At 40.0% G+C, this 144,179-nt stretch overlaps 2 protein-coding genes across 6 annotated transcripts; one reads left to right on the top strand and one right to left on the bottom strand.

Moving 5' to 3' along the window:
* Nucleotides 1-10,024: 10,024 nt before the first annotated feature.
* LOC128700625 (large ribosomal subunit protein mL48) lies at nucleotides 10,025-34,099 on the top strand. Its single transcript, XM_070097012.1, has 5 exons — nucleotides 10,025-10,115; nucleotides 18,310-18,443; nucleotides 24,378-24,480; nucleotides 25,160-25,270; nucleotides 33,383-34,099. The coding sequence occupies exons 1-5, from the start codon at nucleotides 10,050-10,052 to the stop codon at nucleotides 33,458-33,460; spliced, it is 492 nt and encodes a 163-aa protein (XP_069953113.1). The 5' UTR covers nucleotides 10,025-10,049; the 3' UTR covers nucleotides 33,461-34,099.
* Nucleotides 34,100-60,119: 26,020 nt separating this feature from the next.
* pall (F-box protein pallbearer) lies at nucleotides 60,120-130,484 on the bottom strand. Of its 5 annotated transcripts, XM_053793919.2 has the most exons (9): nucleotides 130,319-130,347; nucleotides 114,831-114,920; nucleotides 114,232-114,380; nucleotides 111,268-111,426; nucleotides 105,081-105,297; nucleotides 97,617-97,777; nucleotides 84,631-84,744; nucleotides 67,638-67,847; nucleotides 60,120-62,114 (listed from the first exon to the last, which is right to left on the bottom strand). In XM_053793919.2, exons 3-9 carry the CDS (start codon nucleotides 114,334-114,336, stop codon nucleotides 61,707-61,709), a joined length of 1,374 nt encoding a protein of 457 aa, XP_053649894.1. In that variant the 5' UTR covers nucleotides 114,337-114,380; nucleotides 114,831-114,920; nucleotides 130,319-130,347; the 3' UTR covers nucleotides 60,120-61,706. The 5 variants fall into 5 exon arrangements, with proteins under 5 accessions (XP_053649894.1, XP_053649892.1, XP_053649897.1 ...); XM_053793917.2 differs by lacking the exon at nucleotides 114,232-114,380 and having other exon boundaries at nucleotides 130,319-130,484; XM_053793923.2 differs by lacking the exon at nucleotides 114,232-114,380 and having other exon boundaries at nucleotides 61,908-62,114; nucleotides 67,582-67,847; nucleotides 130,319-130,484.
* Between the last annotated feature and the right edge of the window lie 13,695 nt (nucleotides 130,485-144,179).

The raw sequence follows: 144,179 nt of genomic DNA, 5'->3' as shown, positions 1-144,179 counted from the left end.
TTTATTATTATTATTTTTATTATTTCATTATTTGGGTTCCTTGCATATATGTTTTAGCAGTAACTGTCCCTTCCCAAGGGGGGAAAATTAAAAAAGTTATAGGAAAAGGGCTGTTGATTCCCTGGCATTTGACTCCCTTTCCTTTGAATAATATTTTTTGATCACCGTTTTCCCCTTCCTCTCGCCTTTTCTTTCTCTCTTTCTCCCATCCTTGTCCCCCCACCCATGCAATATCAATCCCCCACTCTTTTTTGTTAAATGTGACTTTTGTAAATGGTCCCAAAATTGGGCCCAAAAAAAGTTATAAGCTTTGATTTTCCTGTAAAATGATAGTAATTCATCAGAGTTTAATATTTTTATTGATTTTTTTGCAAAAGACTGTTTTTTGAATAAGGAAAGGGGGTGCCCGTCAAAAAGTTCCCGGACATTGGTGAAAAAAATTTTTTCCTTAAAACCCTACCCTGGGTGGGGATAAAAATGCAATCAGAGAGTCAAAGTCATATGGAGTTTTTTTGACTCTAACGCGGGTTCTATCCCCTTTTATGGTTTTTTTGGGAAACATGTCATTACAATTTTGCCCCGCTGTATAGCCCCCGTGGCCGAGCCTTTTTATTTTAATAATAATACAATTTCATGAGTCATATATTGTCCGGGCCCAATCAGCTAGTTGGGGGTTTTCTTCCTTGAAGTACTTCCCGGAAGGCTATTAAAACAGTGATTCCTGTGCCTCTACCAATTTAAAACATTTTTTGGGAACCTTTCTTTTCCCCCATCTAGTGCGGCCTGCAACCCCTTTTAAATCCTCCCTGCCATAAAAAAATCACCCTTTAGTACCATTTTTATTTTTGATAAAGAAAAAGTCACGGGGAAACAAATCTGGGGAAATGGAAAGGGGGGGCAATTTTTTTATCTTGAATCAGCAAGCAGGGACAAATTATGCAACCATTCTCCTCATGTTCAAATTTACAATCAGAATGCTTTGACATGACCCAGAAGAAATTCCACAGCACTTGCAATATCCTGGATACTCTTCGATGATTTTATGAATAGTCTTCTGCACTTTTTCAATGTTGGCATCTGCTTTTGACACTGATGGATGACCAAGCATTCATCATCCAGCAACTACGTTCATCCTACTTTGAACTGAGAAAACCATTCAAGACAGTGTGTCTGGCCCATTGATTCATTGCCAGATGTTTGCTGAAGCATTTTATTTCACTAACCATTTACCATAATAAAACCATTTACCAAGCTTGAAACAGAATTTTACACACAAACACTTTTTTTTTTTTTTTTTTTTTTTTAAATATTCCATTTTGTTGCCAAAGAATTACAACAACACACTAACAACACAACAAAAGATGCCCACCTCTCCTCAATGGAATAACCGACTGCACTCAAATTCATCATGCTACTTCTGACAGGAGTGTGCTGTGCAGCATAATCTATGCCACCACCATATTTCACCCAGGAAGCATGCAGCAATTCGAGTATGGCAACTTTAATAGAACCTTGCCTGGGTATACCTGGAGGGTTTTGGGAGTCAATACTCCCATGGCCGGTCTGAGACTAGGCCTTGTGGTGGATCAGGGGTCTGATCAAGCAGGCTATTACTGCTGGCTGCACGACACTGCGTCTGAACCACAGTCCAGCTGGTCAAGTACTGACTTTGGTCCTGCCCAGTACCTTCTTGAAGACAGCCAGGGGTCTATTGGTGATCCCTTTATGTATGCTGGGAGGCAGTTGAACAGACTTGGGCCCCTGACACTTACTGTATTGTGTTGTATCTCAGTGTCCTTGTGGCACCCTGCTTTTCATTGGGGAATTTGCACCTCCTGCCGAGTCTTTTACTTTCATAGGGAGTGATTTTCATGTGCAGGTTTGGAACTAATCCTCTAGATTTCCCAAGTGTATATTATCATGTATCTATCTTGCCTGCATTCCAGGAATACAAATCAAGGGTCTTCAACGCTCCCAGTAATTTAGGTCCCTTATCGTACTTTTGTGTTCTGTGAAAGTTCTTTATACACTCTCAGGTCAACAATTTTGCCTGCCTTGAAGGGGGCAGTTAGTGTACAGCAGTATTCCAGCCTAGAAGAAGCAATTTGAAGAAAATCATCATGGGCTTGGCATCCCTAGTTTTGCAGGTTCTCACTATGCATCCTATCATTTTCTAGCAGATACGGTGGATACATTGTTGTGGTCCTTGAGCGAGATCCTCTGACATTAACACTCCCAGGCCCTTCACATTACTTTTTCACTTTATTGTATGGTTAGAATTTGTTGTATACTGTGATACAGTTTTAATTTCCTCAAGTTTTCCATATCTGAGTACTAGTTGCAATTTCTCTTCGTTGAACTTCATATTGTTTTTGAGTGGCCCATTTGAAGATTTGGTTGATGTCCGCTTGGAGTCTTGTGGTGTCTTCGATGGAGGACACTGTTATGGCAATTCAGGTGTCATCCTCTAAGGAAGACATGGAGCTGTGGCTTACTTCTCTATCTATATGAGATATGAGGATGAGGAATAGGATGGGAGCGAGTACTGTGCCTTGTGGAAAAGAGCTTTTCACCATAGCTGCCTGAGACTTTACTCTGTTTACTATTACTCTTTGTGTTCTGTTTGTTAGGAAGTTATAAATCCAATCTACCAACTTTTTCTGTTATTCCTTTATCACACATTTTGTGTGCTATTACACCGTGGTCACACTTGTCGAAGGCTTTTGCAAAGTCTGTGTATACTACATCAGTATTTTGTTTATCCTCTATAGCATCCAGGACCTTATCATAGTGGTCCAGTAGCTGGGACAGGCAGGAGTGACCTGCTCTATACCCGTGTTGCCCAGGGTTGTGTAATTGATGGGTATCTAGGCAGTTGGCGATCTTGCTTCCTAGAACCCTTTCAATGATATTTATGATATGGGATGTTAGTGCTATCGGTCTGTAGTTCTTTGCATTTGCTTTGCTGCCACTTTTGTAGAGTGGGACTATGTCTGTTGTTTTTAGTGAGTGTGGGATGACCCCTGTGTCCGTGCTCCCTCTCCATAGAATGCTGAAGGCACATGACAGAGGCTTCTTGCAGTTCTTGATGAACGTGGAGTTCCATTAGTCTGGGCCTGGGGCAGAACGCATGGGCATGTCATTTATTGCCTTTTCAGTCTTGTGGTGCTAGGATAATATCAGAGATTTTTTTGAGATGACCAAATTTTGGTTCTCATTCATGAAGAATTCATTTAGATTGTCGACCCTTAGTCTGGGTAATGGCTGGCTGAACATTGAGTTGTATTGGGACTTTAGTATCTCACTCATTTCTTTGCTGTCATCTGTGTATGTCCCATCTCACCTAAGAAGGGGCCCAGTACTGGATGTTGCATTTCTCTTAGCTTTAGCATAAGAGAGGAAGTATTTTGGGTTATTTTTCAATTTCCTTTATGGCTTTTAGTTCTTGAGATTCTTGTCTCCTCTAAGAATCGATACTTGCTATTTCACTGACCAGTGCCTCCTTTCATTTTTCAGATATATTGGCCCCTCTCAGCAGATCTGTGATTCTTCGCCTTCGTCTGTATAGAGAGCGTCTCTCTCTCTTTCTAGTTTACATCTTCTCTTTCTTTTTCTTAATGGAATGTGCCTTGAGCAGAACTCAAGAACCACAGTATTAATTTTTTTCTAGGCAAAGGTCCAGATTATAATCAATGTAGGCAGTCTAGGCACTAAAATATTTTCCCTGTTCATTACTCACAGCCCCAGGCCTCTCCTTTATTACACTTGCCTTACATTTTTACTTTATAATCACACAAAAATAATATTTACCCTGTTTCTCTGATAATAAAATATGATAAGTAGTGGTTGGTTATGGTATCTCAATAATTGAATCAGACCTATTCAAAGTTCATAAAACAGACCAGAGGGGTGTAGGGAAGCCTTATTCATCCTCAGGAAAATCAGAAAAATCTAATATTTCCACTAATTTGAACCCCATTTCAAACCAAAATCATCTTTATTTTAGTAGTACAGTGGACCCTCGAATTTTGTAATTAATCCATTCCAGAGTGTGACAAAAGTTGAAATTTATGAATGACAAAACCATTTTTCCTGTAAGAAATAATGTAAATCCAATTAATCCGTTCCAGACACCCAAAAGTATTAACAAAATATATTTTTTTACGTTAAATATAGATTTACATATAGAAAAGAATGAGAAATCAAGTATAAAACAATAATAACGTCACACTTACCTTCATTGAAGACTGTTGTTGGTGAATGGAAGGTGGGAGGAGGGGAGAGGGTTAGGGTGATGTTCCTCCACAAATGTTTGCACCTCACTCCACTTCACACAAATATCCTTAATCTTTGAAGAAGGCACCTTCTTCCTTCTCTCTTCCTCCTCCTCTGAAGCAATGTTCTCAGCTGGTATACATGAGAACATAAGAAAGCCAGAACACTGCAGCAGGCCTGTTGGCCCATGTTAGGCAGGCCCTTCACAAACCATCCCACTAACAGAATATTTGCCCAACCCAATTTTCAGTGCTCCCCAAGCAATAAGCTTTGATAATTCTACTCACTCATGTGCAAGTCCTACTAAGATCAAATAGTGTGTGTGTAGGGAAGTACCCTGGCTGGTGTGTAGGGAAGTACCCTGGCTGGTGTGTGGGGAAGTGCCCTGGCTGGTGTGTGTGGGGAAGTACCCTGGCTGGTGTACATAAGAACATAAGAAAGCAGGAACACTGTAGCAGACCTGTTGGTCCATACTAGGTAGGGTCTTCACAAACCATCCCACTAACAGAACATTTGCCCAACCCAATTTTCAGTTCTTCCCAAGCAATAAGCTTTGATAATTCTATTCACTCATGGGCAAGTCCCACTCAGATCATGTTGTGTGTGTGGGGAAGCACCCTGGCTGGTGTGTGTGTGTGTGTGTGGGGAAGTACCCTGGCTGGTGTGTGTGTGTGGGGAAGTACCCTGGCTGGTGTGTTCTTTCTTGAATTCTGTCGTGTTTCGTGCCTTCTTTACCAAAGGGCTGGCACTAGGAGCTCTCTTTTGGCCCATGGTGGCTTATTTAACAGTTGCAAACACAAAAAGCAATGGATTATTACGAAATGTATTGTATGAATGCGTGGGGTGATGGTCACTCGCCAATAAACAATGCCACACTGACTGGGAATGGTGTATGGGGTGCCTTTGTGTGGCTTGGATGCTGGGAGGCCACTTGTATACGTTCCGGACGACCAACAAATGGTGATTCAAATTACGAACCGTGAGGCCATATTTTGACGAAAAAGTTGTCAAAGGTCAAAATTTACGAAGCACGAGGCTTACAAAACTCGAGGGTCCACTGTATATCTTCCATTCTGTCAAGTGATAGCAGACAAACAATAAAAACCAACCTAGAAAACACCTCAAAGTTTCTATTTTTAATGAAACAAGGTCAGAGTTTTGCTTTGCCCATCATGCACCACATGGAGCACATGCCCAATGTTTCACCCATGCTGTGGAGTGATCCCCTATCCCTCAGTGTGTGAGCTGAGGATGCTGCCAACTGGGCCATCTGATTATTTATTTAGTACATGTATATATAATAATAAGCCTTTCATGCTGACCATTTGTCACTGACCCCGTGTCTCTCTGAAATCTTTTTGGGCTCTCCTTGAAGGGTATGCCGCAAGTTTAGGGAGCACTTTTATACAAGAAAATGGAACTTTAGGTTATGATACTGCTTTATTTTAGTGTCTTCCCTGTTTTGTCTCAATATCTAATTACGTATAACACATTTTTACTATAAATTTTTTAGGTTATTTTCAGGAATGAAAATAATTGATCTCTAAAAGTAATTTACCTTAAATTACAGAATATTTATGATAATTATTCTGGCTGTTAGCATGGTTGCTGTTGGTGTTTTAAAGGACAGCATCTGTGGGAGAGTTGGTTGTGAGAAGTCTGTTTATATATATATATATATATATATATAGATATATATATATATATATATATATATATATATATATATATATATATTGGCCAATGTGTTGTGTGAATATAATGCAGAGAATTCGTAGTTTGGAAATTAGGAGGAGGTGTGGGATTACCAACCCCTCCTCAGAGAGCTGAGGAGGGATTGTTGAGGTGGCACAGACATATAGAGAGGATAGAACAAAATAGAATGACTTCAAGAGTATATAAATCTGTAGTAGAGGGAAGGCAGGGTAGAAGTTGGCCTAGGGAGAAAGTAAAGGTTTTGTGTGCGAGGGGCTTGGACTTCCAGCAAGCATGCATGAGAGTGTTAGATAGGAGCGAATGGAGACAAATGGTTTTTAGGACTTGACGTGCTGTTGGAGTGTGAGCAGAGTAATATTTATGAAGGGATTCAGGGAAACCAGCAGGTCAGACTTGAGTCCTGGAGATGGGAAGTACAGTGTCTGCACTCTGAAAGAGGGGTGTTAATGTTGCAGTTTTATAACTGTAGTGTAAGTGCACCTCTCACAAGACAGTGATGAAGTGAATGATGGTGAAAGTTTTGCTTTTTTTGCACCACCCAACCTTGGTGGGAAATGGCTGATGTGTTAATAAAAAAATAAAAAAAAAACTTTTATAATACAGTCTTACTAAATTAACCTTATCTACTTAATTAGCGCTAAGCTTGCTCAGTTTTTTTTATTAAAAAAGTGACTACTGTGTTTGTAGAATATGGTACTTGAGCTCTCCATTTCCATTTTTTCACTCACACTAGTGAGTGCATAGTATTGCCAAACTGCTGTGCATCCTTTGAGCTTTCTGATTATTTTATACAGTATTTGTAAATGTGGTCATTGGAAATAAAGAATCTAGATCTAGAATCTAAATCTAACCAAAACGTTTCCTCATTAAGGATACCCAAGTGTTGCACATGTGTCTTATGAGGTGGATATTGGAAAGCCAGTGACACTAGGTGACAAGGACAGTAATAGGTTTAGTGGAATAACAGAAAGGAGCAGGAAGGGTAAAGAGAAAGGAGGGTCCTTAAAAATATATTACACAAATAGTCGTAGTGCTAGGAATAAGATGGACGAGTTGAGACTAGTTGCTAGTGCAGGCAACATTGATGTACAGTGGACCCCCGCATAACGGACGCCTTGCATAGCGGACAATCCGCATAGCGGACGCTTTGATCGCTAAAATTTTGCCCCGCATAGTGGACAAAAACCCGCTCAGCGGCCTTCGTCCGAGACGCGTCCAATGTGCGCCCTCAGCCAGCCTCACATGTACCGCCTGTGCCATTGTTTACCAGCCAGCCTCCGCGGTAACATTCAAGCATACAATCCGAATATTTCGTATTATTACAGTGTTTTGTGCTGTTTCTGGAAAATAAGTGACCATGGGCCCCAAGAAAGCTTCTAGTTCCAACCCTACAGCAATAAGGGTTAGAATTCCTATTGAAATGAAGAAAGAGATCATTGATAAGTATGAAAGTGGAGTCATTATCACCGACCTGGTCAGGTTGTACAAGAAACCCAAATCAACCATCTCTTCTATTGTGGGCAGAAGCGGCAATCAGGAAGCTGTTCTTGCCGAAGGTTTCAACTGTGTTTCGAAACAAAGATCGTAAGTGATGGAAGATGTTGAGAGACTCTTATTGGTGTGGATAAATGAAAAACAGCTAGCAGGAGATAGCGTCTCTCAAGCGATCATATGTGAAAGGCTAGGAAGTTGCATGAGATTTAATTAAAAAAGGCCTGCAACTAGTGATGATGTGAGTGAATTTAAGGCCAGCAAAGGTTGGTTTGAGAGATTTAAGAAGCGTAGTGGCATACATAGTGTGATACGGCATGGTGAGGCTGCCAGTTCGGACCACAAGCGGCTGAAAAATATGTGCATGAATTCAAGGTACATAGAAACTGAAGGACTGAAACCTGAACAAGTGTTTAATTGTGATGAAACAGGCCTGTTCTGGAAGAAAATGCCAAGCAGGACCTACATTACTCAGGAGGAAAAGGCACTCCCAGGACATAAGCCTATGAAAGACAGGCTTACTTTGTTGATGTGTGCCAATGCTAGTGGTGATTGCAAAGTTAAGCCTTTATTAGTGTATCACTCTGAAACTCCCAGAGCGTTCAGGCAAAAGAATGTCCTCAAGGATAATTTTTGTGTGCTGTGGAGGGCAAACAGTAAGGCATGGGTCACTAGGGAATTTTTCTATAACTGGTTACACCATGCATTTGCCCCCAATGTGAAAGATTACCTAACTGAAAGAAATTAGACCTTAAGTGCCTCTGGTGTTAGACAATGCCCCTGGTCATCCTACAGGCGTGTGCAGAAGCGACTTTATGGGGACCTGAGCTTCATTAAGTGAAGTTTTGCCTCTAATACCACTCTCTCCTGCAGCCCATGGACCAGCAGGTCATTTCCAACTTCAAGAAACTGTACACAAAAGCTCTGTTTCAAAAGTGCTTTGAAGTGACCACAGACACTCGATTGACTCTAAAGAGTTTTGGAAGGATCACTTTAATATCCTCAATTTGTAAACCTTATAGGTAAGGCTTGGGAGGGAGTGACTAAGAGAACCTTGAACTCTGCTTGGAAGAAACTGTGGCCAGAATGTGTAGACAAAAGGATTTTGAAGGGTTTGAGGCTAACCCTGAGAGAGTATACCAGTTGAGAATCGATTGTGGCATTGGGGAAGTCCTTGGGGTTGGAGGTTAGTGGGGAGGATGTGGAAGAGTTGGTGGAGGAGGACAATGAAGAACAACCACTGATGAGCTGATAGATCAACTTCCAGAGCAAGAGGCCAGACCTGGGGAAACTGGTTCAAAGGAGGGGAGAGAGAATTGAAGGAATTGCCTACTTCAAGATTAAGAAATGTGTGCAAAATGGCTTGAAGTGCAAACCTTTTTGATGAAAATCACCCTCACACAGCTATTGCAAGCCGTGCTGGTGACTGTTACAATGACAGTGTTGTGAACCACTTTAGACAAATCATAAAGGAACGAGGTACAGGCCACTATGGACAGATATGTTGTGCGAAAGAAGTCCAGTGACTCTGAAGCTGGTCCTAGTGGCATTAAAAAGAAGAGAAGTAACCCCAGAAAGGACTTGCCTCCTCAAGTCTTAATGGAAGGATTCCCTTCTAAACACTAACACTCTCCTCCCTCCTCCCATCCCATCAATCATCACCAGATCTTCAATAAAAGTAAGTGTCATGTAATTGTGATCCTTTTCAGTTTTGTGTACTAAAATTAACATTTTTTTGTGGTAAAAAAATTTTTTCATACTTCTGGGTGTCTTGCAGGATTAATTTTATTTCCATTATTTCTTATGGGAAAAATTCATTCACATAGCGAACATTTGCATAACAGCCAGCCCTCTTGCGGATTAAGGTAAGCTATGGGGTCCACTGTATTTGCCTTTAACTGAGACGTGAGTTCAATACGAAAAATTGGGACATGCCTGCTGAATGTCACATACAGGATTTAAATTGTTCCAAGTACACAGAAGTATCAGGAAGGGGGTGGGGGTAGCACTGTATGTCGAGATCGCTTGAACTGTTGCATAAAAAGCGAGATTAAAGTCTTAGTAACAGTAAATTTAGATTTAGAAAGGACATGGTAAGTGCGTGCTGGTTTTCTAACAGAGTTGTAGATCGTGGAACAATCTTCCCAGTTGGGTGATAGAGGCTAGGACCTTGGGTAGCTTTAAGAAGAGATTGGACAAATATATGAGTGGGAGGGGCTGGGTTTGATTGGTGTCAGTGGAGTGCGAGTTATTTCTTGGGTAGCTTTAGGTAGAGGTTGTTTTGATAAGGACCTGCCTTGCATGGGCCAGTAGGCCTTCTGCAGTGTTCCTCCATTCTTATGTTCTTAAAACAAGGAAGATATAAAACTCTCTTGTGCTGAAAATTGAATTACTGTATTGCAGTATAAAACTTAGCTAAAAATGTCAGAAAATGAAAGCTCAGAAAAATAAATGGCACCCTGAACTAAACTTAAATTTGATCCAGAAGACTGGAAATGATGATAATGTACAGAACTGTAAGGTTTGTTAATTTTAGGTTTTCCTTGCAGATAGCAAGATGCACACATATGGCGCGATCAATCTCCTGTTCGGTTCAGAGATATAGCATCGAGACCGAACCTCCATATTTAGATGTATGTAGAATATAATATTTTAGTATCAGTATGTACTCTAAATAACAAGTTTTTGAAATTCCCTTTTACTGCAGTATTACTATTGCAGAAAATTTCATACAACTACAGTGTATAGAGTTGGTAAAATATTTGAGTGTTTAACACTTTGTTCTCCCATGTGGCAACAATCTTTTCAGAGTGGGATACCTGCTGACATTACCAGCAGGTAATGTCAACAGGTATCTTATATGTGGATGAAGCATGTTCTACTGCTTTGACTACAAGAGTCTGACTATCTGCTGCTAACAGCCTAGACTTTAGTGCAGTTCCTTGGTTGTCTGGGCTGAGGTATCATGGAAGTGAATCTTTGCCATTCCATTTATGCAAACAATAAAATTGCAGGGCTGTCTATTTCCAGGAGCTTCTGGGAATATAGGATTAGATTTTGCCACTGAAGCGGCTAGTTTATTGTGCACTCCATATCCATCCTGTGGACGGTAGCACAAGAGCATATGGATACACAAAGGCCTAGGAACTACCCCCAAAAGGGTTAACAGGTGTACATTTGGATTTATATCTACAGTTCACTTATCTGTTACAAGCAAATTTAGGAAATTTGCTTAGTATATCTGGTATCTTATTGTCATTAATAACATATCTTGACATGTCACATAGGTTCTTATATTGTCTATCTCTATATTCCTCAATAAGTGGACAGTTAAGCACACAGTGTTGAGACAGTGACCATATGCCTGACCATATAATTTGCATTTGATTGGATCATCATCTGTGTCTCCCAAACTGCCAAAAGTACTTGTAACCAAGCCTAAGCCTGGCCACTACAACATCAGTCAGTCTGTTCACATTGCAAGTTGCTCCCTAAACATACTTATCTACATTCATGTTATCATAGTGGGTTATATATCTACTCAGGCTTCTAATTGCATTCCTAAGACATTCATTTTCATTATTTACTTCTCTCCTAATATTATTCCATATGCTAGACACAGATATACCAAAGTTATACAGTGGTACCTTGGGATACGAACAGCTAAAACTTGAACAGTTATGTAAGTGTACTTATGTAAGTGCTTTTGTAAGTGTATTTTGGGGTCTGAAATGGATTAATCTAATTTACATTATTCCTTATGGGAACAAATTTGTTCGGTATTGGTACTTGAACAGCCTTCTGGAATGAAATAAATTTGTATCCCAAGGTACCACTGTATTCTACATTCTCCTTCAGGGTACTCTTCTTGGCTAACGTCAACTTTTTCATGAAGGAGTAATCCAGTGTGTGATGGGATCCATAGCAGTTGTAAATTATTTCCTTTTCCTTGATTTTTGAGTATCTATACCTGGCTTTTCCAATGAGCATGTTGTTGGAGTCATTATATGAGTCAAGAGCTTTCACTGATGACATAGAATCAGTAATGATGATAGAGTAAGCTCAGTGTCATAAGTTGGCTTTAGTGCCATTAGGATTGCAAACAATTCAGTTTGCATTGTAGACGCCCAGGTGTTAATTCTTGTGCCTAACTCAACAAATTTATTATCGTTCTTAACTAGGAGGTGGCAACAAGAGCAGATGCAGCCATGCCAGAAGACTCCTGTTTAGATCTATCAGTGTATAGAACTTGTGATAACTTTTGGGAATACAGAATCCCACCTTTATATGGATTTAGGTACAGTACTACTCTTGGGGCTTGTAAGGGTGACAGCAAGCACTGAAAGTCATGTCATCTTGAAGATCTTTGATGAATGATCTTGATCATCATACTCTTCCCACTCATTATACCACCTACATATATTGCATATACTGGAGGTGTAATGCACTGCTTATTTTCTAAGTCAACCCTCATGGGAGGTTTCTTGATTCCTGTGAAAGGCTCTTGATCTGAGGAATTGGAGTGGTCTTCCTCTTCCTGAGATCAAACCTGATTGTCTTCCATTCCCCAGGCACTGTATAACTTATGGGTGTATTGCTTCCTCGTAAGTATAATAATAATAACATGATTAAAGACCTTGGAGCTCTCATAGCCACTGTAAGTAATTTGGCTCTGTAAGTAATTTGGCCAAAATCATGTTTGACTGCCACCATTCCTTTAACAGTATTTCTAAATGGAAAGCAGTTGGCAGTAGCAGAGGGTGTAAACCATTACTAGTCACTGCCAACACTGCTGGTGGTTTGGCCACCCAGCTAAGGAACTGCACAGAGACTACCTAAAAATCTATCCATAGATCTACAAGAATACCCTTTGTATTCCTGTTAGTGCCCTGTATTTAAATAGGAAATATGAAGTATACTATCTGTGAGAGTGGAAGGCATGTCATGTGGTCATGCAGTAACTTGTGTCCAATGGAAAGCTTTATTCCATCCATTTTTTCTTCTTGAAAACCCCTCATTCTGACCTCTCCTTGAGTGCCGTCTGCTTCCTTTACCTCAGAGGTGCAACAATATCCAGATACTACATTTCAGTTATTGTATTCCTACTTCATTACTTTTCCTTTTTCACATGATCATTCTCCCAAGAGTTCTTCAGTTCCTACTACAGTACTGTGATGAGACAGAGGTTCACTTATTGTCACCATTTATCAAAACTTACCCTTGTCTTCAGAAAAGCTTGTGCATCAAAAAGACTGGCAGCAGTGAAGGGTCTTATGCTTTTCTGATACTGCAATTTCATGTTTCTTTTTTATTTTATTCTCTATACTCAGTCATTCCCTGTTACAAATGTGATCCATGGTATCCAAAGATGAGGACTTTATCAATTCAAACATTTAAATTATTAGGAATGCTTAAAATTCCTCAAATTAATCTTCTCATGTGCCTTCCTCTTGGATTTGCTCTTAATTAAATATTATGTTACTGTTTTTTAATCTTCATTTACCCCTTTAGTTAAACCTAAGAGTGCAGTTTTTCCCGAAGTTTTGTCTTTCCCCCTCCGGGAAAATTGTTACTAAAATTTTTTTTTTTTCAAAAAGGAAATCCCAAAGGCAGGGTGACCCAAAAGAAAATGAACTTTTTTTTTAAAAAAATTTATCAGGAGAAGGGGTTACGGGCCCCCTTTCTGCTGACATATTGTCACCTAGTTTACAAATTAATCCATTGCAAATTCTTAATTTACACAGTGGTTAATTAACTTTTTATTTTGCAAAAATTACAAGAACAGTCATGCTGGGCTAGTTTTGATGCGAAAAAAGACTCATATCAAAGATTTAAAAATAAAACAGTTTTGACTGGGGATAAAAAACCCAAGTGTTTAAATTTTTGAAGACAGTGTTAAGTGAATACTTTTTTTATTTTATTTTATTTTTTGGACATGATATAGTTGTAAAAAAAAATACAGTGGTTGATGTCATGAAAAAAACCTTTTGTATCAGGCATTGTAGGCGGCTTAAAATTAACTTAAAATTAAACAAGCAATGATATATTCAGGGGAAAAAATACAGTAAACAAATTAAACAAAAACAAATGGTATTTCAAAAAAGGCTTTATATTTTAAAAATTTTTATTTTGTGAGTTACTGACATTAAAGAGAATGGGATCTATTGGGTAATGAAATTAAAAAAAAAAAAAAAGTTTGATAGGGTCACGGTTAACATTTATGAGATACGTTAATCAGTATTTATTTATTGGGGGTGAGTGGGGTTTTTTAAAAAAGCTTAATTGATAAGCAGACAGTTTTTTTTTTATACCCCGGGTAAAATTCCAGTTTTTTGGGGCCCTTTTTATTGACATTTTACATGGTGTGAGATGGACAAGGGGCAAAAGTGTTTGTGCCTTTGTTGTGGCATGTGTTCTGTTGGGGTTTTTGGGAAAAAGTTTGAGGGGGGTTTTTTTCCCAAGTTAAGGTTCTATTATGTAGTGGTACAAAATCAGTATGGATGCTTTGATGTGATGTTTAATTTTGAATATTGGTGGAGCATGCTGCCTTTGTGGGAATTTTTATTTCTGACTGCAGTCTTTTTTTGGGGGTAATTAATGGTCAGATGGTTTATTGTTGTTAGCCCATCACAAATTCCTGCTAGATAGGGGTAAAAATGAGTGATAAGCCGGAGGGCTGACTGTGGAAATATCCCCGTTTTCTATATATGCCTCGGTCTTGAATTTTCTGGAAATGTGTTGTATTGTAAAAATTTTTTAGTCTATTATCAAGGTGGATCCAAAGATTTTTCCCCTCTGTGACTTCGTGATGGTGACCCATTTATCATTTTTTAAGGGGGGACATCTGTAGCTTTTTCCCCAAACTGAATGAAGTGGGTTTTTTAATGTTGAGAAGTTTTGTTAGTCCTCATCCGGGTAATATTTCTGTAATTGGGATTTAAGATTGCAAGACTGGGCTTGGGTGAGGAAGACTTTAAAAAGGGTCATCTCCCAAACAGGGGGGGGTTTGAGTAATTGCGAGCATTTGGAGTGTTTTGTAAATGAGAAAATGAGGAAAGGACACTTCCCTTGGACACCAACTGTAATTGGCTGGTTTTAAGAAATTTGCCCATTTGTGTCCATATTGGCTTCTGTTGCTAATCGACTTTGGTAGTTGAAAGGGCCCTCAACCATACCAAGTGAGACAATTTTATGTGCAGCAAACTGGCAACTGTATCAAAAAACTTTCGAAAAACAAAAGACCCCCTTGGACTTCTTTTTTTTTTTTGAAAATGCAGTGTATATTTGTTCTGCATGTGTATAATAGCATCATTTGTATTTTTTTTAGGCCTGAACCCAAACGACAGGGGGTTGGTTTTGTGGGAGATGAGGTAGGTGATTGCTTTTGAATTAATTTTCAAGATTTTAGAAAAGGGGGTGTTGGGTTTGGCTATAGTTTTCAAATCTGTTTGATCTCCTCCATGTTTGGGGTGACCCCGCTATTTTGAGAACTGTAGGAAGGTGAATTAATGATTTGTTAAAAGTGTTGCAATGATTGGTACAGCACTTAAAACATTTTTTTATAAAAGGGGGGAATATTTAAATCTCCTTTTGTTTTTTTGTTTGGGGTAATAAGGGGACTTCTGTTGGGGTTTTGGTAGGAACAGGGTTGGGGGTTCGGGGGTAGTCATTTTTTTGGTATTTGGTTTGGGATTTTATCGGAAGTTTTCCTATGGTGGGGAAGAAAACATGAGTCTGCTTTTCAGTTGGTGGGGTTGGGGTTCATCTGGTTTGTTAGTTTGATTGTCTGTTTCCATAACTGTTTGTTTAGAATTTGATAGGGTTTCCCGGTCTTTTTTTTATACCTTTTTTAAATTGGATAATCTGTTCTCATAATACAGTTTTTTTCCCCTTTTTATCAGGCTGGTTTGGATTTGGGTCGTTTTTTTTGGTCTCGGTTATGTGAACCCCTTTTTTACTGTTTTTTTATATTTCTTTATATTTATGGGTTTGGGATGTAGGTGTTAGGGGACTGTTCAGTCTTTACTGTGACTGTTTGGTTGTTTAGGGCAGTGCTTGTTATGGGGATTGGGGCTTTTTGAATTATTAATACATTCTCATCTGTATAGGTTTTGGCTGTTAGCCAGTAATGGTAGGTTGTAGATTAAAGCTGCCTATTTTGAAGTCTGAAGGTTACTTTAGTAGTATCTTGGGGTAATTTTCCTGGGGGGGTTAAGAAAGGTGGGTAGTGGGGCTGGGATTATCTGTGATTATGCCTGATTTTAAAGGGGGTATGGATATGGTCAGATGTGGTCTAAAGGGGAAAAAAATAGTCTCTAATTTTTAGGTTTTTTTCTTTGTGCAACAAGCAGTTACTCATAGTGTTTGTGAATTCAGTACGTGTGGGTCCCGGCTTGGGGAGATTTATATTGAAATCACCTGAGGTTTTAAATGATCTTTACTCATGTGTGCATTGTTATCATACTTCCCGGTTTCACTAGAATAATAATGTTTATGTAGTACTCTAAGATTTTATCACTGTGAGAGGTTTTTTGGGATTTAGATTTGTTTGCTATTTTATATTCCCCCTGTTCATCCCCTTTTAAGTATTGGAAAATTCTAGTTGGTCTGGGGGATATTACTTCCCCCTCCTTGTTGATCTGGCCCACAGTTGTGTTCTTTTAACCAGGAATGGCATAAAGTCTTGAAACTGCAGCCAAGTTTCGGGGAGTAATGATGGAACTGGCTTTCAGGTTTTTAAGCTGGGGGTCATCGTTTTTTGTTTAAGATCTGTTAAAAATTAAAGATAAGTTTTTGTTGGGCCCAAGTGCCTTTGTTTGCTCTGCTTTTGTAATTACGTTACGTTTGATTCATATAAGTCATTCAATAAGAGGTTGGTATCAGGATCAATGCTTGTAATCTTTAAGATTTATAGTGGATCTATAATTAGACTTAAGTATACGACAAAGTAAATAGTATTCTAAAGCTAAAAATAGCACCTGAATTATTTTAACAAATGTAAATATATGAACTAAGTAGTTTTTTAAAGCTAAAATAAATGAGGTAATATAAAGGGACTAAAATAAGTAGTGGTGAACAAATAAGTGGTAATCAAATAATGGAGCTAGGGAATATAATATTAAAAGAATGAGCAGTATTACACTTTGCACTGAGAATAGACTTGATTATTTTAACAATTGTGAATATATGAACTGGTAATTATTTAAAGAAAAAAGCTAAAATAAAGGAGAAAATATAAAGGGACTGAACTAATAATGAAAAAAAGTTAAATGGACAGATAGTCACTATAATATAATATTGATTTGGGAGAAAAGATCTGACTTGTAATATGTATTAAGTTTGAGCAGTTAATAGCACTATCAAAGAAAAAAAAAAATACAGTGGAACCTCAAAATGAACTGCTCACAACTCAGCCAATTATGTAAGTGTATTTTGTAAGTGCTTTCATAAGTGTATTTTTTAGGGGCTTAAATGGACTAATCTAATTTAATTATTCCCGATGGGAATAAATTCATTGTAGTGCACTCGAACATTCTTCTGGACAAAGAAAGTTGATTTTGAGATTCCACTGTATAAGGGAGTTGGGACTACTTTGTAAATGATAGTTCTGGGAATGCACAGTAATTGGTTGGTATATACACTAATTGCCCAACAATATAAATGGGACTAAAATAAATAGTGTAAACAAAGTTAAATGGAATAGCAACCATGAAGAACATTAATTTAGGTGTAAGATTTGACTTGCAACACAAAATTTGAGCATTTAATACATTAAAAAGAAGTAAAAGTATTTGAGGTATCTGGTATTAGCTAGTAAAAAAATGCACAATAATGTAATAATAACGTACACTATATGCACCACATGTATATATGTGTAAAGGACACTTATCTAATCTGTTACGCAAATGTCAGCTTTTCTAAGGAAGGTAGAGAAACCATACCCCCGGCCGGGATTGAACCCATGGTCATAGAGTCTCAAAACTCCAGCCCGTCGCGTTAGCCTATTTGACCAGCTAGCCACAATAAGATTCATCCAACTAGGTATATTTCTACACCATAGGAAGGTTAGCACAGGCACCACTGTGACCACAAATGCAAGTTTTTACAGACGAATCTCCAGCTAGCGTGGCCGTGACGAACTCTAGCTCAAGTCCCTTCACTGCCGTGCCTGTGCTAACTTTCCTATGGTGTAGAAATATACCTAGTTGGATGAATCTTATTGTGGCTAGCTGGTCTAGTGGCTAACGCAACGGGCTGGAGTTTTGAGACTCTATGACTGCAGGTTCAATCCCAGCCGGGGGTATGGTTTGTTTGCAATCGTGTCATTACGATTTCTTGAGTCAAGTGAAGGTAGAGAAATCATGATCATTTGAGATGGTGTATTGTTGTCCTGTTGATGTTTTCCTAACTAGTATTTTCCCATCTCAAGTGAAACACTGATGTATTTTGTTTGCCTGTTTAAGTTTTCTCAGCCTGAACAGAAGGTTTTGACGTTTTCTCGTTAGACACTCGTTGAAGTACACTCCATTTTTCATTGTAATTTCTGATTTAATTAGGTCCTTTCTTTTATCATATGAATGAAGTTTGATCATAATACTGTGTCTACTACCTTGTTTTCCTAGCAGATGTGTTTCTTTTATTTCATTGTTTTGCAGGATAACTTTTGCATGGTCATGTATTATTATGATAGTATCTTTGCACTCGGCTTGGGTTATGTCACTAGGATAGATAGAGTACTGTACTATATTTATAAAAACTATTCATAGTGTTAATTGCTGTGTATTGGATCTTACATGAATTGTAGATTAATAAGAATTTTCTCTTCAGGCAGGAGGCCCAGAGATACCAGAATATTCACTAGTTAATGTACAGATGAAGGGATATGATTTTACTGTGCTAGAACATTATGGCAAGTGGGTTCACAACACAGCCCTCAACATGGGCCTTGATGTAGAAGACAGGTGAGTTGTACTCATCACTAAAAGTTGCAAAAGAAATAAAGTACATTAAAAATGTTGTAGAATACATATTGCACTAATATGTTAAAAAATAGAAGTAGCAACATTGGTTCACTTGTACAGTATTTACTAAAAATATATATTTTCTTAAACAACTTCTACCATAAAATAAATGGCCAAGTACTGTATCTCTTTAAACTCAGCTCACATTATAAGAAATTTAACTGTAATTCCCAAATTTTATCACAAGGATCTTTAGTTATTGAATCATCAAAATTTTTCGTATTTCCCAAAATAAGCAGGTTATTTTGTCATGTCAATGTTGTTACCTCAATACGCAAAGTGTAAAGAATAAGCGAATTGCATTTCATACATGTAGGAAATGTAATTATATATCATGTACATGTATCATAGATGAATAATTTCTGCATTCGTCAAAGTTTTAATGCCTCTACAGTGTTCTCAATCCCCATCAATGTACGGTACATTACTACAGATTTGGTACAGAATGTATACATTTACCTTTTACTAGCATAGTAATTTAGAAAATTTTAATGTGGTACTAATGAACAAAACCATTAAGAATTGCTGTATGTATTTGTACCAATTTTAGAAATTAAATAAATGAAGCAATACTTATATTCAGCTTTTGTTTAAAATTTACCTCCATTGCCAAAAAAAATGAAATTGCAGATATGTATTAACTTAAAAGCCTTTGGTAAGTATCAGAATTCTTTACAGTACTCTTTTTGGAAGCATCCTTATCAGGTAATTTTGTTTTACAAAATTATTAACATGGTACTGGCTTAAAAAAAAAAAAAAAAGTGGCCACTTGGCAAATACGAGCACAGAACTTTACAAGTCCCGTTTACCCTACCTCGATATTATACAGTATTTAACCTCTTAACTGTGGTCAATGTAGTATTTCACAGGTAACGAGGATATGTCAGATGTACCAGCATCCACAATTTTTCAGGCATTCACATACCTCACCTGCCAATATTCTTGATCTCCTACAACTTCTTTGTGCATTTGAAAAAATCCAAGACCGGATGGGCCCATTCAGTACATCTTGGGTAAAACTGCTTTGCTAGAATGAGTGAATAATGAAACCAGGGCCTGTTGTTCCATCGCTAGTTTCCCTACAAGCAAACAGGGTATGGAACTGGCAGAAAGATTACCTAATCACCAGTTGAGGTTGTCTCCCTTGAAGAGGCTGTACACTGATCCCAACGCCTCTGCCACTTCTTGAAACATTTCTGGAACACTTCTTTCCTAATGCTATCAAGCGCGGCTTGCAATTCTGTTTGAATCTTCTACATCATTAAAAATGCTGCCCCTTGGGTGCTATTTTTATTTTTGAAAAGAGAAAGAAGTCACAGGGGGCTAGCTTTGGGGAGTAGGGAGAGTGGGGAATGAAGGTTTTTCTGGTCTTGAGTCAGCAAGCAGGGTACAAATTTTGCAGCTACTTGCCTTATGTCCAAATTTTCGGTTATATTGCTTTGACATAACCCTTCAGAAAATCAGTGTTCTGGATGATCTGATGACAATCTTTGTAAGTAGCCTTCTTCACATTTTCAATGTTGGCATTTTTTTTTACTTTAACCCTTTGACTGTCGAGACCCCAAATCCTGTCGCAAAACATTCGGGAAAAAAAATTATTTTTTCTTATGAAATGATAATCTTTTTCTGATGGTAATGACACCAAAAGTGTGAAATTTGATGGAAAACTTATGGAATTATGCTCTCACGAAGTTAGTAATCTTGGCTGTGTATACGCATTGGCAATTTCGCCCAATTTGAGCCCTATTTTTGGCCAATTCCATTGTTCCTGTCGACAAAACTCATAGCTATTTCTTTAGAGCTCCATTTGTTCTATCGATTGAGTACAAGAAACTGCCCATTTACCGATTTCAACTACCCAATAAAGCGGTCAGAAATTGGCAATTTGGCCAGTTTCATGCAAATTAAAAAAGATACCAATTTCAAAATAGGATCCAGAATAAACAATGCAAACATTCCTAGCACTAAAATAACATTTTCTCTGTTCAATAGTCACATCTCCAAGCCCCTCTTTTATTACTCTTGCTTTGTATTATGAATTTTTATTCACACAAAGTCTGTTAGGCAGACTACTGCATTATTGTAATAATTGTAAAAATAATGTCAACCTATTCGTGACTGCATATTAGAATGGCTAGTTGGACACTTATTGGATGGTGATGTCATTTGTTTACTCTTGAACATCGGCAAAAATCAAACATTTCCACTAATTGGAGCTCAATTTCAAGATCCTTTTCATCGTGGAACCAATCAAAATCATCTCTGCTTCTGTAATATGTCTTCCATTCTATCAAATAAGACCACGAAAACAAGAATACAACCATAAATACTATACAAAAATACATCTCAAAGTCAGTGTTTTAATCCAAAAACACCACCGAAATTTTTTTTTTTCTCATTATACACTGTGTGCTGCAGGATTTTTTTTATACTGCGCACACTGACTACACAGACCCATTCTCTCACATATGGGCCTACCAGCTTTCTCCCGCTTGATTTGAAGCCACTAGAATTTTGGAGTATTAACCCCTTGACTGTCGCAACCCCAAATCCTGAGGTGTCTCCTGGTGTTGCAAAATTTCCAAAAAAAAAAAAAAAAAAATTCTTATGAAATGATAGAGAATATTTCACTCCCTGACAACTCTGTGGCTGAAGAAATACTTCTTTACATCTCTTTGACTCATCTCCGAGTCATCAACTTCCAATTGTGACCCCTTGTTTTTGTGTCCCAACTCTGGAACATCCTGTCTCTGTCCACCCTGTCAATTCCTCACAATATTTTGTATGTCATTATCATGTCTCCCCTGACCCTCCTGTCCTCCAGTGTCATCAGGCTGATTTCCCTTAACATTTCTTCGTAGGGCATTCCCCTTAGCTCTGGAACTAGTGTTGTTGCAAACCTTTGCATTTTCTCTAATTTCTTGACATGCTTGACCAGGTGCGGGTTCCAAACTGATGCTGCATACTCCAGTATGGGCCTGACGTACATGGTGTACAGAGTCCTGAACGATTCCTACTGAGGTATCAGAATGCTATTCTCAGGTTTGCCAGGCTCCCATATGCTGCATCAGTTATCTGGTTGATATGCACCTCAGGAGATGTGCTTGGTATTATACTCACCCCCAGATCCTTTTCACTGAGTGAGGTTTGCAGTCTTTGGCCACCTAGCCTGTACTCTGTCTGCGGTCTTCTTTGTCCTTCCCCGATCTTCATGACTTTGCATTTGGCAGGGTTAAATTCAAGGACCCAGTTGCTGGACCAGGCTTGCAACCTGTCAAGGTCTCTTTGTAGTTCTGTCTGATCCTCATCTTATTTAATTCTCATCATTAACTTCACATCATGCACAAACAGGAACACTTCTGAGTTTATCCTTTCCATCATGTCATTCACATATACCAAAAACAGCACTGGTCCTAGGACTGACCCCTGTGGAATCCTGCTCGTCGCAGGCGCCCACTCTGACATCTCGTCATGTACCATGACTCATTGTTGCCTCCCTGTCAGGTACTCCCTGATCTATTGCAGTGCCCTTCCTGTTATGCATGCCTGGTTCTCCATCTTTTGTAATAATCACTTGTGAGGGACAGTGTCGAAGGACTACTTGTAGTCCAAGAAAATGCAATCTACCCACCCCTCTCTCTCGTGTCTTACTTCCATTACCTTGTCATAAAACTCCAGTACATTTGTGACACAGGACTTTCTTTCCCTGAATCTGTGCTGGTTGTTGTTTATAAGCTTGTCCTGTTCTAGGTGCTCCACCACTCTCCTTCTGATAATCTTCTCCATCACTTTGCATACTAACACGTCAGTGACACTGGTCTGTAGTTTAGTGCCTCGTGTCTGTCTCCTTTCTTAAAAATGGAGACTACATTTGCCGTCTTCCATACTTCGGGTAGCTGCCTAGATACAGCCTAGATTCAGTGGATGTGTTGAAAATTGTTGTTAGTGGCATGCACAGCATCTCTACTCCCTCTCTAAGGACCCACGAAGAGATGTCCAGTCCCACCAGCTTTTAGCTATCAAGTTCACTTAACAGCTTCTTCACCTCCTCCTCGGTGTGTGTGTGTGTGTGTGTGTGTGTGTGTGTGTGTGTGTGTGTGTGTGTACTCACCTAGTTGTACTCACCTATTTGAGGTTGCGGGGGTCGAGTCCGAGCTCCTGGCCCCGCCTCTTCACTGATCGCTACTAGGTCACTCTCCCTGAGCCGTGAGCTTTATCATACCTCTGCTTAAAGCTATGTATGGATCCTGCCTCCACTACATCGCTTCCCAAACTATTCCACTTACTGACTACTCTGTGGCTGAAGAAATACTTCCTAACATCCCTGTGATTCATCTGTTTCTTCAGCTTCCAACTGTGTCCCCTTGTTACTGTGTCCAATCTCTGGAACATCCTGTCTTTGTCCACCTTGTCAATTCCTCTCAGTATTTTGTATGTCGTTATCATGTCCCCCCTATCTCTCCTGTCCTCCAGTGTCGTCAGGTTGATTTCCCTTAACCTCTCCTCGTAGGACATACCTCTTAGCTCTGGGACTAGTCTTGTTGCAAACCTTTGCACTTTCTCTAGTTTCTTTATGTGCTTGGCTAGGTGTGGGTTCTAAACTGGTGCCGCATACTCCAATATGGGCCTGACGTACACGGTGTACAGGGTCCTGAATGATTCCTTATTAAGATGTCGGAATGCTGTTCTGAGGTTTGCTAGGCGCCCATATGCTGCAGCAGTTATTTGGTTGATGTGCGCTTCAGGAGATGTGCCTGCTGTTATACTCACCCCAAGATCTTTTTCCTTGAGTGAGGTTTGTAGTCTCTGGCCCCCTAGACTGTACTCCATCTGCGGTCTTCTTTGCCCTTCCCCAATCTTCATGACTTTGCACTTGGTGGGATTGAACTCCAGGAGCCAATTGCTGGACCAGGTCTGCAGCCTGTCCAGATCCCTTTGTAGTTCTGCCTGGTCTTCGATCGAGTGAATTCTTCTCATCAACTTCACGTCATCTGCAAACAGGGACACCTCAGAGTCTATTCCTTCCGTCATGTCGTTCACAAATACCAGAAACAGCACTGGTCCTAGGACTGACCCCTGTGGGACCCCGCTGGTCACAGGTGCCCACTCTGACACCTCGCCACGTACCATGACTCGCTGCTGTCTTCCTGACAAGTATTCCCTGATCCATTGTAGTGCCTTCCCTGTTATCCCTGCTTGGTCCTCCAGTTTTTGCACCAATCTCTTGTGTGGAACTGTGTCAAACGCCTTCTTGCAGTCCAAGAAAATGCAATCCACCCACCCCTCTCTCTCTTGTCTTACTGCTGTCACCATGTCATAGAACTCCAGTAGGTTTATGACAGGATTTCCCGTCCCTGAAACCATGTTGGCTGCTGTTGATGAGATCGTTGCTTTCTAGGTGTTCCACCACTCTTCTGATAATCTTCTCCATGATTTTGCATACTATACATGTCAGTGACACTGGTCTGTAGTTTAATGCTTCATGTCTGTCTCCTTTTTTAAAGATTGGGACTACATTTGCTGTCTTCCATGCCTCAGGCAATCTCCCTGTTTTGATAGATGTATTGAATATTGTTGTTAGGGGTACACATAGCGCCTCTGCTCCCTCTCTCAATACCCATGGGGAGATGTTATCTGGCCCCATTGCCTTTGAGGTATCTAGCTCACTCAGTGTGTGTGTGTGTGTGTGTGTGTGCGTGTGTGTGTGTGTGTGTGTGTGTGTGTGTGTGTGTGTGTGTGTGTGTGTGTGTGTGTGTGTGTGTGTGTGCGTGTGTGTGCGTGCATGTGTGCTAGCGCATGCGTGCATGCCATCATACTGTTCTTTTCACTTTTATGTTTTAAGAGTTTCTAATGGATATGCTTCCTCATCTCCAGCTGGGCAACGCCATGCCAAAAGCTTCTCATTCAAAACTACAAACATAAGACTGCAAAAGTGGAAACTGAATATAATCTTCAAGTGTACGAACGAACAGTACAGGTGAGCGATGCATCCACCAGTATCCTTTGCTGATTTTTTTTTTTAGATATATTACTCACTTTGATTGTTTGCTTTGAGAGAAAGAATTTTAATTAACATGAGGAATTAGGGAATTAATTTGTAGAGTCAATTTTTTTTTATCTGGAGTATGCAATATCTCAGTTTATGTAATGGAAGTCTATGGACAAAGCGATTGATTCACAAATTTATATGGAATGTAGGCCAACTATTAATGGTGATTATCCATAGAGGTGAGGTGTATATGAAATACAGTACTAATTTTCTTGCAACTAACTATATTCTGTCCACATTATTTTTTTGTATTCCTATGTCTTCTTCTAGTAGTTGATGTGAAAGAATTATATTCAGGGAGATATTTTTTTTGTCAACAGATTAAATAATTGCTGCCTAGCAAAATAACAGGAGGGCGAAGATAAAACAAACATATCATTTGAAATATTGAATATAAGTGTTTTACAAAAGCAATAATATCCTCAAAATTCAGGAAAAGAGTGTAATGTTTTTTTTATACTGTTAAAGTTCTTGTGAAAGAAAATGGTCACCCTACAGGCAAAGTATTACAGATACTGTAATTAGTATAAGTAAGATAGAGAGTACATGTACTAGGAATGAAGTGCAGTGTGTTATAATTAATTTTGTGTTACATTACTGTTGACAGCTGGCTGATTTGACTTCTGTCATGGCTCCACTCTTTATTGAAGTAATCCAGGCAGGACTTCCTCAAGGAGTAAAGCTTACAGTTCAAGAGCATATACCAGAGCATACACAGGTACATCACCAACACTTTGTCTAATATATTTCTGTCAGTTAGTTTCATGTAAAACTCTTTTTGCTATTTTAACCCTTTCACTGTTTCGGTTGTATATATACGTCTTACGAGCCACCGTGTTTGACGTATAATGTATATACATGTACTCAAAAATTCTAGCAGCTTCAAATCAAGCAGGAAAAAGCTGGTAGGCCCACATGTGAGAGAATGGGTCTGTCGTCAGTGTGCACCATATAAAAAAAAATCCTGCAGCACGCAGTGCAGAATGAGAAAAAAAAAAACTCTGTGTTTTTGGATTAAAACACCAACTTTGCAGTGTATTTTTGTATAGTATTTATGGTTGTATTCTTGTTTTCTTGGTCTCATTTGATAGAATGGAAAACATATTATAGAAATACAGGTGATTTTGATTGGTTTTACTATGAAAAGAACCTTGAAATTGGACAATGATGTCATTGTCCAATAAATGTCCAAGTAGCCATTCTAATATGCAGCCATGAATGGGTTGACATTATTTATACAATTATTACAATATTGCAGTAGTCTGCATAACAGTAAAACTTCAATTTTTTGTTTGAATAAAAATTCAAAATAGAAAGCAAGAGTAATGTCAGAGGGGCCTGGAGACGTGACTGATGAACAAAGATGATGTTATTTTAGAGCCAGGAATGTCTGCATTGTTCATTCTGGACCCTATTTTGAAATTGGCATATTTTTTAATTTGCGTGAAATTGGCAAAATTGCAAATTTCTGACCACGTTATTGGGTAGTTGAAATCGGTAAATGGGCTGTTTCTTGTATTTAATTGATAGAACAGATGAAGTTCTAAAGAAATAGCTATGAGTTTGGTCGACTGGAACAATGGAATTAACCGAAAATAGGGCTCACAGTGGGTGAAGTCGGCGATTCGTAAATATCACCGGGGTCGCTGACTTCGTGAGAGTGTAATTCCTTGAGTTTTCAATTAAATTTCATTCTTTTGGTGTCATTACCATCGGGAAAAGATTCTCTAATCATTTCATAAGATATATATTTTTTTTTTTTTTTTTTTTTTCAACACCAGGAGACACCTCAGGATTTGGGGTTGTGGCAGTCAAGGGGTTAAATTGCTTATACGTACAGACTCAGACAACTTATTTTTACCTGTGACATAACCAGTTTTGAGGGTTTGTCTACCCTCACAGCCAGGCCTGACACCAGATTTACTTGTTGACTACCTGATTCACCAGGCTGTTGCTGCTATGGGCATGCAGGCTTAAGTAGCCACTACAACCTCCTATACTTTAGATGTAAATACATTTGTTCAGGATTTGAAAAATTTCTTTATATTCTTAGAAAAATGAATCACAGTACCTTGACCAAAACAAATCATAAGCGAACAAATTAGAAATAAATCTGGATGATAGTTTAAACTTGACAGACTGAAATTTCATCCACTTTTCAGTTATAATTTGTGATCCTGAGTTTTTATAATTATTATTTTTGTCAAATCCCCAGATTTGTGAAGGTTAAGTTCTAAGTAGCCCTCATAAAGAGAGTAAAGTACGTACTTCTAAATTCTGTCTGTATCTTTTTTCTTCAGATATATGCTCATTTTGCATTTCAAAGGGTATATATCTAAAGAATGAAAAGGCACAATACCATGACTGGAACAATATACAAATAACCAGTACAGTAGGGCCCCGCTTTATGGCATTTCGCTTTACGGCGTTCCACTAATACGGTCATTTCAAATTATGACCAAACCTCGCTATACGGCTCCCCCCACCTGACTTTCTAATATGGTCACCGCGCCCCACCCGGTTTGTTTACATTCTCTGTGAGATCCGTAAGCACTAAGTCTCTCCATTTTGTCTGGAAACTCCAAAATTTCAAGTGTTTTTAAAAGTTATTTCATATTTTATATATACTCTGATAATTATACTTGTGTATACCTGTACCTAAATAAACTTACATACTGTGCTGGCATGCAGGTACACATTAAAATCAGTAAGAGTCTCTTATGTCTCCAGACGTCATATTAGTAATGATAATAATAATCACCGAGTCTCATTTAAATGTCGTATATTATGTTAATATACACATTTTCATTAATCCATCTATGATATTTTTTCAAAATTATATAATAAACACAATGCATAACATATAAAGATGATAAATACACCCCACCTCAGAGGGCTGAGGAAGGGTTGTTGAGGTGGTTCGGACATGTAGAGAGAATGGAGCGAAACAGAATGACTTCAAGAGTGTATCAGTCTGTAGTGGAAGGAAGGCAGGGTAGGGGTCGGCCTAGGAAAAGTTGGAGGGAGGGGGTAAAGGAGGTTTTGTGTGCGAGGGGCTTGGACTTCCAGCGGGCATGCGTAAGCGTGTTTGATAGGAGTGAATGGAGACAAATGGTTTTTAATACTTGACGTGCTGTTGGAATGTGAGTAAAGTAACATTTATGAAGAGATTCAGGGAAACCGGCAGGCCGGACTTGAGTCCTGGAGATGGGAAGTACAGTGCCTGCACTCTGAAGGAGGGGTGTTAATGTTGCAGTTTAAAAACTGTAGTGTAAAGCACTCTTCTGGCAAGACAGTGATGGAGTGAATGATGGTGAAAGTTTTTCTTTTTCGGGCCACCCTGCCTTGGTGGGAATCGGCCAGTGTGTTAATAATAAAAAATAATAAAATATGAGATATTCTAGGTAGTAGGTTGGTAGACAGCAACCGCCCAGGGAGGTACTACCGTCCTGCCAAGTGAGTGTAAAACTGAAGCCTGTAATTGTTTTACACGATGGTAGGATTGCTGGTGTCTTTTTTTTTCTGTCTCATACACATGCAAGATTTCAGGTATGTGTTGCTACTTCTACTTACACTTAGGTCACACTACACATACATGTACAAGCATATATATACACACCCCTTTGGGTTTTCTTCTATTTTCTTTCTAGTTCTTGTTCTTGTTTATTTCCTCTTACCTCCTTGGGGAAGTGGAACAGAATTCTTCCTCCGTAAGCCATGCATGTTGTAAGAGGTGACTAAAATGCCGGGAGCAAGGGGCTAGTAACCCCTTCTCCTGTATATATTACTAAATGTAAAAGGAAAAACTTTCGTTTTTCCTTTTGGGCCACTCCGCCTCGGTGGGATACGGCCGGTGTGTTGAAAGAAAGAAAGAAAGAAAGAAATATGAGATGTGGTTGCCAGATGCCTTGCACAAGTGACACCATATTAGAAATGATAATAATAATAATAATAATAATCACCGAGTCTCATTAAATGTCGTATATTACGTTAATATACACATTTTCATTAATCCATCCATGATATTTTTTTCAAAATTATATAATAAACACGATACATAACATATAAAGATGATAAATACACCCCACAGTAGAATAAATAAACATAAATATGAGATGTCGTAGCCAGATAACTTGTACAAGTGACGGCAAGAATAACATTTTCTCTAATCTAACATAAGAGAAAATGTGTTACTGGGGGTAACTGTAGAAAATTATTCCTTTCGTATGTATGTAAGTTTATTCAGGTATACACAAATACAATTACATAGATTATCATACATAACAGCATATGTGTAGAGAACCTAGGATAACCCAAAAAAGTCAGAGTGACTTATTTCCATTACCTTCACTCAGAGCGTCATTTCTTCTCAAAATGATGTTACATGAGAATGGGAGTATTCTTTATTTATTCTACCGTATCAATGTAGAGACAACTTGTACACAATGTAACTTGTACACAAACCAGACGTGTACACTTTGTTGTTTACAAAACTTACCTTCGCCTGGTGTGTTTACATAACTCTGCGCCTGTTCTCCCTCATGCACTCATTCTCTCTCTCTCTCTCTCTCTCTCTCTCTCTCTCTCTCTCTCTCTCTCTCTCTCTCTCTCATTTATTTGTTTTATCTCATTTACTTACTTCTGACCCTACATTAAGACTACAAATATTTTAATGTAAGTAATGAGTGAACTGTATATACATTTTGTCACTCTGGGATGCTTAAATAGCATAGAATGGTATGTGTGGGTGGAATGGCCTGGTATGGTAGCCCAGCTGACTACCATACATACCACACTTGATTTCTTACAATAAATACTACTTGTCTCGCCCTAGATTAAGACTATAAATATTTTAAGGTAAGTAATGAGTGCACTATGTGTGTCTTGTACTTTTTTATTGTTTTTTTGATGCCTGGTTCTATTGCTAACTTATTATATGCTAGTGTAAACTTGTTATCTAGTATTTGTATGCATTTATAAGTGGAAAAAAAGGGTGTTCCACTTTAGGATGATTTCCGCTTTACGGCAGTAGCCTGGAACCTAACCTGCCGTATAAGTGGGGCCCTACTGTACGGAGAGAGGAAAGCTTACAACAATATTTCAATCTGACTTGGACCATTTACAAAGTCACACTAACACAAAAGAGAGAAGGAGCCAGTATATATAGGCAAGGAGGACAGTGACAGAACCAAGAGAGGAAGAAAAAGTAGTAGTGGTAGTGGAAGTAGTAGTAGCAAGTAGGGAGAGTATAGTGCCACAAGAGAGAAAGGGAAGTGAAGGGTTAAGGGAGATAATAGTAATGGTATTGGCAAAAGTAGTAGAAATGAGTGGGAGTCATAGTAGTAGTAGTAGTAGAAGTGGGGTCAGTCTAAGGACAAGAAAAAGGAGCACTGCAGGAGAGCTAAGTGCCCAAAAGGGGGTAGGACCAAAAACACACGCGGGAAGGAAGCTGAAGGACAGAACACATGTAGGCAGAAGAAAGGAAAACAAAGACAGAAAAAAGGAAAAAAAAATAGGATACTGGCTGCTCTTTCTGACAACAGACTCAAAGAGCATACAAGAAGTGTTAAGCTTGCTGACACAAATAATGCTCTCCTCTGCCATTGATTGGCCCTCTGCTAAAACTGTCTACCCTACTTCTAACCTTCATAGTTGATGTCTTCTTGAAACATCCCTTATAAACAGCTTTCCTTATATAAATTTTGGCCCTAGCTTTGCCTTTGTAGATGCCTTCCTTTCTCATTACATTGTCAAATGCTTCAGAACACTCGTGACTTAACCTGATCTTTTTTCTCCTCCTCTCTCTCTACCTCTTCTGCTTTCCTATTTTTTTCCTTTTTCTTTGTTTTCCTTTCTTCTGCCGCCTAAGTATGTTCTGTCTGTCATTGATTCCCCCAGTGTTTTTGGTCCTACCCCTTGTGGACCCTGAGCTCTCCTGCAGTGCTCCTTTTTCTTGTCCTTAAACTAATGCCACTTCTACTACTAATATGATTTCCACTCCATTTCTTCTTCTTTTGTCACTACCATTACGATTGCCTCCCGTCACCCTTCATTTCCCTTTCTCTTTTGTGCTACTAAACCACTCTCCCTCCTCTCTACTACCATTGTTTCTTCTGCTAGTATTTCCACTACCAACCTTACCACTACTTCTTTTTCTTCCTCCGTTGGTCCCGTCCCTGTCCTCCTTGCCTATATGTATATATACTGGCTCCCTCAGAGAATTTCCTGAGTCGCTCTGGCATTCGGGCTGTGGCCTGGTTGCCATGAGTGGCTAGAGTGGAGCAGAGCTTTTTAAGAGTTCAAGGCTTCATACCAGTGAGAACACCACCTCTGACACCACTTGAACCCAAGACATGCTGTACCCCAACTACAGAGCATTGACAACAATTGTAGCTAACTGCTACACCACTTGTGCTGAGGAAGACCCTCCATGTGGCTAGCTGGTCTAGTGGCTAACGCGACGGGCTGGAGTTTTGAGACTCTATGACCGCGGGTTCAATCCCGGCCGGGGGTATGGTTTATTTGCAATCGTGTCATTACGATTTCTTAAGTCACGTCCTTGTCGTAGGGCTGCCCCCACCTTAGGGCTGTAAACAGTACTCCACGCGACACAAAGATGGCTCAGCGTGCCCTTGTCGTAGAGCTGCTTCTACCATAGAACTGTAAGCTGTACTCCATTGACCTGAAGAAGACTCACTGTGCCCTTGGCATAGGGCTGCTCCCACCATAGGGCTGTAAATGGTACTCCACTTGACACAAATGCTTGCTGTGCCTGTCATTTACCTGGAGAGGGGTTCGGGGGTCAACGCCCCCGCGGCCTGGTCTGAGACCAGGCCTCATGGTGGATCAGGGTCTGATCAACCAGGCTGTTACTGCTGGCCGCACGCAAGCTGACATACTAACCACAGCCCGGTTGGTCAGGTACTGACTTTAGGTGCATGTCCAGTGCCTTCTTGAAGACAGCCAGGGGTCTATTGGTAATCCCCCTTATGTATGCTGGGAGGCAATTGAACAGTCTTAGGCAGTAGACACTTATTGTGTTGTCTCTCACTGTACTCGTGGTGCCCCTGCTTTTCATCGGGGAAATGTTGCATCTCCTTCCAAGTCTTTTGCTTTCATAGGAAGTGATTTTCTTGTGTAGGTTTGGTACCAATCCCTCCAGGACCTTCCAAGTGTATATTATCATGTATCTCTCTCGCCTGCATTCGAGGGAATACAGATCAAGGACTTTCAACCATTCCCAGTAGTTTAGGTGCCTTATTGTACTTATGTGTGCCGTGAAAGTTCTTTGTACACTCTCCAGGTCTGCAATGTTGCCAGCCTTGAAGGGGGCCATTAGTGTACAGCAGTATTCCAGCCTAAAGAGCACAAGCGATTTGAAGAGAATCATCATGGGCTTGGCATCCCTAGTTTTGAAGGTTCTCATTATCCATCCTATCATTTTCCAAGGGGATGAGGTAGATACATTGTTGTAGTCTTTGAAGGCGAGATCCTCTGACATTATCACTCCCAGGTCCTTCCGCTCTATTGTATGGTTAGAATTTGTTGTATACCCTGACACATTTTTAATTTCTTCAAGTTTTCTATATCTGAGTAGTTGAAATTTCTCCTCGTTGAACTTCATATTGTTTTGAGTGGCCCATTCGAAGACTTGGTTGATGTCCACTTGGAGTCTCGCGGTGTCTTTGATGGAGGTCACTGCCATGGTAATCCGGGTGTCATCCACAAAGGAAGACACGGAGCTATGGCTTACATCTCTGTCAGAAATGAGGATGAGGAATAGAATGGGAGCAAGTACTGTGCCTTGTGGAACAGAGTTTTTTACTGTGGCTGCCTGGGACTTTACTCTGTTTACTATTACTCTTTGTGTTCTATTTGACAGGAAGTTGTAGATAGGGCTATAAACAGTACATCACTTTTACCAATTCTTACGCTCCTTTGGGAGCCACTGCCAGGGTCACCACATAGAGAAGACCCAAGCCAGAACCTGTCCCGGGAAACCTACATGAACGTAAACATCTCTTTTGTGTTATATGACTGTAAATGGTCTTAGTTGCATCGAAACATTGTCATAAGCTTCTCTCCTATGTGCAGGTTATTTGGGCATATCTCGAAGTATTACTCAGTCTGGTTAATATTTATTTGTTGTGCCAAGGAGAAAAAAAGGGTACCATAAAAACTAATGAATAATGAAGGCTATTTGCAGGAGACCCTTCAATAAGACATTGTATAATAGAAGCACATGAATTAGAAGGCTTGTGAATTTGGGGGTTTGACTATATATTCTCTGAATAAAAAACAGACATACTAAATAGGAAATAAGATTAGGATCTTTCTCATGTATTGCAGGGAAACACTGTATAAAATGCATTACCATACCATACTGTTTGAAGGATGGTGGGGATATGGTTCAGAGTGTCTTTGAAATTATTTGGCAAGGTGCTAAACTGTTAGTGGTCATATATCATCTTGAGAATGAGTGGCAGTCGGGTTCAATCTAAGTAAGGAGAACATGGGTTCAGTTCCTATACAAACACCTCATCACTGACACTGAGACACTCTCCTTGAAGGGTCAGTTATTGAATGAGTGACGATGGGGACTTGGCCTTATGAGCTAAGGTTGGCCTGTAAAAGTAAAGATGTCTTGTAAATAACAAGTACATTTGATTAAGAACCTAGTCTTCTTTTTTTTTTTTTTTTTTTTTTTTTTTTGTAAATTTAGAAAAGAGATAATAAAAATACACATGAGCCACCCATTTACACACTCAGACACATATTTCTTACTTCATGTATAGCATATTGATGTTGATTTGCATGTATTTTTCCCCAGGTGCGGTACATCCCAGACTTGGAACTTAGAGACCTTCATAAGCAGCTCACTGACCTTGGAGGACCCAGCAAAAAATAGTCCTGTTTGACAAACTTAAGTAGTGTTCTTGTCCATTATTTATGAAGTGGCTAGTACTTGGAAACTTTTATAAATATGGTAGTGTTAGTGATGAATAAATGTTAAAAATAATTACATATGTATTTTCTGAGAAATGTATTATTACTCAAATCTTTTGAAAACTTTTGATGATGAATATTTGATTCACTGAAGTACTGTAGCACTTTAAAAGTCTTTTATTTGTTATTTAGGAAAGCTACTTAGATTATTCAGTCTGTGACTTAATTCTTTAGCTAAATTGAGTAGGTTGCGAATCTGCATTTTGTTGTCAGACTTCTAGACCGTGTAAGTTGCAGTTTCTCCCTATCTGATAAAAAATTAATTTTTAATGTCCCCCACACTGTGCTAAGGTATCAGACAAGGTGATATTTTAACTCAAGCTACTGCCGTTCAGTGGCTAGAGTGAAAATTAATTCATTAACACTTAAGGGAAAAGTAACTTGTTGCTGGATAAACTGTGCTTATTGTAGATAACAATACAGGGAGATGAACCCGATTCATTATAAAAAATATGTAAATAGGTTATGTGGATTTTACCCAAAAATGTATATGTTGTACTGTAATTAAAAAAAAATAAATCATTAAAAATCTGTCCAAAAATATAGACTTTTTTTATACAGTACAGAAAAAGAACAGATTATGGTTATAATTTGATGCATATTTTAATCCTTTCAGGGCCCATGCCGTAGATCTACGGCTTTATGTTGAGGGTCCAAACTGTAGATCTACGCCAAAATTCTAGCCGCGTCAAATTTAGCACTGGTAGGCCTACATCTGAGAGAATGGGTCTGGGTGATCAGTGTGCGCTCTATAGAAAAAATCTGGACGCCTGCATGGCATTGTGGGAACGCCGCCAAAGTGCTTTGTTCATCATGCCTGGCGGCAAGTAAGCTCTCACTCCCCAGGCGAATTCTGACTCTCCTCTTCACAACTTACAGTTCTAAGACTGATGGAAGTGGATCTGAAGAGGAATTCTATGGTTTTGAACCATATGGTACTATTGTACCATATGGTACAATGGTACCATATGGTACATTTGTACCATATCTCAGTAGTAGTACCAGTTCCTAGTAACTAGTTACCAGTAACCAGTGTACCAGTAGATGACTCACTACCAACCGTCTGTGTGAATCATTGACTGTATTCATATTGCTGCTGACCATAGCAGGATTTCAAACATCCTCACCCGTGGGCACTCATGGGTCAGTCAGGCTAGGGAGCAGAGAGAGGCAGGACGGCTGTTGGCACTTTCCACACTTCCCGTTATATATTATACGTACTACCAGCCTACGTGAGTATTCTTACCCTATCCACGTATCGAAAAACCCACATGACAAATGGTGGCACCGGTGTGGGCGTGGATTTAAGGGTATTTCAAGACGTTAGAAGACTGTTTGTGGGGAGCTGGCAGGTCAAAGGTGAACCATCCGCCACCTCCAGCTAGCAGCTTACCCTCAGCACACCACCCTGTGTACTCCAGCCTGCAAGCCTGTTGCAGCCGATTTTCAAGCTTCCTGGCTTAGTTCGTGTGCTAATTGCTTCAATCTCCGAGGGGTTGACCCGGATTTTGCAATTAAGCCAGTCAGTAAGCCAGACTGTGGAAGTGAACGCTAGTCAGCCTGCCTCAGCCTACCATCCAGCCTGTCTCCTGTCATCCACCTGTTCCTTCATGCTGTGTGCATCGTTACACATCTTCGTCAGCCATTCTCGTGGGTTAAGCCAGTCAGTCAACCCAGCTTCTAACCCAGCTGAGAGAGAGAAGTAAGCCATGCAAGTTCCTCTGAAGTATTATTTCATATATCGCTTGTGCTTGGATGCTGGTAAGAGTGGTCTTCATCATCCCTGTGGCATTGTGATTTAGTTAAGCCACCTTTTGCGTGGTGAGAAGTGCGTGGCAGTGAGAGCGCACAGGGCCAGCTTGTTCCGCTGCCCTCCACCACCACCCGCCACTATCCACCTCATCTACCTGTGGCTGTTTGCACCCTTGTACCGGGTCCTAGAACTGTTTTGGGCTCACATAATTGGTCAAGAGATTGTAGCTGAGCACCAACGATAAAGCCAGTTATGTGAGTTCACCTAGAAAGCGCATTCCTTCCAACGACAGTGTGAGTGTCGGAGGCGTCATCACCGCACAGGACGTCTTCCCCTCATCACCAGTCATCCCGTCTACTACTCCAGACTCCAGTGAATTTTCTGTTTAGAGACATTTTTCTTGCATTTAAAGACATTCGCATGTGTGAGACATTTATAGTGAATTTCTTGTGTACTCTAAACCTTGTGTTTTCAGTGTAGACTCAGTGTTTCTTTGACTCATTATTTTTACAATATTTTTCAGTGTTATCGCTCATCTCATATTTTTTTATCTGTGTTTTTTTTTATGCTACTCTCTGTCTGTAGTAAGTATTATTGTGTAGTGTACCAGTCAGTCATTCCGTGTGAAGTAATTCATTCATTTTTTTTTTGTATTCTTTCAGCATTGTATTCTCCAGTATTTGTCGTATACCAAATTATCCATTTATTTCTATGTGTGTCTTTTTTTCATACACCAGCAGTGTCTCATTCCCTGATCTTTTCGCAGACTTGTCTACCATTATTTTTTGCCAGCAATTTTTGTCGTATCAGTCACAGCAAGATTTTGTTGTAAGAATATACTAAAAAAAAAATGAATAAGTGAATATTTTGTGTGTGCCCCGCCACTTGTAAGTGTTGTGCGCCCCACCACTTGTAAGTGTTGTGTGCCCCGCCACTTGTAAGTGTTACACTTCCAGTTTTGTTTCTTGTTTTATTTTCATTCATATTTTTCATATTTCTTTGAACAAATTCACTCTTAGTGTAATTTCAATTTCTTTTTTAACGTAAAGTGTTTTCTTTACTCTGAGTAAATTGTTTTGTCTAATTTACAATTAAGAGTTAAAGTGTTCAATCAGTGCTTCTTCATATTTTTATTTTATTATTTAACCAACATTTTCCCAGTGTAACTTTTATTACTGCATTGATTATTTCTGCGTCTTATTTTGTTGCACTTGTTCTGCAGTGAATTATTTTCTTTTATTGATATTTTTATGCATTATTATTCTCAGTTCATTATTGCATCTTGTTTTTCATTTTATTATTTTTCCTCATGTTGTCTTTGCATTATATTTTAATTTTGTTTATGCATTCTTAGAAAATATTAAATTTCCCAGTTATCTCTCGTTGCATACAATTTAGTGATTTTATTTTATACTTTTTACATTAATTTACAGTTTTATTAGTTAATTTCTTTATTAGCAAGAATTAGTTAATTTCTTTATTAGCAAGAGTACAGACAGCTCCTTTTGCATTTAATTCAGTCTCTAGTAATATTTTTTACTTGTAAATGTAATTTTTTTTATCTTGTCCAACAGTCCTTTACATTGAGTTGTCCTTCCTCTTGCAGTGGATCTTAGACATTTTTTTTTATTACTTCTGCAGAATTAGTTGCATCTCTTTTAATTTTAACATTTTGTATCATTTTTATTGTTCATTATTTTTGCCTTATTTATTCTTGTGCAACTTCTTTGCCATTATGTCTCACATACCGTCAAGTGATACTTTAGTGAATGTCGACACTCAGACCTCTCAGGCTACTGCTGCTCCTGTCATCAGTCCTCACAGTTCCTTAGCGACTGACAGACCGACCCAGACACTGAGATACTATAGTTTTACTCGTGATTCCCTTGATGCGTTACCTTTATTCAATGGCCATGTACATAGTCTTGAAGCATGGTTTACTGCCATTCGTTCTCGTGTTAATGCTCTAGTTGAAGGTCCTCCTTCAGAGGAAAGTCTTATCAGACTTGCGAAAGAAGCTCTTCATTGATCCCCTGCTGCTGTTCACGTTGTTGATCTCCTTGATATGCGAGACTTCAGGAATCTTACTAAGTGGTCACAATATGAGGAACTGATTCGTTCTTTCCTCGTACAGTGGACCCCCGCATACCGATTTTAATCTGTGCAAGAGGGCTCATTGGTATGCGAAATAATCGGTATGCGAATGAATTTTCCCCATAAGAAATAATGGAAATCAAATTAATCCATGCAAGACACCCAAAAGTATGAAAAAAAAAAATTTACCACGTGAAATATACATTTTCCTACACACAAAGAGAAGGATACATGCACAATAGTAGAGTAGTACATGCACAGTATATATTGTGCATGTACTAGTCTACTAAATGAAGAATAAATGACACTTACCTTTATTGAAGATGCAGCAATGACTGATGAGACACTGTGTCCTGGGAGTGCCTTTTCCTCCTGAGTACTGTAGGTCCTGTTTGGTATTTTCTTCCAGAACATGCCTTATCACACTGTGTATGTCACTACGATTCTTAAATCTCTCAAACCAACCTTTGCTGGCTTTAAATTCACCAATATGAGCACTAGTTCCAGGCATTTTTCCCTGTTCACCTGGGTGTTAGTCGACTGGTGTGGGTTGCATCCTGGGAGACAAGATTAAGGACCCCAATGGAAATAAGTTAGACAGTCTTCGAAGACACTGACTTTTTTGGGTTATCCTGGGTGGCAAATCCTCTGGGGTTAATTGTTTCTTGGTATTCTCAATAAGCCACACCAACAACGGTGCTACAGCAGCAGCAGCAGCTGACGGTGGTACAGCAGCAACAGACGATGCTACAGCAGCAACAGACGATGCTACAGCAGCAGCAGACGATGCTACAGCAGCAACAGACGATGCTACAGCAGCAGCAGCAGCAGACGATGCTACAGCAGCAGCAGACGATGCTACAGCAGCAGCAGACGATGCTACAGCAGCAGCAGCAGCAGCAGCAGACGATGCTACAGCAGCAGCAGACGATGCTACAGCAGCAGCAGCAGCTGACAGTGCTACAGCAGCAGCAGACGATGCTACAGCAGAAGCAGCAGCTGACAGTGCAGCAGCAGCAGCTGTACCACCAATAGTAGCGATGGTTGATTGGGGTTTATTATACAACCTGGCCAGCTCGGAGACACGCACTCCACTTTCATACTTATCAATGATCTTTTTCTTCATCTCTATAGTAATTCTCACCCTTATTGCTGTAGGGTTGGCACTAGAAGCTTTCTTGGGGCCCATGGTCACTTATTTTCCAGATAAAATCACCAAAAACACTGTAATAATACGAAATGTTACGATTGTATGCTTGGATGCTACCGCGGGGGCTGGCTGGTAAACAATGCCACCGGCGGAACATGTGAGGCTGGCTAAGGCGCACATTGGACGCGTCTCGGACGAACAGCGGTGAGCGGGTTTTTAAGCGGTATGCGAGGCAAAATTTTAGCGATAAAATGTATCGGTATGCGGATTAAACGTTATGTGATGCCAACGGTATGCTGGGGTCCACTGTACCAGTAAAAACAGCTGATCCATATGTCGTTCTTAGGGAACTAGTGAATGCTACACCCATGACTAATGAATCGTTGAGTGCCTTTGCTGTTAGATTAGACAAACTTTTATCATCATTTATCAATGCTGTCCAGTCCTCAGCTTTTGTCCCTGATGAGGATAAACCATCCACAGCATCGTTTGCTAAAATAGCAGCTTTTGGAGCAATCAAAGAACTAATACCGCCTGCTTCCGTGTGTGCTTATGAGGCTAATCCTCCAACTGTGACGATGGAACCCCTTACAGCCCTAAATCATGTACGTTCCTTGTGCCCCCAGGGTACTTTCCCATGTATCAAAAGTAATTTCACACCTATGCCTCAGTCTGCACCACCTCTTGTTTGCGCCACAGCGACAAATCGTGGTCGTCAACCATCTCAGCGATCACCAAGGACCAGTGTACAGAGTCATTATAAACCTCGTAGTATTCATAGTACATTCAGTAACCATAGTCAGCGGACTTGTTACAACTGTGGTTTCCGTGGCCATATTGCAATTAATTGTCCTGATAGTTACCCTAAGAGGCGTCGTGCTGATGATGAGTACCAGTCAGATCTTCCCTACTGTACTTATCATAGAATACATGGACATGACACATCTGAGTGCAATGCTCTTTACAACCTTCAGTACTCTAGGTCTTTCCGTGGCCGTTCCAACCGCAGAACCCGTAGAGGAAACAGATATCGTGGTTCTCAAAATAACCAGAACCAGGCTCATTCTTCCAATTCTCAAAATAACCAGAACCAGGCTCATTCTTCCAATTCGGGGGAATTCGAGCACCCCAGTCAAACCGTCCCATGGTGACAGTAGGTGATAATGAGTACACCATCCCCGTTCACAATTCCTTTGAAGCCTTAAGCAGTCTCGAGAATGACAATCCTGCTGATGATGTTGCTTCACATGTCTGACGTAGATGATTTTGGGGATGAAGTGGAACAGATCTTTGCTGATGACAATCTACCTTTTTGTTTGCACATAACTTCCAATGCAACCATAGGCCCTATAGTGCAAGCATCTGTTCATAATGCGCCCGTTCATTTGTTCATGGACTCTGGTGCGCAAGTCAATATTATCAGGTCTAGTTTGTTTAGGGATAAGCAGTTACGACATGTCCTTCTCGTAGAACCGACTCATGTGTCCTCCCTTAGTGGAGTAGCTGGTTCTCACCTGCGTGTCCGCGGTCGGACTTCCCTAACTTTTTCTATCCAAGGTAGAGACTTCACTGCTTCCTTCCTTGTTGTCAACCAGATTACTTTCCCTGGTGACCTACTAGGATTTGCTTCCATGCGAGACTTACGCATTGTGCTCGACCCTTATCGATGGCATGCCCAAATTGACGACTTGATCGTACCATTTTTGGGGTTACCAGCTTGGATCCGAGATCTGCCATACTGCCGCAGAGTACGACATTCGAATTAAGTCCTTACAGGCCAGTGCATTTTCCAGTAGCGTACCCAAGCGGTCAGGCACTGATGATCCTGTCACTCCTGTCTGTGTTCCTGCAACTTCAGACTTGCAAGATAGTGTCCAGTTACCTCAAGTGTCCGAGGACGCTCTGACTACCTTGAGTGCTGAGCCTATCCCTGCAATGTCTGCTAGTTCAAGTAGTAGTTTCTCCACAGGGGACGCCTTGTCAGAAAACAATTACTTGCAACTAGTAATGCCATCTCTTGTTGATGTCACATGCCGTCTGCAGAAAGACGTTTCTGTCGCAGCTATTGCCCTCACTAGAGCGTCTGTTGTTGTTCCTAGTGTTCCAGATGGTGATAACGTCCTAGTTGACAGTGATTCTTGCAAAGTAAAAGGTCTATTTGTTGAACCATCCTTACATGTTATAAGAGATAGTAAGATCCATTTCTTCCTAGCTAACACTTCTGGTCACAGTGTTCGTCTCAGGGCAAATACCAATCTTGTTGACCTTGTTCACTATCCTTACCCTGTTCAGGTAGAGGATGAGTTGTCACCTGACCAGTGGGTCGGTGCTATTTCTACCGGGGAGACCTCATCCACTTCACTGGATCAATCTGTTCCACCAGTTGAGGAGAAAGACTTAGCTCCCACTGACTTCCCAGATGAAGTCAGGCGTTTGTTGACTCTGTTGAACAAACGTCGTAAAGCCATTGCCTTACCAGGTCAGAAGCTACAGTTAAGGACCTGAGTTGCTCAGAGTGTCTATGTGACACACAACCTCAGTACAACATCTAAAATCACTAAGTCTAGACAATGTTCTGTGAACAGTTCTACAGAACTAACAACAAGAAAGCGACAGAGACGATCTTCCAACAAGGGCCAGTAAGGGAGAGTTAGGCACGTCTTGTCAAGAATACGTCCAACCACCAAGAGAGAGTAGCCCAGACTGACTACTTCAGGCGAGGCGTGAACACCCCCCTCGATCACGTGATTGCTCCGTGGACTGTTGCTGCCCAGCAACACCGAGAAGCCGGCAGGAAATCGAGCAATGAGCGATAATTACAGTAGTTAGACAATCAAGACTTGAATTATGAGCACTGAATAATGTATATAAATGTTACATCCTACCTAATAAAAGTAACTAAGTCAAATAATAATATAAAGCAATACATTTACGATTTAGCTATTATATTATATGAAAAGGTAATATACATTATATACATTGTGACCCATTCAGGGGTCGCAACAGTAAGTATTGATCAGAAAATTTTATTTTGTTTTATTACCTTAACAAAAATATTTTCTTTAATTATGTAATATTTTTTTTTTTTTTTTTTTAATTTCTTGGACACTGGGGCACCCCTTCAGATTTTGGCCTTGGACCCTGAAAGGGTTAAATTAAAATCAAAGATTCTAGTATCAAGAATACTTTTAGCCATATTTCAGATACAATACCTAAATCATTATACAGGTCCACATCCCTTTATCCGAAATTCTGAAATTCGAAAAGTTTCAAAAACCGGAAGTTTTTCATGAAGTGTAGACCATCAGTCATCTCTACATAACTCCAACGCCACCACATGGTGACGTGACTCAGCACTGACAGCCAGAGTGGCAGGCTTCAGTTGTGTCTCAGTGCTTGTGGTGTTCACACATACATCTGCTGTTTGCTGATACAGTGGTACCTCGAGTTTCAAACAGCTCCCAACTCGAACAATTACACTATGTAAGTGTATTTTTGGGGGTCTGAAACGGACTAATCTAATTTACATTATTCCTTATGGTAACAAATTCGTTCGGTATCAGCACTCAAACAGCCTTCTGGAACAAATTAAGTTCGTAACTCGAGGTACCACTGTATTTTGTTTTTGCTTTTTATTTTGTGACTTTAATTTCACTGAAAATTTCAAAAAGAGCTGCAGATACCCCTATGGGTAACAGTGAGAAAAAGAAAGGAAGCATCTGATGTTATCAGTAATGCAGAAAGTAGAAGCTGACATCAAAGAAATGCTGAACATTGACAATGATGCACCTGTTGTACATTCTTTGAGTGATGGTGAAATTGCTGATATGGTGTTAAATACAAATAAACATGAGAATAGTAGTGATGATGATGATGACATTGTGAACACAGGTGAAAAATTCCCCATAGATGATATGGTGAAAATGTGTGATCAGTTAATTGCTGGCCATGAACAGTGTGCATTTATCAGCAAGCGATTATGGCAATTTACTCAATTAAAGAGAGATTGCTTAGACAGAAACCTATGTTAATAAGACAGATGACACTTGAAGAAGTTTTTAAAAACGCCGTCTGTCAATCGTCTTGAGAATCATGTTCCAGGTCTATAATTATCCCATTATTTCATTTATCAATATAGTATTAGTCTATAAATAAACCGTAGTAGTATTTGTAGTCGTTATTTATCCCACTTAGTGGGAGTATTCATACGTTTTTGATACAGTGTTAATGTTTGATTATGGGGTGCTGCCTTACCCCGTAAACAGTCCAGGCAGATCTACGTTCACATGTGTAGTGCTCCAAAAGTAGATCTACGTTTTTTTTTTACATATTTTCGAAGTTTTTTTTACACATTTTCAAATGTAAAAAAAAAAAAGATCTACTTTTTTTACATACTTTCAAATGTTGAAAAAACGTATACAGTGGACCCCCGGTTAACAAACTTTTTTCATTCCAGTAGTATGTTCAGGTGCCAGTACTGACCGAATTTTTTCCCATAAGGAATATTGTGAAGTAGATTAGTCCATTTCAGACCCCCAAACATACACGTACAAACGCACTTACATAAATACACTTACATAATTGGTCGCATTTGGAGGTGATCGTTAAGCGGGGGTCCACTGTATATACGTTTGGACCGTTAACGGGTTAAACCCTACCTTCATTCTGAAATTCGAAACACTACTGGCCCCAAGGGTTTCGGATAAAGGGATGTCGACTGTATTATAAAAATATGTTTTTTATTTTTTTTTTTTCAACAAGTTGGCCGTCTCCCACCAATTCAACCAATTTTTTTTCTATATAGTACAGTGGACCCCCGGTATTCGATATTAATCCGTTCCTGAGAGCTCATCGTATGCCAAAATTATCGTAAGGCGAATTAATTTTCCCCATAAGAAATAATGGAAATCAAATTAATCCGTGCAAGACGCCCAACAGTATGAAAAATAAAATTTTACCACATGAAATATTAAGTTTAATGCACACAAACTGAAGAAGACATGCACAGTTTGTAGTACTCTACTAACAATAGAATACATGACACTTACCTTTAATGAAGATCTGGTGATGATTGATGGGATGGGAGGAGGGGAGTGTCAAACTTATTGTTTAGAAGGGGAATCCCCTTCCATTAGGACTTAAGGTAGCAAGTCCTTTTCTGGGGTTACTTCCCTTCTTCTTTTAATGCCACTAGGACCAGCTTGAGAGTCACTGGACCTCTGTCACACAACAAATCTGTCCATAGAGGTCTGTACCTCCCGTTCCTTTAAGATTTGTCTAAAATGGGCCATAACATTGTCATTGTAATAGTCACCAGCACGGCTTGCAATAGCTGTGTTAGGGTGATTTTCATCCACAAAGGTTTGCAGTTCAACCCACTTTGCACACATTTCCTTAATTTTTGAAGTAGCCACAATGGATTCCACAACTGGCCTAGGCTTCTCAGGGTTAGCCCCAAACCCTTCAAAATCTTTCTTAATTTCCATACTAATTCTCACCCTTTTTACCACAGGGTTGGCACTAGAAGCTTTCTTGGGGCCCATGTTGGCTTATTTTGCAGAAACAAGCATCAAAAACACTGTGATAACATGGAATGTACCAAATGTATGCTTAGATCCAAGCACACTGGTTGGCTTGTAAACACTGGCACGCACGGGGCAGTTCAGACCACACGTGGACACATCTCAGACGAATCGCGTGTGGCGGGTTTTTTAACGAGTGGCGAGGCAAAATTTTTGCGTTAAAATGTATTGAATACCGGATTTATCGGATACCGATGCCATCGAATACCGGGGGTCCACTGTATTCCATTTCAAGGAAAATATATGCTATGGAAGCCTTATTGACTGTTCCTAATAAAGAAGTACAGTGGACCCCCGGTTAACAATATTTTTTCACTCCAGAAGTATGTTCAGGTGCCAGTACTGACCGAATTTGTTCCCATAAGAAATATTGTGAAGTAGATTAGTCCATTTCAGACCCCCAAACATACACATACAAACGCACTTACATAAATACACTTACATAATTGGTCGCATTCGGAGGTAATCGTTATGCGGGGGTCCACTGTAATGCTAAAGCTTATTTGAGCACTTTGGCTTTTAATGAAGAAAGACATTTGTTGGTAACTGATTGGTGATATTTGATGCAGTAAAGGCCTAAGGAAATTTGTGATGGATTGTTTTTGTTAAGTTTTATATTTCTTGATTATCTTATAAATTCCCTAGCCTGTCTTCTCTAAAAGATTTTTTCATGTTACACGTGTGATGCAGTGTGTATCAATACAGTTTAGTTATAGTGATGCAGTTTTAATATTGGTATTATTCACAAAAAGTGCTAAATCCCTAAGTGTTATTAATCTCTGCATGGGAGAATGTTAACCAAAAGAAAAGAGCAGGTTGAGATAAGACTTCAGTATAGAAGAGTAATATGAGTAAGCTAAGAAAAGAGGCTGAAAATGAAAATACTAAACTCAGAGATACAATGGTACCTTGACTTACGAGTTTTTAAAGTTATGAGCCATTGCTTGGTCGATTGTTTGCTTTGAATTGCGAGTCAAAATCCAAGTTATGAGCGAGCTTCAGATACACCACGACTAGTTGACACAGCAAACGCCACAACAGTGCACAGGGTTACCTTGCCACAGAAGCTTCTCTCTTGTGTTGTGCTTGCATTTTGTGCAGCTATTTTGCCAAATTTCTTTTTTCTAACCATGGGTCCTAAGAAAGTAAGTGCAAAGGACAGTGCTGAGAAGAGGATGATGTCCATTGAATTAAAGCATGAAGTCATAGAAAAACACAAGTGAAGTGTGCTGTAGTTGACTTGGCGAGGCAGTACAAGCATAGTATGTACTTCATGCCTTCTCTGCGAGAAGACACGAGGCATTTACGCTGATTTACTTCTGAGATATTCACCGAAAACGTAGACCGGTCTCCTGACTCGGGGAAAAAAATCCAAGATAATCGCATTTGTTTCAGTGATTTCATTATGAAACTAGTGATTTAGTGCAGTTAGCCTCACACTCCATTTTCTCTTATAATAAGAATTCAGAAGGGCAAAAATGGGAAGATATCTTCAGAGCCCCCCCCCCCCCCAGTACCACCAGTCCGATGACATTCTTCTTTGCAAATATACAGGGTCTAAAGCCAGCAACGAACAACAAAATACCTTTCATCCGTGGATTGTTTGCAGAGGCAAATGCAATGTTCACAGCTTTCACTGAGACCCACATAAAGGATCACTTGGACAACGAAATATGGGTCCCAGGTTACAACCTATACAGATGCAACAGAGTGAACAGGCAAAAGGGTGGGTTGGCCTGTATATTGCAGAGTCACTTATTTGCACAGAACTGCTTAATACCTCAAATGATGTAGTGGAAGTTTTAGCAGTAAAGATCGAGAACCAAAACCTAATCATTGTTAATCTTAAGTTAATTTTAAGCCAGCCCGTAATGCTATGCATAGTATAAGTGGCTTTGGCATGCTGCTCTTTTCTGTATTTTTTTGTACCTCTGTATGTGTGCTCAAATTGTAAATAAATAAATAAATAAATAAATAAATAAATAAAAAATTGTGGTAATCTACAAGCCTCCGGATGCAACATCCCAGCAATTCCAGGAACAGCTGTTAAAAATTGACCACTGTCTGGAAAATCTTCCAGCTCCTGCCCCCAACATCTTGCTCCTGGGGGATTTCAACTTGAGGCACCTAAAATGGAGGAATATAGCAAGTAATGTTGTTGCAGTGATAACACCAGAAGACAGCTCTGACGAGAACTCGCACACACACGAGCCTTTAAATCTCTGCACAAGATTCAACTTAAACCAGCAAATAATAGAGCCTACTAGACTGGAGAATACACTAGACCTCATCTTCACTAACAATGATGATCTGATACGAAATGTCACCATATCAAAAACAATATACTCAGATCACAACATAATCGAGGTTCAGACATGTATGCTCAGAGTCCCAGACCGACAAAATGAGATCAGTCACGAGGGAGCCTTCACCAAATTCAACTTCAATAACAAGAACATAAAGTGGGACCAAGTAAACCAAGTCCTAAACGATATAAGCTGGGAAGATAGACTAAGCAACACAGACCCCAACTTATGCCTAGAACAGATTAACTCGGTGGCACTCGATGTATGCTCAAGGCTTATTCCTTTAAGAAAAAGGAGGAATAGATGTAAAATAGAAAGAGACAGGCACTCCCTTTACAGGCGATGGAAAAAATAACAGAGCGGCTAAAAGAGGCCAATATATCTGAAATGCGTAGGGAGACACTGGTCAGAGAAATAGCAAACATCGAACTTAAGCTAAAGAAATTTTATAAGAGTCAGGAATCACGGGAAGAACTAAAAACCATAAATGAAATCGAAAGAAACCCAAAGTATTTCTTTTCTTATGCCAAATCAAAGTCGAGAGCAACATCCAGTATTGGGCCCCTACTTAAACAAGATGGGTCCTACACAGATGACAGCAAGGAAATGAGTGAGCTACTCAAGTCCCAATATGACTCAGTTTTTAGCAAGGCGCTAACCAGATCTAAACGAATTTTTTATGAGAGAGCCACAGAATTTGGTAAACACAAGCCTATCTGATGTTATCCTGACACCAAATGACTTCAAACAGGCAATAAATGACATGCCCATGCACTCTGCCCCAGGGCCAGACTCATGGAACTCCATGTTCATCAAGAACTGCAAGAAAGCCCCTATCACGTGCTTTTACCATCCTATGGAGAGGGAGCATGGACATGGAGTCGTCCCACAGTTACTAAAAATAGACATAGCCCCACTCCACAAAGGGGGCAGTAAAGCAATAGCAAAGAACTACAGACCGATAGCACTAACATCCCATATCATAAAAATCTTTGAAAGGGTCCTAAGAAGCAAGATTGCCACCCATCTAGATACCCATCAGTTACACAACCCAGGGCAACATGGGTTTAGAGCAGGTCGCTCCTGTCTGTCCCAACTACTGGATCACTACAACAAGGTCCTAGATGCACTAGAAGACAAAAAGAATGCAGATGTAATATATACAGACTTTGCAAAAGCCTTCGACAAGTGTGACCATGGCGTAATAGCGCACAAAATGCGCACTAAAGGAATAACAGGAAAAGTTGGTAGATGGATCTATAATTTCCTCACAAACAGAACACAAAGAATAGTAGTCAACAGAGTAAAGTCTGAGGTGGCTACTGTGAAAAGCTCTGTTCCACAAGGCACAGTACTTGCTCCCATCTTGTTTCTCATCCTTATATCCAACATAGACAAGGATGTCAGCCACAGCACTATGTCTTCCTTTACAGATGACACCCGAATCTGCATGACAGTGTTTTCCATTGCAGACACTGCAAGGCTCCAGGCAGACATCAACTAAATCTTTTAATGGGCTGCAGAAAACAATATGAAGTTCAACGATGAGAAATTTAAATTACTCCGATATGGTAAACATGAGGAAATTAAAACTTCATTAGAGTACAAAACAAATTCCGGCCACAAAATAGAGCGAAAAACCAGCGTCAAAGACCTGGGAGTGATCATGTCAGAGGATCTCACCTTTAAGGACCATAACATTGTATCAATCGCATCTGCTAGAAAAATGGCAGGATGGATGATGTGAACCTTCAAAACTAGGGATGCCAAGCCCATGATGACACTCTTCAGGTTACTTGTTCTATCTAGGCTGGAATATTGCTGCACACTAACAGCACCTTTCAAGGCAGGTGAAATTGCTGACCTAGAAAATGTACAGAGAACCTTCACAGCGCGCATAACGGAGATAAAACACCTCAATTACTGGGAGCGCTTGAAGTTCCTAAACCTGTACTCCCTGGAATGCAGGCGGGAGAGATACATGATTATATACACCTGGAAAATCCTAGAGGGACTAGTACCGAACTTGCACACGAAAATCACTCACAACGAAAGCAAAAGATTCGGCAGACGATGCAACATCCCCCCCAATGAAAAGCAGGGGTGTCACTAGCACGTTAAGAGACAATGCACTAAGTGTCAGGGTCCCGAGACTGTTCAACTGCCTCCCAGCATATGTAAGGGGGATTACCAATAGACCCCTGGCTGTCTTCAAGCAGGCACTGGACAAGCACCTAAAGTTGGTACCTGACCAGCCGGGCTGTGGCTCGTACGTTGGATTGCGTGCAGCCAGCAGCAACAGCCTGGTTGATCAGGCTCTGATCCATAATGAGACCTGGTCACAGACCGGGCCGCAGGGGCATTAACCCCCAGACCTCTCTCCAATTAAACTCCAGAGCGATGATTATTTTTACCTCGGGAGTGGCCGCCAACACTCGTCACATAATGACACATTTTATTCATTCTAGAGTATATATCTTGTTTCTATGTGATTTATATTGTTTATTATGTCATATTTGATCAATTTTGATAGATAAATAAGCCGTAGAGTTTATATTAGCATTGAAGTATTTTCTCGTGCCTCCCGAGAGCCAGGAATTCTGCTGGAATGGATTAATGGCAATTCAGTTAATTTCAATGAGGAAAATTGATTTGATGTACGAGCAAATTGAGTTATGAGCTGGGTCATGGAATGAATTAAACTCGTAAGCCAGGGTACCACTGTACACAGGATGATGATCTAAGATGTGCTGAAGAGTTAATATTACCTAGCGAACATTACTATTAAGTAGGATGCCCATTCAAGTAGGATGCCCATTCATGAGATGACCATGGGTATGTTACATTCAATATTCAAAACTGAGTAAATGGCTTAACACAAGTGTATGTAAGAATAAGGATAGAAATCCAGAGGTAACTTTTTATAGAAAACAGCTTGTGGACTTTTATTGTGGAGCAGTGATGCTGTGCTGGATAAAAACCAAGTAATAATCTGAAAGGAATCCTTGCTTGTAAGAGACTGTAAATTTCTTAACTTTTAAGTGTTTAGAAGATTCTGTAGGTGTATTTACCCAAAACTGTTTTATTAAAAAAATTATAATTGCAATTGTAGTAGTAATTAGCAGCTTAAGGTACATATGACTGCACACAGAAATCTAGTACAGTATGTACATCAAATACTGCACAGCTTGAATAAGTGAGTACACATATTATTATTATTATAATCAAGGGGGAAGTGCTAAACCCGGAGGATTATACAGCACCTGGGGGGCGGGGGGCTGTGGAAGGCATTCAGGCTTAATTCGGGGAACTGGAGCACAGATCCAATTCCCTAAATCAAGAGCCCCTCACCAACATCAAGGAACCTTCCTTGAGGGGTGTGAGTACACATAAGTAATATAAATCTGGGGTGGATGGAAAATGCCCAGGCCATCCTAGGAAGGTTTAGAGGGAGGGTGCAAAAGGGCTTGAACATCCACCAAGAATGTGCAAGTGTTTATATCAGTATGTGGAGATGTGTCAGTTTTTGGGATTTGATATGCTGTAGGATATTATTATTATTATAATCAAAAAGAAGCGCTAAGCCACAAGGGCTATACAGCTATGCTGTAGGAGTATAAGCAGAGTAAAAATCTGTGAAGGGATTTTGGGGAAATCATTTGGTCAGTATAATTTTACAAAGGGGCATTCCTGCCTTATGAATTTACTATTTTCTCTAAGGTTCATATTTGAGGAGGTACATCATGGTAATGAATATGATATGTATATGGACCTCTGTAAAACTTTTGATGAATTCTACATTGGAGATTGCTGAGCAAAGTAGAGGCACATGGAATAAGAGAAATTTTTTCCTGGATAGAGGTGTGGTTGATAGAGAGGCAATAAGAGAGTTTGCATAAATGGGAAGAAATCAGGGTGGGGATGCATTACAAGCAGTGTTCCACAGGGGTCAGTGTTGGGCTCTTTGGTGTTTGGAATATACATAAATGACTTTGATAAGAAAATAAATAGTGACATAAGATATGCCAATGCTCTTATATGGGTGTGAAGCATGGGTGGTGAATGTTGCAACAAGGAGAAGGCTGGAGGCAGTGATGTCGTGTCTGAGGGTAATATGTGGTGCGAGTATAATGCAGAGAATTCATAGTTTGGAAATTAAGAGGTGCGGGATTACCAAAACTATTATATAGAGGGCTGAGGAGGGGTTGTTGAGGTGGTTTGGACATGTAGAGAGGATGAAACAAAATAGAATGACTTTGAGAGTGTATAAATATGTAGTGGAGGGAGGCAGAGTAGAGGTCAGTCTACGAAAGGATGGAGGGAGGGGGGTAAAGGAGGTTTGGTTGGAGAGAGGGGGGTAAAGGAGATTTGGTTGGAGGGAGGGGGTAAAGGAGGTTTTGTGTGCAAGGGGCTTGGACTTCCAAACAAGCATACATGAGCATGTTAGATAGGAGCAAATGGAGACAAATGATTTTTAGGACTTGCTGTTAGAGTGTGAGCAAGGTAATGTTTATGGAGGGAGTTAGGGAAACTGGCAGGCCGGACTAGAGTCCTGGAGATGGGAAGTACAGTGCCTGCACTCTGAAGGAGGGGTATTAATGTTGCAGTTTTATAACTGTAGTGTAGGCATGCCTCAGGCAAGAAAGTGACGGAGTGAATGATGGTGAAGGTTTTTCTTTTTTGTGCCACCCTATCTCGGTGGGAGACAGCCAATGTGTTAATAAAAAAAATATTAAAAATGCGCAAACTTGCCAGTGACATCAAAATAGGCTGTCAGATTAACTCTGATGAGAACACTAGATTGCTACAGGAAGATCTGAATAGACTGATGCAGTGGTTGGAGAAGTGGCAGATGCAATTTAAAGTAGACAAATGCAAAGTTCAAAGCCTTTGAAAAGAAAATAACCATGGCATATATAAAGTAAACAATGTAGATCTTATTAATCACTCTGAAAGCAAAAAAGATTTAGGAGTTCTGGTTAGAAGTAATCTAAAGCCAAGACAACAGTAAGTGTTCACAGTAAAGTGAATAGAATTCTTGGCTTCATATCAAGAAGTATAAATAACAGGAGTCCTCAGGTTATTCTTCAACTCTCTATTGTTGGTTAGGCCTCATTTAGATTATGCTGCACAGTTCTGGTCACTGTATTTCGGAATGGACATTAATGCACTGGAAAAATGTACAGAGAAGGATGACAGAGTTTATCCCATGTATCAGAAGTCTTTCTATGAGGAATCTGCACTCTGTAGAAATGTGTGAAAATAGGGAGGTTATGATTGAAGTGTACAAATAAAAAACAGGAATAGAGGAGACATAAATAATGTGCTAAAAATATCTAGCCAAGACAGGACTGACAGCAGTGGATTCAAGTTGGAAAAATTTAGATTTAAAAAAGATATAGGAAAGCATTTGGTTGGTAATAGAATTGTAGAAGAGTGGAACAAACTCCCAAGTACCATCAGTGAAGCTGAAACCTTGTGTAGCTTTAAAAATAGTTTAGACAAGTACATGAGTGGGTGTGGGTGGGTGTGACTTGGACTTGCCTAGCATGGGCCAGTAAGCCTGCTGTAGTGCTTCTTCTTTTGAGTTCTTGAGGTGGGAAGTACAGTGCTTTTGAGAGTATAGATACATATACAACACTTAGGACATTTTATTAGGAGACATTTTGCCCATTGGGAGCTTTACCAATTTAATAGAGAGCATGAAAAATACAAAATATACTGTGGAATGGACTAAGTTAGGCTAAGTGAGGTCAGGTGGAGGTGTGCAAGTCATCTGTTTAGTGTGTGGTGGGTCAGAATTAGTTTAGCAAGGACACTTAATATGATAAAACTTTCAAAGTTCTCGACTACTATACTGCAGTCAGTGATGCCTTGAGAGAATGTCACTTCTGTACATCAGTGTCATGAAAAACCATTCTGGCTTCTTACCATTTCTTCAGGTGCCCTTGTGCATTACTGTGTATTGCATAAGCATTACTGTGTATTGCACAAGCATTACTCAGATTGTCTCTGCTGCACATATATTTATTTTTTTTTTTTTTTTTTTCAACAAGTCGGCCGTCTCCCACCGAGGCAGGGTGACCCAAAAAAGAAAGAAAATCCCCAAAAAGAAAATACTTTCATCATCATTCAACACTTTCACCACACTCGCACATTATCACTGTTTTTGCAGAGGTGCTCAGAATACAACAGTCTAGAAGCATAAACATATAAAGATACACAACATATATTTATACTCTTCTTATTTGCTGGTTGAAACTTATGGCCATCTTCTCCACATATACTTTCTTACATGACATGCACACTTGTGATAGTTTCCATCATCTTGGTGGATAAACTGGTGACCACACTCATTTTGTGATCCTAGAGTGCCTTAGTAATGTTGGAACATAACTAGATAGTGACCATTCTCAGGCAGCCATGCTAATGATGCAGTGGGCACGTCTCTGTTGGTCAGAGATGAAGTGTGGAAGAAAGGACTGTGAACACTTGAAAAATGTAGTCATTTTCCTCCTCAAGGAATTCAGAGCTTATAGAAGTTGAAAGCCCAAAGTTGCTCAAAGAGAAATGTGACCATGAGCATTGTATGCAAACTATTTTTTTTAGACGTTTCACTCACTAGGGACCTTAGGGCGTCTTTCCATGAGATACCCATGGGTAAGGCGTGTATGGCCAATGCGGAGCCGGGAGAGCACAGTCTCCCAAGAGCAGCAACGGTGGTAGGATTTGGCCACAAACCTAAAAGTGGTTAAATAGAGTGCAATTTGTTATGGTGCATGCCTGACCACCGTTGTTGCCAATGGCTGCAAAGACAGGCTGAGATGACTGGAAAATAATCCCTGAATGGAATACCTCTATTTGAAACTGAAAGATCATGCACCCTTGACCGCGCAGCAGCATCTGCTTGTTCATTACCCTGCACACTGTGTCCAGGGACCCAACAGAAAATGACATCTTTGTTTTTGCTAACCACACGGTGCAACCATAGTTGAATATGAAGGACTAATGGATGAGGGGAACCAAATTGGTTAATGGCTTGTAAATCACCGAGGGAATCTGAAATGATTACAAACGTCGAAGGAGACATATTATATGTAATACAAAGAAGCACTATGAGGATGGCATACAACTCGGCAGTAAAAATACTAGCAGAGTCTAACAAGTGACCTCAGACATTATCATTAGGGAATACTGCTGCGAACCCAACACCGTCAGAAGATTTAGAACCATCTATATAAACAGGTGGCATGAGCATGTGACCGGAAGTGCTTGAGAAAGAGAGAGCGAGAAGCAGTTGTAGGCAGGAAAGCTTTGGCACACAGTAGTGGGGCAAGAACAGACATGAACCGTCGGAACTTCTCAAGGGGGAAGGGGAAAGGCAGACGCTAAGTGAACGTACGTACAAGGGAGGCAACTGGAGAGAAGACCAGAGTGAAGACGAAGAGAAAACGGTTGGAGCAGGCCGAACAAACAATGGGCTTCTACTAATGTCTGAGACTAACATATACTACATAGAAGAAACACGAAGATCATGAGCCCGGACAAAATAATGAAGACAACGAGCATCATGACAATCAGCTATGGAAGGAACATTCGCCCATGCATAGAGGCTTTCAACGGGGATCAATGAAAGGCACCAAGGCATAAATGGAGCCCTTGATGATGAAGGGGATCCAATTTAGAAAGAGTTATAGGAGAAGCTGCAGAATAGACTTGGTCGCCATAATTCATCTTGGACAAGACTAGGGTGGAATGCAAATGGAAGAGAGTTCAGCGATCTGCTCCCCATGAATGATGCATGAGAATTTTAAGGAGATTCAGCCGACCATGGCAAGTTCCCTTCAAAGAAGAAATGTGAAGTTTCCATGTCAACCGGCAGTCGAAGAAAAGGCCAAGAAACTTGACCATATCACATTCTGGAATACGTGAGCCATGTAAATACAATGGAATATCTGGGATAAGAGGATGCCTAGTGAAGGTAATGAAACGGATTTTCGTACTAGAAAATTTAAAGCCATGTGAAGTGGTCCAATGGGAAACTCGGTCAATCGCATCCTGAAGGGAGGCTGCTACCAGGCGACAGTCAGCACCTGAGTAAGCTATAGCAAAGTCATCTACATAAAGTCACGACCAAATATGAGATAGAAGAATGGAAGGCAGGTTACTTATAGCTAAGAGAAAAAGGGTAGTGCTAAGGACACAACCTTGTGGGACTCCCTCGGCTTGTACAAAGTCTGAGGAAAGCTAAGCACCAACACGGACTCGAAAATGTCTGTCAGATAAGAAAGCATCAAGGAAGGTTGGTAGATTACCACAGAGGCCTAAAGAGTGGGCTTGGGCTAGAATGTTATACCTCCAAGTGGTGTCATATGCCTTCTCAAGATCAAAAAAAGATTGCTAGGATGGAGTGTTTGTTAGTAAAGGCATTTCAAATACATGTATACATATCTAAGTGGAGCAAGGGGTCCAAAGTAGAGCGGCCTTTGTGAAAGCCATATTGGCAAGGGGAAAGACTATTGTGAGTCCAAGAACCATATCAGACGTCTATTCACCAATCGTTCCATCACCATGCAGACTATACTGGTCAGGGCAACAAGATGATAGTGAGAGGTATCAAGCCCCGAATTGCCTGGTTTGCGAAATGGTAGTACAATGGCAGATTTCCATTGTTGAGGGAGAACCCCTCGAACCCACATAAGATTGAAAAGACGTAAAAGGACTAGAAGGGCCACAGAATGCAGATGTTGTAGCATACTGATGTGAATATTATCAGGTCCAGCTGCCTTGAAAACGAGGAAACATAGGTCATTCTGAGGTCAGTGCAGAAAAACTGATTGAGCATGCTATTTTTAATCAACTGTTTTCTTTTTTTTTTTTTAGTGGAATAATGTTCTACTGTGTGTTCTACTCTGTGTATAGAACATATCACCCAACTGAGATGGTTTTATGCAAAGCTTATTATGATCTGGTACTGAATACTTTAGGAAATGCATCGCTGCTAATTTTGTTGGATCTCTGCTGCATTTGGTACCACTGATCATGATTTACTGTTAAACTGTCTTTTCAGTGGTTGTCTTAGGTATACTGCTTTATTGCTTCTGAAATCATATCTTTTTGTTTGGTTTATTAAGTGGTAGTCAGAGATTCTGTATCTGAGGCATCTTTGTTCTATGGCATTCCTCAGGGCTCTGTTCTTGGACCTTTTCACCTTCCTGTTGAATGCCCATGGGGTTGATTATCATTTGTATGCTGACAATACACAGATCTGCATTTAATGTTGAATACAGAAGATGCAAAACTGTTTAAGTTCTCTTTTAATGGATGTTCGGACACAAATGAGAAATAGAAAATTTAAACTAAATGAGGGTCAGAGGGGTATTTTGATTATCGGCAGAAATCTCAGGAAAATACAGACTGGAGATTTTGGTCTCTGATTCTGAGACAGTTAGTTAACAGCCTGTGGAATCAGTAAAAAACCTGGGTGTCTGCCAAGATTCTTCATTGTCATTTATTAGGCATATCAACCATATGGTTAATATGCACAATAAAAGGATATATCAACTACCTGTTTGTAGGGTTGCCTAATTACTTGCTTAACCCTTAAACTGTCCAAACATAGATCTACGTCTTTTCAACATTTGAAAGTATGTAAAAAAGTAGATTTTTATTTTTGTTATATTTGAAAATATGTAAAAAAACGTAGATCTACTTTTGGAGCACTACGCATGTGAACATAGATCTGCTTGGACAGTTTAAGGGTTAAAAGACTTTAATCTGTACTAAATCATGCAACTAGACAAGTATTCAACTGAACACGTACTTAGATTATTATTTTAATTATGGGGGAGTGTTAACTTGTAGGATTATACAGCGCATATGCGGGGGGGGATGGAAGGTATTCAGGCTCAATTCAGGGAACCGGAGCACAGATTCAATTCCCTAGATCAAGAGCCCCTCACCAGCATCAAGAAACCTCCCTTGAGGGGTGAATACTTGGACTTTCTATTAGTCCTTACTCTTATCAATTGCACTGGCTCCCTATCAAGCCAAGAACTGAATTTAAATTTTTTATTAATTATAGCTATTAAGTTTAAATGATTATTATAGTCATAACTTATTATTTTTTTAATACATCAGCCATTTCCCACCAAGGCAGGGTGACCCAAAAAGAAAAAAAAACCTTTCATCATCATTCAACACTTTCACCATTACTCATACATAATTACTATCTTTGCAGAGGTGCTCAGATACGACAACTTAGACATCCCTCCAAACTGCCAATATCCTAAACCCCTCCTTTAAAGTGTAGGCATTGTATTTCCCATTTCCAGGATTCAAGTCTGGCTAACTGGTTTCCCTGAATCCCTTCACAAAATATTACCCTGCTCACACTCCAACAGCCCATCAGGTCCAAAAAACCATTCGTTTCCATTCACTCCTATCTAACACGGTCACATACACTTGCTGGAGGTCCAAGCCCCTCGCCCACAAAACCTCCTTTACCTCCCTCCCTCCAACCTTTACGGGGACAACCCCTACCCTGCCTTCCTTCCCCTACAGATTTATATGCTCTCCAAGTCATTCTACTTTGTTCCATTCTCTAAATGACCAAACCACCTCAACAGCCCCTCTTCAGCCCTCTGACTAATACTCTTAGTAACTCCACACCTCCTCGTAATTTCCACACTACGAATTCTCTGCATAACATTTACACCACACACTGCCCTTAGACAGGACATCTCTACTGCCTCCAGCTTCCTTCTCGCTGCAGCATTTACAACTCATGCTTGACACCCATATAAGAGTGTTGGTATCACTATACTCTCGTACATTCCCTTCTTTGTCTCCACAGTTACCTCAATGCACCACTCATCTTTTTTCCTTCATCAGTTCTGTGGTTAACCTCATCCTTCATAAACCCATCCGCTGACAAGTCGACTCCCAAATGTCTGAAAACATTCACATCCATATTATAATTATTATATTATTATAATCATAATTTTTTGGGTCACCCTGCCTTGTGGAAAATGGCCAACATATTAAAAAAAAACTAAACACTAAACCCATTAAGTTTAAAGAACCCACATATCTTGCTTATATGATTGTACCTTTTGTATTGGGCTCAGGAACATTTCTACAAATTCCTACGGACCCTTTTATACCGACATTTGCAGAAAGAACCTTTTCTTTTGCAGTTCCCTGAACATATAACAGATTACCAGTACAATGGAACCCCGGTTTTCGAACTTGATCCGTTCCAGGTCGTTCTAAAACTGTAACGTGTGAAAACTGAATCAATATTTCCCATAAATAATGCAAATACAATTAATCCATTCCAGACACCCAAAAATATTAACAAAAAATAAATTTTTTAAAGATTAATTATAGTGTTGGAGCTCTTCAGTGGTTAGCTCTTCCCTGTGGTCATCCACCAACTCTTCCACATTCATTACTTACCTTAAAATATTTGTAGTCTTAATGTAGGGCAAGAGGCGAGTAGTACTTTTTTGTAGGAAGTCACTGTGTCTGACTCTTTTGGGTTATCCTAGGTTCTCTACACATATGCTGCTATGTATGATAATCTATATAACTGTATTTGTGTATACCTGAATAAACTTACTAAGTAGCTGGTAGAGGTAGGTAGCCTGGGCTACATACATACACCTACCTACATAGCTACACGATATAATGCAGCTCAGAGCCATATTATTACCATCGACATACCATGTTCACCGAGTTTAATCGTTTCTAACAACTACCTTTAGATGCCATCATAAATAAAGGGAGAAGTAATGAATAATTCATGCTGAGAATTGTAAACAAAAGCCAGACACAGATTCATACAGTTTTCTCTAATGCTCGACCAGAGAGAGAAAACGTAATGTTTTCCCTCCATCGACTACCGCCCTTCGATGGCATATAAACATTGCATGTTTATACTATGCTATTAACGCATTTCTTACATAATTTTGAAGAAAATATCATAGATGGATTAATGAAAATGTCTATATTAACGTAAAACAATACAGTGGTCCCTCGTTTTTCGTAATTAATCCGTTCCTGGACTAGCTACTATAAACGAAATTTACGATTTGCGAATCAATTTTCCCCATAAGAAATAATGTAAATACAATTAATCCGTTCCTGTCACTCAGAAGTATTAAAACAAAAAAATTGTTTACATGAAATATACATGTAGTACATAAACAATACAATGGGAAATGATGAATGAAACATTAACAGCATAACACTTACCTTTATTGGAGATTCTTCTTAGTGTATGGGAGACTGGAGGAGGAGAGAGATTGGATTGTTTACAGTTTGGAAGGGGAATCCCCTTCCAGCAACACCTCAGGTACCAATTGCTTCTCTGGGGTTGCTTCTCTTCTCTGTTTCTTAATGCCACTAGGACCACCTTGAGAGTCACTCTAGTCCTGTCTCGCAAAGTAACTGAGGAGAGAGCTCTGTTTCTGGCGTCTTTTTAACACTTCCCTAAAATGGCCCAAGACTTTGTCACTGTACATATTTCTCACCTTCTTTACCACAGGCTTGGCACTAGGAGCTTTCTTTGGAGCCATGGTAGCTTATTTAGTACTTGCAAGCACTAAAATGAGTGGAATATTATGAAATATTTCGTAGGAGCACTTGAGGGGACCTTCACTCACTGGTAAACAATGCCAGACTGGCTGGGTAGGGAGGCCTCCCCGGCTCACACCGTGCGTACGCGTCCCGGACGAACTACTATTCGCGAGTCAACCTATGAAAAGCGAGTCCATGTTTATACGAAAATACCCCTATGATTGGCGAAATTTACGATTGCCGAGAACTACGAAAAGCGAGGGACCACTGTACATTTAATGTGCCCAAGAGTGAGTCATGAACATACGAGCGGCTCAGGCGGATTTGTCTGATACATATGATTACCAAATCAAGATCCGATACCCAGAGCAAAATTTTACACAAAAAATGGTTCTAAAACCGAATCGTCCAATAACTGGGGCGTGCGAAAACCAGGGTTCCACTGTATGTTTAGATACACTCATCTTTTTTCGTAGAATATTATTATAATCCTAAGCGCTAAACTCACAAGGATCATACAGTGCATATTTGTTTTTCTAGAATTTATGATCCAGACAATCATACTGTCACTCCTGAATATAAACCTCAGCATTTTTTTTTTATCCCAGGTGTTATATTTATGGTTTGATGTGAGAGTGCTCGTGAATTTCTCAAAAAACAGCTTGCAAATTAGTACACATTTTAACTCTTTAACTGTCCAAACGTAGATCTACGTTTGCTTGCGTAGCACTTCGAACGTAGATCTACATTTTTTTTTTTTACATTCTTTCTTATGGAGACAATCAAGGGCAGAGCGCTACACGCGCAAAAGTAGATCTACATTTGGACATTTCAAGGGTTAAAGTGCTTCTGGGATTTGGTAGACTAATGAGTGTAAGCAGGGTAACACCTATAAAAAGATTCCTACCTCCAGATTTCATATCTGGAGGTGGGAAGGGCAGTGCTTGCACTCTGCAGGAGAGGTGGGGATGTTCCAGCTCGAATGGTTATTTGAATTATGTTGTTTGTGCACTTCAGGAAAGACAGTTACTGAATGAGTGATGAGATGACCATACCTTGGCAAAAAACAGCTGATGTGGTTAAAAAAATATCTGTCACCTTGATTACAGTAAATAGATAAATTTTTATTTATTACTTTGAAAATTTTCTGCTAAAAAATTGAATTTGTGGTAATACATTTTAAATTCTAATGTGATAAATTAAAATAAGTGACTTATATACTGTACATTATGGTAATTACAGTAGCTGACTTTTTATTTAATACATTGAAAAATCTCAGCTAAAAAATACATTGGAAATTCTTATGTGATAAACTAATAAAAAGTGTATAAATTCTGTGATAAACTAAAAAAAAAAAGTATAAAACAATGTGTATAAACATAGTTTATTGCACATACCGTCAACATTCTGTGTAATTACTTAATACGGTAGTTTTTGTTGTTGTTGCTTTATTCCAAAAGTAATCCCTCTGTTAGTCTGGAATACCTTTATGTGCCACATATTGCATTACAATGATCCTTTCTCAATTTACCACTGAATGTTTGTAGTTAAAACATATTAAATACCTCTAAGGCTTTGTTTTCACTGCGAGTATAATTTGCCAAGCTAAGCCTTATGCTATCCATAAACTGATTTATATTAATGTATCTACACAACTGATCCACTTATTTAATAATAATATGGGCTTACAGACTACTACAGAAGTGAAAATGAGTCTGCATGCAACATCCTGCTTGCAGGCTGAAAAAAAAAATATAAAAAAAAAAAAGGCAAAATAATACATATATCTGTACATTATTTTTATGGTAATCTCTTTGTATTTAGGGATCATGAGTCAATGTTCACACAGATTCCCTTCTTATCTAAGAAGTGAAAATTACTTTTCATGTAGATTCCCTTCACTAAAGCTAGCCCTTCTTTCCTAGGAAGCACAAACAAAACTTCAGTTGATTCCTGTCACTAAAGCTATTCCTGCCTAACCAGAAACTTAAATAGAAAAGTACCCTCTTATGAAAGTTTACTATGATATACAGAATATAATACAGATGTGGCCAAGCCACATGCAGGTCTTTCATTCATTCAATGCAACTCACAAGACAATATCCAGACTTACTTCTAGTTCTCACACTGCTGTTCTAAGATATTTGTTGTCATCTGGGAACTTTTTTTTTTTTTTTTTTTTTTTTAGACCTTCCCAACATAGATAAAATCTAGATATGTTGATTAATAAGAAGCTACAAACAAGACATTTGGAAATACATTTTCTGTACACTTGAAGAATTACATAGTTGTCTCCCACTTGTGTTTTTTGATCACAACAAAGATGCATCCAATTTAAGCATACATAGGGACTATGGCACTGTGAATAAATTATCTATATCTTCTAGGTTTCAATTATCTGACAACTGATGTGTGCAGCTCTTGTCAAGATAAATTGGCCACCTTTGGTATAGTATCTTTTAAAAGATGCCTGGTACTGTAATTTTAACTTTGTAGTCAAAAGTTTTAAAGATCTTATTTATGACAACAGCTATGAATATGCAATAGCAAATCAATTACACTTTTATGGTTTAAGCAGTAAAGGTTTGTTTTCCAATTTACTCAAAATAACTAACATTCATTCCATCACTGTGGTTTTATATATACGTACATACTTAACACCAAAGCTAATAATACTGTCTTCAATTTTTTTTCCACTTCATCTGTGGTCCTTCTTGACTTTCCTCCTCTTCGGACAATTTCCTCTTTTTATGTTTCTTTCCATTAGACTTACCAACAGGAGCTGTTGCCCCACAAATGGTCTGTGAAGAGGATGCCGAACTATCTATGGTTTCTTCATGTGCAGTAGCTTCTTGCAGTAATGTAAGCTGAGAAAAGTTTCCTTGATTACATTGGCTGGCTGTTAAACTACTGGATGAGCTTGCTCCACACGATGAATATACAGGGGTGGTGGGTGATACCTCGTGAGCAGGAGACATGCCAAGTGCCATCTCTCCAGCCGTGTATCCCGCTAATGATGACGATGTTAGATAAGTTGGTGACGGTAGCTGAGCAGGAGGTAAATTAACCGGAAGTAAATTTGGCTGTACCTAATTACACAAAAAAGACAAAAAATGTTATAAGACAGGTTCTAATAATCAATACTGTATTTAATGAACACTACTTCCTAGTCTACCTTTTACTATCCTACCTCTATATAAATTATTACCCCTCTGCTCTTAACCCTTAAACTGTCCAAACGTAGATATACGTTGATGTGTGGCAGGCTCTGAACGTAGATCTACGTTTTTTTTTTTTTTTACATGCTTTCAAATGGGGAAAATCAAGGTCGGAGAGCTACACACGTGAACGTAAATCTACGTTTGAACAGTTTAAGGGTTAATGTATACTAGTGCACCTATGAGACAACACTGACCTTAGTTTTTAAAGTTGCTATTGTTTATAAAATATATTATTCAGTTTTTGCTGGTGCTGTAAATAATGTTCGGACAATGAGCTTCGTAACTGAAACACATTAAGCGTACCACTGCAACACAGTATATATGCCAAATTCAGTGGTACCTCGAGTTTCGAACAGCTCCCAACTCGAACAATTATGTAAATATATTTTTGTAAATGCTTTTATAAGTGTATTTTTGGGGGTCTGAAACAGACTAATCTAAATTACATTATTTCTTATTCCTTACAGGAACAAATTCATTCGGTATCAGCACTCAAACAGCCTTCTGGAACGAATTAAGTTCATAACTTGAGGTACCACTATATATACAGTGGACCCTCGACCAGCGATATTAATCCGTTCCTGAGAGCTCATCGTTAGTCAGAATTATCGTTAGTCAAGTTAATTTTCCCATAAGAAATAATGGAAATCAAATTAATCCGTGCAAGACACCCAAAAGTATTGAAAAAAAAAAATTTTTACCACATGAAATATTAATTTTAATACACACAAACTGAAGATTACATGCACAGTTACATGACACTTACCTTTATTGAAGATCTGGTGATGATTGATGGGATGGGAGGAGGGGAGAGGTGTTAGTGTTTAGAAGGGGAATCCCCTTCCATTAGCACTTGAGGCAGCAAGTCTTTTTCTGGGGTTACTTCCCTTGTTCTTTTAATGCCACTAGGACCAGCTTCAGAGTCACTGGACTTCTGTCGCACATATCTGTCCATAGAGGCCTGTACCTCTCGTTCCTTTATGACTTTCCTAAAGTGGTTCACAACAGTGTCAGTGTAATAGTCACCAGCACGGCTTGCAGTAGCTGTGTCAGGGTGATTTTCATCAAAAAAGGTTTGCACTTCAAGCCACTTTGCACACATTTCCTAATCTTAGAAGTAGGCAACTTCTTCAATTTCTCTCTCCCCTCCTCCGAAGCAGTTTCCTCAGGTGTGCCCTCTTGCTGTTGAAGATGATCTAGCAGCTCATCAGTGGTTAGTTCTTCACTGTCCTCCACCACCAACTCTTCCACATCCTCCCCACTAACCTCCAACCCCAAGGACTTCCCCAATGCCACAATGGATTCCTCAACTGGCATAGGATTCTCAGGGTTAGCCTCAAACCCTTCAAAATCCCTTTTGTCTACACATTCTGGCCACAGTTTTTTCCAAGCAGAGTTCAATGTCCTCTTAGTCACTTCCTCCCAAGCCTTACCTATAATGTTTACACAATTGAGGATGGTAAAATGATCTTTCCAAAACTCTCTTAGAGTCAGTTGAGTTTCTGAGGTCACTACAAAGCACCTTTCAAACACAGCTTTTGTGTACAGTTTCTTGAAGTTGGAAATAACCTGCTGGTCCATGGGCTGCAGGAGAGGAGTGGTATTAGGAGGCAAAAACTTCACCTTAATGAAGCTCGTGTCCCTAGAAAGTCGCTCTGCCAAGTCTGAAGGATGACCAGGAGCATTGTCTAATACCAGGAGGCACTTAAGGTCTAATTTCTTTTCAATTAGGTAATTTTTCACATTGGGGGCAAATGCATGATGTAACCAGTCATAGAAAAAGTCCCTAGTGACCCATGCCTTACCGTTTGCCCTCCACAGCACACACAAATTAGCCTTGAGGACATTGTTTTTCCTGAACACTCTGGGAGTTTCAGAGTGATACACCAATAAAGGCTTCACTTTGCAATCACCACTAGCATTGGCACACATCAACAGAGTAAGCCTGTCTTTCATAGGCTTATGTCCTGGGAGTGCCTTTTCCTCCTGAGTAATGTACGTCCTGCTTGGCATTTTCTTCCAAAACAGGCCTGTTTCGTCACAATTAAACACTTGTTCAGGTTTCAGTCCTTCACTGTCTATGTACTCCTTGATGTCCTGCACATATTTTTCAGCCAATTTGTGGTCCGAACTGGCAGCCTCACCATGCCTTATCACACTATGAATGCCACTACGCTTCTTAAATCTCTCAAACCAACCTTTGCTGGCCTTAAATTCACTCACATCACTAATTGCTGGCATTTTTCTAATTAAATAATCATGCAACTTCCTAGCCTTTTCACATATGATCGCTTGAGAGATGCTGTCTCCTGCTATCTGTTTCTCGTTTATCCACACCAATAAAAGTCTCTCAACATCTTCTATCACTTGCGATCTCAGTTTCGAAAACATAGTTGCACCTTTGGCAAGAACAGCTTCCTTGATTGCCGTTTTCTTGCCCACAATAGTAGCGATGGTTGATTGGGGTTTATTATACAACCTGACCAGCTCAGAGATACGCACTCCACTTTCATATTTATCAATGATCTCTTTCTTCATCTCCATAGTAATTCTCACCCTTTTTGCTGTAGGGTTGGCACTAGAAGCTTTCTTGGGGCCCATGGTGACTTATTTTGCAGGTGCAATCACTAAATAGGCTGTGATAATATGAAATGTTCCAGTTGTATGTTTGGAAGCGACCGCGGTGGCTGGCTGGCTTGCAAACACTGGCACCAAAGGGACAAGTGAGGCGCGCTCAGGCCAAAGTGGACGCGTATGGTACGGAACGAATAGCGCTGGTCGGGTTTTTAAGCGCTAGTCGAGGCAAAATTTTTGCGTTAAAATGTATCGCTAGTCAGATTTATCGTTAATCGATGCCATCGTTGGTCGAGGGTCCACTGTACATCAAACTTACTTATTCACTAAACACATCCTCTTCCTAAACATGTTTAGCTTTGGTTTAACCCTTGCAGGGTCAAGACCCCTAATCCTGAACTTGCTCTCAGGGTCAAAAAATTAAAAAAAGAAATTTTTTTCTTATTAATTGATAGAGAATCTTTTCCCGGTGGTTATGACACCAAAAGTATAAAATTTGATGGAAAACTTACGGAATTATGCTCCAAACTTCAGAATATTATTTACTTAACCTGATCCTTTCCTCTCTTCTTTTCCTATTGTTTCCTTTTTCTTTCTTTGTTTACCTGTCTTCAGCCTATTCTGTTAGTCCTCCCTCCCCTATGTTTTGGTCTTACCCCTTGTGGGCCCTTAGCTCTCCTGCAATGCTCCTTTTTCTTGTCCTTAGACTGACCCTACTGCTACTACTATTTAGTCTCCCCCCCCATTCCTCTACTATTGTTACTACCTTTATTTGTGCCTCCTGTCACCCTTCACCTACCCTTTTCTTTCTTTTGCCTAAATTATTCTCCCTACTTTCTACTACCACTATTTCTTCTACTACTACTTCCACTACCTACCTTCCACTACTTCCTCTTCTCCCTCTCTTGTACCCACTCACCTATATATCCTGGCTACCTCACTCTTTTCTGTTAGTATGATTTTGTAACTGGTCCAAATCAGACTGAAACGTCATCATCGAGACCTCTTCTATATTACACTTGCTTTCCATTTTGAATTTATATTCACACAAACAATAGAAGATTTACTAGTATGCAGACTACTGCATTATTTTAACCCTTAAATGGTCCAAACGTATATATACGTTTTTTCAACATCTGAAAGTATGTAAAAAAATGTAGATTTTTTTTTGTTGTTTTACATGTGAAAACGTGTAAAAAACTTTTATCTACATTTTTTTTGTTATATTTGAAAATATGTAAAAAAAAGTAGATCTACTTTTGTAGCACTACGAATTTGAACGTCGATCTGTTTGGACCGTTTAAGGGTTAATAACTGCATAAATAGTGTCAGTGCATTTGTGAACATGATACAGACCAACCAGTTGGACGTGTACTGGACGAGTGACGTAATTTGTGTCTTCTAGAATATCAGCAAAAATCTAACATTTCCGCTTCTTTGAGCTCAATTTCCCACTACTTTCAGTCCTGAAACCAATTAAAATCATCTCTATTTCCATAATATATCATCCATTCTATAAGTGATACCAAGAAACCGAGATTACAACCAAGAAAATCATTCGAAAATACTACACTGCAGTCGCTATTTTTTTTTTTTAACATATCGGCCATTTCCCACCAAGATAGGGTGGCCCAAAAAAAGAAAAACTTTCACCATCATTCACTCCATCACTGTCTTGCCAGAGGTGCAATTACACTACAGTTATAAAACTGCAACATTAACACCCCTCCTTCAGAGTGCAAGCACTGTATTTCCCATCTCCAGAACTCAAGTCAGGCCTGCTGGTTTCCCTGAATCACTTCATAAATATTACCCTGCTCACACTCCAACAGTACATCAAGTCCTAAAAACCATATATCTCCATTCACTGCTGTCTAACACGCTCACGCATGCTTGTAAGTCCAAGCCCCTCACACACACAGCTTCCTTTACCCACTCCCTCCAACCTTTCCTAGGCTGACCTCCACCCTGCCTTTCCTCCACTACAAATTTCTACACTCTCTAAGTCATTCTATTTTGTTTCACCCTCTTTACATGTCCGAACCACCTCAACAACCCCTTCTCAGCCCTTTGGATAACAGTTTTGGTAATCCCACACCTCCTCTTAATTTCCAAACAACGAATTCTCTGCATTATATTCGCACCACACGTTGCCCTCAGACACATCTCCAGTGCCTCCAGCCTTCTCCTTGTTGCAACATTCACCACCCATGCTTCGCACCCATATAAGAGCATTGGTATAACTATACTCTCATACATTCCCCTCTTTGCATAGTTGCTATATTAAACCAAATGCACGGTCAGTTTTTTCCCATCATGCAATGCACAGGGCAGGATTTTTTTTTATATGGTGCACACTCACCACATAGACACATTCTCTCATATGTAAGCCCAAATTTACCACTCACTGCTTATCTGAGTGAGCTGAGCTCATCACACATTTCTACGGCACAGAGCCATAGTACTACAGCACAGACCTCAAAGTGGTTAAATTGAAGGTTTTCTGTATCTAGTAATGGCCAGTAGTCCTGCTTCAATGCTTTGTTATATCAATATCAACTAGTTCAGAGTGATATTTAATGAGATATGGTTAAAATTTAAGTGGTGCCAGGCTTGGGTGATCTCATATGAGTGAATGAACACTGCATATAGCTAATTGCTAGTAAAAATAGGGTCACTGCATATAAGCGAATTTTCATTAAGTTAAAGCTAAACTGCATAAAGCAAAAATACTGTGCATGCACTAAAAATGCAAACCTACCTAAGACTAAGCCCCATGAAAATTAAAATTTTCAAATATTCATGATAAGTCATTACCATATTGGCTGCCACGAAGACAGTGGAGCCAATGACAGGATTTGTGACATTATGCGAGCTATAAAACTGCTGATTCTTGTCTTCTCTTCGCCAGCTTCCACTAGTCCTGCTGCCGCTGTTAGAATTTGCATTACAACCCTCTCTCATGCGTGCCATCTCAGCCAGTAGCTCACTAAAACGTTGATCATATTCTAAGAGCTTTCGGTTCACCTAAAAAACATAAAAGAACATCTCCACATTACAACAAAAAAATATATAAATTTTCAAAACTTCCACAAGAAGCCTACAGAATCTCTTAATACAGGGAACTGGAGCTACCCTCCACTTCCTTGAATCAAACTTGATTGCCTTCCATTCCCAAAGCAGTGTGCAACCCCAATAGATTTAGCACTTCCCCATGTATATAATAATAATAATACATCATATATTGAGATTCTTAATTCATACATGTACCCTATCTTATAAGTTTCATTTGAATCAATTTTCCCAAACAATTCAATCTGAAACAAATATGTCTAATTATCACTTCTAATAACATGTAAAAAAAATACTATATTTATTATATGCTGTAAAATGAGATTTTCCATTGCTAAGTAGGATAAAGGAGGCAAAATAGTCTCCCAGTTTGAAGTCAAACTGCCAAAACCTGATCAAGTTTGCATTTATCAGTGTTTGTTAACAATGGGAGAATAAAACCAATGGAATACTGTACCCCAATGATCAGTTGGGCCCATAATTGTTCCTAGTGTATATTAACCCTTAAATGGTCCAAACGTATACGTTCATGCTCGTAGCGCCCCAAACGTATACAGTGGACCCCCGCATAGCGAACTTAATCCGTGCAAGAGGGCTGGTCGTTATGCGAAATGTTCACTATGCGAATTAATTTTCCTCATAAGAAATAATGGAAATAAAATTAATCCGTGCAAGACACCCAAAAGTATGAAAAAAAATTTTTTTTACCACAAAAAAATGTTAATTTTAGTACACAAACTGAAAAAGGCATGCACAATTACATGACACTTACTTTTATTGAAGATCTGGTGATGATTGATGGGATGGGAGGAGGGGAGAGAGTGTGTTAGTGTTTAGAAGGGGAATCCCCTTCCATTAGGACTTGAGGTAGCAAGTCCTTTTCCGGGGTTACTTCCCTTCTTCTTTTAATGCCACTAGGACCAGCTTCAGAGTCACTGGACCTCTGTCGCACAACAAATCTGTCCATAGAGCTCTGTACCTCCCGTTCCTTTACGATTTGTCTAAAATGGGCCATAACATTGTCATTGAAATAGTCACCAGCACGGCTTGCAACAGCTGTGTCAGGGTGATTTTCATCCATAAAGGTTTGCAGTTCAACCCACTGTGCACACATTTCCTTAATTTTTGAAGTAGGCACAATGGATTCCACAACTGGCATAGGCTTCTCAGGGTTAGCCCCAAACCCTTCAAAATCTTTCTTAATTTCCATACTAATTCTCACCCTTTTTACCACAGGGTTGGCACTAGAAGCTTTCTTGGGGCCCATGGTCACTTATTTTCCAGAAACAGCACCGAAAACACTGTAATAATACGAAATATTCCGAGTGTATGCTTGAATGTTACCGCGGAGGCTGGCTGGTAAACAATGGACGCGTCTCGGACGAAGGTCGCTGAGCGGGTTTTTGTCCACTATGCGGGGCAAAATTTTGGCGAACAAAGCGTTCGCTATGCAAGGCGTTCGCTATGCGGGGGTCCACTGTATATACGTTTTATTTTTCATTCGTTCAAAATTGGTGCGATAGGCCTGAGTCGCCTAGACATGAGAGAATGGGTGTGCGCACTCAGTGTGCGCAGTATACAAAAAATTTGGGACGCCTGGGTACCACATGGTAGGACCAGTTACATTCAGCTCCATCCTGGGTCAACATCATGGCACATCCTCGTGATTCACTCACGCCTCGTCGTATTAACACTACTATTCGAGGAAAGTGATATAGATCATGAGTTTAGTGGATTTGACACCAATGGGGCCAGTAATATTCAAGGAATTAGTGAAAATACCGACGATAACCCAGATGACCCTCAGCCCATCACCTCTGGGGTAGCGACACCTGTCCTAGGGCCAAGCACCTCTAGGGTAGCCAATGTGGCCACAGCAGACCCTAGGTCAAGCACTTCTGGGGTGGCCAGTATGGCCACACAAGACCTTGGGCCAAGCACCTATGGAGTGGCAAGTGTTACCCATAGGCAACTTCACATGAGGAAACTATCATTTTCCCTGTGTTTTAGTGATAGTGAAAGTGATGTAAGTGATGATGAGATTGATTTTATGCCAATCGAGGATTCGTCTAGTGATAGTAAAGTTCTTTATTCACCAGTGAAGCGTACTTTTAGACGTCGTTATCTACGTTCAGGCAGTGTGCCATATGCAATCCCCAAGGGTCGTGTCAGGTCACGATCTAAAACCCCGGCCACTGATAGTGAAAGTGATCATGAAGGGGAGTATGCGGGGATGGAGGAAGTAGTGGTGGGTGGCATGGTGCCTGGACCACATGGCGCAGTGGGTGGACAGACAAAGGACTGCCCGGCATCCCCACAACCATGTGCTGCCTCCACTCCTGTCCCTCCTCCTGCCCCCCCCTCGCCCCATGCCACAGGTCCACCCTGCACCATGTGATCGTGAGTGGAACTGGACACAAAGTATATTCGTGCCTCAGCCTTGTGATTTTGATACTAGTGGAAGTGGTATCCTGCCAGAATGTCCCATAACGAATGAGTCTACAGAGTTAGACTATTTCCAGTTGTACTTTGACGAGCCTATAATGAACTTGATAGTGACCCAAACAAACAATTATTACCAATATGTCATGAACAACACAGCAGAGGTTGGAGAATCGTCACGGCTGCACAGGTGGAAAGACACAACAGTGGCTGAAATGTATTTATTCCTTGGCACTGTCATGCTTATGCCACATATTTATAAGAACAATACATATACGTAATTACTGGTCTACAGACCACTTCATCAGTACTCCAGTTTTCCGTGACCTCCTTCCCTGCAACAGATTCACTCTGTTGCTACGAATGTTGCACTTCTCAGACAGAAACACGCCAAACAGAAATGACCTTCTATACAAAATCAGGGAAGTGTTTATGTATTTGAAGCAGAAATTCAGTGTATACTTTTATCCCTTCAAGAACATTGTTGTTGATGAGTCCTTGATTCTGTTCAAGGGACGCCTCTCATTCAAGCAATATATACCGAGCAAACATAATCGCTTTGGTATAAAACTTTTTGTTATGTGTGATTGTGAGAGTGGTCTTGTGTTGGATGTAACTGTATACACCAGGAAAAACACACTCGATGATGACAGACGGATGTTGAGCATTTCCGGTGATGTTGTTCACAGGATGATGGAACCATACCTTGGCAAGGGCCATACATTGTACACAGACAACTGGTATACAAGCCCTATGCTCGGTGATTTCCTACGTGTGAACAATACTGATATATGTGGAACAGTGAGAAGGAATAGGAAACATGCCAAGGTTCACTGGAGGCATTGTTAAAGGTGAAGTGCAAGTGTTTCATGCTAATGACATCATGGCACTGACGTGGCATGACAAACGGGATGTGACATTGCTGTCAACCATCCACAGAAACGAGATGGTACAGACAGATTGAGCAAGTTCAACAAAGAACCTATTGTAAAGCCAGCTGCTGTCATGGACTATACGAACAATATGCGACTAGTTGACAAGTGTGACATGATAGGGTTTGTTGACTGTGTGCGTAGGAGTCGGAAGTGGTATATAAAACTGTTTTTTCACCTTGTAGACATTGCAGTGCTCAATGCATTCAATATGTATGAAATAAAGACTGGAAAACGACAACGTTTTGCAGATTTCTCTCTGAATCTTGTCAAACAGATAGCAAGAAAGTATGGTACCACACCTGTACTTGCCCCTCAACAGCGACCTGTCACACCACAACCTGTCCCCCAACCACAGTCAGAAGGGTAAGTGCCAGACCGAATCACTCCTGTCACTATCTGGTACCAATACCACCTACCCAAAAGAAGAAGAATGCCCAGAAAAAGTGTATTGTATGTGCTACCACCAAAAAAATGACCTCAACAGCGGAAGGGGTGGGGTGGCACTCTGTATGAATCCATGCTTCATGGAGTATCATACAATTGAGGAGTACTAGAAACATAAGTGGGACATGTAAATACTTGTATATAGTTGTAGATAATAGAATGTGATTCAGCCAGGTGTGCAAAATCACCTGTCAGTGTGTACATGTATGTTTATGACAATATGATAATAATTTCATATATAATATTGGTGTATAAACAAAAATTGGCATTGATATAAAAAGTTACTATAAAACATAATTATCATATCATGAAAACCAACAAAAAATTAAAAAAAAAAATGGAAGAAAACGGTAAATATGTAGAATTTCTCCAGGCGGCAGCACTCCATGTTGCTGTCAGGTGATCGCCAAGTGCCAACTTCGCGGCCTCATATCTCGGTAAGTACTGACATTAAATTTTTTTTTTATGCTAAAACACTTATAAAAATGTTCTCTTTTTTTCTATAAAAAAAAAATAATTTTTTTTTCAAAATATTCAGGGTGGTGCGTGAGTGAGCGTATATATACGTTTGGACCGTTTAAGGGTTAACAATATAAGCTCTTAACTATGATATCACTTTTTGCAGATATAAAAATAATAAGGGAATAAAAACTGAAGAAGACAGAATAAGACTTTAAGAAGACTGTAAAGAGTTCAAGAATAGTTAAATAACTTATTACTAGGGTTTAATAAAGCCAGCAAATTAAATACAGAGTGGCATCTGGGGGAAGAATAAGCTCAAAGAAATAGGCAAAGAAAAGGCGCATTGAATAACCATTACCCCTAACTTGTCCCCTGAAGCAAACAAACTGCATAACTTCATCTTGTAAACATAAGTGTGACATTTAGGAACCTCAATGAATAATCATTAAAAAATAGTTGATTGGTAGACAGCAACCACCCAGGGAGGTACTACCATCCTGCCAAGTGAGTGTGAAATGGAAACTTTTATTTGTTTTACATGATGGTAGGATTGCTGGTGTCTTTTTTCTGGTTCATAAACATGCAAGATAACAGTTACAGCCTCTCCTCACTTAGTGACGTACTCGTTTACCGACCACTTGGACTTATGACCAGCTCTCCAACCAGCAAGCAAACCTAAATAATGTACAGTGGAACCTCAGTTTTCGTCTTTAATTAGTTCCATTAAGTCTGATGAAAACCGAATTCGACGAAAATTGAAGCAATATTTCCCATGAGAAATAATGTAAATCCAATTAATCCGTTCCAGACACCCAAAAATATTAACAAAAAATGCATTTTATAGAGAATAACTATAACTTTACATACAGAAAACAATGAGAAATAAATATAAAGCACTAATGAAATGGATAAATGAACATTTAAATCACTTACCTTTACTGAAGACTCTTTTTGGCATATGGAAAATGGCGAGGTGAGGAGAGGGAAGAAAGGTTATCTCTACCACCATCACTACCACCCTCTACCACCATCACTCCCACCTTCTACCACCATCACTACCACCTTCTACCACTATCACTACCACCTTCTACCACCATCACTACCACCCTCTACCAACATCACTACCACCCTCTACCACCATCACAACCACTACCACCCTCTACTACCATCACTACCACCATCATTACCACCCTCTACCACCATCACTACCACCATCACTATCACCCTCTACCACCACCATAACCACTACCACCCTCTACTACCATCAATACCACCCTCTACCACCATCACTACCATCCTCTACCACCATCACTACCACCCTCTACCACCATCACTACCACCCTCTACTACCATCACTACCACCCTTTACCACAATCACTACCACCCATTACCACAATCACTACCACCCCCTACCACCATCACTACCACCACCCTCTACCACCATCACTACCACCATCACAACCACTACCACCCTCTACCACCATCGTTACCACCCTCTACCACCACTGAATTCTATCATGTTTCTCGCATTCTCTATCAAAGGGCTGGCACTTGGAACTTTCTTTGGCTTCATGGTGGCTTATTTAGCAGTTGCACTATAAACAAGCACAAAAAAACAGTGGATTATTACAAAATGTTTCGTATGAATGCATAGGGTAATGTTCACTCGACGAGAAACAAAGCTAGACTGACTCAGTATGCTTGCGTGGGATGCTTTGTGTGGGCACAGGCAGACAGACACGTTCAGTATGGCGGATGAAAACCGAGGTGATGAACGAAAACTGGAACAATATTTTGACGAAAAGTCGTCGAAAATTAAATTCGACAAAAGCCAGGGCAAATGAAACCTGAGGTTCCACTGTACTATATTAGAACTAATTTCCTCTATTAAAGGTGAATACAGGAAAGAGTAAGGTTATGAGGATAACAAAAAGATTAGGTGATGAAAGATTGAATATCAGATTGGAGGGAGAATGTATGGAGGAGGTGAATGTATTCAGATATTTGGGAGTGGACGTGTCAGCGGATGGGTCTATGAAAGATGAGGTGAATCATAGAATTGATGAGGGAAAAAGAGTGAGTGGTGCACTTAGGAGTCTGTGGAGACAAAGAACTTTGTCCTTGGAGGCAAAGAGGGGAATGTATGAGAGTATAGTTTTACCAACGCTCTTATATGGGTGTGAAGCATGGGTGATGAATGTTGCAGCGAGGAGAAGGCTGGAGGCAGTGGAGATGTCATGTCTGAGGGCAATGTGTGGTGTGAATATAATGCAGAGAATTCGTAGTTTGGAAGTTAGGAGGAGGTGCGGGATTACCAAAACTGTTGTCCAGAGGGCTGAGGAAGGGTTGTTGAGGTGGTTCGGACATGTAGAGAGAATGGAGCGAAACAGAATGACTTCAAGAGTGTATCAGTCTGTAGTGGAAGGAAGGCGGGGTAGGGGTCGGCCTAGGAAAGGTTGGAGAGAGGGGGTAAAGGAGGTTTTGTGTGCGAGGGGCTTGGACTTCCAGCAGGTATGCGTGAGCGTGTTTGATAGGAGTGAATGGAGACAAATGGTTTTTAATACTTGACGTGCTGTTGGAGTGTGAGCAAAGTAACATTTATGAAGGGGTTCAGGGAAACCGGCAGGCCGGACTTGAGTCCTGGAGATGGGAAGTACAGTGCCTGCACTCTGAAGGAGGGGTGTTAATGTTGCAGTTTAAAAACTGTAGTGTAAAGCACCCTTCTGGCAAGACAGTGATGGAGTGAATGATGGTGAAAGTTTTTCTTTTTCGGGCCACCCTGCCTTGGTGGGAATCGGCCAGTGTGATAATAAAAAAAAAAAAAAATATACAGTAAACTACTGTATAAAGTTTTAAAAAATACAGTGGACCCTCAGCTAACGATGGCATCAGCTAACGTTAAATCCAGCTAACGATACATTTTAACGCAAAAATTTTGCCTCAGCTAACGCTAAAAAACTCACCCAACACGTTTCGTTCGAGACGCATCCACGTGTGGCCTGAGCGCACCTCAGTTGTCCCGTGGGTGCCAGTGTTTACAAGCCAGCCAGTGCGGTCACATCCATGCATACAATCGGAACAGTTCATATTATCACAGCGTTTTTAGTGATTGTACCTGCAAAATAAGTCACCACGGGCCCCAAGAAAGCTTCTAGTGCCAACCCTGTGATAAAAAGGGTGAGAATTAGTATGGAAATTAAGAAAGATTTTGAAGGGTTTGGGGCTAACCCTGAGACGCCTATGCCAGTTGTGGAATCCATTGCGCTTACTTCAAAGATTAAGGAAATGTGTTCAAAGTGGGTTGAACTGCAAACCTTTATGGATAAAAATCACCCTAACACAGCTATTGCAAGCCATGCTGGTGACTATTACAAACACAGCTATTGCAAGCCATGCTGGTGACTATTACAATGACAATGTTGTGGCCCATTTTAGGCAAATCTTAAAGGAACAGGAGGTACAGACCTCTATAGACAGATTTGTTGTGCGACAGAAGTCCAGTGACTCTCGAGCTGGTCCTAGTGGCATTAAAAGAAGAAGGGAAGTAACCCCGGAAAAGGACTTGATACCTCAAGTCCTAATGGAAGGGGATTCCCCTTCTAAACATTAACAACTTCCACATTCTCCCCTCTTCCCATCTCATCAATCATCACCAGATCTTCAATAAAGGTAAGTGTCAGTTTGTGTGCATTAAAATTAATATTTCATGTGGTAAAAATTTTTTTTTTTCATACTTTGGGGTGTCTTGCATGGATTAATTTGATTTCCATTATTTCTTATGGGGAAAATTAATTCAGCTAACGATAATTTCAGCTAACGATGAGCTTTCAGGAACGGATTAATATCGTTAGCTGAGGGTCCACTGTACCAGAAATGTTTATAAACGGTGCAAAGGTGACATTAAAAAAATATCGCAAGATGGCTGACACAAACCCACTACCAGTATAGTATGCTCCTCGTTGAACAACCAATTCGTTTCCCAACCTACTCCTAGGAACAGAACCCCGTCGTTAAGTGAGGAGAGGCTGTATATCTTGCTACTGATACTTACATTTAGGTCACACTACACATGCATGTACACACACACATATTCACACACCCATCTGGGTTTTCTTCCATTTTCTTAATAGTTTTTGTTCTTCTTCATTTCCTTTTTTCTCCATGGGAAAGTGGAAAAGAATTCTTCCTCTGTAAGTCATGCATGTCATAAGAGGTGACTAAAATGCAGGGAGCAAGGGACTAGTAACCCCTTCTCCTGTATAAATTACTAACTTTAAATGGTCACCCTGCCTCAGTGGGACATAGCAGGTTCGTTAAAAAAAAAAAAGTCTGAATAAATGAAGAATGAGTACACAGTGGACCCCCGAGTTTTGTGATTAATCTGTTCCAAAGAGTCTGCTGAAGGACGAAATTGACAAATGGTGAAACCATTTTTCCCCATAAGAAATAATGGAAATAAAATTAATCCGTTCCAGACACCCAAAAATATTAAAAAAAAAAAAAAAATCAAATAAAGATTTAGATACAGAAAACAATGAGAACTCAAGTACATACTTATATAAAATAATAACATTACACTTACCTTTATTGAAGACTTCTGGGTGGATGGAAGACAGAAGGGGGGAGAGGATGAAGGTGCACTATTATTTGGAAGGGGAACCCCCTTCCATAAGGACTTCCGGTACTAAGTCCTTATCTGGGTTTACTTCCCTTCTTTGTTTTTTAATGCCATTGGGAACAATTTGAGAGTCACTGGACCCCTGTTGCACAAAATATCTGTCCAGAGCTCTCTGTTTCTGGTGTTTCTTTAAAATTTCCCTAAAATGGGACACAACATTGTCATTGTACATGTTGCCAACATGGCCTGCAACAGCTTTGTCAGGGTGAAGTTCATCCATAAATGTTTGCACTTCAGTCCACTTTGCACAAATGTCCTTAATCTTTGAAGAAGACACCTTCCTCCATCTCTCTTCCTCCTCTGAAGCAAATTTAGCTCTTCATTGTGGTCCCCCACCAACTCTTCCACATCCTCTAAACTCACATCCAACCCCATGGAATTCCCCAGTGACACAATACTTTCCACAACTGGCATAGGCTCCTCAGGGTCAGCCCCAAACCCTTCAAAATCCCTCTCGTACACATTCTAGCCACAATTTTCTCCTAGCAGAGTTCAAAGTCCTGCATGTCACTCCCTCCCAAGCCTTACCTATAAGGTTTATGCAATTGAGGATATTGAAGTGATCTTTCCAGAACTCTCTTAGGGTCAATTCAGTGTCTGGGGTCACTTCAAAGCACTTTTGAAACACTGCTTTGGTGTAAAGTTTTTTGAAGTTAGAAATGACCTGCTAGTCCATGGGCTGCAGGAGAGGAGTTGTATTAGGGAGCAAGAACTTCACTATGATGAAATGAAACTCCACCATTTGCTCTTCCAAATCTGGAGGATGAGCAGGAACACTATCCATTACCAGGAGGCACTTGAGTTCCAATTTATTTTCCAGGAGGTATTTCTTCACAGTGGGGCCAAACACTTCATTAAACCAATCAAGGAAAATTTCCCTTGTGACCCATGCCTTACTGTTAACCTTCCACATCACACACAATTTACTCTTGGCGACACTTTTTCTTGAACACTCTGGGATTTTCAGAGTGATAGGCAAGTAAAGGCTTCACTTTGCAATCCCCACTAGCATTACTACAGAACATGAGAGTTAGCCTGTCTTTCATAGGCTTGTGTCCTGGCAGTGCCGTTTCCTCCTGCATGATGTAGGTCTCTTTGGCATTTTCTTCCAAAACAGGCCTGTTTCATCACAATTGAACACTTGTTGGGGTTTGAATTTTCAGTGTTTATGTACCCTTTAAACTCCTGTACAAACTTCTCAGCCGCCCGTTTGTCTGAACTGGCAGCCTCACCATGCCTTATCACACTGTGTATGCCACTACACTTCTTAAATCTCTCAAACCAGCCTTTGCTGGCCTTAAAATCACAAACATCACCACTCATTGCAGGCATTTTTCTTTACGAGATCGTCATGCAACTGCCTTGGCTTTTCACATATTATCAACTGCATAATGCTATCTCCTGCTAACTGTTTTTGGGTAATCCACACCAACAATAACCTCTCTACTTCTTCGAGGATTTGCAATATCTTTTTTGTCAGCATATCTACCCCTTTTGCAACAACAGCACACTTTATTTCCTTTCCCTTCGCCACGATCAAAGTGATGGTTGAATGGGGTTTGCCATACATCCTGGCAAGCTCTGTAACATGCACTCCACTCACATTTTTCAATGATTTCTTTCTTGAATTCGATTGTGTTCCTCACTTTCTTTACCAAAAGGCTGGCACTAGCTTTCTTCGGGTCCATGGTGACTTATTAAGCAGTTACAAGCACAAAAAAACAATGGATTATTATGAAATGTATCACATGAATCTGTGGGGTGATGGTCACTCGCTGGTAAACACTGGCACACTTGAGTGTAATGGTGTACTCACCTACTCACGTAATTGTGGTTGCAGGGGTCGAGACTCAGCTCCCTGGTGTGGGAGACTGGCTTTGTGTGCACGCTGACGGCGGATGCGTACCGGACGGTCACCGAATCACGAGGCCAATCACGAACCACGAGGCTACATTTTGGCGAGAAAAGTTGCCGAAAGTCGGATTTCACGAAAGTCACAGCGCCAAACGGCTGGGGTCCACTGTAATAAACAAACTTTTTCCTAACTCTGTCTGTCTGTCTGTCTGTGTGAGAGAGAGAGAGATACAGAGAGAGAGAGAGAGAGATACAGAGAGAGAGAGAGAGAGAGATACAGAGAGAGAGAGAGAGAGATACAGAGAGAGAGAGAGATACAGAGAGAGAGATACAGAGAGAGAGAGATACAGATAGAGAGAGAGATACAGAGAGAGAGAGAGATAGAGAGAGAGAGAGAGATACAGAGAGAGAGATACAGAGAGAGAGAGAGATAGAGAGAGACAGAGACAGAGACTGACTGACTGAGAGAGACTGACTGACTGACTGAGAGAGACTGACTGACTCACTGAGAGAGACTGACTGACTGACAGAGAGAGACTGACTGACTGACTGACTTATACACAGTGAGTATATGTACCATGCTCTCTCTGCATATATGTACATATGTAATGTTTCAAATGGTGGCATTTCTATGGGACAAGCACCAGTGAAACACTGTAAAGCAGGGCCCTCAAGTACTAGTTTTATATTCTGCAGTATTGCTGAAGTGAATTATTGGTAGATGAAGATAAAATAAAAATTTAGAATGTTAGAATATTCAGGGTTTGAACTAAAATAAAACAAATCAGTTTAAGGCCCAAATAAGAAATCATCTCATCACCCAAAATTAACCAGACAAACCGTACCTAACCACTACCAGTTTCTCAAAAGCTACTCATGTTGTGCAGATGAATGTTCAACCACCTACTCCTTCAAAATTACCATGTCTTCTTTTCATTGTTTTAAATAGTAGTAGACTGTAATACAGTACATCATAATGTAGATTGTTCCATTGTAATATCAAATTTCATTGTTTTCAATAGTACTAAACTGTAATACATCATATTGTAAATTGTTTTAAATTGTTACATTGTAATATTGTAATCTTCATTAGCTAAATCAATAGTGTAATAAGTCTCTACTAGACTTATCAAAACAATGTAGCATCACCTGATATAATATTTAATTCTCCTGCACTCACTAACTCATCTAATGACCATATGAACTATGTATTATTACCTTACTATTCTTAAGTTAATCTTTAAGTTTGCCCGAAATGCTCAGCAAACAGAGGGGCTTTTGGCATGTACATCCAACTATTATATTCCTCTGTACAACCATGTAATTTGTCAAAATAAATATCTAAATCTAAATCTAAAGACAATTTGTCTCCAATTTTTATCCCTATTCCTCTATTACTTAAAATTTATCCATTTATAGACAATTTTTTTTTATCACAATGGGCATCTCCAACCAAGGCAAGGTGACTCAAAAAAGATATTCTTCTTTTTACATTTAGTAATTTATACAGGAGACAGGAAATGATTCTAAACTACCTGAGCCTACAGGCTTGGTAGAGCTTCAAACTGGCATAAAAGTGTACCTCTGTCAAAGACTAACAAAGGTAAAGAAAAAGTAAATCTGATGGAGAGACAATATGATACATAATAAAACGTTTGAGAAGTTATGCATACACAAAAAGGCTAATGTGGCACAAAGCTCCTTCTTTAACAAGCATCTGAATCCCTTCATAAATGTTACCTTGCTCATACTCCAACAGCAAGTCAAGTTACAAAACCCATGGGTCTTCACTCACTCCAATCTAACCCACTCAAACATGCCAGCAAGATGCTAGGCCCCTAGCCCTCACAACCTCCCATATCCCCTCTCTTCAATCCTTTCTGGGATGACCCCATACCCCTCTTACCTTCCATCCCCAAGTTATACACTTTCTTGGTAATCTTCTTGTGCTCCATCCTCTCTAAATGTCCAAACCACCTTAAATTATTCTTGTGATTAATTTTTAACAAAGCTTTAATACCTATTCAATCAAAAGGTACAGAGCTACTGTTAACTGTAATAGTTGCCACTACTATATCTTCATAACCAAATTACATGTACTGTACACTGTTTTACAAATTTAATTAGTCATGCTAAATATTAGATGACTATTAAACTAACATTATTGATAAAACATATTAATGTTATAGCTGAGTTAAATGAAAGGTTTTTATTTTGTCAGTATTTTATGGTATGGAGTGAACATAATGATGAGAGAGAGAATAAGTCCAAGAATTATTTTTTTTTTTTTTTTTTATTATCACACCGGCCGATTCCCACCAAGGCAGGGTGGCCCGAAAAAGAAAAACTTTCACCATCATTCACTCCATCACTGTCTTGCCAGAAGGGTGCTTTACACTACAGTTTTTAAACTGCAACATTAACACCCCTCCTTCAGAGTGCAGGCACTGTACTTCCCATCTCCAGGACTCAAGTCCGGCCTGCCGGTTTCCCTGAATCCCTTCATAAATGTTACTTTGCTCACACTCCAACAGCACGTCAAGTATTAAAAACCATTTGTCTCCATTCACTCCTATCAAACACGCTCACGCATGCCTGCTGGAAGTCCAAGCCCCTCGCACACAAAACCTCCTTTACCCCCTCCCTCCAACCCTTCCTAGGCCGACCCCTACCCCGCCTTCCTTCCACTACAGACTGATACACTCTTGAAGTCATTCTGTTTCGCTCCATTCTCTCTACATGTCCGAACCACCTCAACAACCCTTCCTCAGCCCTCTGGACAACAGTTTTGGTAATCCCGCACCTCCTCCTAACTTCCAAACTACGAATTCTCTGCATTATATTCACACCACACATTGCCCTCAGACATGACATCTCCACTGCCTCCAGCCTTCTCCTCGCTGCAACATTCATCACCCACGCTTCACACCCATATAAGAGCGTTGGTAAAACTATACTCTCATACATTCCCCTCTTTGCCTCCAAGGACAAAGTTCTTTGTCTCCACAGACTCCTAAGTGCACCACTCACTCTTTTTCCCTCATCAATTCTATGATTCACCTCATCTTTCATAGACCCATCCGCTGACACGTCCACTCCCAAATATCTGAATACGTTCACCTCCTCCATACTCTCTCCCTCCAATCTGATATTCAATCTTTCATCACCTAATCTTTTTGTTATCCTCATAACCTTACTCTTTCCTGTATTCACCTTTAATTTTCTTCTTTTGCACACCCTACCAAATTCATCCACCAATCTCTGCAACTTCTCTTCAGAATCTCCCAAGAGCACAGTGTCATCAGCAAAGAGCAGCTGTGACAACTCCCACTTTGTGTGTGATTCTTTATCTTTTAACTCCACGCCTCTTGCCAAGACCCTCGCATTTACTTCTCTTACAACCCCATCTATAAATATATTAAACAACCACGGTGACATCACACATCCTTGTCTAAGGCCTACTTTTACTGGGAAAAAATTTCCCTCTTTCCTACATACTCTAACTTGAGCCTCACTATCCTCGTAAAAACTCTTCACTGCTTTCAGTAACCTACCTCCTACACCATACACTTGCAACATCTGCCACATTGCCCCCCTATCCACCCTGTCATACGCCTTTTCCAAATCCATAAATGCCACAAAGACCTCTTTAGCCTTATCTAAATACTGTTCACTTATATGTTTCACTGTAAACACCTGGTCCACACACCCCCTACCTTTCCTAAAGCCTCCTTGTTCATCTGCTATCCTATTCTCCGTCTTACTCTTAATTCTTTCAATTATAACTCTACCATACACTTTACCAGGTACACTCAACAGACTTATCCCCCTATAATTTTTGCACTCTCTTTTATCCCCTTTGCCTTTATACAAAGGAACTATGCATGCTCTCTGCCAATCCCTAGGTACCTTACCCTCTTCCATACATTTATTAAATAATTGCACCAACCACTCCAAAACTATATCCCCACCTGCTTTTAACATTTCTATCTTTATCCCATCAATCCCGGCTGCCTTACCCCCTTTCATTTTACCTACTGCCTCACGAACTTCCCCCACACTCACAACTGGCTCTTCCTCACTCCTACAAGATGTTATTCCTCCTTGCCCTATACACGAAATCACAGCTTCCCTATCTTCATCAACATTTAACAATTCCTCAAAATATTCCTTCCATCTTCCCAATACCTCTAACTCTCCATTTAATAACTCTCCTCTCCTATTTTTAACTGACAAATCCATTTGTTCTCTAGGCTTTCTTAACTTGTTAATCTCACTCCAAAACTTTTTCTTATTTTCAACAAAATTTGTTGATAACATCTCACCCACTCTCTCATTTGCTCTCTTTTTACATTGCTTCACCACTCTCTTAACTTCTCTCTTTTTCTCCATATACTCTTCCCTCCTTGCATCACTTCTACTTTGTAAAAACTTCTCATATGCTAACTTTTTCTCCCTTACTACTCTCTTTACATCATCATTCCACCAATCGCTCCTCTTCCCTCCTGCACCCACTTTCCTGTAACCACAAACTTCTGCTGAACACTCTAACACTACATTTTTAAACCTACCCCATACCTCTTCGACCCCATTGCCTATGCTCTCATTAGCCCATCTATCCTCCAATAGCTGTTTATATCTTACCCTAACTGCCTCCTCTTTTAGTTTATAAACTTTCACCTCTCTCTTCCCTGATGCTTCTATTCTCCTTGTATCCCATCTACCTTTTACTCTCAGTGTAGCTACAACTAGAAAGTGATCTGATATATCTGTGGCCCCTCTATAAACATGTACATCCTGAAGTCTACTCAACAGTCTTTTATCTACCAATACATAATCCAACAAACTACTGTCATTTCGCCCTACATCATATCGTGTATACTTATTTATCCTCTTTTTCTTAAAATATGTATTACCTATAACTAAACCCCTTTCTATACAAAGTTCAATCAAAGGGCTCCCATTATCATTTACACCTGGCACCCCAAACTTACCTACCACACCCTCTCTAAAAGTTTCTCCTACTTTAGCATTCAAGTCCCCTACCACAATTACTCTCTCACTTGGTTCAAAGGCTCCTATACATTCACTTAACATCTCCCAAAATCTCTCTCTCTCCTCTGCATTCCTCTCTTCTCCAGGTGCATACACGCTTATTATGACCCACTTCTCGCATCCAACCTTTACTTTAATCCACATAATTCTTGAATTTACACATTCATATTCTCTTTTCTCCTTCCATAACTGATCATTTAACATTACTGCTACCCCTTCCTTTGCTCTAACTCTCTCAGATACTCCAGATTTAATCCCATTTATTTCCCCCCACTGAAACTCTCCTACCCCCTTCAGCTTTGTTTCGCTTAGGGCCAGGACATCCAACTTCTTTTCATTCATAACATCAGCAATCATCTGTTTCTTGTCATCCGCACTACATCCACGCACATTTAAGCAACCCAGTTTTATAAAGTTTTTCTTCTTCTCTTTTTTAGTAATTGTATACAGGAGAAGGGGTTACTAGCCCATTGCTCCCGGCATTTTAGTCGCCTCATACGACACGCATGGCTTACGGAGGAAAGATTCTTTTCCACTTCCCCATGGACAATAGAAGAAATAAAAAAGAACAAGAGCTATTTAGAAAAAGGAGAAAAACCTAGATGTATGTATATATATATATGCATGTGCGTGTCTGTGAAGTGTGACCAAAGTGTAAGTAGGAGTAGCAAGATATCCCTGTTATCTTAGCGTGTTTATGAGACAGAAAAAGAAACCAGCAATCCTACCATCATGCAAAACAGTTACAGGTTTTTGTTTCACAGTCATCTGGCAGGACGGTAGTACTTCCCTGGGTGGTTGCTGTCTACCAACCTACTACCTACAAAGTCCAAGAATGGCACTGTTTATTTAATAAAAATTGACAAACCTCATTGAGTTTTCCTTCTTGGCTGGTGAGTTTCAGAGTTTGTTCCGATAAGATGCGATTTTGTTCCAACGCAACACGTTCTTGTTCGCTCACCTTCCTCCGCAATTCATTCAGCTGTCAAGTACGGTACAAAAATTTTTTAATTATTTTTTATAGAACAGTATTCTTAATTTTTTCTGAAATATATCTATTTTAAAAAAATATTATTATTACACTGTGACTTAACCCTTAAACTGTCCAAACGTAGATCTACGTTCACTCGTGTGGCGCTTCAAATATTTTGAAAAATAAAAAAATTGTTTTTTCTTTTAAAATGAAGAGCACATTTTTCTACATGTTATAGGATTAAAAAAACAATATTTGGGTCAGTACTTACCAAGATATAAGACCGTGAAGATGGCTCTGGACGCTCACCTGACGGCAACATCGACTCCTGCCACTTGCAGAAGTGTTGCCAATAAACCTTTTTTCTCATTTTTAATTTATATATTTATATATGTCTGTCTATCTGCCTGTCTGTCTATCTGCCTGTCTATCTGTCTGTCTGCCTATCTGTCTGTCTATCTGCCTGCCTGTCTGTCTCTGCTTATTTGTCTTTCTGTCTGCCTGGAGTATATGCATATCACACTCCTTGAAGAATGGTGTTACGACATCTGTTATCAGATCAGTGACATTTGATAGATGGGTGCTCGGGGAACCCTGGCTTTATTTTTCACTGATACACACAAACATGTTTCTGTCTGTCTATCTTTGCCTGAAATTTTTGGATTATCCTAGGTAATTTGCACTATGTATAATAACTGTACTTATGTGTACATGTGAGACAGAGATATAGACAGACAGATATAGACAGAGATATATAGCCAGAGAGAGCCAAAGCAAGCCAGCCGGCCAGCCTGCCGAACACATAAGAACATAAGAAAGAAGGAACACTGCAGCAGGCCTACTGGCCCATGCAAGGCAGGTACATGTCACCCTATCCCTCTGGCTCAGACCAATGACCCACCTAGTCAGGTCACATGCACTGAAGGAAGGAGCATGACATCAGACCTAGTAGCACAAGCTAGTCAGGTCCAACTCACACCCACCCACACTCACTCATGTTTTTATCTACCCTATTTTTACTTTCCTCTTAAATTGGAAGTGTTAGTGTGACATGGCATCAGTGACTCCCTGGTGTTTGCCACATTATTTGCTCTAGCTGGCGCTCAATTGAACTGGTGTTCCCACAAGGTACTAAGTGCTCCCAGATTTTTTTAATAGTGCACACACTGAGTGCACAGACCCATTCTTTCATGTCTAGGCAACTCAAGCCTATTGTGCCAAATTTGAAGGAATAAAAAATAAGACTATCTACGTTTGGAGCACTACGTGTGCAAACGTAGATCTACGTTTACACAATTTAAGGGTTAAATACTTTATAAAAAAAAGTAGAATAATGTCTCTTATATATAACATGAAAGACAAAAAAATTACATGTTACCAAGAGCCTGAAGACAACATTTTAAAGCAAAAAGACTTCTTTATATGAAGGGTTCAATGAACCATTCACGAAAAGACAGTATAACCTGTATAACACCAGTAAGATACTACGTAATCACTTTTAACCTAGTAAGTCTGCCCTGGTTAAACCATAAGTCTCACACATCATTAGTTACATCCTGGTACTGTATTATATAAGGAAAGGTGGCAGACAGCACTCTTCATGGAACCATCTACAGGAAGCTTTTCATAATTCAAAGCATTGCATTTGCATTCTATGATCAGATTTCATGAATGCCTCAGAAGAATCCTTCTAGAAGCAACCAAAAACCACAGAAGACAGCTTAAGACCTTAACAAGGAAATAATTGGAGTGTAATGAGACATGAAACTGAGCCTATAAGGATGATTTATTAATCCAAACTGCAAGATAGACACATTAGTGTGGATACAAGCAAATGATCTCTTATACAGGCACTGTGTAAATCCCTGCATCTTATATTTGAGATTGGCTTAATCTAGTCTTGCTGTTAGCCAGAAAAATCTTGGGTCAACATTTCTTTAGATGCTCAGTGGAGAAAGGCAATAATTTATAGTTTGCTGTATATAATATGACAGTGTATGTGAGATTTGCAAATTTTATTATTCAAATTCTACAATATTAAATAGGTTGTGCAGTGGAGACTTACATTTTTGGCTTATAGGATTTCTTTTTTTGTAACCAAAAAAATAAATCTAGGTTAGGTTATAGACTATAACTGAGAATCTAAGTTAGGTTACATTAGGTTCAGTTAGGTTGGGTTTTTTCTTTTGGTTAAAAAAAAAAAAAACTATTCTCATAAGTTACCCCTTCTTAGGCCTAAAATATAAATGTTCCTACTGTACAACCAACTTAAGGATGAAGAATTTACATAATAACCTATATTTACCCTGGTTGTAGGTAGTAGGTTGGTAGACAGCAACCGCCCAGGGAGGTACTACCGTCCTGCCAAGTGAGTATAAAACGAAAGCCTGTAATTGTTTTACATGATGGTAGGATTGCTGGTGTCCATTTTTCTGTCTCATAAACATGCAAAGTTTCAGGTCCATCTTGCTTCTTCTACTTACACTTAGGTCACACTACACATACATGTACAAGCATATATATACATACATACCCCTCTGGGTTTTCTTCTATTTTCTTTCTAGTTCTTGTCTATTTCCTCTTATCTCCATGGGGAAGTGGAACAGAATTCTTCCTCCGTAAGCCATGCGTGTCGTAAGAGGCGACTAAAATGCCAGGAGCAAAGGGGCTAGTAACCCCTTCTCCTGTATATATTACTAAATGTAAAAAGAGAAACTTTCGCTTTTCCTTTTGCGCCACCCCGCCTCAGTGGGATACGGCCAGTGTGTTGAAAGAAAGAAAGATATATATATATATCCTAGGGAGTAGGTTGGTAGACAGCAACCGCCCAGGGAGGTAATACCGTCCTGCCAAGTGAGAGTAAAACGAAAACCTGTAATTGTTTTACATGATGGTAGGATTGCTGGTGTCTTTTGTCTGTCTCATAAACATGCAAGATTTCAGGTACGTCATGCTACTTCTACTTGCACTTAGGTCACACTACACATACATGTACAAGCATATATATACACACACCCCTCTGGGTTTTCTTCTATTTTCTTTCTAGTTCTTGTTCTTGTTTATTTCCTCTTACCTCCATGGGGAAGTGGAACAGAATTCTTCCTCCGTAAGCCATGCGTGTTGTAAGAGGCTACTAAAATGCCGGGAGCAAGGGGCTAGTAACCCCTTCTCCCGTATAAATTGCTAAATTTAAAAGGAGAAACTTTCGTTTTTCTTTTTGGGCCACCCCTGCCTTGGTGGGATACGGCTGGTGTGTTGAAAGAAGATGTATATATATACAGGAGGGCCCCGCTTTACGGCGTTCCGCTTTACGGCGTTCCGCTAATACGGACATTTCAAATTATGACCAAAACTCACTATACGGCTCCCCCCACCTGACTTTCTAATACGGTCACCGTGCCCCACCCTGTTTGTTTACATTCTCCATGAGCTCAGTAAGCACTAAGTCTCTCCATTTTGTCTGGAAACTCCAAAATTTCAAATGTTTTTAAAAGTTATTTCATATTTTATATATACTCTGATAATTATACTTATGTATACCTGTACCTAAATAAACTTACATACATCGAGTCATTTAAATGTCGTATATTACGTTAATATACACATTTTCATTAATCCATCCATGATATTTTTTTCAAAATTATATAATAAACACGATGCATAACATATAAATAAGATAAATACACCCCACAGTAGAATAAATAAACAAATGTGAGATGTGAGCAGACGACTTGCACAAGTGGTGATAATAACAATACTGAGTCTCATTAAATGTCGTATATTACGGTAATATACACATTTTCATTAATCCATCCATGATATTTTTTTCAAAATTATATAATAAACACGATGCATAACATATAAATAAGATAAATACACCCCACAGTAGAATAAATAAACAAATGTGAGATGTCGTAGCAGACGACTTGCACAAGTGGTGATAATAACAATACCGAGTCTCATTAAATGTCGTATATTACGGTAATATACACATTTTCATTAATCCATCCATGATATTTTTTTCAAAATTATATAATAAACACGATACATAACATAAAAAGATGATAAATACACCCCACAATAGAATAAATAAACATAAATATAAGATGTGGGAGCCACATAACTTGTACAAGTGACGGCAAGAATAACATTTTCTCTAATCTAACATAACAGTAAATGTGTTACTGGGGGTAACTGTAGAAAATTATTCCTTTCGTATGTATGTAAGTAAGTTTATTCAGGTATACACAAATACAGTTACATAGATTATCATACATAACAACATACGTGTAGAGAACCTAGGATAACCCAAAAAAGTCAGTGTGACTTATTTCCATTGCCTTCACTCAGAGCTTCATTTCTTCTCAAAATGATGTTACATGAGAATGGGAGTGTTCTTCTTTATTAATTCTACCGTATCAATGTAGAGACAACCTGTACACAATGTAACTTGTACACAAACCAGACGTGTACATTTCGTTTGTTTACAAAACTTACCTTCCCCTGGTTTGTTTACATAACTGCGCCTGCCCCCTCTCATGTACTCATTCTTTCTCTCTCTCATTTATTCGTTTTATCTCATTTACTTACTCCTGACCCTACATTAAGACTACAAATATTTTAAGGTAAGTAATGAGTGAACTGTATATACATTTTATCGCTCTGGGATGCTTAAATATCATAGAATAGTATGTGTGGGTGGGGTGGCCTGGTGAGGCTATTACAATACATACCACACTTGATTTCTTACAATAAATACTACTTGTCTCACCCTAGATTAAGACTATAAATATTTTAAGGTAAGTAATGAGTGCACTATGTGTGTATTGTACCTTTTTATTGTTTTTTGATGCCTGGTTCTATTGCTAACTTAATATATGTTAGTGTAAACTTGTTATCTAGTGTTTGTATGCATTTATAAGTGGAAAAAAAGGGTGTTCCACTTTACGGCGATTTCCGCTTTACGGCGGTAGCCTGGAACCTAACCCGCCGTATAAGTGGGGCCTTCCTGTATATATATATATATATATATATATATATATATATATATATATATATAGTGGAACCTCGCCTAACGAACGCATCGCATAATGTTAAATCCACCTAGCGATACATTTTAACAAAAAAATTTTGCCTCGGCTAGCGCTAAAAAACTCGCTCAACGCGGTTCGTTCGAGACGCGTCCACGTGCGGCCTGAGCCCGCCTCACTTGTTCTTTGGGTGCCAGTGTTTACAAGCCAGCCACCGCGATCACTTCCAAGCATACAATCGGAACATTTCATATTATCACAGCCTTTTTAGTGATTGCACCTGCAAAATAAGTCACCATGGGCCCCAAGAAAGCTTCTAGTGCCAACCCTACAGCAAAAAGAGTGAGAATTACTATGGATATGAAGAAAGAGATCATTGGTAAGTATGAAAGTGGAGTGCGTGTCTCCGAGCTGGCCAGGTTGTACACAAAACCCCAATCAATCATTGCTACTATTGTGGCCAAGAAAATGGCAATCAAGGAAGCTGTTCTTGCCAAAGGTGCAACTTTGTTTTCGAAACAGAGATCGCAAGTGATAGAAGATGTTGAGAGACTGTTATTGGTGTGGATAAACGAAAAACAGATAGCAGATAAGCCATGCGTGTCATAAGAGGCAACTAAAATGCCGGGAGCAAGGGGCTAGTAACCCCTTCTCCTGTATATATGTATTACTAAATTTGAAAAGAGAAACTTTCGTTTTTCCTTTTGGGCCACCCCACCTCAGTGAGATACGGCTGGTACGTTGAAAGAAGAAAGAATATATATACACCTAACATCCGACTTACGACCTGCTCGACATACGTCCACTCGACTTATGGCAGCTGGGCTGGGCTGGCTAATGCATACCTCTGTACAATATTTGACAATACTCGGGGCGGCAATGTGTCATGCAGGCAGCATCAGTTTGAGTAACCCTGCCCTATCAGCAGCATCATACTGTATTAACTGTACTTACTGGACAGTAAATTTCACCATGGCCCCTAAGATGAAGTCTGAATATTGCACTGGAGATTGTAGCAAGAAAGGCTCTTACTCTCGATCTCTCTATTTGTTTTCAGTGTTGCACATAAACCTGTCTGTATCTGTCTGCCTGTATATCTGTGTCTGTCTGTATCTCTGTGTGTCTGTTTGTCTGTCTACCTGTGTGTCTTTATGTCTACCTGTGTGTCTGTCTTTATGTCTACCTGTGTGTCTTTCTGTCTACCTGTGTGTCTACCTGTGTGTGTCTTTGTCTACCTGTGTGTGTCTGTCTTTCTGTCTACCTGTGTCTGTCTTTCTGTCTACCTGTGTGTGTCTTTCTGTCTACCTGTGTCTGTCTTTCTGTCTGCTTGTCTGTCTCAGAGCCACTCATTAAGAGTGTAATTCGTTTTGAAGACGCTATATTAATAATGATAATAACACCATAATAATCACTGAGGTGCATTAAATGTTTATAAAACGTTAATATAGACATTTTGCTTAATCCATCTATGATTTTTTTTGAAAATTATATAATAACATGCTACATAACATATAAATTAACAAATATGAGATGTTTTTCTGGTCGGCTTGACAGAGTGAACAGAAACCATTCGTGTTTGGGCTGGTAACAACAACAACAACGTTTGTTCACATAACTCTTGAATCTTCTACCCTCTCATTCTCTCTCATTTATTCATTTAATCTTGTTTACTCACCTCTCACTCTACATTAACACTACAGATATTTTAAGGTAAGTAATGAGTGTACACGATTATTATATTATAGTTTAATAATAATAATATTATTAACCCTTTGAGAGTCGACAGGCCCTCTCCGAAACTCGTTCTCAGGGTCAGCCAAATTTAAAAAAAAAATAATTTTCTCTTATGAAAAGATAGAGAATCTTTTCCCAATCATAAGGACACCAAAAGTACGAAATTTGATGAAGACTTACGGAATTACGCTCTCGCGAAGATAGCGGTCTCAGCGACATTTACGCATCAGCGATTTTATTCACTTTAAGCCCCATTTTCGGCCAATTCCACTGTACTAGTCGACAAAAAACATGAATATTTCGCTAGAACTCCATTTTTTCTATCGAATGGGTGCAAGAAACCACCCATTTATGAAATTCAACTATCCAGTATAGTGGTCAGAATTTAGTAATTTTGCCAATTTCACACAAATTTCAAAAGATGCCAATTTCCGAATAGGGTCCAGAATAAACAAGAAAGACATTCCTGGCACTAAAATGACATTTCCTCTGGTCATTAGTCATGTCTCAAGGCCTCTCTTATATTCTTTTGCTTTCCACTTTGAATTTTTATTCTCACAAAAAATATAAGATTTACTGTTATGCAGACTACTGCATTAGTGTAAAAAATGGTATAAATATTATTGGCACACTTGTGAAAGAATATTAGACTCGCCAGTTGATGTGTATTGGACGCTTGGCACGATTTGTTTACTTTTGAAATTTGGAAAAAATCGAACATTTCTGCTACTTTGAGCTCAATTTCAAGGTACCTTTCATTGTAAAACCAGTCAAAATCATCTCAATTTCTGTAATATGTCTTCCATTCTATAAAATGAGACCACGAAAACTAGAATACAACAATAAATACCATACGAAAATACAGTGCAAATTCGCTGTTTTATTCCAAAAAAACGGTCAAAGTTTTTTTTTTTCATTATTCACTGTGTGCTGCAGGATTTTTTTTGGACTGTGCACACTGACCACATAGACTCATTCTTTCATATGAAGGACTACCAGCTTTCTCCCACTAGATTTGAGGGTGCTAGAATTTAGGCGTACTAGTACATCAAAAACCCTGGGTCGTAAGCCGTACTAGTACGTCCGAAACCCTCAAAGGGTTAATATTAGTACATATGTATTATTGTAATAATAATAATAATTATTAATATTATTATTAATTTAGGGCACTGGAGCACAGATCCACTGTATAGCACTTTGTCTGGATTTTTTGGGTTATCCTAGGTAATTTATACTATACAGAACAGAGGTAGAGACAGGGGGATCAGAGCGAGAGATCAGAGACAGAAAATCAGAGACAGAGAGATCAGGACAGAAAATCAGAGACAGAGAGAACAGAGAAAGAGATACAGAGACGGGGAAGTACAGAAGAGATCAGAGAGAGATATGAGAAAAATGAAAAGAAATTTAGGTGTCTATTTACGACCTTCTTCATCTCACCCCAAAACAGCATATGCAGCGATGTCCCTGACATTCACTTACCCAAGAGGAAAGCCAGCTGCTCTGTACATCAATCACCAGCTGAATTTAATCACGGGGAAATGATGGCAATAACTTTTACCCGAAAAAAATGATGATCGCTCTAGGGCCCAATGGAATGCTGGTGCAGTAGTGGAGGGAATGGGAGGGTTTGGCACCGGAAGAAGTTGATATCCTTGGGGTGAAATGACCCAAAAAAACCATGAAAAACCATGTTTTTGAATCTTTCAAACAAGGAGCCGAATTCCCCCGTTCCTCTGTTTACGTAGGGGTTTAGATCTTCAGGTGCAAAAAACGCCACCCGAGTATGCTCCACTTTCTTGGTTTGCCTCCCCCTCTCTTCGCTGTTACGAGTAGAGAACAGAAAGGCGCTCATCTGCCCGGACCCCTCCTGGGTGGATCTGTCATTTCAGCAGGCCTTCAACATGGAGGTGTGGGTGGCCTTACTGTTATGCAAGGCCAATTTGTCAAATACCACCTTGGGTCCCCAGAAGGGAAAAAGCATGCCAAATGGGGGAAACACAACTTCACTCTGGCTTCCCTTCCAAACATCCTCCCCTCTGGATCATAAAACCCAGGATGACTCAGTATGGAACAATTTAAATAATGATGTCACGGTTCAGTTGATCAAATGAAAATGCTGGCCCAAATTCCCAAACCCTCCTGCCCCACCTTTATAACGATAAAAATGCTTTAAAAGACGATGTAGGTAAAGCCTTGCTTTTCCCAAAAAAGATAGGAATCCCTTGCTGTAAATAGGTTCACTACCATGAATACATTATATACAGTACATGAATAATTAAAATATAACAAAAGAAGTAAATTATGGTAAAAAGAATGTAATAATGATTGTACATTTCATTACAGTACTATGTAGGCAGTTTAGGTAGGAAATGTTTGACATTATGCCCTACCCAGTATGTAGGCAACTTTCAAAGGTTCGACTTACGTTCATTTTGACTTACGACCGGTTGGTCGGAACCATGCTTGGTCGTAAGTCGGATGGTAGGTGTATATATATATATATTTTTTTTTAACAAGTTGGCCGTCTCCCACTGAGGTAGGGTGACCCAAAAGGACAAAAAATCCCCAAAAAGAAAATACTTTCATCATCATTCAACACATTCACCTCACTCATACATAATCCCTGTTTTTGCATAGGTACCCACAACACAACAGTTTAGAAGCACATACGTATAAAGATACAAAACATATCCCTCCAACCTTCCAATATCCCAAACCCCTCCTTGTACATGTTTATGTAGTAGTGTGACCTAAATGTAAGTAGAAGTAGCAAGACATACCTGAAATCCTGCATGTTTATAAGACAGAAAAAAAAAGACACCAGCAATCCTACCACCATGTTACTATTATTGTCACAATCAAAGGAGAAGCACTAAACCCGTAGGATTATACAGCGCCTGTGGGGGAGAATGGAAAGTATTCAGGCTTAATTCAGGGAACTGGAGCATAGATCTAATTCCCTAGATCAAGAACCCCTCACCAGCATCAAGGAACCTTCCTTCACGGGCCTAGCATCATGTAAAACAATTACAGGTTTCCGTTCTACACTCATTTGGCAGTAATGTAGTACTTATCTCCCTGAGCAACTGCTGTCTACCAGCCTACTACCTAGGCTTTACTCTGATATATGTTCAAAACTTCCCACATACTTTCTAACACTTCATTCATTTTGCATTCTTACTGGCTTTGCTTGATTTTTTAAAGTGTTAATACTAATGTCCCCATAACTTTCTTATTTGATTTTATATTTTTGCTTCTCCATGGGAAAGTGGAACAGCCATTGAAGGGGCTAGAAACCCCTTCTCCTGAATAAATTATTAAACGTAAAACGAAGACAAACTTTATAGTGTTTTTTTTTTTCTTTTTTGGGTCACCCTGCCTCGGTAAGAGACAGCTGGTGAGTTAAAAAAAAAAATTCCTTTCATTCTTAACAAGTCCAGTTGCCACGGGAACTAGATTTGCCAGTTATTCGCTGGTCACTCTTCCTGAATAACAACACTGAGGTTTGAAGGCATAAAGTATACTTATTTTTTTTTTTATTATCACACTGGCCGATTCCCACCAAGGCAGGGTGGCCCGAAAAGGAAAAACTTTCACCATCATTCACTCCATCACTGTCTTGCCAGAAGGGTGCTTTACACTACAGTTTTTAAACTGCAACATTAACACCCCTCCTTCAGAGTGCAGGCACTGTACTTCCCATCTCCAGGACTCAAGTCCGGCCTGCCGGTTTCCTTGAACCCCTTCATAAATGTTACTTTGCTCACACTCCAACAGCACGTCAAGTATTAAAAACCATTTGTCTCCATTCACTCCTATCAAACACGCTCACGCATGCCTGCTGGAAGTCCAAGCCCCTCGCACACAGAACCTCCTTTACCCCCTCCCTCCAACCTTTCCTAGGCCGACCCCTACCCCACCGTCATTCTGTTTCACTCCATTCTCTCTACATGTCCGAACCACCTCAACAACCCTTCCTCAGCCCTCTGGACAACAGTTTTGGTAATCCCGCACCTCCTCCTAACTTCCAAACTACGAATTCTCTGCATTATATTCACACCACACATTGCCCTCAGACATGACATCTCCACTGCCTCCAGCCTTCTCCTCGCTGCAACATTCATCACCCATGCTTCACACCCATATAAGAGCGTTGGTAAAACTATACTCTCATACATTCCCCTCTTTGCCTCCAAGGACAAAGTTCTTTGTCTCCACAGACTCCTAAGTGCACCACTCACCCTTTTCCCCTCATCAATTCTATGATTCACCTCATCTTTCATAGACCCATCCACTGATACGTCCACTCCCAAATATCTGAATACATTAACCTCCTCCATACTCTCTCCTTCCAATCTGATATCCAATCTTTCATCACCTAATCTTTTTGTTATCCTCATAACCTTACTCTTTCCTGTATTCACTTTTAATTTTCTTCTTTTGCATACCCTACCAAATTCATCCACCAATCTCTGCAACTTCTCTTCAGAATCTCCCAAGAGCACAGTGTCATCAGCAAAGAGCAACTGTGACAACTCCCACTTTATGTGTGATTCTTTATCTTTTAACTCCACGCCTCTTGCCAAGACCCTAGCATTCACTTCTCTTACAACCCCATCTATAAATATATTAAACAACCACGGTGACATCACACATCCTTGTCTAAGGCCTACTTTTACTGGGAAATAATTTCCCTCTTTCCTACATACTCTAACTTGAGCCTCACTATCCTCGTAAAAACTCTTCACTGCTTTCAGTAACCTACCTCCTATACCATACACCTGCAACATCTGCCACGTTGCCCCCCTATCCACCCTGTCATACGCCTTTTCCAAATCCATAAATGCCACAAAGACCTCTTTAGCCTTATCTAAATACTGTTCACTTATATGTTTCACTGTAAACACCTGGTCCACACACCCCCTACCTTTCCTAAAGCCTCCTTGTTCATCTGCTATCCTATTCTCCGTCTTACTCTTAATTCTTTCAATAATAACCCTACCATACACTTTACCAGGTATACTCAACAGACTTATCCCCCTATAATTTTTGCACTCTCTTTTGTCCCCTTTGCCTTTATACAGAGGAACTATGCATGCTCTCTGCCAATCCCTAGGTACCTTACCCTCTTCCATACATTTATTAAATAACTGCACCAACCACTCCAAAACTATATCCCCACCTGGTTTTAACATTTCTATCTTTATCCCATCAATCCCGGCTGCCTTACCCCTTCATTTTACCTACTGCCTCACGAACTTCCCCCACACTCACAACTGGCTCTTCCTCACTCCTACAAGATGTTATTCCTCCTTGCCCTATACAAGAAATCACAGCTTCCCTATCTTCATCAACATTTAACAATTCCTCAAAATATTCCCTCCATCTTCCCAATACCTCTAACTCTCCATTTAATAGCTCTCCTCTCCTATTTTTAACTGACAAATCCATTTGTTCTCTAGGCTTCCTTAACTTGTTAATCTCACTCCAAAACTTTTTCTTATTTTCAACAAAATTTATTGATAACATCTCACCCACTCTCTCATTTGCTCTCTTTTTACATTGCTTCACCACTCTCTTAACCTCTCTTTTTTTCTCCATATACTCTTCCCTCCTTGCATCACTTCTACTTTGTAAAAACTTCTCATATGCTAACTTTTTCTCCCTAACTACTCTTTTTACATCATCATTCCACCAATCGCTCCTCTTCCCTCCCGCACCCACTTTCCTGTAACCACAAACTTCTGCTGAACACTCTAACATTACATTTTTAAACCTACCCCATACCTCTTCGACCCCACTGCCTATGCTCTCATTAGCCCATCTATCCTCCAATAGCTGTTTATATCTTACCCTAACTGCCTCCTCTTTTAGTTTATAAACCTTCACCTCTCTCTTCCCTGATGCTTCTATTCTCCTTGCATCCCATCTACCTTTTACTCTCAGTGTAGCTACAACTAGAAAGTGATCTGATATATCTGTGGCCCCTCTATAAACATGTACATCCTGAAGTCTACTCAACAGTCTTTTATCTACCAATACATAATCCAACAAACTACTGTCATTTCGCCCTACATCATATTTATATTACATATTTATATTACATATTAATACCTTAGATTTTTGGTCTGAAACTTCCTTCTTCAGTATGTTAACACAACTTCTGTAGTATTTATTAGAAGCAACCAGATGTGTAAGTTCCTCTGCAGCTGATGATGATAGTGGTGTGAGGGATTTATTAAAAGAGGAGCCAATCGGTCTTGCAGTGGCTGGAGCTGTCAAGTAGGTAACATTAGTGTTAGTTAAATACAGCTCTAAAATAATTTGAAACAATAGATTTTTTTTTTAACACACCAGCCATCTCCCACCAAGGCAGGGTGACCCAAAAATGAAGAGACACTTTCACCTTCAATCACGCCATCACCGTCTTGCTAGAGGCATGCCATTATAACAACTCAGATACCCCTCCAAATTGAAAATATCCCCACCCCTCCTGCAGAGTGCAGGCACTGTACTTCCCGCTTCCAAAACTCAAGTCCAGGAAACTGGTTTCCTTGAATCCCTTCATACATATTACATTTCTCATACTCCAACAGCACATCAAGTCATAAAAACTATTTATCTCCAATTACTCCTTTCTAACACTCTCACACATGTCAGTTGGATGTCCAAACCCCTATCATATAAAACCTCCTTTACCCTCTCCCTCCAACCTTTCCTAGGGCAACCCCTCCCCTCCTTCTCTACACTATAGATTTATATACCCTCCAAGTCATCCTAATTTGGCACATCCTTTCTAAATGTCCAAACCACCTCAACAACCCCTCCTGAGCCCTCTAAATAATAATTTTAGTAAACCTGCACCTTCTAATCTCCATCTATGAATTCTCTGTACAATATTCACACCACACTTGGTCTCAGATGCGATATTTCCACTGCCTCCAGCCTTAGCCTCACTGCAATGCTTAAAACCCATGCTTCACACCCATACGAGTGTGTTGCCACCACTATACTCTGATACAATTCCCTTTTTACCTCCATTGATAATGTCCTTTGTCTTCACAGATGCCTCAATGCACCACTCACCTTTTTTCCCCTTGCTCATTCTATGGTTCACCTCATCTTTCACAGACCTGTTTGCCAACAAGTACATTTCCAAATATCTAAAAACATTTATATCCTCCATACTACCTTCCTTCAATCTGATATCCAATCCTTCTTTACCTAAATTTTCTGATACTCTCATCACATTGCTCTTTCCTTTGTTCACATTTAATTTCCTTTTCTTACATACTCTCTCAAATTTGTCTACCAACCTTTGCAACTTCTCTTCAGAATCTCCCAAAAGCACTGTGGCACTGGCAATAAAACAACCATGGTAACTCCCGTTTTGTATTAGATTCTTTATCTTTTAATCCCACACCTCTCCCCAACACCCTAGGAAGCACTTGCTTCACAACCCAATCCATAAATATGTTCAACAACCATGGTGACATCACACATCCCTGTCCAAGGCCTGAGAGAATTCACTATGAAATGTGGGACTACAAATATGTAAAACATTAGTGAAAAAGAATTGGAGCATAATACCAGTGATTTTTGTGTGCGCGCACACATGCATGCACGTGCACACGCACATACACGCGCGCACGTACACACACACACACACACATTTTTGGACTGCAAGAAGGCTTTCGACACAGTTCCTCACAAGAGGTTACTGCAAAAGCTAGAGGACCAGGCACACATAACAGGAAAGGCACTGCAATGGATCAGAGAATATCTGACAGGGAGGAAACAACGAGTCATGGTACGCGGCGAGGTGTCAGAGTGGGCGCCTGTGACAAGCGGGGTTCCACAGGGGTCAGTCCTAGGACCTGTGCTGTTCTTGGTATACGTGAACGACATAACGGAAGGGATAGACTCAGAAGTGTCCTTGTTTGCAGACGATGTGAAGTTAATGAGAAGAATCGAATCGGACGAGGATCAGGCAGGACTACAAAGAGATCTGGACAGGCTACAAGCCTGGTCCAGCAACTGGCTCCTTGAATTTAACCCTGCCAAATGCAAAGTCATGAAGATTGGGGAAGGGCAAAGAAGACCGCAGACACAATATAGTTTAGATGGCCAAAGACTGCAAACCTCACTCAAGGAAAAAGATCTGGGGGTGAGTATAACACCGAGCATATCTCCTGAGGCGCACATCAATCAGATAACTGCTGCAGCATACGGGCGCCTGGCAAACCTACGGATAGCGTTCCGATACCTCAGTAAGGATTCGTTTAAGGGGGCTACAGGGCAAATTTCGTAACTCGTTTATTTACCGTCCGATTTTCTCCAGTTTTGGTGCACAAGACAAAGTGTTCTCACTCTTTCTTGAAAATATTTATAAAAAATATACCTCAAACAACAACTGAGAAAAGACTGATTTACTGAAAATGCCCTTGATGTTGATGTAACTCTTATATGCGGCTACGTAAGGTGGTTTGGACACTTGGTGCCGAGAGAACAATGCTAATACTAATTCGGACCGTAAGATTTCCCTCTAAATACCTTATCGTTATTTCACAAAAAAATAAAGTTTGTTAGTATCTGGAATATGGCAAAAAAATCTGCCCTTTACTCCCACATAACTCCCGAAGTATTTGGAATATTTCCAAAAATTCTACGGTCAAAATAAGAGAAATCATTATTCTACAATATCCGTGAATATTATTCCATTTAATTAAGTAATAAAGGACCCACATCAAATTATAGGTGAATAAGTTACTTCCGAGATATCGGCCGGGAACGCCGGCCGGCCCCCGTCTCAAAAAAAAAAAAAAAAAAAATTCGCGAAAATCGCGTTTGTTTGGGTGTATTTCTTAGTAAACTGATGTTCTAGTGCAGTTAGCCTCTAAACACCGTTTTCTCTTACTCAGAGACGACAGGGTGACCAGTTACACTTTTATATCGAAATATTCCCGATAATCTCTGGGCCATATTATGGCCTATTTTATTCAGTCTAGAGTATATAACATGTTTGTATGTTATTTAGAGTGTTTATTATATCATATTAGATCAATTCTGATAGACAAATAAGCCGTAGAGTTGATATATAAGCTGATATAAGCGAAATAATGGGTGATTCCTGGCTGGCACCTCGGGAGCAGGAACACTGCTGATCGTTCCCGTCTGGTTCCCGGTAGTCACTAAGTCTGCCGATAAGCTCCACCTACTGTTTTATGATGCCAAATAGTCAGTTATTATATTAGAAAGAATAATGCAAGAAAAGGCGATAAAAAACAAGAAAATAACTCCAAAAAATATATAGGCCGTGAGCAGACTCGGTACCAACATCGCCGTCACCATACCTGATATAAATGACTATAATTTCTTGTAGAAACGTCGTAGAACATTCATTCTGGTACCATTGTGTTGCCAAAGAGTTGAGCTATTTTTCAGTATATATAACTCAATTTCCATATTTTTTCGATTTTTCGGTGAGCGCGCGCGGAAAATTGCCCGCCTCCCCCCTTAAGACTCTGTACACCATCTACGTCAGGCCCATACTGGAGTATGCAGCACCAGTTTGGAATCCACACCTACTCAAGCAAGTCAAGAAATTAGAGAAAGTGCAAAGGTTTGCAACAAGACTAGTCCCAGAGCTACGGGGATTGTCCTATGAAGAAAGGTTGAGGGAAATCGGCCTGACGACACTGGAGGCCAGGAGGGTCAGGGGAGACATGATAACGACATATAAAATACTGCGCGGAATAGACGAGGTGGACAAAGACGGGATGTTCCAGAGATGGGACACAGACACAAGAGGTCACAATTGGAAGTTGAAGACTCAGATGAATCAAAGGGATGTTAGGAAGTATTTCTTCAGTCATAGAGTAGTCAGGCCATGGAATAGCCTAGAAAGTGATGTGGTGGAGGCAGGAACCATACATAGTTTTAAGGCGAGGTATGATAGAGCTCATGGGGCAGGGAGAGAGAGGACCTAGTAGCAATCAGCGAAGAGGCGGGGCCAGGAGCTGTGACTCGACCCCTGCAACCACAAATAGGTGAGTACAAATAGGTGAGTACACACACACACACACACACACACACACACACACACACACACACACACACACACACACACACACACACACACACACACGTGCTACTTAGTGCCTGCAAAGATGTTTGAATGCCTGAAAGTATTCTGGTGTTTCTGTTCTGTTAAAAATAATAAATCATATGTGGTTAGGTATTCCAGTACATTAAATGTGGGCAAAACTTTCAATATAAAAGTATATATGTACCACAGGAAAATTATTTGAAGCAATAATCATATAAACCAAAAAATTAATGGAAAGTTATAATTACAGTGGACCCCCGCATAACGATTACCTCCGAATGTGACCAATTATGTAAGTGTATTTATGTAAGTGCGTTTGTACGTGTATGTTTGGGGGTCTGAAATGGACTAATCTACTTCACAATATTTCTTATGGGAACAAATTCGGTCAGTACTGGCACCTGAACATACTTCTGGAGTGAAAAAATATCGTTAACCGGGGGTCCACTGTATTTACTAAATCAGAATGAGACAAAAGAAAAAGACAAATGAAAGTAATCAAAAAAATTATAAAAATTTTACCCCTGACAATACATAACACTTATTACCAGAATATTACATGTATATACAATATATCAGTATCTATGTGAGTCAATAGTGCATTGTAACAAAAAGTAAAACATCAGTAAGAAATATAAATAAAAAACTAAATTAATGTTGTGTGAATTATTGTTAATGTATCATTACTATCAATATGTCCCTAATATCAGCCATATAATCCTCACTACTTGTGACAAACTTTCTTTCGTTACATCCTAACACCATAAAAAGATGATTAAGATTTATAACAGAGATTTCAATTGTGTCATAATACTGCTTGATGAGCCTATCTGACATGTGGAATACAATTACAGGTCAGCCATCACTAATCCGGAAATCACTTACCTGGTTCCATCAGTAATCCAGCACTAATTTCAGCTAGCATAATTTCAAATTTCATCATTATACTGACACAAATTTCATCATTATATTGACTCAAAAATTGTGCAGATGGTTGTATATCGATAGTAGCAAGCTAGTGGAGGAGAAAGCAGTGATGAAAATGAGGATGATGTAGCAGAAAGAGTCTCTGTTGATAAGTTAATTAAGTGTATTCTAATCTAACCACTCTGTAATCCGGCAAACTCACTAATCCGGCACACTACAGGTCCCAATGATGCCGGATTAGTGATGGCCGACCTGTACTTTAGTTATGTGACTGAAGGAGTCATTCTAATGACTATACATGTATAATAATTCAAGATGTAAGACTGTCACTGAGTATATGATTTTTTTTTTTTTTAGGGATGCCAGTATTATTTGGTTATGCAAAATTTGATTACAATTGAAGCAACAGATCTGAATCACAATAATGAAAACTTTTGCCTAATCCCTAAACATCTCAGTATAAAACTAACACAACATGCACACACTAATCACAATATAATTTTGAGAAGATAATCACCAAAACAAAAACAATACTGTTATGGATGGCTTCAATTCCCATAATTACATAATATATCATTCATGTTTAGAGTAAACAGCAAAACAGAACTATAACAGACTTGGCCTAAACAATGTTCTTAGGGACATACATGTACTGTATATGTAAATGAATCCATGGTCTTCAGCTGCAAGAAATAGCTTAAAAAATCATTAAGTGAAAGCAAAACTTTACATTATTTTCTCATTTTTATCTTGTATCAATTCTAAACCTAACTGGAATGAATTTTTGGCTCTGCTTGTTGTTACTCACCAGTACCATACATGAGGTTATATTATACAGAACTATAGTACTGTACACTACAGATTTCCCTTCACTTTATGCTGTACTGCTCTATCTGAATGCATTTTCATATGTGAACACTGTTTTACCAGTAATTCACTATATGCAGTATATGTCATCAACCAAGTCCTGTAGTAAATGGTTTAGGATAGGAATAGGATAGGATTTCGTTCAGATTTTTAACCCTGGAGGGTTAGCCACCCAGGATAACCCAAGAACGTCAGTGCGTCATCAAGGACTGTCTAACTTATTTCCATTGGGGTCCTCAATCATATCCCCCAGGATGCGACCCACACCAGTCAACTAACACCCAGGTACCTATTTGCTGCTAGGTGAACAGGACAGCAGGTGTAAGGAAACGTGTCGAAATGTTTCCACATGCCGGGAATCGAACCCGGGCCCTCCGTGTGTGAAGCGGGAGCTTTAGCCACCAGGCCACCCTATAAACTATAAATTATCGTGACATTCAGCCGAACAGCTGTTGTTCTCCATATTGACCCTGCATTTTTCTTGGTTATTACTTTCTGCAATGCATTTATCTTTGGTATATGCTTGTTTAGTACAGGCATGGTTAGTTCCTATACATATGGTACAATTTGGTAAGGAAATGTAGCTTAATTTTTACCAATATTCACAGTAGCTGATAATGGTGATGAAGGGTGGGGTGATGACAGTGGTAGTAGCCAATACTCACTGTCATATGTCTGTACAGGTACTGTACAGGGCCACACCGACCCTCCACACAAACACATGTATATCAACAAGCAAGAGCAACCACTGGCACAATTTGGTAAGGAAATGTTTTACCATGTTGCTGGTAGCTGATGGTGTGGTAGAAGGCAGGCCTATGAGAGAGGAGGGGGGTCAACTGGTCCAGGGCCTGGTTATGAACCTCTGAAGGGCCCCCCCCCCCCCTAAGCCACAGATATTTTATTTTGATTTTTTTTCATCTGATTTATTTTTTGATAATTTCAACTATTTTTAGTTTATTTAGAAAAATAATAATGTAAAATTCACTTATACTGGGGGGCCTCAGCCTGCCCCCAAGGGCCTCAAAGCTGTCTTGTTCTGCCTTGCAAAATTTCTCTTGAAGGCCCTGGTGGCAGGTACTGGTGGTAGTAACTCATACTGCCTGCCATACATTTATACATAGGTATTGTACAGAGCCACATCAACCCTCCCCATACATACGAACATAACAGAGGAGCACTGCAGAATGTCTACTGGTTTAAACTGGACAGCCCTTTTCAGTCCTTATCTATTTTAAAGCTATCCAAGCTATTAGCTTTAAAAATAGGTTAGACAAATAGTATATATGGGTCGGGTGTGAGAAGGACCTGCCTTAGCATGGACCAGTAGGCCTGTTACAACACTCTTTTTTCTTTTGCTCTTATGTTCTTCTCATGTGTGGAAAGGGTTGATGTGGCTCTGTAGGTAATGGCAACTACAATATAAAGTACGAAAAACTAACACTTCTGATGAATTGCAAAATTTAAAAAACTTGTTTTGGCTTTTTATCCTCATATGCTCTTCACTCCATTATTCAGGATATCACAAGCATTGCTGATTTTCAGGAGCATAACCAGGACAAATTGTGGAAGTCTTCTGTGATTAATATGTAAAGAGCATTAATTTCAATACATAAATTTAGTCCTGTCAGGTTCAAATTTTTCATAAATAAAACAAGAAAGCACTCCAAACTTACGAGTCACAGGTGAGAGCGCTGAGTAAGAAGTAGAGAGAGAGAAGCGTGGAGAGGTAGGTGTTAGTGATGTAGGTTTGAGGGTGCGGATGATCTTCTCCTCAAAATGCTCCATCGCCATACTGGAGATGTCTCTCAGTTCTGTGAGAATTTCGTGCGCCCGTGGTAACGTCTTATTAGACTGGACAAACCTCAAAACCCGGTATATTTCATCAATGACCTACAGGAAAAAATTTGAAGTAAATGGTTATTTTTTATATTACTATCAGCTAAATTTTTATTATTAGGTAAAAATTCCTGTAAAATTCTATATAGTATTCAGGTTATATCCATGAAGGATCATGTATAAATATACCTTTGATATACCTTTTGAAGAGTTTTGAGAGTTTATCTACTCTCTGAGCCTGGGCATGGGCCAGGCTCATCTGGTGCTTGCCTGGTCAACCAGGCTGTTGCTGCTGGAGGCCCACTGCCCCACATATCCATCACAGCCTGGTTGATCTGGCACCTGGTGAAGATACTTGTCCAGTTTCCTCTTGAAGGCTTCTACACTTGTTCCAGCAGTGTTTCTGATATCTTCTGGTAAGATGTTGAAAAGTCTGGAACCCCGGATGTTGATACAGTGTTCCCTTATTGTCCCCACCACATCCCTGCTCCTCACTGGGTTTATTTTACACTTCCTCCCATATCTCTCACTCCAGTATGCTATGGCAGTGTGCAGATTTGGGACCAAGCCCTCAAGTACCTTCCAGGAATATATTATCATGTACCGCTCTCTCCTCCGCTCCAATGAGTACATGTTCAAGACTTGCAGGCGTTCCCAGTAGTTTAGGTGCTTTACTGGCTCAATGTGAGCCGTAAACGATCTCTGTATTTGTTCCAGCTCCGATATTTCTCCTGTCTTGAACGGGGCCGTCAGCACTGAGCAATATTCTAAGTGAGGGAGCACTAGTGATTTGAAGTGTCACCATCGATATTATTTCCCTTGTTTTGAAAGTTCTCAATACCCACCCTGTCATCTTCCTGGCTTTTGTGATCTTTGTCTTGTTATGGTCTTTAAAAGAAAGGTCCGCTGACATAATTATTCCTAGGTCTTTTACATGTTCCTTACATTCTATTTGGTGACCCTCTTGAGTTTTGTATATAGTGCTCCTTTTGAGTTCTTCATTCTTTCCATACCTAAGCAGCTGGAACTTATCACCACTGAACGTCATGTTCTCCACTGCCCACTGGAAAACCCTGTTTATGTCTTCCTGTACTCTTTCAGTGTCCTCTACCATACTGACTTTCATGCTTATTTTAGTGTCATCTGCAAATGATGATACAAAAGTGTGCCGGGTGTTTTTGTCTATGTCTGCTATGAGGATGAGGAACAGCAGAGGTGCCAGGACAGTGCCTTGGGGCACTGAGCTTTTGAGCTCACTGATGCTGGATCTTGCCCTGTTCACTACTACTTTTTGTGTTCTGTGTTAGGAAACCAAAAATCCATCTGCCTACCTTCCCCATAATGCCCATGGCCTTCATTTTGTGCGTTATCACTCCATGATCGCATTTGTCAAACGCCTTTGCAAAATCTGTGTAAATCACATCTGCGTTTTGGTCGTCTTCCAGTACCTCTGTAATTCTGTCATAATGGTTCAGCAGCTGTGACAGGCATGATCATCCTGCTCTAAAACCATGCTGGTTCAGGTTATGTTGGTTGTGCTGGTCTATGAAATTTGTAACCTGCCATCTCATCACTCTTTCAAAGATTTTTATGATGAGAGGTTAGGGCTACTGGTCTGTAATTATTAGCTAGTGCTCTACTACCTCCCTTATGCAAAGGATCTATGTTTGCACTCTTTAAAGCCTCCAGTATTTCACCAAGATCTAAGCTCTTTCTCCAAAGAATACTGAGGGCTCGTGCTAGTGGTACTTTGCACTTCTTTATAAATAGAGCATTCCATGAATCTGGTCCAGGTGCTGAGTGAGTGGGCACGTTTTCCATTTCTTTTTCGAAATCTATGGGATTTGTACTAGTGTCAGTTAGTTGGTCTGCGCAGCCTTCTTCTGGAGTGAAAAATATTTCTGCATTTTCTACCTTGCTGTCATTTAGTGGGTTGCTGAACACCGACTCACACTGTTCTTTTCGAATTTCACTCATTTCCTGTTCGTCATCAGTATACGAGTCTCCTCTCAGTAGTGGTCCAATTCTACAAGTAGTTCTTAGCTTGGATTCTGCGTAGGAATAGAAATATTTTGGGTTTTTGCGATATCCTGTATGGCCCTTTGTTCCCTTTGTACTTCTTCTGTGAGGTATGACATCCTAAGTTTTTGCTCTAGTTCAGTGATCTCTCTGCTAAGTCTATCTTTCCTCTGTTGTAGCATATTTGTGTTTTTAAGCATTTCAGTAACCTGTTTTCTTTTGTACCATCTCCTACGCTCTCTCTCTATATCTGATCTTCTGGGTTTCCTCAATGGTACATGTTTCATACATACTTTGTATGCTTCTGTATTCAGCTTCTCTAGGCACTGGTGGGGATTTAGGGTGCTCATGTCTGATTTCCAGGGTATGTCTGATAGCTCTTGGTTTATTTTTTCCCAGTCAATTCTATGGTTGCTAAAATTAAACTTACTGAACATCCCATCTCTAACTTTAGCGATCCAGTTTCCTGAACCTCTATGATGTTATGATCAGAGTAAATAGTTTTGGAAACTGTTATGTGTCTGATCAGTTCCTCGTTGTTTGTGAATATCAAATCCAGGGTATTTTCATTTCTGGTGGGATCAATTATCTGTTGGTTTAAAGAGTACTTTTCACAAAGTCTCATTAGTTCCCTGGTATATGCCTATTGAGCCAGGGTGCTTCCTGGAGATATTTCTGGTATAACATTACATTGCACCATCTTCCATTTTACATGAGAGAGATTAAAATCTCCAAGGAGTAAAATATTTGGTGTAGGATTTTGTAGCCTATCCAGATAGCTATCTGTCTTACTTAACTGATCCGTGAATTCCTCAGCAGTTGCCGATGGTGGTTTGTATACTAGGATAATTACCAAATTCCTATTTTCAACTTTAATACCTAGAATTTCGACTATATCATTCATAGAATTCAGCACTTCTGTGCAACAGAAAGTATCCTTTACATAGATTCCTAGTCCTCCCTGTGACCTATTGATTCTATCACATCTATTCATGTTGTAGTTTTCTATCTTTATCTCTCTGTCCAAAACATCCTTTGTATGTGTTTCTGTAAATGCTCTAAACATGGCATTCGCTTCTGTTTGGAGCCCAATGACATAACTAACTTTGTCATTTTTATTTGATTTCAAACCCTGTATATTTGCAAATATGAAGCAGGAATTGCCAAGTGGGATTTTTTGTCTCGCTTTGTGTTTCATTAGTACCACTGGTAGTGTACTACCTGGTATGTCCCCTGGTGTACACGCCCCTGGTTTCTCCGGTACTGGCTTCGAGTTTGTTTGCTTATTTGGCCTTGACGGCCTGGTTTGGTACGCCCCATTTTACTACCCACCTGTCCTCTCTGTACCATTCCCCCTGTTTGTCTCTTCCTCACTTTGTGATAAATGTTTTCCAGGCTAATGGAATCTGCATCATGTGCCACATTGCTCCTACCCACCTATAGCGGCTTTTCTAAAGGCCTTAAATGCTAGAAATAACTCTCAACCATTATCTAATATAAACAGTGGATTTACACATCCCCTTCCCTTCCTAGTTCCATCATTCCTCTTTATGTTCTTCTTATGTGTGGAAAGGGTCAATGTGGCTCTGTAGGTAATGGCAACTACAATATAAAGTACGAAAAACTAACATTTCTGATGAATTGCAAAATTTAAAAAACTTGTTCTGGCTTTTTAAAGGTGTCAAGAAGGTACAACTATTTTCCTCATATGCTCTTCACTCCATTATTCACGATATCACAAGCAATGCTGATTTTCAGGAGCATAACCAGGACAAATTGTGGAAGTCTACTGTGATTAATAATTCTCTATATATTTTAAAAATTGGTGGATGAATTTGGTAGGGTGTGCAAAAGAAGAAAATTAAAAGTGAATACAGGAAAGAGTAAGGTTATGAGGATAACAAAAAGATTAGGTGATGAAAGATTGGATATCAGATTGGAGGGAGAGAGTATGGAGGAGGTGAATGTATTCAGATACTTGGGAGTGGACGTGTCAGCGGATGGGTCTATGAAAGATGAGGTGAATCATAGAATTGATGAGGGGAAAAGGGTGAGTGGTGCACTTAGGAGTCTGTGGAGACAAAGAACTTTGTCCTTGGAGGCAAAGAGGGGAATGTATGAGAGTATAGTTTTACCAACGCTCTTATATGGGTGTGAAGCATGGGTGATGAATGTTGCAGCGAGGAGAAGGCTGGAGGCAGTGGAGATGTCATGTCTGAGGGCAATGTGTGGTGTGAATATAATGCAGAGAATTCGTAGTTTGGAAGTTAGGAGGAGGTGCGGGATTACCAAAACTGTTGTCCAGAGGGCTGAGGAAAGGTTGTTGAGGTGGTTCGGACATGTAGAGAGAATGGAGCGAAACAGTGACTTCAAGAGTGTATCAGTCTGTAGTGGAAGGAAGGCGGGGTAGGGGTCGGCCTAGGAAAGGTTGGAGGGAGGGGGTAAAGGAGGTTTTGTGTGCGAGGGGCTTGGATTTCCAGCAGGCATGCGTGACCGTGTTTGATAGGAGTGAATGGAGACAAATGGTTTTTAATACTTGACGTGCTGTTGGAGTGTGAGCAAAGTAACATTTATGAAGGGGTTCAGGGAAACCGGCAGGCCGGACTTGAGTCCTGGAGATGGGAAGTACAGTGCCTGCACTCTGAAGGAGGGGTGTTAATGTTGCAGTTTAAAAACTGTAGTGTAAAGCACCCTTCTGGCAAGACAGTGATGAAGTGAATGATGGTGAAAGTTTTTCTTTTTCGGGCCACCCTGCCTTGGTGGGAATCGACCAGTGTGATTAAAAAAAAAAAAAAAAATTTAAATTGTATTCATTTAAAGTTATCACTACTCCTCCCTTGCACTCTCAATCTTTCAGATACACCTGACTTAATCTCATTTACTCTTTTCCAGTTTAAGCTTGCCCATCCCCATTAAGTTGTTTAATTCAGTGCTAGGACATCAAGCTTTCTGTCTCATAACCCTGTACTACATTTTTTCACCTCAATGGCTGTTTCACCATGGCAAGAAAAAAACACATTCACCATCATTCATGCTATTCCTGTACTACATCTGCACACATAAAAGCTACCTGACTTAAAAAATTCCTCCTCCTTTTTTTTAATCAATGAATGCAGAAAAAGGAGTTACCTGCCTGATATTACACAACATGATTTTCTCACTTGGACTGCACTAAAAAAAATTTTACTTGTCATCTTGCATGTTCACAAAATCAATATTTTTTTTTATCTTACCTATCTTACATGTTCATGAAATAAAAAAATAAAAATTTACCTGTCATCATTAATGGTTATGATATAAAAAATGGAATTCTGCCAGTGTAAAACATATCTATGACTGGTTTCAAGGTTTGCTTATTCTTGCAGCGTGGCCCATATTCAAACTTCCATCTTCTTGACATCAGCAAACAGACCTACAACACAGCCTACGACACAGCCATCAAAAACCAACTGATCTGTCACTTTCTGAATAGTCATGAACTATGGATGTTGACACATTGCTAGCTAATTCTGCTTATGGCATCTCTTGGTTTGTTCTACACTTCTTCTCTTACTGTTCAATCTAGTAAGTGGTTATACCTGTGTAAATTAGGGACATGGCCTTTTAAACTACAATACTACTATACAATACTGATCAAATTTTATTTATTTTGTTTTCTAGTTTTTGAATGGTAGTGAGTCTTCTTCATGACAACATTTCTGTATCATGAATCGTCTGTAGCTTTGTGCTACAGAAAAATAAAAGATAAAAGTAAAAAATTACTATATAATGTAAACTTCAAGCAGCAACAAATTCACTATATATTTCATATAGAATCTTTATTACATATAAAGGAGTTGTCTTTGGATAAATAATAAATCTAGCAAATTGTTTTTAACCATGACAAACTTATTACTATTTCTGGTTACTAATGGGTATGTCAAACAATTCCTTTTGGGTAAGAGGATTTTCAAGACACCAATAAGAAAAATTTACAGCCTGATACCTTCTTCAACTTTTACAGACCTTTCCAGGAATAAAGCAACACATGTGGCAGTCCACATATTTAATGAAGGTCATGTTGAGCAGCGACAACCGTGTCTCAATAGCTGTCAGAATATCACAGTGGCGAAAGAGAGTATGATTCCGACGTTCAGACTCTCGACGAGGTAGTTGACTCTTTACCTGAAATCAAGTTATGACATACAGTACATAAATATATTCCAAAGTCTTAGCACTACCACTATACATACTGAAATGAAATGTAGTAAAACACAAAACAAAAATCTAATCACCTTCGACCATATTTACAGGATACAGTGGACCCCCGGTTAATGATATTTTTTCACTCCAGAAGTATGTTCAGGTGCCAGTACCGACCAAATTTGTTCCCATAAGAAATATTGTGAAGTAGATTAGTCCATTTCAGACCCCCAAACATACACGTACAAACGCACTTACATAAATACACTTACATAATTGGTCACATTCGGAGGTAATCGTTATGCGGGGGTCCACTGTACTGTACTACAATTATGTATGTTAATTATACAGTGGTACCTCGGGATACAAACTTAATTTGTTCCAGAAGGCTGTACGAGTGCCGATACCAAGTAAATTTGTTCCCATGAAGAATAGTGTAAATTAGATTAATCCATTTCAGACCCCCAAAAATACACTTACAAAAGCATTTACATAAATACACTTACATAACTGTTCGAGTTTTGAGCTGTTTGAATCCCGAGGTACCACTGTATATGTAACACAGTTATCAATGCCTGTACAGTACTGTATATCCAACTTCTAATCTGTAACAGCTTAGTTGAAATATTAAACTGTTTAGTTGCAACAGTTGAAATAACCAACAATTCTGTACAGTACTGTATTTAGAAATGAACATTTTGATGATGTTGTTATTAAGGATTTTCCCATAGTGGTCTGTAATTAGGAACCATAAATATTGTACAGTACTGTACTGTATTAACTCTTAAACTGTCCAAACGTAGATCTAAGTTCACTCGCGTGGTGCTCCGAATATTTTGAAAAATAAAAAAATAATTTCTTTCTTTTAAAACAAAGAGCACATTTTTCTACATGTTATAGAATTTTAAAAAATTAGGGTCAGTACTTACCAAGATATAAGACCGTGAAGTTGGCTCTGGATGCTCACTTGACAGCAACATCGACTCCTGCCGCTTGCAGAAGTGTTGCCGATATACCTTTTTTCCTTGTTTTTATTTTAATTTATATATTTTTTTATGTTCTGATAATTACAATTTACAATAGTTCTTGTAATTTCATAGCCAATCTTTGTTCTGACACTAATACATGTATTAGGTACTGAAATAGTGCTCAAATAGTCACAATCACATTGACAGGTGAACATTTACACCTGCTTGGGTTATTTACTTTTGTCTAGAAATGTATACAAAGTATTTATAGGTCCCAGCAATGTTTTAGATACCCTGGTGTATACCTTGAAGCATGTTGTTATGAAAGGCATCCCTATTCTGTTGACAACCCAATGACATTTGATAAATGCCCATTGCTCCAGCTAACCCACTCTGTATTTATCACTGTTACACACAAACATGTCTTGTCTCTCTGTTTATTTATGTCTATCTATTTATCTGTCTATCTGCCTGTCTATCTATCTGTCTGTCTGTCTCTGCTTATCTGTCTTTCTGTCTGCCTGGAGTATAGTATATCAAACTCCTTGAAGAATGGTGTTATGACATCCGTTGTCAGCCCAGTGACATTTGACAAATGGGCGCTCGGGGAACTCTGGCTTTATGCGTTTTCACTGATACTCACAAACATGTTTGTCTGTCTATCTGTCTGACTGTCTATCTGTCTGTCTATCTTTGCCTGGAATTTTTGGGTTATCCTAGGTAATTTACACTATGTATAATAACTGTACTTATGTGTGCATGTGAGACAGATATATAGATAGACAGAGATATAGATAGAGATATAGACAGAGAGACACCATAGACAGCCAAAGCAAGCCAGCCAGCCTGCCGAATACATAAGAACATAAGGAAGAAGGAACACTGCAGCAAGCCTACTGGCCCATGCAAGGCAGGTCCATGTCACCTTCATCCCCCCCAGCTTAGACCAATGACCCACCTAGTCAGGTCACATCCATTGAAGGAAGGAGCATGACATCAGACCAAGTAGCACAAGCTAGTCAAGTCCAACTCACACCCACCCACACTCACTCATGTATTTATCTAACCTATTTTTACTTTCCTTTTAAAATGGGAGTGTTAATGCGACATGGTATCAGTGAATCCCTGGTGTTTGCCATACTATTTGCTCTAACTGGCACTCAACTGAACTGGTGCTTCCACAAGGTACTATGTGCTCCCAGATTTTTTAATACTGTGCACACTGAGTGCACAGACTCATTCTGTCATGTCTAGGTGGCTCAAGCCTATTATGCAAAATCTGAAGGAATGAAAAATAAAACGTTGATCTACGTTTGGAGCATTACGCATGCAAACGTAGATCTACATTTGGAAAGTTTAAGGGTTAACAATTACCTAATTACCTGTTTGAATTGGTTAAGGTTAATAGGTCATATGCACTACCTACTGTATTATGTGACAACACTAATTATGGATCTTCAACTATAAACAAACTACTGCTAATGCAACAGCTTTCATTTCTTCTCAGTTTTGGACTGGCATTTTACACCATTAATGTCCCCAACTTTGCATTAATACTATATGCATGTATAAACTGTGATAGCCACAATATTTTATACTTCTTGTTAATATTTCTTTCCAATATTGATTTTTTTCATTCCACAATTAAGAAGTCAATCAAGTATTATCTATAATTATACAGTATACATACTGAAATATTGTTAATACCCCTTCAGGTATGATTTCCCATAAGGTCTATGTAAAATTTAATGTCTGTATGTAAAAGTTTAATGTCTTTATGTAAAATTGATGATACAGGCATCTTTAGAAGTTTTCTCACCTCCACTTTTGGAATTTGTGTGTAGCATTCGTGGTGTGCAAATGTGCTCTGTATGTGCATCACTGGCAAAGTTTTCCACATTCTCTCCCTGGAACACGTCTTCATAATTCTCTTCTCAGTGGGGTACCGTTCATCAGCTATTTTATCCACTGAAAATAATCTACAACGACTCACAAAATCTACAGCTGTGGGGTTGAGCCAGTTACTACCTTAGGTGTAGGCATCTCACTCTGCCATCAATTGGGCAGGAGAGTCTACTCAACTTAATTTGAAATACTTGCTCCCATTTCTATTCCTAAAGGAAGTATGTGTCCCCTTTCCCTTCATCACCTCAATTTGAACAATATTTCCTCTCTGGACATAAGGAGGCTGATTTCGGTACGACAAACTGCCAGTGGCTCTTCAAACGTAACACCTTTTTTTTTGGGGGGGGGGGGGCTACTTGTAGCTAAATGCTCCTCCTGCACAGGATGTAGGATTATCCAATAAATGTCTACTTAAATATAAATACAGACTAGGAGTTATGATTTGTGAAGCTATTTGTATTTAAACTTATTTTAATAAGTGAATAAATACTATACTGATAAAAAGTCACTAACCTCTTTAAGGCACTTTGCTTGGTATCTCTCCACTTTTCTAAAACCTTTGTTCAGGAGAAGTTGGTTTATTTCATTAAATCTTCTACAAACCTGAAAAAGTAGGTGATAGTTTTTCACTCTGTTTATAAATTAATACAACATACCAACAGAAGCCACAGGAAGATTTACATATAGTCATGTTTTTTCATTCTTTTTTTTTTGGGGGAGGGGGGGGGCGAGGGTGACCCTATCATAGCAGCAGATGGCATGTGTTAAAAAATCGAATATTTGAGAATACATACTGTTTATTTCATAATTATATTTTTAACAATGACTGAAGACAAAAGACAGAAACTGGAATGCTAAATTTAGCTTAGACCTGTCAAATTGTTTATTTATGGTAAATTATTACAGTACAGTACCAACATAATACAAAAGGGTATATCAGTACAAAATCAACTGTAAACAATGCTGTCTTCAATCACTGAATACTTCCCCAATGACAGGAAAAGCCTGTCTGATACTATAACATACAGAGATCTCTGAATATTTTCTAGCTCAGCAGTCCTGCCTGCCTTGAAGAGAGTTGTTATTATACAGCAGTATTCCAGCCTGGAGAGAATAAGTTGAAGAGCATTATTACTGGCTCAGCATATCACGTCTTGGAAGCTCTAGTTATCCAGCCTATTATTTTCCTTGTGGTATACCTAGAGGATCTAGGAATGCAGGACAGTGCACCAGATGGGGATAGTGGTCCTGGTATTGAAGCAACAGATACAGACCTGGACATACAAGATCCAGAATTACAAAATAGTACTTCTGCTGATGGTGTAAAAAAAAAAAAAAAAAAGAGGAGGTGATGATCATTAGGGGGATGGTGGTGATACATTACCAGTAATAAGTGGTGGTGGTATCAATGCTGGTACAGGTGCCGCAGATAGTACGAAGTCAGAAAAAACTACACCAGCAGGGAACCCAGCCCCCCAAAATCCTAACAGAAATCAAATCTGTGCAAATTCTATGCCTTGGGAATCTGTAGGCATGGAATATCTGGAAAAATAATGGGGGACATGCAATTTTGACCATCCAAAAAAATGCCATGACCTCATGACTGAAGGAGTGTGTTAGTCTTCAGCATGTAAACTTTTCCACCCTTATATGTGTTATTCATAAGTTCATGAAAGACAATGTTACAACACATACTGCCAGGCATATCATTTGAAAGGGACCAGAAGGTACAGCTCCCACAAACCTTGGGAAACAAGCCATGGTAGTTACAACTACCCGATAGACTTTTAATTGCCAGAAGGAAAAAAAATAGGCAGAAAATGACATACATACATACATTATCTCATATTATTTATACCATTTTTACAATAATGCAGTAGTCTGCATACCAGTAAATTTTGTATTTTTGTGTATGAATAAAAAATCAAAATAGAAAGCAAGAGTAATATATGAGGCCTAGAGACGTGACTAATGAACAGAGGGTATGTTATTTTAGTGCCAAGAATGTCTACATAGTTTATTCTGGACCCTATTTTGAAATTGGCATCTTTTTTAATTTGTGTGAAAATGGCCAAATTGCCAATTTCTGACCACTTTATTGGGTAGTTCAAATCGGTAAATGGGCGGTTTCTTGTACTCAACTGATAGATAAAATGGAGTTCTAAAGAAATAGCTATGAGTTTGGTCAACTGGAACAACAGAATTGGCTTTAAACAGGGCTCAAAGTCAGCGAAATCGCCGATACGTATATGTCGCCAAGACCGCTAACTTCGCGGGAGCATAATTCCATGAGTTTTTGACCAAATTCAATACTTTGGGTGTCATTACCATAGGGAAAAGATTCTCTATCATTTCGTAAGAAAAAATAATTTTTTTTCCAAAAATTTATCGACATAGAATGACAGTTTCAGAAAGGGGCCTGCGACAGTCAAAGGGTTAAGGACATTTGTGCAAAGTTGAGTGAGGTGCAAACATTTGTGGAGAAACATCACCCTAACAAAGCTGTTGCAGGACGTGTCTGCAACATGTTCAATGACAATGCCTTGTCCCATTTTAGGCAAATATTAAAGAGATGCCAGAAACAGACCTCTCTGGACAGATTTTTTGTGCAACAGGGATCCAGTGACTCTGAAGCTGGTCCTAGTGCCAGTAAAAAAACAAAGAAGGAATGTAACCCTGGATAAGGACTTGGTACCTAGAGCCCTTATGGAAGGGGATTCCCTTTCCAAACAATAACTTCTCCTCCCTCTCTCCTCCTCCCCATCTTCCATACACCAACAAGAGTCTTCAATAAAGGTAAATGTGATGTTAAATGTTCATTTATCTATACTTTTTCTCTAAAAAATGTATTTTTTGCTAATACTTTTGGGTGTCTGGAACGGATTAATTGGATTTACATCATTTCTTATGGGAAATATTGTTTCGGTTTTCATCAATTTCAGTTTTCGTCAGACTCTCTGGAACGGATTAATCATGAAAACCAAGGTTCCTTGTTACAAGGGTTTTGGCAAGTCCCTCTTCACGAGGACAGCCAAGAGTTAACTGCATTCTCTACTCCCACAGGTCATTATCACTTCCTACGAATGGCTTTTGGATTACGATCTTCTCCTATCACGTTCTCTAGACTTATGGCCAATATCTTTAGAGGTCTTATAGGTAAAGCACTTATGGTGTACTTAGACGACGTAATCGTCATGTCCGAAGATGTGGACACACACCTGAAAAGACTTGATATAGTACTTGGTAAGCTTGAAGAAGCCAATTTAAAGATCAAACTGTCTAAATGTCAATTTTTCAGATCAGAAATTAAGTTTCTGGGTCACATAGTCACTCCTAGAGGAGTTACGACTGATCAAAGTAAAGTAAAGGCAGTACTAAATTTTCAAACTCCCAAAACTGCTGATGCTATAAGGTCCTTTGTGGGTCTAGCAGGTTTCTACAGATCTTTCATTGCAAATTTTTCTTCAATAGCAGCTCCGTTAACTGAATTGCTTAAGAAAGATGCTCCTTTCGTTTGGACCTTCCGTCAAGAAAGAGCATTCCAAACTCTAAAAGAAAAGCTAACATCTGCTCCAATTTTGAAATTTCCAGATTTTTCTAAGCCCTTCTATCTGACAACTGATGCTAGTTCAATTGGCATAGGTGCCGTACTAGCTCAGAAGACTGATGGCAAGTACAATGCAGTTGCATTTGCTAGCCGAGTCCTTACGAAGGCTGAACGTAATTATACAGTAACGGAGCAAGAAGCTTTAGCAATAGTGTGATCTTTACAGCACTTCCGAGACATTATTTACCAGTACCCTGTTCATGTCTTGACAGACCATGCACCACTGATACCTTTATTCCAGAACAAACAGCCTACTGGAAGGTTAGCCAGATGAACTTTGACTATCCAAGAGTTCAATCCCACTTTTGAACATTTACCTGGCAAGTCAAATGTAGTCGCAGATGCTTTATCGCAACACGTTAGTGTAGTTACTGCAGATCCTCCATTTACTGTTGAGGATGTCAAAAATGCCCAAAGAACAGATCCCATATGGTCTGGTGTGATTCGATTCCTGCTCCAGGAAGATCTTATTCTTACTGTGAAGCCACCAGCACCCATTAGTGACTTTGTAATGAGCCAAGAATTACTGTATCGAACAGCCGAGTTGGGTACTCCAAGCAGAAGAGTTTACCAGTTAGTAATTCCACAGTCACTACTGAACGTAGCTCTACAGCTAGTTCATGATGCACCAGGTGTTGCACACCCTGGTATGGATCGTTCTGTGAAACAAGCCAGAATGAAATACTTTTGGCCACTATGGCAACTGACATTTCCGAGTATGTTAAGAAATGTAGTGTTTGTATGCAACATAAAGGAAATGTCAATGGTCCTAATCCTATCCAAGTGTACCCAACCACTAGCGAACCGTGGGAAAGAGTTGCCCTTGATTTATTAACCAATTTTAAATGTTCCCTCCAAGGCAACAAACATCTGTGTGTTATGGTAGACCATTTCACCAGATATTGTGAGTTAGTTCCTACTGCAGATAAGACTGCTGAGACAGTAGCTAAAGCGTTTAAAGAACGCATTATCTGCAGGCATACCACCCCTAAGTCCTTAGTAACAGATAATGGAGGTGAATTCTGTAATGAGATTCTTGAAAATTTGTGTACTTTGTACAAGATCTCTAAATCCACCATTGTTCCTCACCATCCTGCCAGCAATGGGTTAGCCGAACGAACCAATAAGAAAGTACTTGATGTCCTGAGAGCCACTATCAACCCCAATAGTGAAACTTGGGATGAAGTCATACCAGATGTTCAATGTGCCATAAATTCTGCTTACAATGCTTCCATAGGTGATACTCCACATTATGCATTGTATGGTGTAGACAAGCGTTTACCCTATGAGTTGTTATATTCCACTCCGAAACCTAATTACAACCCTGATGATTTCGTAGCAACTCGTACCAGCATGGCTCAAAGTGTTTTTAGAAGAATCCGTGAAACACTTCACAAATCAACAGCAGAATTTACTAGAGTAACTAATAGCCGTGCTAAGCCATCAAAAGTAAAAGTAGGTTCAAGAGTAATGCTGACAAATTTCAACAAAACATCCGAAATGCCTAAGCTCGATCAAAAGTTTGTCGGCCCTTATCGAGTTGTAGAACATATCTCCGGTAATAAGTATAAGGTTAGAGAAATTAGTACTGGCAAGTACAGAGAATCGCATTTAGATCATATGAAATTAGTATGCGATGTTGATGATATTGCTACCCAGACTAATGTGACAGATGCTGAAAATCCTCTTGACTCTGTACTCTCTACCTCAGATACTCAGTCAGATAATCAACATGAATGTCGTTACTCCTTGCGTACTCGACAAGTAATGAGAAACCCACAAGTATCTTTTGTAGATACTCGTTCATATCTCCCTCAGTCAAGGCATGTGTTAGCCATTGCAGAGGAATTCAGTCCTCACAGAGATGATAACCATTCTGCATATGTAAACCTCACCCTCGCAGAATTGGGTTTAAATGTACATAGCCTGTATAATTAGATGTCCGAGATGAAGTAAATTGTCAACTGTTTGTTATTAACTGATTAGTTTTTCAGAATTTTTTTTTTTTTTTCGTATTCACGTTCCCTCCATATTCTGAGATTTGACAGAATTGATCTGAGTGCACCAGATGTCTTTGCTGTTAATTTCACCTTGTATATATATATATTTATTCTTCCTCAGAATCCGTAGAGTGCATGAATACAGATCAATCGATCAATTCCAAACATAATGTACAATGAATTGTTCTTATAAGTCGTAATGCATTACGTTAAAAGTGATTACGTTAACACCCATTACGTAAAACTCATTTTGTTAACATCCATTATGATACCATCCATTAGTTCTAAGTTATATATGAATTTGTTATTGTATAGAATCAGCCCAGAACCACCTGCCTGTTCAGCCTATAAGATAGTAGTGTATGTCGAGACGACATACGTAACATGACTGAGCTGTCAGCATAGTTGCTGATCCCTGTGTTGTATAGCATATCATAGTATCACCATGTGCTTTATATAGAAGATCCCTTTTAGGCCTGTGACTGTTTGTGTGACGTCACGGGATACAGCTTGAGTGTGAGGCGAGCTAGCTACCTCGGCCTCAGGCGGCGTTTGACATAGGCAGAACAAGGCAGAGGCTGGGCTCCATCTCCCATTACCAGAGTCTGACAATATATCGTTACCATCCAACAAGTGTGTCTACCTTCAACCCTCAATATCTCCTTTTAAGAACCCCTACGATATTACAATGAAACAGGTTAATTACAAAAAAATTGCATTTAGATTGCATTGGTTCACTGACCTGCATTTTTTGCAGTGGTTGGTGAGGCAATGGAGTAACATGAGAATTTACAATTAGCTCATGGATATAGCATTTCTATGAGATTAATAGGCATTTTTTAACATTAGTAAATATGTTGGTAGATAAAGAACTTGTGGCATTTTTCAGGCAAGGAGTTTAAAATATTTGAAATGGAGGAGCCTAAACCTAAACCCTACCTTGCAGGTGAGCCTAAATCTAGACCTATCATACTTCGGGAGGATGAGCCTAAATCTAGACCATCATGACACAGGGGGCGAGCCTAAATCTAGACCATCATACCATAAGGGCAGAGCCTAGATCTAAGCAATCATACCTCAAGGGGTGAGCCTAAATCTAGGATATCATACCTCAGGGGTGAGCCTAAATCTAGGCCATCATACCACAGGGGGTGAGCCTAAATCTAGGCCATCATACCACAGGGGGTGAGCCTAAATCTAGACCATCATACCTCAAGGGGTTAGCCTAAATCAAAGCCATTATACCTCAAGGGGTGAGCCTAAATCTAGGCCATCATACCACAGGGGGTGAGCCAAAATCTAGGCAATCATACCACAGGGGGTGAGCCTAAATCTAGGCCATCATACCACAGGGGGTGAGCCTAAACCTAGGCCATCATACCACAGGGGGTAAGCCTAAATCTAGGCCATCATACCTCAGGGAGTGAGCCTAAATCTAGACCATCATACCACAGGAGGTGAGCCTAAATCTAGGATATTATACCACAGGGGGTGAGCCTAAATCTAGACCATCATACCTCAAGGGGTGAGCCTAAATCTAGACCATACCACAGGGGGTGAGTTTACCTGGAGTTTACCTGGAGAGAGTTCCGGGGGTCAACGCCCCCATGGCCCGGTCTGTGACCAGGCCTCCTGGTGTATCAGAGCCTGATCAACCAGGCTGTTGCTGCTGGCTGCACGCAAACCAACGTACGAGCCACAGCCCGGCTGGTCAGGAACCGACTTTAGGTGCTTGTCCAGTGCCAGCTTGAAGACTGCCAGGGGTCTGTTGGTAATCCCCCTTATGTATGCTGGGAGGCAGTTGAACAGTCTCGGGCCCCTGACACTTATTGTATGGTCTCTTAACGTGCTAGTGACACCCCTGCTTTTCATTGCGGGGATGTTGTATCGTCTGCCAAGTCTTTTGCTTTCGTAGTGAGAGATTTTCGTGTGCAAGTTCGGTACTAGTCCCTCAAGGATTTTCCAGGTGTATATAATCATGTATCTCTCCCGCCTGCATTCCAGGGAATACAGTTTTACGAACCTCAAGCGCTCCCAGTAATTGAGGTGTTTTATCTCCGTTATGCGCGCCGTGAAGGTTCTCTGTACATTTTCTAGGTCAGCAATTTCACCTGCCTTGAAAGGTGCTGTTAGTGTGCAGCAATATTCCAGCCTAGATAGAACAAGTGACCTGAAGAGTGTCATCATGGGCTTGGCCTCCCTAGTTTTGAAGGTTCTCATTATCCATCCTGTCATTTTTCTAGCATATGCGATTGATACAATGTTATGGTCCTTGAAGGTGAGATCCACCGACATGATCACTCCCAGGTCTTTGACGTTGGTGTTTCGCTCTATTTTGTGGCCAGAATTTGTTTTGTACTCTGATGAAGATTTAATTTCCTCGTCTTTACCATATCTGAGTAATAGAAATTTCTCATCGTTGAACTTCATATTGTTTTCTGCAGCCCACTGAAAGATTTGGTTGATGTCCACCTGGAGCCTTGCAGTGTCTGCAATGGAAGACACTGTCATGCAGATTCGGGTGTCATCTGCAAAGGAAGACACTGTGCTGTGGCTGACATCCTTGTCTATGTCGGATATGAGGATGAGGAACAAGATGGGAGCGAGTACTGTGCCTTGTGGAACAGGGCTTTTCACCGTAGTTGCCTCAGACTTTACTCTGTTGACGACTACTCTCTGTGTTCTGTTAGTGAGGAAATTATAGATCCATCAACCGACTTTTCCTGTTATTCCTTTAGCACGCATTCTGTGCGCTATTACGCCATGGTCACACTTGTCGAAGGCTTTTGCAAAGTCTGTATATATTACATCTGCATTCTTTTTGTCTTCTAGTGCATTTAGGACCTTGTCGTAGTGATCCAATAGTTGAGACAGACAGGAGCGACCTGTTCTAAACCCATGTTACCCTGGGTTGTGTAACTGATGGGTTTCTAGATGGGTGGTGATCTTGCTTCTTAGGACCCTTTCAAAAATTTTTATGATATAGGATGTTAGTGCTATCGGTCTGTAGTTCTTTGCTGTTGCTTTACTGCCCCCTTTGTGGAGTGGGGCTATGTCTGTTGTTTTTAGTAACTGTGGGACAACCCCCGTGTCCATGCTCCCTCTCCATAGAATGGAAAAGGCTCGTGATAGGGGCTTCTTGCAGTTCTTGATGAACACGGAGTTCCATGAGTCTGGCCCTGGGGCAGAGTGCATGGGCATGTCATTTATCGCCTGTTCGAAGTCATTTGGCGTCAGGATAACATCGGATAGGCTTGTGTTAACCAAATTCTGTGGCTCTCTCATAAAAAATTCATTTTGATCATCGACTCTCACTCTGGTTAGCAGCTTGCTAAAAACTGAGTCATATTGGGACTTAAGTAGCTCACTCATTTCCTTGCTGTCATCTGTGTAGGACCCATCTTGTTTAAGTAGGGGCCCAATACTGGACGTTGTTCTCGACTTTGATTTGGCATAGGAGAAGAAATACTTTGGGTTTCTTTCGATTTCATTTATGGCTTTTAGTTCTTCCCGCGTTTCCTGACTCCTATAAGATTCCTTTAGCTTAAGTTCGATGCTTGCTATTTCTCTGACCAGTGTCTCCCTACGCATTTCAGATATATTGACCTCTTTTAGCCGCTCTGTTATTCTTTTCCGTCACCTGTAAAGGGAGTGCCTGTCTCTTTCTATTTTACATCTACTCCTCCTTTTTCTTAGAGGAATAAGCCTTTTGCATACATCGAGTGCCACCAAGTTAATCTGTTCTAGGCATAAGTTGGGGTCTGTGTTGCTTAGTATATCTTCCCAGCTTATATCGGTTAGGACTTGGTTTACTTGGTCCCACTTTATGTTTTTGTTATTGAAGTTGAATTTGGTGAATGCTCCTTCGTGACTAGTCTCATTATGTCGGTCTGGGGCTCCACGCATACATGTCTGAACCTCAATTATGTTGTGATCTGAGTATATTGTTTTTGATATGGTGACATTTCTTATCAGATCATCATTGTTAGTGAAGATGAGGTCTAGTATATTCTCCAGTCTAGTAGGCTCTATTATTTGCTGGTTTAAATTGAATTTTGTGCAGAGATTTAAAAGCTCGTGTGAGTGTGAGTTTTCATCAGAGCTGCTTCCTGGTGTTATTACTGCAACAATATTATTTGCTATATTCCTCCATTTTAGGTCCCTTAAGTTGAAATCCCCCAGGGGAAAGATGTTGGGTGCAGGAGTAGGAAGATTTTCCAGACAGTGGTCAATTTTTAACAGCTGTTCATGAAATTTCTGGGATGTTGCATCCGGAGGCTTGTAGACTACCACAATGACTAGGTTTTGGTTCTCGACCTTTACTGCTAAAACTTCCACTACATCATTTGAGGCATTAAGCAGTTCTGTGCAAACAAGTGACTCTGCAATGTACAGGCCAACCCCACCTTTTGCCTGTTCACTCTATCACATCTGTATAGGTTGTAACCTGAGATCCATATTTCATTGTCCACGTGATCCTTTATGTGGGTCTCAGTGATAGCCGCGAACATTGCCTTTGCCTCTGCAAGCAGTCCACGGATGAAAGGTATTTTGTTGTTTGTTGCTGGCTTCAGACCCTGTATATTTGCAAAGAAGAATGTCATTGGACTGGTGAGCCTAAATCTAGGATATCATACCACAGGGAGTGAGCCTAAATCTAGACCATCATACCACAGGGGATGAGCCTAAATCTAGACCATCATACCACAGTGGGTGAGCCTAAATCTAGACCATCATACCACAGGGGGGTGAGCCTAAATCTAGACCATCATACCACATTGGGTGAGCCTAAATCTAGACCATCATACCACAGGGGGTGAGCCTAAATCTAGGCTATCATACCTCAAGGGGTGAGCCTAAATCTAGACCATCATACCACGGGGGTGAGCCTAAATCTAGACCATCATACCACAGGGGGGTGAGCCTAAATCTAGACCATCATACCACAGGGGGTGAGCCTAAATCTAGACCATCATACCACAGGGGGGTGAGCCTAAATCTAGACCATCATACCACAGGGGGTGAGCCTAAATCTAGACCATCATACCACAGGGGGTGAGCCTAAATCTAGACCATCATACCACAGGGGGTGAGCCTAAATCTAGACCATCATACCACAGGGGGTGAGCCTAAATCTAGACCATCATACCATAGGAGGTGAGCCTAAATCTAGACCATCATACCACAAGGGGGTGAGCCTAAATCTAGGCTATCATACCTCAAGGGGTGAACCTAAATCTAGACCATCATACCACGGGGGTTAGTCTAAATCTAGACCATCATACCACAGGGGGGGTGAGCCTAAATCTAGACCATCATACCACAGGGGGTGAGCCTAAATCTAGACCATCATACCACAGGGGGGTGAGCCTAAATCTAGACCATCATACCACAGGGGGGTGAGCCTAAATCTAGACCATCATACCACAGGCAGGTGAGCCTAAATCTAGACCATCATACCACAGGGGGTGAGCCTATATCTAGACCATCACACCACAGGGGGTGAGCCTAAATCTAGACCTTCATACCACAGGGGGTGAGCCTAAATCTAGACCATCATACCACAGGGGGTGAGCCTAAATCTAGACCATCATACCATAGGGGGTGAGCCTAAATCTAGACCATCATACCATAGGAGGTGAGCCTAAATCTAGACCATCATACCACAAGGGGGTGAGCATAAATCTAGGCTATCATACCTCAAGGGGTGAACCTAAATCTAGACCATCATACCACGGGGGTTAGTCTAAATCTAGACCATCATACCACAGGGGGGGTGAGCCTAAATCTAGACCATACCACAGGGGGTGAGCCTAAATCTAGACCATCATACCACAGGGGGGTGAGCCTAAATCTAGACCATCATACCACAGGGGGGTGAGCCTAAATCTAGACCATCATACCACAGGCAGGTGAGCCTAAATCTAGACCATCATACCACAGGGGGTGAGCCTATATCTAGACCATCACACCACAGGGGGTGAGCCTAAATCTAGACCTTCATACCACAGGGGGTGAGCCTAAATCTAGACCATCATACCACAGTGGGTGAGCCTAAATCTAGACCATCATACCACAGGAGGGTGAGCCTAAATCTAGACCATCATACAACAGGGGGTGAGCCTAAATCTAGACCATCATACCACAGGGGGTGAGCCTAAATCTAGACCATCATACCACGGGGGGGTGAGCCTAAATATAGACCATCATACCACAGGGGGGTGAGCCTAAATCTAGACCATCATACCACAGGGGGGTGAGCCTAAATCTAGACCATCATACCACAGGGAGTGAGCCTATATCTAGACCATCATACCACAGGGGGTGAGCCTAAATCTAGACCATCATACCACAGGGGGTGAGCCTAAATCTAGACCATCATACCACAGTGGGTGAGCCTAAATCTAGACCATCATACCACAGGGGGGTGAGCCTAAGTCTAGACCATCATACAACAGGGGGTGAGCCTAAATCTAGACCATCATACCACAGAGGGTGAGCCTAAATCTAGACCATCATACCACAGGGGGTGAGCCTAAATATAGACCATCATACCATAGGAGGTGAGCCTAAAGCTAGACCATCATACCACAGGAGGGTGAGCCTAAATCTAGGCTATCATACCTCAAGGGGTGAGCCTAAATCTAGACCATCATACCACAGGGGGGTGAGCCTAAATCTAGACCATCATACCACAGGGGGGTGAGCCTAAATCTAGACCATCATACCACAGGGGGGTGAGCCTAAATCTAGACCATCATACCACAGGGGGGTGAGCCTAAATCTAGACCATCATACCACAGGGGGTGAGCCTAAATCTAGATCATACCACAGGGGTGAGCCTAAATCTAGACCATCATACCACAGGGGGGTGAGCCTAAATCTAGACCATCATACCACAGGGGGTGAACCTAAATCTTGATCATACCACAGGGGGTGAGCCTAAATCTAGACCATCATACCACAGGGGAGTGAGCCTAAATCTAGACCATCATACCACAGAGGGTGAGCCTAAATCTAAACCATCATACCACAGGGGGGTGAGCCTAAATCTAGACCATGATACAACAGGGGGGTGAGCCTAAATCTAGACCATCATACCACAGGGGGTGAGCCTAAATCTAGACCATCATACCACAGGGGGTGAGCCTAAATCTACACCACCATACCACAAGGGGGTGAGCCTAAATCTAGACCATCATACCACAGGGAGGTGAGCCTAAATCTGGACCATCATACCACAGGGGGTGAGCCTAAATCTAGACCATACCACAGGGAGGTGAGCCTAAATCTAGACCATCATACCACAGAGGGTGAGCCTAAATCTAGACCTTCATACCACAGAGGGTGAGCCTAAATCTAGACCATCATACCACAGGGGGGTGAGCCTAAATCTAGACCATCATACCACAGAGGGTGAGCCTAAATCTAGACCATCATACCACAGGGGGGTGAGCCTAAATCTAGACCATCATACCACAGGGGGCTGAGCCTAAATCTAGACCATCATACCACAGGGGGTGAGCCTAAATCTAGACCATCATACCACAGGGGGTGAGCCTAAATCTAGACCATCATACCACAGGGGGTGAGCCTAAATCTAGACCATCATACCACAGGGGGTGAGCCTAAATCTAGACCATCATACCACAGGGGGTGAGCCTAAATCTAGATCATACCACAAGGGGTGAGCCTAAATCTAGACCATCATACCACAGGGGGTGAGCCTAAATCTAGTTCATACCACAGGGGGTGAGCCTAAATCTAGATCATCATTCCACAAGGGGTGAGCCTAAATCTAGATCATCATACCACAGGGGGTGAGCCTAAATCTAGATCATACCACAGGGGGTGAGCCTAAATCTAGATCATACCACAGGGGGTGAGCCTAAATCTACATCATACCACAGGGGGTGAGCCTAAATCTAGACCATCATACCACAAGGGGTGAGCCTAAATCTAGACCATCATACCACAGGGGGTGAGCCTAAATCTAGATCATACCACAGGGGGTGAGCCTAAATCTAGACCATCATACCACAGGGAGTGAGCCTAAATCAAGACCATCATACCACAGGGGGTGAGCCTAAATCCAGATCATCATACCACAGGGGGTGAGCCTAAATCTAGACCATCATACCACAGGGAGTGAGCCTAAATCTAGACCATCATACCACAGGGGGGTGAGCCTAAATCAAAACCATCATACCACTGAGGATGAGCCTAAATCTAGATCATCATACCACAGGGAGTGAGCCTAAATCTAGATCATACCACAGAGGGTGAGCCTAAATCTAGATCATCATACCACAGGGGGGTGAGCCTAAATCTAGACCATCATTCCACAGGGGGTGAGCCTAAATCAAGACCATCATACCACAGGGGGTGAGCCTAAATCTAGATCATACCACAGGGGATAAGCCTAAATCTAGACCATCATACCACAGGGGGTGAGCCTAAATCTAGACCATCATACCACAGGGGGTGAGCCTAAATCTAGACCATCATACCACAGGGGGTGAGCCTAAATCTAGACCATCATACCACAAGGGGTGAGCCTAAATCTAGACCATCATACCACAGGGGGTGAGCCTAAATCTAGACCATCATACCACAGGGGGTGAGCCTAAATCTAGACCATCATACCACAGGGGGTGAGCCTAAATCTAGATCATACCACAGGGGGTGAGCCTAAATCTAGATCATACCACAGGGGGTGAGCCTAAATCTAGACCATCATACCACAGGGGGTGAGCCTAAATCAAGACCATCATACCACAGGGGGTGAGCCTAAATCTAGATCATACCACAGGGGGTGAGCCTAAATCTAGATCATACCACAGGGGGTGAGCCTAAATCTAGATCATACCACAGGGGGTGAGCCTAAATCTAGACCATCATACCACATGGGGGTGAGCCTAAATCTAGATCATCATACCACAGGGGGTGAGCCTAAATCTAAATCATACCACAGGGGGTGAGCCTAAATCTAGATCATCATACCACAGGGGGTGAGCCTAAACCTAGATCATCCCACAGGGGGGTTTATCTGGAGTTTATCTGGAGAGAGTTCCGGGGGTCAACGCCCCCGCGGCCCGGTCTGTGACCAGGCCTCCTTAGGTCAGTGTCCCAGGATGCGACCCACACCAGTCGACTAACACCCAGGTACCCATTTTACTGATGGGGAACATAGACAACAGGTGGAAAGAAACACGTCCAATGCTTCTACTCTGGCTGGAAATCGAACCCAGGCCCTCACCGTGTGAAGCGAGAGCGTTAACCACCAGGCCACCAGAGCCTAAATCTAGATCATACCACAGGGGGTGAGCCTAAATCTAGATCATTCCACAAGGGGTGAGCCTAAATCTAGATCATACCACAGGGGGTGAGCCTAAATCTAGATCATACCACAGGGGGGTGAGCCTAAATCTAGATCATACCACAGGGGGTGAGCCTAAATCTAGATCATTCCACAAGGGGTGAGCCTAAATCTAGATCATCATACCACAGGGGGTGAGCCTAAATCTAGATCATTCCACAAGGGGTGAGCCTAAATCTAGATCATACCACAGGGGGTGAGCCTAAATCTAGATCAAACCACAGGGGGTGAGCCTAAATCTAGATCATACCACAGGGGGTGAGCCTAAATCTAGATCATACCACAGGGGGTGAGCCTAAATCTAGATCATACCACAGGGGGTGAGCCTAAATCTAGATCATACCATAGGGGGTGAGCCTAAATCTAGATCATACCACAGGGGGTGAGCCTAAATCTAGATCATATCACAGGGGGTGAGCCTAAATCTAGATCATACCACAGGGGGTGAGCCTAAATCTAGATCATACCATAGGGGGTGAGCCTAAATCTAGATCATACCACAGGGGGTGAGCCTAAATCTAGATCATATCACAGGGGGTGAGCCTAAATCTAGATCATACAGCACAATGCGTTTGACCACTCTATACTGTTTATTATTGCGGCACCTGGAATATTATTGCTATAATCAAAATCAAGCGCTAAACCCACTAGGGTCATACAGCTATAGCCCCTGGAGGAAATGGAAGGCACTCAAGAGTTGATTCAATGAACTGGAGTATTGTTCCAATTCCTTAGATCAAGAGCCCCTCACCTGCATCAAGGAACCTGAGATATAACAGTATTATAATGAATCATGGTAACTTCGTTATCAACCTTCTGTCATGTCATAAATTATTTAATAGTAACCTTCCCTGAGATATCTTTAACTTATAACAATGTTATAATAAATCATGATAACTTTGCTAGCAACCTTCTGTCATGTCAGAAATTAAAATATTTAATAGTATAGGTTTAGTAGGTAAGTTATAGATGTATCATGCCAGAACATTCTCCAACACCACTTATTTTAACTTACTATTCTCAGGTGAGACAATTCTTCATAGCTGAGGTAACTGAGTATTTTTTCCACTACTATTTCTGGTAGGTCAAGGAAATTGAGACGACATCCGTCTCCTTCCATGATAATTTTTATTAATAACAAGTTAAGTGTTTTGTGTAGTAAAGTGATGGTAGAGTGTGAGCCGTACTCAACCTCTGACTCAAGGTCTTCAGGGTGAAAATACCTCAAATACTACATAAATATAGTTAAACATGGGAATAAAAACAAAAGTTAAATATTTAAAAATGTGCATTTTCCAGATATAGTCATGATGATCCTGGTAAACCTGGCCAGGGTCACCTATACCCAGGAAGGGTAGTGACCGGCTATTAACAAAGCCGTAAAATAACCGTGGCATTTATAATAATAAAATAATATCTTTATTTACTACAAGTACATGTACAAGGTGTACAGACATAGTTGACATTAATGACATACTACTATATAGAAAGCTCTTTGTTATGCAGAGCATTTCGGGCAAATTAGGTCAGTTTTGCCCCAGGATGCGACCCACACCAGTCGACTGACACCCAGGTATCCATTTTCCTGGAGTTTACCTGGAGAGAGTTCCGGGGGTCAACGCCCCCGCGGCCCGGTCTGTGACCAGGCTTCCTGGTGGATCAGAGCCTAATCAACCAGGCTGTTACTGCTGGCTGCATGCAAACCAACGTACGAGCCACAGCCCGGCTGGTCAGGAACCGACTTTAGGTGCTTGTCCAGTGCCAGCTTGAAGACTGCCAGGGGTCTGTTGGTAATCCCCCTTAAGTATGCTGGGAGGCAGTTGAACAGTCTCGGGCCCCTGACACTTATTGTATGGTCTCTTAACGTGCTAGTGACACCCCTGCTTTTCATTGGGGGGATGGTGCATCGTCTGCCAAGTCTTTTGCTTTCGTAGTGAGTGATTTTCGTGTGCAAGTTCGGTACTAGTCCCTCTAGGATTTTCCAGGTGTATATAATCATGTATCTCTCCCTCCTGCGTTCCAGGGAATACAGGTTTAGGAACCTCAAGCGCTCCCAGTAATTGAGGTGTTTTATCTCCGTTATGCGCGCCGTGAAGGTTCTCTGTACATTCTCTAGGTCAGCAATTTCACCTGCCTTGAAAGGTGCTGTTAGTGTGCAGCAATATTCCAGCCTAGATAGAACAAGTGACCTGAAGAGTGTCATCATGGGCTTGGCATCCCTAGTTTTGAAGGTTCTCATTATCCACCCTGTCATTTTTCTAGCAGATGCGATTGATACAATGTTATGGTCCTTGAAGGTGAGATCCTCCAACATGATCACTCCCAGGTCTTTGACGTTGTTGTTTCGCTCTATTTTGTGGCCAGAATTTGTTTTGTACTCTGATGAAGATTTATTTTCCTCGTGTTTACCATATCTGAGTAATTGAAATTTCTCATCGTTGAACTTCATAATGTTTTCTGCAGCCCACTGAAAGATTTGGTTGATGTCCGCCTGGAGCCTTGCAGTGTCTGCAATGGAAGACACTGTCATGCAGATTCGGGTGTCATCTGCAAAGGAAGACACGGTGCTGTGGCTGACATCCTTGTCTATGTCAGATATGAGGATGAGGAACAAGATGGAGAGCGAGTACTGTCTTGTGGAACAGAGCTTTTCACCGTAGCTGCCTCGGACTTTACTCTGTCTGTGATGGGTGAACATAGACAACCAGTTTAGGGAAACACGTCCAATGTTTCTACCCTCGCGGGAATCGAATCCGGACACCATGCCGTGTGAAGCGAGAGCTTTAGTTTAATATCTTTGTTAAGTAAGTTTATTCAGGTACAGGTACACGTAGGTACAGTTACATAAATTTATGTGACTACATTTATCGTATATAGTAACATATGTGTAAATTAATTAGGATAAAGTCGGACGAGGTGACTTATTTACATTGGAGTCCATATAATATCTTATTATTTAAAGCCTACCTGTAAGTTACAGCAGATGTTAGTCATGATTATAACCTTAAAAATTGAAGTAGCTAAGTAATTTAGCTGTGTGAAAATCAGCTACGGTAAAAGTAGGTGCAATAAGAATAAAGTGAACTGAGTTATTTATATGAACATTAAATAGAGAGGATCATCTTACAGTAATAGGTACATGAATGTTAACTACACAAGAAACCCCCCATACCATACCCATGGTGGGGGTGGTAGTCAAAATATTACATAGATGGTCATACTGTATTTAATAATATTTATGTTATAGAAAACGGAAAGCCTGCGTCTGCACAGAAGGAGAGTCGCCATTGTTAATTTGAATTGGATACAACGTTAGTGTAATGGGAAGGAATTTCCGTGCTCTAGAGGTTAAAATTGGGCTGACACCTCTCAAATAGGAGGCGAAATTGTTGGATGTGCATTCCTGCATAACTTTAGATATCAGGCGACTGGACAAGACAGCTGTAGAAAATACTGTATATATTTTCCAGAAATTCAGTATTTATATGTAAATAGATGGCCATACTGTATTTAATAATATTTATGTCATAGAAAACGGAAAGCCTGCATCTGCGCAGACGAGACTCGCCATCTTGGTTTTGAATTGGATACAACGTTAATATAATGGGAAGAATTTTTCATGCTCTAGAGGTTAAAATTGGATTGACACCTCTCAAATAGGAGGCAAAATTCTTGGATGTGCATTCCTGCATAACTTGAGATATCAGACGACTGGACAAGACAGCTCCATGAACCTCAGATAAGCTCTCTAGATTTGTGTATAATTCTGGCCAGTGTTTTCATAAATTTAGTTAGAATGAGGTTTTCTGAGTATGATACACATTAATCTCCAGTCAAATTGGTGAGTGATATTAAGATATATTTTCCTTCTGTTATGTAATTGTGTTTATATATAACCATTTATTATTTTTAATATACAGTCCACAAATTTATATATTTACCAGTATTCCTGGTGTATGTATATTTCATTTAATTAATAGGTCCAGAGCAACTTGTGGATATGACAGTGGTAGGTATCGAAGGGGGACATTTTTTGTGACCTAGGTGTCCCAAATTCCTACTTGTCTATGTAACTCTGATAAATAATAATTATCTTTGTTATCATTTACTGTTATGTACATAATTAGTTACATTCAGATAAATGCAATTTTCCACATTTAATTTGCCCGTTGGTCCTTCTTGAACCGGAGGTAATTAGTGAAGTCATTAATTGGTTAATTACTTAATAATTATATGTGAAATGACAGAAGGAGGTGGATGTTAAGTTCACAAATTTATTTAATGTGTAGTGGATTATAATTATTACAATATTAATTTTGATAAGCCAAGTCTGGCTAAGCTTATATTAATTTGTATAATATTAATTTGATAAGACAATTCTGGCCAAGATTTATATCAGTGTATGTGTAATTGATAAGCCAGGTGTTGCTAATTATATTAATGTGTATAATATTAATTTTACTTAATGTGTAGTGGATTATAACTATTACAATATTAATTTGATAAGACAATTCTGGCCAAGATTTATATCAATGTATGGGTAATTGATAAGGCAAGTGTTGCTAGTTATATTAATGTGTATAATATTAATTTTGCTATGCCAAATTCTGGCAAGGATTTATATTAAGTTGTATAATAATTTTGATAAGCCAAGGCTGGCTAAAGCTTTGTATTAATGTACATTTAAAATTTATATATAAATTTCTTACATGTGTAATTGCTAAGCTCAAGTGTAGCTAACATTATTAATGTGTATTTAAAATTTATATTACAATTTTTTACATGTAATTGCTAAGCTCAAGTAGCTAGAATTTATTTAAAGGTAAGTTGTACTATTTATCTTTATAAAATGCATAATTTAGTACATAATCAGTGTTATTAAGTTGAATTTAATACATTGCATCATGGCTGAAAATGAGGAAATTAATATAGAAGACAAACATATGGAATATAGAGTAAAGAAAGCATCAATACAGGCTAGAAAAGTTCATGTAACCAAGGCATATAATAAGTGTTTGGAATTAATGAATCAAGAAACTAAGACACATAGGCAACAGTTAGGCAACTTTATTCCGAAACGTTTCGCCTACACAGTAGGCTTCTTCAGTCGAATACAGAAAGTAGTCAGGAACAGTAGAGATGTGAAGACGATGTAATCAGTCCATCACCCTTGAAGTCGTAGAATTTGAGGTTGTCAGTCCCTCGGCCTGGAGAAGTTCAGTTCCATGACTATGGAACTGAACTTCTCCAGGCCGAGGGACTGACAACCTCAAATTCTACGACTTCAAGGGTGATGGACTGATTACATCGTCTTCACATCTCTACTGTTCCTGACTACTTTCTGTATTCGACTGAAGAAGCCTACTGTGTAGGCGAAACGTTTCGGAATAAAGTTGCCTAACTGTTGCCTATGTGTCTTACCTACCAACCTGTCGGTATTGTATACCATTTTGATGTTCAATCAAGAAACTGTGAATACTGATGATTTAAAATTGTATTTAGATGCTTTAGGGAATAGATATGATTCATACAAATTATATTATAACAAATATGAAGGAGATTTATTAGTAAACTGTGTAGATGAGACTGAAATAGATCTCACGATTAATCAGTATTATGAATTAGAGGAAAAGATTCTTTCTTGTAAAAGTCAGGCCTTGAATAAATTAAAATGTGTAAACCAGGCAGTTGGTCAGTCTGCTCCAACAAATAATATGTCTTTGCCAAAACTCCCAGAATTGTGTTTGCCTGTGTTTAATCCTGGAGAAAATGGGGAGGAATTTTGGTCAATTTTTAAAGCAGCTGTGCATGACAGGAGTGACCTAGCCTGTGTAACTAAATTATTTTACCTCAAAGGACAGGTAATATAGAACAAAGTAGGTTGGATCTAGTGAATATTATTGTTAATTTAAAATCTCCAGATCACACTTACAAAGGTTTGCAGCAGTTTAGAGTTAAACTGGAGAGCACTCTCAAAACTTTAAGTAATAAATATAATCTGAAGGAATCAGACTGGTTATTGAGTGCCATTGTACAGAATAAATTAAGCTGTAAAACACTTGAATGACTCTCCAATAAATATCACAAGGGTTATTTTGGTCTGGAGGAAATAAGACTAGGTCTCCAAGAATTAATTGTTCAGTTGCAGACCAGCCAACTAACTCATTTTAAAGATGCAACACATAATAACTCTGAGGTATCTGTCAAGTTTTACAAAGGGAAAAATTATCCCAATGGTAATAATCAAAATTCATTTCCTAAAAATAGTTGCATAGGTGCATATCAAGTAGCAAGAATCAGAAATAATGATTCTCCACAAGGTAAGAAGAATAAGTACCCTCCTAAAAGTAGCACAGTTAATAAAAAAAAACATTCAGAGAAAAGAGAGATTGCCTTTTCTGCAAGGGTACTCATTTTTCTAAGAATTGCAATGCATACAATTCATGGAATGATAAAGTTGAAAGATTGGAGGAACTTGACAGATGTATCAGATGTTTAGGTAATCACAATGTAAAGGATTGCTATGCCAAATTAAACAACTGTTATCAATGTCACAAAGGAAGACACCATATAGTCATGTGTAAGGGTCTATATGATAATGTTGATAATAATGATAATGTTGACAATCCTGACACAACAGTGGCTAATGTAAAAATTGCTGCTAATATTAATAATGATGGTTTTGCTGAAGTAGCCTTACCTGTGTTACAGGTAAAAATTGATGATGAAAGGCATAAATCAAAAAATGTAAATGCATTATTGGACCAGGGATCCCAGCGTACTTTCATAAAACGTAAATGTCTTGATGGTATGAAAGTACAGATGGGAGATCCCACAACTTTAAAATTATCTGGTTTTCTCATGGATAAAAGGTCTCAATTGTATGACACTGTTTATGTAACTGTCAGGTTGGACAATGAGAAAAAACGTGTTAATGCAGTAATTGTAGATAGACTTCCAGAGAAAATATCTACAGTAGGGCTTAGTAAAGCTACAGAAAGACTCTCACATAATGTATATTTAGCACCTTCTGGTGTAAGTGATGATTCTGTAGGCCCAATAAATATTTTGATAGTGACTATTATGCCTCCTTTGTAAAGGGTATGGTAAAGAAATGTGGTGTCACCCTTTTGAAGACTGCAGGAGGCCATGTAATGTATGGTAGGATTCCTCATAATAATAATTCATGACTAGAGGAAACTACAAATACCATAACTGTGTCTTGCTCATGAAATCGTACCCCAGTATAATTCTTCCATAGAGGATGGTGTTGAGCTAGTGCATAAATTGTGGGAATTAGACAGCATTGGAATAAATGTAAATGAAGAAAGTCCAGACGATTCTTTTACTCAGGAGCAATACCTGAGAGATGTAAAATTTGAATCTGGACAATACTGGGCACGACTTCCGTGGAGACTGAACCATCCAGAATTGCCCACTAATTACAGAATGGCATATGGACAATTAAAGGCTCAGCTCCGCGAACTGAGTAAGACACCAGAATTGTTAACTACCTATAATGATATAATTGCTGAACAATTAATTAATAAATTTATAGAAGAGGTACCTCCTGAGCAAGCCAAAATTTATGGTCACTATTTGCCACATCACAGAGTGAAGAAGGATTCTAAGACCACTCCTTTGAGGATTGTGTTTAATTGTAGTGCCAGGAGTAACAAAAATGTACCTAGTTTAAATGACTGTTTGATGACAGGTCCGTCGTTGACGGAAAAATTAGGAGATATCTTATTAAATTTCAGGATGAAAAATTATGCCTTTATGGCTGACATAAGTAAAGCTTTCCTAAGAGTGGGTTTACAAGAGGCTGACTGGGATTGTACCCGCTTCTTATGGCCTGAGAATCCTAGTGACCCACTTAGCCCTCTGAAAACCTTTCGCTTTAGGAGCATATTATTTGGTGCTACATCGAGTCCGTTCCTACTTCAAGTGACGATAAATACACACTTTAAATGTACGGGAAGTCCATTGAGTAAAGTAATGAGCAAACAATTTTATGTGGACAATTTACTGGGTGTGACATCAACTGAAGAGGAACTGTTAATGACTTATGGAGAGGCTAATAAAATAATGCAAAGTGCAAATATGCCTCTGAGGGAATGGAATAGTAATTCGTCCAAATTAAAGGACAAAATAAGTAAAGATTACCCTGGAGATGAAGTGCCAAAATGTAGTAATATATTGGGTTTAACTTGGGATACTGAGAGAGATTTGTTAATGTTAAAACCTAATAATTACAGTATGCCCAATAAATTAACTAAGAGAGTTTTGCTTGCTGAAGTTTCCAAATGTTTTGATCCACTAGGTTTAGTGTCACCCCTTACTATAAGAGGGAAATTATTAATTCAGGAAGCATGGAAACTTAAATGTGCTTGGGATGAAATTCTACCTGAGGAATTCATTAACAGGTGGGATGAATTAATTGGTGATTATGAAAAAATTCCAATGTTGGAGTTCTCATGCCAGGTGGCCAATCCAAATGGGAAAAATGTTCTCCACATTTTTTGTGATGCTTCAAAATTGGCATATGGAGCAGTTGCTTATCTTCAATGTAATAGTGTTATTTCCCTTGTTATGTCTAAGGCTAAAGTGTCGCCAATTAAATCACGTACCTTACCTCAGTTGGAATTAACAGCCATTTATGTAGGTGTCAAATTAGCTAATTATATAAGAAATAAGTTGCAGGAGGTAAATATTAGCGACACTGTAATTTGGCCTGATAATGAGGTATCCTTACAATGGATTCGCAATGGAAACAGTAAAATTGTGTACGTACAAAACAGAGTTGCTGAAATTTATCAGATGCAAGAGAAGTATAATAGTTTGGGTCAGCATATGTTAACATTTAATCATATACCTGGTGAGGAGAATCCAGCTGATTTCTTGTCTCGAGGTTTACCTTATGCCAAATTTGTAAATGCTGTATCATTGTTAAAAGGACCGAGCTGGTTGGTAAATAAAGCTAATTGGCCTGTACAAAAGGCGTATATTGCTCCTGTTGAAATTACTGTGACCACCACTCCAATAGTTTGTCCTTCTTTATCCATTGATATAAATAGGTATTCTTCTTTACCCAAACTGATCAATGTAACTAAGTTGGTGTTTGAATTTCTAAACAAGATAAATATTTCATATAAGTTTTCACATCCTCTTGAATATTGGATAAAGAGGGTACAGGAGGAAATCTATGGAAATGAGATTAAATTGATGATGGAAAGAAAAATTGTGAAAGGTTCTATAATAGAGAAATTGGGGCTGTATTTAGAGAACAATGTAATTAGGTGCTCTGCTAGAAAAATGACAGGATGGATAATGAGAACCTTCAAAACTAGGGAGGCCAAGCCCATGATGACACTCTTCAGGTCACTTGTTCTATCTAGGCTGGAATATTGCTGCACACTAACAGCACCTTTCAAGGCAGGTGAAATTGCTGACCTAGAAAATGTACAGAGAACCTTCACGGCGCGCATAACGGAGATAAAACACCTCAATTACTGGGAGCGCTTGAGGTTCCTGAACCTGTATTCCCTGGAATGCAGGCAGGAGAGATACATGATTATATACACCTGGAAAATCCTAGAGGGACTAGTACCGAACTTGCACACGAAAATCACTCACTACGAAAGCAAAAGACTTGGCAGACGATGCAACATCCCCCCAATGAAAAGCAGGGGTGTCACTAGCACGTTAAGAGACCATACAATAAGTGTCAGGGGCCCGAGACTGTTCAACTGTCTCCCAGCATACATAAGGAGGATTACCAACAGACCCCTGGCAGTCTTCAAGCTGGCGCTGGACAAGCACCTAAAGTCGGTTCCTGACCAGCCGGGCTGTGGCTCGTACGTTGGTTTGCGTGCAGCCAGCAGCAACAGCCTGGTTGATAAGGCTCTGATCCACCAGGAGGCCTGGTCACAGACCGGGCCGCGGGGGCGTTGACCCCCGGAACTCTCTCCAGGTACTCCAGGTGCAGAGGTAGGTTACAAAATGCTGAATTGGGTGATTATGCTAAACACCCTATCTTACTGCCCAAAACTCATCATCTAACAAATTTGATTGTTCTAAATGCCCATCAAAATGTAATGCATGGTGGGGTACAAGATACCTTAAATTGTATTAGGGAAACTTTCTGGATTCCACAAGGACGGCAAAGTGTAAAAAGATTGATTAAATCTTGTGTAATATGTCGCTGTGTAGATGCCAGATCCTATATGTACCCAGGTCCTCCACCATTGCCAAAGGAGCGTGTACAATTAGTGAAACCTTTTGATGTAACAGGTGTAGACTATAGTGGTCCAATAATTTTAACAGGTACGTCAAATGGTGTTCCACTGAAAGTGTATGTTTGTTTGTTCACCTGTACTGCTACTTGGGCAGTTCATTTAGAAGTGGCACAGGACTTGTCTGCAGAACAGTTTATACTGCTGTTTCGAAAATTTGCAGCTAGGAGATCCTGTCCAAGGTTGATGATTTCGGATAATGCCACAAATTTTGTAGCAGGTGCTCAACACTTGATAGAATTAAATAATAGTAACGATGTTCAATCTCTGTTAACCCAGCGAGGGTGTACCTGGAAATTTATTACTCCTAGAGCCCCTTGGCAGGGGGGGCTGTACGAAAGACTGATAGGCACAGTGAAGAGGTGTCTCCGCAAAGTACTACACTGGAAGAGAATTAATTTGCAAGAATTCCATGCAGTGTTAGTGGAGGCAGAAAATCGTATAAATAATCGGCCTCTCTCGTACATGAGTGATACACCTGATGCAGATGTATTAACACCTTCTCACCTAATATGTGGAAGGAAATTGGAAGCTGCCCCTGTCTATAGAGATAATCCGGAAGAAAGTGATGAAGATTACAATGATGCGGCAGTGTTGTGTAATAAATTTAAAATGTTAAATAAAGTAATTGATCATTGGTCTAATGTGTGGAGTAAGGAATATATTCTTACACTACGTGAACACTTTTATGGTGCGACAGAGGCAGTAAATCGACAGACCATTCAACCAGGTGACATTGTGTTAATTGACACTGAACAACATCGAACATTGTGGCCTCTGGGCAAAGTATTGACATTGTACCCAGATGCACAAGGTGTTGTCAGGAATGTCAAAGTGTTGTGCCGTGGCCAGGAAAGTTTATGCACAATTAATAAATTGATTCCCTTGGAATTAGGTGTTCAACCAAACGTAAATGAAAATCTGAGGGAAAGTGACGAGTGATATGGAAGATAACGCAGACCAAGTGATGCTGGAAGATGAAATCGTAGTAAGACCTACTAGAAGAACAGCCACTCAAGCCAGAACTGGCTGGAATCATCTCCTAAAGGAAGGAGTAATTTGAATCGTTTAGCAACGAACTCCGGCCGGCCGCTGTGTGGAAAATACTGTATATATTTTCCAGAAATTCAGTATTTATATGTAAATAGATGGCCATACTGTATTTAATAATATTTATGTCATAGAAAACGGAAAGCCTGCGTCTGCGCAGACGAGACTCGCCATCTTGGTTTTGAATTGGATACAACGTTAATGTAATGGGAAGAATTTTTCATGCTCTAGAGGTTAAAATTGGATTGACACCTCTCAAATAGGAGGCGAAATTCTTGGATGTGCATTCCTGCATAACTTGAGATATCAGACGACTGGACAAGACAGCTCCATGAACCTCAGATAAGCTCTCTAGATTTGTGTATAATTCTGGCCAGTGTTTTCATAAATTTAGTTAGAATGAGGTTCTCTGAGTATGATACACATTAATCTCCAGTCAAATTGGTGAGTGATATTAAGATATATTTTCCTTCTGTTATGTAATTGTGTTTATATATAACCATTTATTATTTTTAATATACAGTCCACAAATTTATATATTTACCAGTATTCCTGGTGTATGTATATTTCATTTAATTAATAGGTCCAGAGCAACTTGTGGATATGACAGTGGTAGGTATCGAAGGGGAACATTTTTTGCGACTTAGGTGTCCCAAATTCCTACTTGTCTATGTAACTCTGATAAATAATAATTATCTGTGTTATCATTTACTGTTATGTACATAATTAGTTACATTCAGATAAATGCAATTTTCCACAACAGCTCCAGGAACCTCAGATAAGTCTGTTATGTTATAACTCTGGCCAGTTGTTATTTTCATGTATAGACAGAGGTTTTCTGAGTATGATACAACTTAATCTCCAGTTAAATTGGTGAGTGATTTTTAAGATATTCTCTGCACAAAATTCAATTTAAACCAGCAAATAATAGAGCCTACTAGACTGGAGAATACACTAGACTCATCTTCACTAACAATGATGATCTGATAAGAAATGTCACCATATCAAAAACAATATACTCAGATCACAACATAAGTGAGGTTCAGACATGTATGCGTGGAGCCCCAGACCGACATAATGAGAATAGTCACGAGGGAGCATTCACCAAATTCAACTTCAATAACAAAAACATAAAGTGGGACCAAGTAAACCAAGTCCTAAACGATATAAGCTGGGAAGATATACTAAGCAACACAGACCCCAACGTATGCCTAGAACAGATTAACTTGGTGGCACTCGATGTATGCACAAGGCTTATTCCTCTAAGAAAAAGGAGGAGTAGATGTAAAATAGAAAGAGACAGGCACTCCCTTTACAGGCGACGGAAAAGAATAACAGAGCGGCTAAAAGAGGTCAATATATCTGAAATGCGTAGGGAGACACTGGTCAGAGAAATAGCAAGCATCGAACTCAAGCTAAAGGAATCTTATAGGAGTCAGGAATCGCGGGAAGAACTAAAAGCCATAAATGAAATCGAAAGAAACCCAAAGTATTTCTTCTCCTATGCCAAATCAAAGTCGAGAACAACATCCAGTATTGGGCCCCTACTTAAACAAGATGGGTCCTACACAGATGACACCAAGGAGATGAGTGAGCTACTCAAGTCCCAATATGACTCAGTTTTTAGCAAGCCGCTAACCAGACTGAAAGTCGAAGATCAAAACGAATTTTTTATGAGAGAGCCACAAAATTTGGTTAACACAAGCCTATCCGATGTTATCCTGACGCCAAATGACTTCGAACAGGCGATAAATGACATGCCCATGCACTCTGCCCCAGGGCCAGACTCATGGAACTCCGTGTTCATCAAGAACTGCAAGAAGCCCCTATCACGAGCCTTTTCCATCCTATGGAGAGGGAGCATGGACACGGGGGTCGTCCCACAGTTACTAAAAACAACAGACATAGCCCCACTCCACAAAGGGGGCAGTAAAGCAACAGCAAAGAACTACAGACCGATAGCACTAACATCCCATATCATAAAAATCTTTGAAAGGGTCCTAAGAAGCAAGATCACCACCCATCTAGAAACCCATCAGTTACACAACCCAGGGCAACATCGGTTTAGAACAGGTCGCTCCTGTCTGTCTCAACTATTGGATCACTACGACAGGGTCCTAAATGCACTAGAAGATAAAAAGAATGCAGACTTTGCAAAAGCCTTCGACAAGTGTGACCATGGCGTAATAGCGCACAAAATGCGTGCTAAAGGGATAACAGGAAAAGTCGGTCGATGGATCTATAATTTCCTCACTAACAGAACACAGAGAGTAGTCGTCAACAGAGTAAAGTCCGAGCCAGCTACTGTGAAAAGCTCTGTTTCACAAGGCACAGTACTCGCTCACATCTTGTTCCTCATTGTCATATCCGACATAGACAAGGATGTCAGCCACAGCACCGTGTCTTCCTTTGCAGATGACACCCGAATCTGCATGACAGTGTCTTCCATTGCAGACACTGCAAGGCTCCAGGCGGACATCAACCGAATCTTTCAGTGGGCTGCAGAAAACAATATGAAGTTCAACGATGAGAAATTTCAATTACTCAGATATGGTAAACACGAGGAAATTAAATCTTCATCAGAGTACAAAACAAATTCTGGCCACAAAATAGAGCGAAACACCAACGTCAAAGACCTGGGAGTGATCATGTCGGAGGATCTCACCTTCAAGGACCATAACATTGTATCAATCGCATCTGCTAGAAAAATGACAGGATGGATAATGAGAACCTTCAAAACTAGGGAGGCCAAGCCCATGATGACACTCTTCAGGTCACTTGTTCTATCTAGGCTGGAATATTGCTGCACACTAACAGCACCTTTCAAGGCAGGTGAAATTGCTGACCTAGAAAATGTACAGAGAACCTTCACGGCGTGCATAACGGAGATAAAACACCTCAATTACTGGGAGCGCTTGAGGTTCCTGAACCTGTATTCCCTGGAATGCAGGCGGGAGAGATACATGATTATATACACCTGGAAAATCCTAGAGGGACTAGTACCGAACCCGAACTTGCACACGAAAATCACTCACTACAAAAGCAAAAGACTTGGCAGACGATGCAACATCCCCCCAATGAAAAGCAGGGGTGTCACTAGCACGTTAAGAGACCATACAATAAGTGTCAGGGGCCTGAGACTGTTCAACTGCCTCCCAGCATACATAAGGGGGATTACCAACAGACCCCTGGCAGTCTTCAAGCTGGCACTGGACAAGCACCTAAAGTCGGTTCCTGACCAGCCGGGCTGTGGCTCGTACGTTGGTTTGCGTGCAGCCAGCAGCAACAGCCTGGTTGATCAGGCTCTGATCCACCAGGAGGCCTGGTCACAGACCGGGCCGCGGGGGCGTTGACCCCCGGAACTCTCTCCAGGTAAACTCCAGATACATATATATATATATATATATATATATATATATATATATATATATATATATATATATATATATATATATATATATATATATATATATAATCATTTATTATTTTTAATATACAGTCCACAAATTTATATATTTACCAGAATTCTTG

Source organism: Cherax quadricarinatus, chromosome 56 (assembly GCF_038502225.1).
Source record: "Cherax quadricarinatus isolate ZL_2023a chromosome 56, ASM3850222v1, whole genome shotgun sequence".
Taxonomy (NCBI): Eukaryota; Metazoa; Arthropoda; class Malacostraca; order Decapoda; family Parastacidae; genus Cherax; species Cherax quadricarinatus.
This window is presented reverse-complemented; position numbering and strand designations above follow the sequence as displayed.

Bases quoted from the DNA above. Each gene is read 5' to 3' on its own strand.
- pall (XM_053793917.2), bottom strand. From the start codon at position 130,423: ATGGAAGGAGACGGATGTCGTCTCAATTTCCTTGACCTACCAGAAATA. The intron at 84,745-97,616 runs GTATTAATATGT...CGTACTTGACAG, and splicing joins TTTCAGACCAAAAATCTAAG to CTGAATGAATTGCGGAGGAA. The intron at 67,848-84,630 runs GTTTGTCAATTT...TATGTTTTTTAG, and splicing joins AAGAAGGAAAACTCAATGAG to GTGAACCGAAAGCTCTTAGA.
- LOC128700625 (XM_070097012.1), top strand. From the start codon at position 10,050: ATGGCGCGATCAATCTCCTGTTCGGTTCAGAGATATAGCATCGAGACC. The intron at 10,116-18,309 runs GTATGTAGAATA...TTTTCTCTTCAG, and splicing joins CCGAACCTCCATATTTAGAT to GCAGGAGGCCCAGAGATACC. The intron at 25,271-33,382 runs GTACATCACCAA...ATTTTTCCCCAG, and splicing joins ATATACCAGAGCATACACAG to GTGCGGTACATCCCAGACTT.